Genomic DNA, 144179 nt, shown 5'->3' with positions numbered 1-144179 from the left:
ATGACCATTTCACCTGTAAACAGGAAGGCCAGTATTTCCCTGTTAAAAAACAAAACCCCAAAATTTAAGCATTTTAAATAAATGTCTCATGCATTTATCAGGAGAATTATTCAGGGGACCTCAGAGATTTTTTTTTTCTAACTTCCTGAGTAAATAAGGTTTCTGCAATCCTACTCTCTGGGCTGTATGTTACTGTACAAGCAAGTGACCTAACACGGGAACCCAGAGGACTGTCTGAAATCAAATGACAGCAAGACAGTGGACAATATGTTCTTTGCAATCTCATTAAATGGGTAAGAGTTCAACTTTTTTCTGCTGAAGAAAAATATCATTTTGAGTTCAGACTGTGTGAAGCAGGGAATCCACCCAACAAGATCTTTCAAATACATTCATGAGAAAAATCTAGCTGCAGGCCCATAACAGATGGTCACATTCTAGAAAGCTCATGAGCGTAAGCATTTACTAAGAAAAGAGGATTGTCTCTGACCCCATATAGCAAAAGCTAGGCACATGATTGGCTTTCTTGGGGAAGCCGTTTCTACATCAAGTCCCAAAATACCGGTTATTAAACATGTCTCTCACAGGATTTATCTGGGTAAGCCTCTGGCCTGTTGAATTCTGATGGAGGAAATTCTGTTTTCAGGAAATTAGAAGCTTTTGTCTGACTTTTCTAAACTAACACCTGTTTACCGTACTGGTAAAACAGGCAAGTACAGTCTAAATGCAATTTATCACTTGACCCTGCACTTTGTCAGAGGAGTATTCTGGCTGTGCACATACACAGATAACTCTGTCATATAAAGGAGTCTCTGTTGGCATAAGCTGAAAAAGACCTTATATCGCTGTGGAGTTTTCTTATTACTGATAAGGTAGGAAACATTTTTTGAATGAAAAGATCAGGAGCCTACATTTCCTCAGTTTGCATCAAATCCCTATGGAAGGAGGAAATTTATGAAGAGTTCCCATCAAATCAGGAAGAATCAGGAAGACAGACTTTTGAACTTCTTTTGAACACCGCATAAAGTAATGGGAACTGTCAGGCTCCAGGCCTTTGCATGATCCAGTGCCCCTGACTGTTGTGGTCCCATGGATGTTGTACTGGCAAAAACCACCCTGGCTGGTCACTGCAACCAAATTTCTGGGCTTTCATAACCTCTTTCTCTTCCACTTTGCATATTTGGGAGAGCAAGAAAGTTCTCAGGACAAAGACACCATGCATGAGGCGATGAGTTTAACCAAATCATGGATTCCGGGCAGGATTGGAAGTTAAAGCTGTCAGGAGAGTAACCCCATTACTGTTAAACTTGCCTAACTGACCCATTCTCTGGCATTAGAGTGCCTGTGCAGCAATTTTTGTGGAGACACCGGGAAAGGAGAGGTGTCACAGGGCAAGGTGGGACACTTGGGTATTCCTTCTGCAAGGTGCCAGCAAATGTTGGTATTCCTTGCCAGGAGGGAAGAGACAGTTTAGTATTAGCACTAAACTAGATAGAGGGGAGACAAGGACTTGGCTGGTGGCAGGGAATCAGGCTAGCAATCATCAGATTGGATTCTGATCTTAATTTCATTCTACTGAGCCCTGGTTTCCAAGTCAAAGTATGCACTGGTTATCTCATGGCACATTTTTTTTCCTTGAAAAAAAAAAAAAGATAAATAATTCTCACCCTGACAGTGCTGCCAAACTGTGGAACTCCGTGTGTATTACGATCTCCAAGAAATCACCAGTTACTGAATACAAAATAACAGCATTTTTTCACGCCGTGCTCATTCATTAATACTTGTAAAATGCTCTGAGATCCTTGGATCTAGACTAGGATAAAATATGCTGTAATGTTATTGTTAATAATAAAATCAGGATAATTCAGAGATAAAAGATAGATGTAATAGAGTTTGTATCGAGGAAGAAACAACAGCAGTTTCTCTTTTCATGGTTCCAAAATGTCTTCGTTTGGTTTTCAGAGACAAATTGAACTGTACTAATAATTTCATTTAACTCAGTGATTTCTTTTGTCCTTTTTTATTTTTCCCCAAAGCACTCTTGCTTTTGCAAGACAACAGCAATTATGACTCACTCTTCATACACATTTCTTAATAAAGTTGTTCTCTTATTCTTCCTTAACTTCCCAGCACTGAGGAAAGGTAGAAAGTTAGTGGAGTTATTCTATCCAAATGTTTTGTTTTGTTCTTTACCTTTGCTGCTAACTACTGGTGTGAGTACTCCCAACCCAAAGCAGCTGACAAGAAGGACTCAGTTCACACCTGTAAGGGTTGCTACTTTGTGTCTCTCTTAAATCTGCTCATTCTGCAGGTATAAATAGCTCCTCAGAAATCAGTAGGATTTCATAAGGTGAACAAGGTTTTCGCTTTGCTGACTACAGTAAGAGTTTTATCTGATTCAGGATTGGTCCCAACGGTGAATGATCAAAGCCAAAGTGGTAAGAGATGAAGTGAAAAAATGAATAGTGATCCTTTTCCCCTTACAACCCGTTCTCGTTGCTGTATTGAATTCTGCCTCTGTACAAATAATTCAAACCATCTCTTTTCATGATGCATTTTCAACTATTATTAAAGGGGAAAAGACTGTTTCTAGAACTTTGCTATTACTGAGAAATACAAGCTAGTGTAGAGGATTTTTCATTCATCACAGGAACCCTAACTGCAGGGTTTCAAAATATTCTTGTCCTTGCCAGCAGACTGTATTTGCTTGTTAAGGTGAAGGACACAGACAAGGTTTAGAAGTCATTCCTTAAGAGGAACATTTTTACATAGGATTTTTCCCGCCACTAATTTTACACAATACTTGGGCATACGGAATGTGTGTTACTGTATTTGTATACTCAAGGTACCATTTTGCACATTTTAATCAGTGAATTGATTACTTTTTGTGGGACCTCAATGAGTTTCTTCCTTGTAGGCTGTTATGCTCAGTAGGATACGTTTCCATATCAGTCTTTATAAAATCAGAGCTTCTCCATCTAGTATTTACATGGCACTAGTTTTAGTTTACCTCAAAGGAGCCTTTAAAAAAATATTTTAAAGGGCTTAACCTGAGGAAGGTTTACACAAAACAAAGTATGCCACCATAATAGGACACTTGTCACTCTCTCCTTGCTTGTCAGGATCCAGGACTCAGTTTTTTGCCCTGCCAGCCAGAATGGCTTTCCACCAGCACCACCATCCTACTAGGGCCACAGCGGATGACCGCCACAATATTCACCTTCTCTGGGAACAGGGCTTGGCTTATGTTTCTCCCTGACAAAGAAAGAGAGACCAGCTCAGCTGAGAAGCCTTGGGGACCTCAAAACTCCATGGAATATGACATGAAATTTGTAGGCCCTCTTCCACCCTTTGATTCAGGACTTTGAAGACAACAGACACTTTAATATCCTTTATTTAATCTACTTTTTAATTACTATTGCAGCATCCACAGCGTTGGCTCACTTTTCTCCTGCTCACATATGTGTGTGTTGGGGGGTGTATAGGGGGGTGTTGCAGGTGTTACAGGTGAGCCATCACACCAGTGAGGGATTGTGTTGCAACAGGCACCATCTCCATTACAAAAGCCCTGGTCTGGGCCACTTTGAGATTACTCAGTTTTGAGGGGCAGACCTCTATCCCCTCACTCATGGGCCCATGACTGTCAACTTGTGGGCCAAGCCAGGCCAGGTCCCAGGCTGCCCTGGCAGGAAACTGTGTGGGCTGGGGCTGGCAGGGCTCCACAGGGGTGTGAGGGTGCATGCATGCTTTTTTGTGTGTGTGCGTGAATGTGTCAGGAGCGCCCCTTTGGCCCATGTGTGTGTGTATGGGTGGGTGGATGTGTATGGGTGGGTGGATGTGTATGGGGGCGTGAGTGTGTGTGCCAGGAATGCCCCTTTGGCATGTGTATGTGTGTGTAGGGGGGTGTGTGTATGTGAGCGTGCCAGGAATGCCCCTTTGGCCCGTGTGTGTGTGTGAGTGTGTCAGAAATGCCCCTTTCACCCGCCTCACCTCCCCGGCAGCGCGCTCCTGCCTCCGGCGGCTGGTGGCTCAGTGCACTGGCTGATTAGGTAACAACAGAGCACCTTCCCTCCCTGTTTCCTCTCAATGCGCTTGGGCCACGGCTTTTGAAGGAGCCCAGCCCTGCCACTATCCAGCCATTATAACGGGATCTATGGGGCTTTATCCGGAAAAAGCTCAGCCTTGCCCCAGGCTTCATCAATCATTTAGACCAGTTCAAATCCCCTTCATCGTGTTCCGCCTCATTAAACCTATCGAGGGGGACTGAAGAGAGTTTGTATAGGTCCAGAATGCCTGTACACTCCTCTCTATCTCAGATAGCGCGAACGGAGGGAAAAAAAAAAAAAAAAAAAAGCCGAAGAAAAAGGCAAAAAGGCAAAGAATCAATTAAAAGGAATATCTCTGCCCTGTCCGCTGCTTTTGCACGTGAGCCTGGCCGGGCATCCCCTCCTGACGGTGGCTTGTGGAGCCCCTTCACACTCCGCCTGGGTTGTCGGCCCCGGGGGGGCATTAAACTGCCCGCAGGTGTAAAGGCCGGGGCGATGCGGTCTGTCCTGGCCCCTCTGCTCGCCTGCAGTCACGGGAGGAGAACAGCCCCGTGCGCATCCCTGCAGTCAGGGAGAGAATGGGCCGGCTGCCACTGGGTCCCGTGCCAGCCTTTTTAAAATAAACGTATTATTTTATCCCCTGGGAGAGAAAGAGAAATGAGCTCCAGCAAAACGGTACTGATTGTTATTTATCCTTATATTTTTATTCTGGCGACGTCAATCGCCAAACTTGCCGGTGCCTTGCCCCTCTTGTTCCCGCTCCCCGGGCTGTGGTACGCTGCCAGCCGGGATGCGCCGCTCCGTCGGGGCTGCGCTTCAGTCCGCGCCCGGAGACGCGCTCGGGAACCGGGCTGCAAAATGCTGACATCTGCATCTAAAACAAAGAGGGACATCTGCATTATCGCCGATCCCTTCTAATATTAATAGTCATAAAACCCGGAGTGATTACCGAAAAGGAACGTGTCAAATTGCCAGGAGTCTGGGTGGGGTTGGGTCTAAAAAAAAAAGGAAAAAAAAGAGAAAGAACTAACCAAACAAAATAATAATAATATATATAAAAAAAGGCAACGCAGTGAATCCAAGTCTGTATTTTAACTTTTTTAATAACGATTTTTCCTGTGCTGTAAGCTTGCACCGAATCCTGGAGGAATTGCTAAATCAGATTAAGGTTATATTTTGCAACAGACTGGATGGAGCAATAAAGGAGAAAGCGCGGAAATGGGACTTCACCCATCAATTAGATCTCTATTAGCAGCCAATGCAGGCTTCACCACAGGAAATGTCACGTCCCGGCAGAAGCAGAGCCTTTCACTTTCCCCTGAAATTAAACAATTCTTCATGCTCGCAGACCCCGGGCGAGCCGAGCCTTTGTTCGCCCGGGTGCAGAGGGTGCGCGTCCCGCCAGCACCTGCTCGCTGCCTGCGCCGGGAGCTGCGGCCGGGCCACCGCCTGCACAGGTTGCCCCAACACCTGCGCTGCTCGCCCGCCTGCCCAGCACCCAGGAAACCGCCGCCTTAGAAGGCTCTATTAATATTAAAGGGGTTATTCCAGTCATAAACGGACCATTACCAACACAATGGGCAGTATTTTGAATAGCAGGTCGGCTCATCTGCCTCCATAGATCATAACTGCCAAAACCGTCCCCCTCTCCCCCCGTGGCTTCTCATCCCGGGCTCCTTGGGGTTTATGGAGCCAAAGACTCTTTCGCATCAGTCTCAACAGTGGCACCGTCGCAGGGTGTGGGGTCGTGTTTAGCTAGGGCAGACAGAGTGGGCCGCTCTCCGGGATGGAGAAAGAAGCTTCTTTACACCGTGTGAAGCTGAGTGCCGGGGCGAGCTCGGCTCTGCCTGGCAGGGCGTGCCTGGTACTTCTCCCCCCTCTTCCCCCTCCGGCACTGCAACCAGACGAGCCACCGGCTCCGGGGAGCATACTGCGGGGAGGGAGGCAGGGAAGGGCACGGGGCCTTTCCCGCACACATCCCCCCACCAGTCCTTCCCCCCTTCTCGCTCAGGGAAAAGAAAGAAGAAAAGAGAAAAAAAGGCGTTGAATTTGCCCATAAGCAAGAAAGGTGCAACAGGAAAGGAATGGCCAAGAAGGGGGAAGTCACGGGGGGATAAAGGGAGCTCTGTTGCCCCGGTCCTTGTTGTTCTTGCTGCTGCTCCATTCAGGCACCGAATTCAAATGGATATTTTACAGCTCAGTCCAGCTGAACAGGAGCTCAATGCCTGAAAGCTGCCGAGCTGCCTCCGCGGACATGCTCTGGGCCCGATATTATAATTTTCATAATGCGCTTTTATGTAGCTTCAGCCTCCTCCGGTGAGGAGCCCGCAGAGCGGCTGAAAGGGGCTTTGAGAGACTGGGGAGCGGGGCTGCAGCGAGTTGCGAGCCCCCCGCCGGCGTGAGTGGCACCGCCTGCCCCGGCCGAGGGCTCCTGCCTCCAACCCCCAGTCCCTGGCCCGCGGCTCCGCCGCGCTTCCCCGCCTGCCGGCCCCAGCGCCGCGCAGTGCGGAGCAATGCGGTGTGCTTCAGGGCTGCTCCGGCTTCATGTCTCTGGAGGGGTGTGCACCGTCCGTCCCCGCCACCAGCACAGGGGCACCGGGACAAAGCTCTGTTTCAGCCCGGGCACCCGTCGGCCACTAGCGACGCCCTGACCCGGTTGAGTGTCTACACCGGCCCCACCAGGGAAAAAGGCAAGGAAAGAGGGATTCTCCCCCTCAGACAGGCAGGAGGGAGGGCAGCTAAACAGTAGAGAATCAGGAGAGTTATTTCCACCGCTACGAGCCAGGTCTACTGAAAAATATGCAGCTGTATATTTATCATCCTGGGTAAGTCATCCGCTGCTAAGAGGGTCCCTGGCTGAATCGTTAACCGGCTGGAGCCAGTGCCTGGGAATGAGATTCGAAAGATTATTGATTTCCCTTCGGGGCCAAACGAGCCAGCTCCGCCAATGCCCGCGCGCCCCCGCCCCGCTCAGCAGGTGCGTGAGCCGCGCTCGTCGTGTGAAAACATCCGAGGTCTCCCCTCGGAGACGTTCAGCCATCCCCTTCCCTTCCGGCTCAGGAGGCGCCCAGTGGCAGCAGCTGAAGAGATAGTCACTGGCAGAGGAAAGGGCCAAAGCAGATATTTCTAGCGCCCATTTTAGCTTGGAGAGCGTCCTCAAATATTTGCCTGATAGACTGAAGAAAGGGAAATTTTAAAAATGGAGGGGGAAAAAAATCAGGGAAAAAAACCCCAAAAAACCACCACACCAAAACCCTGAGAAAGCAGAGTCCACAGAGAGGGAGGCTCGAGGCGCCGGGGACAGCTCAGGCCGCGGCCCAGCCTCTGCGCGCCTTCGGCCGGGAGCGGCCAGACAGCGGCACCGCGGTCCCTCGGAGCTTCGCTTAGGGATACAGCAAATAAGGAGGCAAGGGAGAAATCCGATTATCTGTTTCTAGTGCAGCTTTTGACGTTTCGCACGGAGTGAAAGGCTCCCTAAGGTATAGCAGGGAGTGAAAGGCTTCCTAAGGAGGAAATGATTTATCTCGCTACTTATAACTGCAACCCTCGTATGAGTGTCTTGCCCCCAAAATCTTGTCTAGCAACTGCCGCGTGTCACTCGCTAAGCCCCTGCTGCGGAGTTATAAACACATAGAGTCATTTTTAAAGCAGGCCAAGTCCGTAGACGTGTGGTCTTTCTCCTTCATGTGTCCCAAAAATTTCCGCAGCCCCCTTGCACCTGCGGGAGGCTGCCTGGGGGCCCTGCCGCCGTGCCCGCACAGTTCCCAGCCCACCCCTGGCCTCGCACACGGCCTGGCTGAATCCCGGGGTTCCCCGCGGCACACGAAGAAGAGCTTGGAAGGAGGGCAGAGAAGCAAACATATCTTCGCCTGAGAAAAGGGAAAAATTACAACAACAAAAAAGGGTTTTTTTTATCTCGTTCAGGTGGAATTTCACCCGAGATACGGCTGAGGGAGGGGAACTGTTCGCAGTCCCGAAATCTGCATGGTGTGAATGGCTGTGTTTCTCACCCACGGGCCGTGGGAAGCCACCAGTGCCCAAGAGCTGCTTTAACCTTTTCTCGCCTCCTTTCCACGTGCTCCTTTGCAGAGGTGGAAATGCTCTTGGGCAGCTGAACCACCTCCTCCCCCACGACTGCTTTCCCCCCAGGGGAGAGCGAGAGGCCGTGGACCCCGTCTGCGCTCTGCAGAAGGGTCCGGATGCTTCGTGAAGGCGGCTGTGGCCGTCGCAACGTGGGTGCTGCCGTTTCTGGATCGTTTTGATTGTGAACCTACTGCGCTCATGTTACAAATGCAATTAATAGTAAAAGCAGCCTTTATCTATGGAGCAGGAGGCAGCTGCACACCGCAGGTCATTATCCATTAGCGAGTAATGTTCAGCACTTAGCAGGACTGTCGTGTTCAAGGAGAGGAGAGGAAAAACAAAAGCCTTATCTCCGGTCCTAGTCCTTCCACCACTTCCCTCTGCGCGGGAGGGAGACCAGCTAGCGGCAGGTTGTCCCCTGGATAGGGCGGGCTGGGTGCCTGCAGAGTGTGGGGACCTGGTGGGCTTCCCCCCGGGGGCAAGTCCCCCTGGTTCAGTGGAGGAGTTCTAGTCTTCTAAATATATATCCTTCTCTCCTGCCCTCTTCCCAGAAGAGTCCTTCAGTTTGCTTCGTAGCGACCGGCAGGGGTCGGCAAGTGCCGAGCCACCCCTCGTCCCAGCCGTGGGAAAGCAGCTTCGTGCCTCAGTTTCCCTATCCTGCAGACCCAGGTCAGTGCTCCCACCTCACTTTCTGAAACACGCCCAGACCGATGCCCCGTGCTGCTGATGCGAAAGGTGTTTCCACACCTCCGCGGGCCGCCCACATGACCTGAGGTGCCCGTTCTAACCCTGCTCGGATGCGTGTAGCATCTAAGGAGCTGGACTTCACCCCACAAGACATTCCTCTCGGAACAGTTAGAGAGCCGACAGAAACCCAGGAGGCAGAAATCCTCCCCTCGGCCCCACAGCAAGGCTCTACCTGCTGAGGCAGTTTGGCAGAATCCACCGAGGTCTCCGCCCGAGAGTTTTAGGGCTTCTCACCCATTAGGGTTCAAGAATACAGTGAGGACATCCAACAGGTCTGGCTAAAACCTCACTCGGGCCACTCACTCATGGCAGCACAGAGCAAAATACTTCCTCTGCAGCGTGGTGAACTGCAGTGAATCACCTACCATCTGCATAAACCTCAGGATAAGATGAAATATCTTATTGATTCCGTTTCTAAAGAAGTAGAGGAAGGAAAAGGGGGGCGGGGGGGGGGGGAGCCAACCCCAAAACACCCTTTTCTGTTTCTGGAAAAAGGAGAAAAAAAAAGCACCTCTTCGTAGCTCAGTGGGGAAAAGGTCAAGCTACTATTGACAAGTATGTAAAGACATCTTCTAACCATGGGAAAACATGTATAAATTGTTTCGACTCACTGCATTCAAAACCAATGGAAGTGAATTACAAAACTGCACTTCTTGCATTGTTGGACTGAAAGGATATCTATTTATCATCTTATAAGACAGCTCGAACGATCTTTATCTGCTTTGCCCACTTTCTGACCCAAATTCAGGGTTTTTATGGAAAATTGTAGTCAGTTTGATTGATGAAATCCAAAGATGTCTAAAATGGCACCAAAGATCTCCAACTGTGCAGACTCCAACCGAGGGCTTCAATGTTGGCATTGTTCCTACGAAAAAAGTTGAGAAAACGAGCAAAAGTTAGGGAATTTCTGTTTAAAAACTTCAAATTTCAATGAGGATCCCGAACCTATTATCCCTATTCATGGGGTGAACTGTGTGAACATAAAAGTATTTCCCACACATTGCAAAACAACAACAACAAAAACCCCCTTAGTTTTAAGCGGCTCCATAAACCTTCTTTGTAAAACGCTGAATAACTCTGAGCAGAAAATAAGCCCAGCCATTCCCGTTTAGAAATAATCTAAGTTTAAATCTTATAAACAGGAAGCTCACGAGAAATGTTTAAAGAGAGAGGAGAAAAAATATATATGTTTCATCTGTGCATCCGAAATTAAAGAGAGCCTTAATTTAAAATTCGGAGACGTGATGAAAGATTATTTTTATACCCGGTGTGGGACTTCGGAGGGTTTAACTCAAGGTTTAGAGGAAGCAGTTCTGCGGAAGGTGCTCTTTCCCTGCCTTCCTTGTAGAAGGAAGCTAAAGCGCTGCCTGCCAGGATTTAACTGGCAACACATGGAGCTGGGAGCTGGGGCCCTCGCAGGTGGGTGAGCGCTCGCTGCCCTCTGGACCAGCCCAGATCCACCCGGGACATGGCTGTGGCGCAAAGCCCCGGCACTGCTCGGCCACGGATCTGTTTGCTAGCGACTCCCCGTCTCGTTTGGGGCTATGCATTATTGTGGAACACTGTCACCTGCCTAATTGTGCTAAATGGCCACCTCCTATTATTAATAATAGCTGGAACGTGGCTCCTAGACACGTTACCAAGGCTGGGAAGCTGATGAATGAAACCCCTACTAGGGAAAATCTTGGTAGCTGTCTTCTGTCGCATTACCCACGGGGGCCGACTATAAATCTTCCTTCATTTTAACCACGTTTACCCTCATACTCCTCCAGGCTAGGGATGCTGTGTTAAGATTGCACTGATGTGCCAATGCTTTGGACCAGCTGCTCCTAAATACAGACAAGTCCTTGTCAATTAAGCCATTGAGGAGCAGGGCCTGGGAGCTCTGGGGCATTTTAGCAGGCAGCAGTGTGCAGCCCCAACAATTAGCATCCATTTTGAAGGGACCTCCAGGGCACAAATGCACAGGCAGGGAAGAATCAAAACACCAGGCAACTTCAATTCTGAAAACTGGTCACATAATGATACTGAACAGACCGGCCTAGGAGAAGTGAGCCAATCTTTCTTGGGAAGGACGTTTAGCCGCTCCCCCAGCCAAGCCGTAGGGCCGAGGCACGCCGCGAACCGCGGAGTCAGAGGAGATAAATGAACACATTCATTTGCCTGTGTGAGCCGAAGTTTCCTTTGGCGGTTCTTCTTTGTAATTCGGTGTCACCTCAAGCAGCTGGTGGCATCCAATGCTCCCATGATCCTGGCCTTTGGCCCAGGCGGAGCTGGACAAGGCAGCCCGCTCCAAGGAGAAGAGCTGCGATGTCTCAGGTCAGAGAGGCCAAGCTACCAGTGGGACAGGCGGAGCACTAGGAGTTCAGCTAAACAAAACCCCGAGGGGATTAGGGAGCCTGGGGGATCATTAGCGAAGGTGTTTGCTTAAGTCATTAGGAAGCCGGTAGCCAGGGGAAAAAAGGCTTGTTCCACAAGGCACCTCCCTAGAATGGCAGGGCTGGAAATGCAGAGGATATCACAGCACAAGACTATGTGACCCTACCAAGTTCAACAACAGAGCAAACAGCACATGCCATTAGGGACGGCAGTCAACCGGGAGGTAACAAAGAGGGGAGGGCACTGGCAAAAATGTTCATGTATTAAATATGGAAAAGTATGGGGACAAGGGCAAGGGTCAATGAAAGTCAACAGGAGAGCAGGCGTAATGTTAGAAAGAATTTAATATCAAAAATACATAAATCTGCACGGGAGGCAGCCCCAGAATAGGCAGAAAGGAAGGCAGCCTTGGAGTCAACATTCACTTGGTGATAGAGCCAGAATGGATAGCGCCAGGTTGTTAACATTTAACACAAAAGTTACCGCGGAATAAAGGACGCAGGGCCGGCTCCTTTAATTGTGGCCCCACCGGGAGATTTCCATATGTCACATTAAATGGATAACACCAGCCCCGCTCCGCAAGGCTTCTGCCGCAGAGTCCCTCTCTCTCCCTTCACTTTCGTTCCTTATTATCTCTTTTTCCTCCATCCCTCTCCACACGCCCCGCGGAGCTTCCAACGGGGGCTGAAACAAAGGTCTGCCTCTGAACTGGTGCGGGGAAGGACGGGAGAGAGGGAAAGGAGCGGGAGCGGAGGCTTTCGGGGAGCCGATGCCCTACCGGGGCTTCCCCGCCGACCCTCACCGGGCGTCAGGGCTCGCCAATAGCTGTCGCGACATGAAATTTAACTCCTGCGTTTTTTGTTAGGAAAGCGTCCTCAAGTTAAAGTAGGGTCCGAGGAAATAGGACCACTGTCCTGGTTCGGGAGGGCTCGGTTCAGCACCGCGCGGAGAACCGGCCGGGCCCCGCTGCCGCCCCCGCGCGGGGCCTGGGCCTGTCCGGCTCGGGGGAGCGCACGGACCGCGGGGCGGGGTGAGCGGGTTTTCGCGGACCAAATAGAAAAGAAAAAAAAGAAGCAAAAAACCCCCGCGCCCCTGATCAATACGGCAGTGTTTCCGCGCTAGTTCAGGAGGTCAGGCGGGCGTAGACACAGCATGGAGAGTTATTTATGTCAAGTCGGGTTATTGTAAACGAAATCCAGCAAATTGCACATAAGCTCCTCGGGGCCGCCAGTGGGCTCGTGGGCAGAGGTCAGTGTCAGTCAGTCTGTCCATCCCTCTGGAGACAGTAATTGTCCGGGGCCTGACACCGCGTCGGGGGCGATAGGCGGCTCCATCCATCTCCATCCAGTTATCCCGGCGCCGAGGCCGGGGCTGCCCCCTGGTCCGCGGGTGCGTGGCACCAGGCCACGGCCGGCCCCGCTCCCGGAAATGCCGCGGGGGGAATGCCACGGCTCCCACGGACCGTGCCGCGCCGTTCCCGCGCGGCGTCCCGCCATCCCCGCGCATCCCGCGCCGGGTACCGCGCCTCGCCAGCCTCCAGCATCCAGCTCCATCACTACCCTATACTCCCTTTATTAATAGGGAAATTCTTCCTTTCTGACAATTTAATAGTCTAAAGTAATCTTCTGCGTGACATTGCCCATCCGTCTTCTCAAAAGAGAAAACAAAGGGGATGTTTTTTTCTTTGGGCCTCTCCAGATCCTTTTCTATTTTAAGAGGGGCTCCCCACAATGGGGTCTTTATGAACCATAATGGTTATGTTTATGAAGCCAGCGATACCAGTGTATGAAGACAATTTTATGCCTAATTAGAAAATGATGTAAGCCAGGGGGAGACAAAGAGGGCTTGTCTGCCGTGGCTGGGTCTCCGGCCATCACTCCCGGGCGAATATATCGCCTCTTCTGTGCTTTACGTCCACTATTTTTATAACATCTCGTCCATTAGCTCCTCAAACTGTTTATGATATCGTGGACAGTTAGTAAAACAGCTCAATTTAGCGGTGGATTAAAGCAATTTTGAAACTTGTTCCGAAGGGAATCGCACGGGAGGCGAAGAGCAGCCCTCCCTTCTCCTATCCAAGGGGACTTCACCTCTGGGAAGACTCCAATAACTGCAACCCCAGCCCCACTCGATTAAGGGATAATTTTTAATATATATGCAATAAATGTTCACTTTGTTAGATTGAATGACAGACAATAATATCGGCAAATCTTCATATCCATCCATTACCGGCAAACGAGCCGCACAAAGAACATATTTGCTTTTGATTAATTTATTTGCAGACTCTGTTTGATAAAGCAATAACTATTTGGTTAAACTTGACATTCGGTCTTCGGGGGGTTATCAGACCAATTCCCTCTCGTTCGTGGGTGATAATAAAGCTGTTTAAGCGGGATTAATTATTAATTGGTTGCAATTAATTTCCTCCCTTCTCCACGTCGACAGACAATGAGGATCACTCACTCCCAAACAAAAGACTGACATAGGAGCATCCTCGCCCCGTCTGTATCTAGCTATCTGTTTATTCATCTGTCCCTTTCCATCTCTCCCGATTCCTGCGCGCAGCTTCTAAACTTTCCTCTACCCTTCAGCAGGGAGATCTCCTCCTCGGCGGGGTGAGAGGGACGCCGGGACCCCAGTGCGCGCTCCCTCTCCGCGACCCAGGGGCGCCAGTCCTGCGGCCGCGGTGACGGCCGTCCCTCCCCGGCAGCGGAGAGCACGGAGCAGCCCTGGCCCCTCAGAGGGGCTGGTCTGGGACGGAGCTGACCGAACAGGGATCCCAGGAGGGCGGCCAGGGAGCGGGTCGCTGAAGGAAAAGACTCTCCGATTCAGCCGCAGTGATGAATTGCTGTGGGGGAGAGGAACAGAGCTCCTCTCCCCCCATCTCCGTGCTTCTGCTGCTGATGAATGGGCCCGGAGGATGGATAGTCCAGAGTGTGTTATATCTTCATCAAACTGTGAAACCCCTCCCTTTACTAATAATCTGTCACAACTTTACAGAACACACACTGAGACCAAAGGGAAGCCCCTGCCCTGTAGCCTGCCCCTTCCCTCCCCTGTCAGGAAGGGCTTTATCCGGGCAAGGAGCACGGGGGAGGGGGGCTCCCTCCGCGGAAAGTTTTCCTCGTCCACTGCTCGGCCTTTTCCCCCTCGGCTGTCCCAGGAACCCCCGCCCGAAGGGCCCTGTCCCCTGGCCCGGGACTCTCCGGCCTCTGAGCCCGGTCTCTCCTTGCTAGCCGCGGGAAGCGGGGCTGGTTCTGCTCAAGACAGCCAGAGCAGGGCGAGCCGAAAGCACCCCAGCAAATTTCCAGCACGGTTTTGAGTAGCGGGAGACATGAGGCCGAGAGGGGGGAAAGTCCCCCGTTTTCCCCGGGCAAACGGAGGAAAAAAAACTAAGGCGAGACCCAGCATCCTTCTCCAACGACAGATCTTTCTCCTTCCATTAGTATTTCTTTCGGGCACAGATAAATCTCCCTTTTCCGTCGCGTATTTGCATTTCGAGCAGGTGCATCTTCCAGCAACGATGTTCGCTCCTCTACTCTACACAATTAAAAACAATAATCAAAACTAGCTGTTTAAAAGTAAGGAGAGCAGCAGGAGGTGCCGTGGGTGACAGGCGGCACACACCCACCGCACCCGTGCCCCTGCCCGCCGCTCGGAGCCCCGCGGCGCAACCTCTACCCGCGGCCCCGGAGCGCTGCCTGCCGCTCCCTCTGGCTCTTCACCTAGAAAAAGGGTCGTTCCGGATTATTCTGCTGTTAGCAATAGTCATTGCTCTGTCCCGGAATAGTTTAAGGCGTAAAACTGAGGCAGTGAAAGACATTAGTCTAATGAGGTTTGTCGTGTAGAAGCTGTTGATATTATGTTGTCATTCATCTCATTTAAAGTCCGAAGAAACGCATTCATGAGATTGTTTCTTTATTTTTTCCCCCCTTTCTCCCCCTTTCTTGCTGTTTTTAAAAACATCGCTTTCTTTGGCTGTTTGCTTTAGGGGCTTTTCATCTGCGTGTTTCAGATAAGAAAAGAAATCAGATTCTTTTATTTTTCGATTGGATCCGAATTCCTTTTGATGTCCCCATTTAGTGCCTTTGACTTCTCCTGTGAATGGCAGCCTTTTGTTGCCGTCCCACATGCCCTTTAAGAAATTCTCCCTTAAACGCCTGGTACCCGCTGATGGATCCGTTTTCAAATGGACCAGAAGGAAAATGCAAGGAGCGAGAGGCCCGTTTCCTTAGTAATTGCTCGCGTTTGGGTGAAAATGCAGATATTTTTGTCCGATGTGGGAGTATTGGGAGAAGAACATCAGCAGGGGTTTAAGACAAAGATCGTCAGCTGCGAACTCGCTGCACAAGACAAGAAGCTCGCTTGACTGCCTTTGGTGTCAAAGTTGGGGTAACCTCCAAAGTGGGGAGCGACGTGCAAAACCTCCCGATGGCCACAGTTGTGCCGTAGGACAGCGGGCAGCAACGGAGCGCCGTCCGATTGCCCGGGCCCCGGCCGAGCCCTCTGCTCCCCTCCCTTCCCTCCCTCTGGGGCACAGCCCTGGACACAGTTATGTCAACAACATCGCTGAGAAAAAAAGAGTTTGTGATATATATACATGTATATTCATAGGGATGGAGGGATGGATGGATGGATGGATGCTGCATGCATGCTCAGATATTGCTGGCTCTAAAGAATGATTGGAGCCTCCCAAACTACACTTCGGAAAAAGCCACTGTAAAATAAATTCGCCATCCAAAAACGCAAACACCCCTGTGCTCCGAGGCTCGGGAAGCAACGAGGACACCACCAGACCGAGAGTGATCAAAAGCTAAACCTCACAGACATTCCCGAAATACATTATTTTTTTCATTTTTAAATAAGGACATTTCCCCGCATTTTGCTTCCAGGAAGTTTAAATAATTTTTAAGTTATCGGTAAGCAATCAGAAATCGCTATCAAGAAACGACTTCAGGGTCCGTGAAGGGGGATCAATCTCGTATCCCACAGCGATCCATTCGCTTAGCCGTGAGCCCGTTTTCTCCTCCAAGTACAGCATTATTTCTTGTTACTCGTCAGGGATACATGGTTTCAAAAACACTGCCTGATCATTTTCGGGTTTTGTCTTTTCTTGCATAAACACTCTTCTCTTACACCGCTATGTCTCGGGACATTGAAGGATAATTAAATGCCAACAGAAATAGCAAAAGGTCGGACACGTTACTTAAAGCTATTTACTTCCACCTAAGTAGAGCGCGGGATTTCGGAGCTGTAATGGGAAAAGGCTGCGGTGAGCCTTCGCCAGGAGACCCGGTGCGCCGGCACAGGTCGAAGGGACAGAAAGGCTCCGGCTCCCGGCAGGTAGTGAAATCTCAGCACCGCTTCTATTTTTTTTTTTTTTTTCCCCTAGCAAGAGCCTGCAGTGGCCGATCTGAAAGCACCGCTTTTCTCGTGGGGAGTTCTCCAGGACAGAGACCTTGTTGCCCCCTAAGCACCAAGAGCTAACCAGGGTCCTCCAAGTCATCTATTCTCCAAGGGAAAAAATATCTTACACTGCGACAGGGAGGAGAAAAAAGTAACAAGCAAGATTTTCTTTAGAATACGAATGCGAGAGAAAAGATTGCATATATTTAGGAACAAATTTGTAGCCACACATAATATTTCGATTCTGCAAAGATAATGGCAATAAGAGCAGAGTGAAAGGTGCCTTACTTACGTTTTAGGCGAGCGCCTTCCCTTCCACACTGACCTGCCTCCTGTGCTGTAGATTATTTTATACATTTCTCCCAGATACACTTATAAACAAGTGGAAATTTTGCATCCTACCCGCACCATTTTATACATGATGAGCCATCAGTAATAGGATTATTAAACAAAAACCGTCTGAGGCGCTGGCGTTAACCTTTTTTAAAATGGCTAATTAGGTTTTGCACAGAAAAATTAGATTTAACATTGCTTACATTGACTACATTTTCAGTTGATGCTACAATAATTTGGGGGGTAGGACGGGTAAAACAACTCGAAGACATAATAAAAAATTAACTATTTTAACATATATTATAGGTCCCCTACACTTGGGTAAGGCAAAGAATATTTTCATGATCAAATATTATATACATAAAACTAATTATCTCTCGCTGCTGCCTCCATCAATTACGCGGGAGAAGGGAGAGGTGTAGAGCGCCCTCTGGTGGCTCGTAGCCGGAACGCGCCTCGCGCAGACACGGCTCGCTCCGTCCCTCCTCTGCCCCTTGCCAATTTTTTTGGATGGAAAAAATGTCCTTTTAATTGATCTACAGCTAGATTGATTTGTAACATAAAATAGGGAGGATATTGTTTATTTGATCTGTGTTGTTATACAGAGATAGTTATGACAGATGGTAGACAGTACTTGTCAAAGTTACTTCTAGACAAAGAGGCCTTCCTTCCTTCCTTCCTTCCTTCCTTCCTTCCTTCCTTCCTTCCTTCCTTCCTTCCTTCCTTCCTTCCTTCCTTCCTTCCTTCCTTCCTTCCTTCCTTCCTTCCTTCCTTCCGAATTCCTTCCTTCCGAATTCCTTCCTTCCTTCCTTCCGAATTCCTTCCTTCCTTCCGAATTCCTTCCTTCCTTCCTTCCGAATTCCTTCCTTCCTTCCTTCCTTCCTTCCTTCCTTCCTTCCTTCCTTCCTTCCTTCCGAATTCCTTCCGAATTCCTTCCGAATTCCTTCCGAATTCCTTCCTTCCTTCCGAATTCCTTCCTTCCTTCCTTCCTTCCGAATTCCTTCCTTCCTTCCGAATTCCTTCCTTCCTTCCTTCCTTCCTTCCGAATTCCTTCCTTCCTTCCGAATTCCTTCCTTCCTTCCTTCCGAATTCCTTCCTTCCTTCCGAATTCCTTCCTTCCTTCCTTCCGAATTCCTTCCTTCCGAATTCCTTCCTTCCTTCCTTTTTCGTATTTATTTCTAATTTTTCTCCTCTCTGTAGAACCTCATTCAAATTTATCTCAGAACCTTTCCCACTGCGTGTACCTCGGTGTACCCCGAGTCGGGCACGGAGGAACGCCACGGCCCCTCAGCGCCCACGGATTTCCCACAAGTGCGGGACTGAGCTGGAGGCTCCGGGCACCGAGTCCGGAGCTCCGCTTGCGCGGCCGGCTGTGCCCGCGGTGCGGGGACCTTCCAGCGCCCACCGCCGGCCGCGACACGCCGGTGAGGGGCCGGACCCCAATCCCCGCGGAGCTCCGCGGCGCGGAGAGGCCGCGCATCCCCCGTCCCGTGCCGCGGCGGCTCGGGGTGTGTGTGTGTGTGTTTTGGGAGCCGAACGGCGGAGAGCCGCCACCGAGTTGCCAGAGGGCCCAGCGGGCGAGAAGCGGGTCGGCAGCGCCGTCACCCAGCCGCGAGCTCTCACCACGTCCCTTTCTCCCACCACCTGCATTTTATCCTGCTTTTCAAAACACCCACAGATAGCAGACATCATCTCTGAAGAATCTACACGCAATTAAGGGGAAAAAAGCCCATCTTTCCCGCCTGGTCTATTCACTTACCTAGGTATTTACCGAAGAGAGAGCTTAGCTTGTTTTTCATCCTGGCTTAACGAGTAACACGTAGAGAACCTAAAAGGGCCATCAGAGGAGGAAAAAGCTTTCAGATGAAACCAAATGAGAAATGCATGCAGTTTATCCAACACAGCAGTGTGCATTGCTAAACTGAGTGTGTTCTTCTCATCTCTGTGGTGGGATGCTCTGTTTACAGGGCAATTAAGGAAAATGGAGACATGTCCCCTGTGCAAGAACTGCAGGAAGAACAGTGTATCAGAAGGCACTTGGATGAATTTTTCAGAAATAGGAATGGTAAAAGAGTATCTGTCCTTCTACAAAAAAATCTCGCTCTATCACAATAGATAACAAGGCCAGATAGTACCGCGTGAAGGTGCAGTATTTAGAACAAACAAACCATTATACAATTTAACGTTTAAAACACATTTAAAAGCATTCTATCATCATATTAAACACTCATTAACTAAGCCTACTCTAGAGGCACAAGAGTATCTGTTCATTTTTTCAGGTTGCTTTTGCCCTATGAAGGCTTTACTGAGCTTCATGCAACTTCCTGGTGTCACCCTCCAGGCACTCCATTATGTCTGTAGTGTTCAGTCTCTCTGGAACCATGCTTTATGTTGTTCCCACAGCCTAATTTCTTAGCAGGGAAGCCCCCCAGTTTTGCTGTTCTGATGCTGCAGGCTGTGCTCAGTGACTCCAGGTTACAGATACTGTAAGGAGACACCCAGGTTATCTGTAAATGATCACATTTCACTTCTGCTGATTTAGTCTTCTCTGAGAGCTTTAAAATTTCTCATTCGAATTACTTTTTTTAGAGGTATCTTTAATGGCACTGTAGTGAGCTGTGTAGACAGACACACCCTTAGGCAGGAGAGCAATCCTCAAGACTGTTCTCCGATCCATAAGCACCATGGTTCAGAGAAAGGGAGAGAGAAACACTTTAGCAGCTTCCCCTCTGTTACCCAGAACATGCGTTACCCTCCACAAAATCTGCTGAAGTACCTAAAGTATACTGATAACTGCATTTTCTCCACTGGTATATAAATCTGTTTATTACCAGCATTTCAGGACTTCCCCTCTGTTTATGTGTACCTTCTGGGTAACCACTACTGACACTTACAAACTAGGTATCTCCCCACCCTAATTTCCCAATAAGCAGGGTCTGGTGGGGGAGCACAGAACGCGCCAGATCTGCACCTCTACCCCATTCCCCTAATTTCACCTCAGGCTGTTTTCAGGGGCTCCACCAGAAGCAGTTAGAGCTGATAATCTACTCATTGGTCCTCTGTGGCAGCTTTCTGTGCAGAGACAGACAGTACTTAATAGACTGTATACTCCCCTATTTGCAGACTAATATTCACTTAAACATCCAGGAAAGAAACAAACTCTTTTGTATTCAATCATTGTCAATATACCAACAATAAATGGAAAAGGTGAACCATGCATATTTTTTATTAAAATATATGTCTCTCCTACCTTCACTGTCCACAGCATTTGCCTCAGCCACTTTCAGCAATATGTTATAGACAGATATTTTGGCTGGAACTATGCAAATATTTGGAATACAGAACTGAAATATCCTACTTTTCTTTCAAAATTTGCCATATTACATTAAGCCTGCTGCTGCTGGAATAGACTACAAATATATCGAGCTTAATAACACTCTCTAAGAACCCTAAATCTTGGTATACAATGCAGAAGGTTTTTTATTGAAAACAAACAACTGAAATGGCCCATTAGGACAGTTAGCCCAGAGCCCTGCCTTGCCAGGTTCATTGCTTACAGTCAGGACCAGAGGTATAATGCAATTATGTGGCTGTGTATTGTGCAGCATCTCGGGAAAATATATCTCATCATAAGCCTGTTTTTCTCTGGTAAAAAGAGCTTGTGGACAGCTTGATGGCAGGATATGGCTGGTCTTTGTGTGTGGCGATAGCCAGACTGATGGTAAGAATTAAAGACAAAACACTGCCATTGCCTGTGATTTTATTTAGTTTTGAGTAACATTTTGAGTAATTGTTATATCAAAGGGGCCTACATATTTGCCTAGACCTATTCAATTTTTACAGTGCTCATTGGCAGGTTTTAGCTCATTCCAAGGGACAGATGTTATTTTGGGGGAAATACGTACCTGGGACCGTTCCTAATAAGTAGTCCTGGCAGGGTATATAGGCAGGGTTTGTACATTTCATCCATATGTCCAGAAAAAAGACACAGGCCAATTTTATTTACTTATATTGACAGCTATTTTCTCATAGTATCTTTTATAAATAGCTGAAAAAGGAAGTAACTTCTTCTTATCTGATTGTTTAATTTTGAGGGGATCTTGAAAGGCTACTAGGTAAAAGTGTTGGACCAAGTAATTTCCTGTCATGCATTTAAACATTCAGGAGGAACTAACTCCATTCTGATGGAATCAGAGTTTAGAGTATGAATAAGTTTTCATTGGGTTATAGCTTTTGTAAAACAAAATCTTGCAGCAGAAACATCTTTAATTAGTACAGTAATTATTAACTTATCAAGAGCAATTTTGATCTTGAACAAGAATTTCCTTTGTGCTGGGAAATTTCTTTCTAACGCTACAGGAACTGCATAGAATTGATAGCAGTGATTTTCCAAGTTAAAATGTTCTATCAGTGAAGCCACTCTGAGTCTCATGCATGGTATGGATATGGGGAAAAAGGATCAGGATCAGAATACAGGGTTTCTGTTATCTCTATAGCTTCTTAGTTTTAGTAATGGGAAAGAGCTACATTTGCTGAGGATAAGTCAGAAAGCGTCTGTGTACCAGTGGCTTGGTGACAACTGGACAGGTAATCTGTACTGCTAAATTAAAAAGGGCTAAGCAGTATGACTGACTCCGAATGACCAACATTTGTCCACCCTGTTTTTCATTTCCTATACAGATTCTCTTTGAAGAAAATTTATGGAGATAATCTGAAGCAGAACAAGGACCGAAGGAGGAGCTGATAGTGTGGACAGTCTATCACAACTGCTCAAATTCACTTTCTGAATCTTTTTTATTAAACAGCTTAAATGCCCTCTGCATCATCCTGACCACCCTGGATTTCTGGTGCAATGAGAAATGATGCTGTGGATTCATCACATGAATCTTTAAAAAATTGTGTTTATACTTTCTGTGCTGTTCCAAGGTGCACACTGTATCTTCAACATCACTTTATCTAGGGACTGCCAGGCGACTATGTGGGATGGATTGCAGAGAGAGGCCAGGAATCCATACTTCCTGAAATAGGTAGGAAAATTATCTTTGCACATAGGTCTTTGAATTAAGACTGCCGTCACATTTTGTAAGGATATCGTTCAGTAGCCTTACAACAGTTATTAGACTAAGGCACAGGGTTTCTATCATTTCTCACCTAATGATGTAAGTCAGTAGCACAAAAGGAATGAAATTGAACCTCCTCATACATGGGCTCCTGTGGCAGTTTAAACTGTAACTCAAGCTCTATTTCATCTAGAAAAATATTTGTCTTTTCTAGTTGCTTTTACTTTTAGATTGATAAACACACTGAATTGTGTGGAGACTTTTTTACCCGAACAAATATCTACAAGGAACAAGTATGAAACCACTAAACTGATTTTCACTCCTGGCTTTAAAACCAGGTATCAAAGTAGCTATCTAGAGATGAGATCTAACCAGAGATTAAACCCAAGTAAACTGTTTGATATTAGCCTTAGGAATTTTATTCTTCATAAAATAAAGCTCTACTTTGATACCAGGTGTTAATGCCTTTACTGAAACTGATCTCAGCTGATAGCATTACTGAAAAGGCTTTCAGCAACTGATAGAAATTGAAACACTATCTCTATTCATGTATAACTAATACATATGGTAGACATAATTTAAATGGCTTGATACTCAGTATTCAAATAGGAAAGAAAAACTATTCACACTGATCTCCAGAGCAGAGCAAAATCAGATGACTAGTGACTGAACAAGCTAGGTTCATGAAAACAATCTTTGAATATTATGGGTTGAATATAAAGAATGCACAGAACAGATCAAATCCAGAATGCAATACTGTATTTCTATTCACTGGATATCAATGTGCCCCTTTTATTGGTCTTGCAGAATCTGAGGAAGTCGTGATTAGATGGCATGAGTGTTCCATTTTCAAAAGAATAGATAAATAGCATGAAAGTTCTCTTATGACTTTAAGAAGAAATTCCCCCCGCACTATTTCTGGTTCCTAGTAAACTTTGCTGTTCTTTGAGAAATACCATTCCTACAAGATATCATGCAATTCTACATCTGCAGATGCCAGAAATACTGGGATGCCAACACCACTGAAAAAGTCCTTCAATATATTAAATACTTCTCCTAACTATCCTTCTTGTAATAAATATTATTCACTATTCATTTCTAGTGACCTTTTTAGCAGTGTTAGATTGTTTTATACTTTAAACAAGAAGAATCTTAGTGTGAGGATCTCCAGTGAAATTTTATGAGGTAATTATGCAATAAATGAGTAACGTACTACTTGCAGTCATCATTGTTCTGTGTTCTATTGCTTTTGTTATCACTACCTCTAAAGGTCTCAAATGAGGCTACTGAGACTTTGTTGAATGCTGCACTTGCTCAGATTAAAAGAAATCTTGGTGTTTTCTTTTTTCTTCCTGGAATTTTGCAGCCTGAGGTCCTGATGGAAGTAGGTGGGGTCATGTCAACCAAGGCAAGTGCACCTCTTAGTGCTTACTGAAAAAGTACAAATGTACTGCTCCATTTAGTTTTCAAAAACAATGAGCAGACACAATCCAGTTTCTGGATAATTAGAAATCTGGATTATCATAAATGAATTTACTTGAAAGGCATGGTAGGAGTTTAATTTTTCACTACACATAGAATACAGACTGTCAGATCATAATGCTTTAATTCTCCATTAAACTGAACACTGAGAAACCTGCAGAAACAGGAAATTCACCCATGTTCCTTACCCATTTACTATGTAAGAGTTCTTATTAACTCCAGAATCACAAAATGGATTTCAAAACCAAGGTTACCACTGATTTGCTATGTTACTGAGGTTCATTCACTGGGGTTTAGTGAGAGGAAGACTTGAATTGCATCTGATATGATATCGTTTTCACAACAGAATCAATTGTGAGGTTTTCCAGCACTGACAGGGACATAATGAAAACAGATCTGTCTTCTGGCCCTGCTATCCCTTGTTGAGCAAGATGTGGCATCTTCAGATGAGATGTGAAAACTCAGCTTTTACTTTTGGCAGAAAATAATAAATTTGACCACTAACCATGCCTTTCTCTTTACCTGCTGTTTGGTCCTCCATTCTCATTTTTATTAGTTTTGCAGAATTTCATCTCTTCTCTAGGCCATGCACTAGCACACAGGATATCACCCTGACAGAAGGATATAAAAGACATTTGTGTCCTCATGATAGGCATGTATTTGTCCAAGTAAAGAGGACAACAATCTATTTATTTTCTTATGCTGATTTTCTTCATGAATCACAAGACTATTTAAAATTACATTCTAATTAGAGGTAAAAACACTTTAGGAATAGAAATGTACTAATCTGATGATTCACTCATAATTTTAACATTAATCCAAAGTCACAGTTAGATCTCCAAATTCTTATTTACATTCTTTTCTGACTCATCCATGTTTTACTTTTGAATTATTATTTTCCAGTTCTATTGCTACATGATAAATCCTCTGATAGGCATATGTAAAGCCAAGACAAATAAATGATTGATTGACACAAGTTTTATTTTGTTGCATGAGCTGGTGCTCACAAGTGAAAATAATTAAATTTCATGGCTTATGCCTGAGGCACTTCTAGTATAAAACTGTTGTAAAATGCGGATCATATTTAAAAGTTAGAAGTGTACGCTGCCGTTTATGGCACGGTAAGGTCATTAGATGAGAAGATGTTACCAACATCCATATTTTTGCTGGGAAAACAGCCTTAGTTGTTTCTTTTGAGCTGAGGTCTTCATAAAAATGGACACACTAGAAAACATTCTTGAGGAAGCAGGTTCTGTGAGCAGTCAGACCTTTTATGGTTACTATGTTTTGAACTCTACAGGTCTCACAGCATCCTTATCTGAGTCATGGGCAACACCACCATGTTAACCGAAAGAATGTTTGGTGTCCTGGCCAAAAGTGCCACATCTTTGTTGTGAATTTCAAGAGGACAAGCTCTGTGACCTGCTCTCTGTCCATATTTCAGGCTGTTAGCTCACCTGTGCCTTAGGTCCAAAGCATCCATGTGGTACCGAGGAGAAGTTGATCTTGGGATTATAGCTGATGAATGAGGTTCTGACTTTCTTGGTGCCCAAAAGAGATCCAAAAAGAAGCCAAAGACTGGAAACTCAGTGAAGTTTGAGAGATTGGTGTTTCAAAATTCAGATGAAAGTCAGGGTTTTACCTTGTGCTTGGAGACAGCATTGACAGACTGTTCTCACGCCTTGTGACTTGTTTTCTAGACACTTCTAAGAGAATTTTGTCTCCAGCTTGAAAGCAGGGGGCAAATTTTTAGGGAAATTTTAATCATTTGACTATGGAGTCCACTATGGCATCTCATTTTAGTCACAGAACCTCAGAGATGCTTTTTTACAGACATCTTGCAAAATTGTTTTCTCTCAGAAATTGCAGAATTGTAACATTTTTGAGATTATTAAAATAAAATCACAAATGAATAAATATGCATTACGGAGAAACACTTTTGCTATGAAAAATTAATTATTATTTAGAGTTTTAGTGTATCAGCACTAGCAGCATCAGTTCTCAAAGGATGCACTAACCACTGAAATCCTCTTCATTTTGTGGTTTGTTCATAGTGTCCTTTAAAACAAAACAGTAAAAACAATCACGTTTGATGCTGTTCACACCCTGCCAATTAATGGGTACAGTTAACCCAAACCCTCTATGGATGATTTGGAGACTTTGCTCTTAACAGCCCAGAAGGAATTATCTGGGTTTTCAAGCTATATTCTTGATCCTGTATCTTAGAAATCAAAACTTCTCATAACGATGGAATTCATGAAAATATTTATTCTGTTATTAACCTTCACTGTTACTCATCACTTTACTCCTATGAATCCTTAAGACTCCTTATCCTTCAGTACCTCTTAACAACGTCTGCTACTCCATGAGGTACTTGTTATTCTGACAATGGTGGGTGTCATACCCATCACTAGCTGTTCCAGTTTCTTCATTTTTGCTGCTTAAGATTCTCCCTTTGCACAAAACCAAACAAATATTGATTGGAAGGGACCCCAGTGACTAGGTGGTCCAACCGCCCCCCTTGAAGCAGGACTACAGCTGAATCTTGAAAATCTTCAAGGACACAGATTCATATCCTGCTGCTTGTAAATTATTCTCTCATTTCTTATTGTTCATCTCATTTGTCAAGCACATTCCTGTCACTAAGCCTGCTAGAGCTTTCTTCTTACAATTCAACCTTCTCCATACTGATGTTTCTTCAGCTATTTCAATACCTCTCTTTCTGTTGTTTTTTTGGATTTTTAAAAACTGTATTAAAATTAGTGTACAAATGAAACTTTTCCCTTTTCATCTTCTTTTCCCATTTTCTTTTTTTTTCCGTACTGTGAGTCTTAATCCTAGAATGCAGCTCAAAATCCTTATCATGAATAACTTTTACTGGCCAAGCATCTTCCCATATTTCCTACCTCACTCATCATGAATTTACCTGCTGAGGATGTTTTCTCATAACTTCTGCCTCCCCAGTGGGTTGCCAGAGGAATTATGCTGAGAACTGTCTGGGTTTCTTTTCCTTTAAGCATCTTTCCTGGAATATCACCCATGTAACCACTGAATGTCTGCACTGAATGCAGTCAATTGGGTGAACTTCCAGAACTTTTTTTCCAGCTCCTGTCAGAATTATTTTAAATTTTACATCTGCACATTGTTTCTTGCTGCAGATAAGACTCTGAAGGAATCATGTGATGAGCTTGCCAGACTTTTTAATATTTCAAGGTTTATTAATAAAGACCCTCTTCCTAATGCCATCCATGAAGATAAAAACAACAGTGCCATGTGAGAATTATTTGTAGCGGTCTTGGACCAACTGTAATGTAAAGCAAACTTAAAGAATACTGGTTTTTTAAAATCTCAGTTTTATCTTTTGATTAGGAGAATTTGCTTACTTTTCTGAACTGTGCAACTGATTGAAATTCCTATCAGGAAGAATAAACAGTATAACTCACCAAAAGTCCTATTAAACCTCAGTGAAGAAACTAAGAGTGAGTGTACTTGATTTTCTATAGACATACCCTGAATTCCCTGTGTTTCTCTTGCAAGTTGCTGATTGATAATGCATCAACTATTACATTTCAAAAGCTGTCATAAATGCCAATAATCTTGCTCAGTGTTTAACTCTTCATTTTACTTGTGACCCTCTCCAGATTGCTTACAATTTTCCTTGTGTAAATGCTAAATATCTCCCTTGAACCTGAACCTCCCTGTATTTTACCTTCCTAATGAAGTACTTACTACTGGCTGTATATAAACAAGCAAAGATTGCTAAAGAATAAGTGTTGGATAGGTCTTTTCTGCAAAAGCCACAGCAGGGAGGGCTGAATTCAATAAAAAGTTATGAGCCTCAAAGAATATCCTTCCATTACCAGTCACTCTTGTTAATATATAAATCAGAAGCTTTGTGACTGAGCAAGAAACTTATCCTTGACTTATCAAGTAGACTATCTGACTAATTGGTATCCTTGAGGATTTTTATATCTCAGTAAGAACATTTCTGGGCTACGGACATCTTGATTTCATTCAATTTCATGCCACTTCAGCACATGATTAAATCAGATTGAAATGGATGGACTTTACCTATGAGTGTTTGGAAGGACAAATCTAATTAACCTGATTGTCTTTCCATGTATTCTTTATCTTTTCTAAGTTTTAAGCTGTTATTGATTATCAGTGGCTACAAAAACCAGTTGGATAAAATATGCATATACCTTTTTTTTTGGCAATGATTATAAACTTAAAATAATCTAACTAAATTATATTGAATAAAATAAAAAAAAGAGGGATTCATTTTATAAACTGCAACACTTGCCTGCTATGTCTGGAATTGGATATGCTGTAAATAATAAAACACCAATGAATAAAAATATTCCCACCTCCAAAATAAGCAATAAAATATCTGTAGAACATGTCAGTGGACATGTCAGTCGACTCTGCTTAAAATTTAATATCCAATATCAAGTGTTAAAAATATTTCCACATATTCCTATCACGTAATCACCCACCCAGTTTTCTGTGACTGAATTTCTGAATGGGAAATCACAAAGAATGCAGAAAGTTACTGATTTCAGAGTTTATCTGTAGTGCAAAGTGCTTTTGAAAATTCAGTACCTGGAGTATGTACTAAAAGATTAAGAAAAATTTATGCAATATAATAAATTAGATCATTCAAACCCTGGTTAGGAAAACATACCAGACTGTGTAAAAAACTGTCCAAAATCAAAAGCTTTTTTCTGAAGCCTCCTCTAATTTTAGTAAGGTCTTCTCTATATACCTGTATACCTTTACTGCCTAGGACATTTATAATGATGGTAAGAGTGAAGGTGATATGGACAGACATGAACAAAGGTCTAAAGATGCTTGTGAATGAAACCAGAGGCAACTTTGTGGGTGCAAAGAACAAAAAATATGCAGTTCCCGCATTTATTGTAGTTGTGTGAGAAAAGTTTTGTATGTGAATGGGATGGGATTCCTGACATATTGGCTGGTACACTTACATCAAAAAGAGGTCTTTGGCTTGTGTCACCTTCAGGTAAAAGCAAAAAATTCCTTGGTGGTTCATTTTTATTCAGTTTATACAGCTTGCAACCCTAATTATTTATCTGCAAACTTCTGCTTGCACTGAGTGGCAGAATGTAATAATAATATCTCTGCTGAAGAAAACAGGACCACAGATTATTGTGTTATTAGTTTTTAGTCATTAGTGCGGAACCATGTCAAGTGTTACTGTCATCAATCTTTATGGGGTTTTGCTCAGATCATATAACAGAGTACTTTAAAAAGGGAGTATTTCTTTTCACATTTCTCTGCATACATAGAGCTAACATTCCTTGCATTGTAACAGAACTTCTTCTTGAGAAAGCTCACAGGTTTGGGGCTTTGTCCCTTGTCCTCTTTTCATTCCCTCATTGTAGCCTGTGATCAGTACAAGATAACGAAGCCATTTACCAGGAACCCAGTACTGAGTTCAGCATTGATCAATACACTTTCAGATACTTCTCTGAGCTTGCAAGATGATGCTTATCAATCTTTCCTGCTGTGGTATTTATAATCAAGCACTACAGGTAGTCGAAAGTTTACATCTATAATTCACTGTGTTCCTCCATTTGTTGATATGGTCTCTTGCTGCAGATTTCTAAAATCTTCCTAATCTTCCCTTAATTAATTTTTAAAAGAACACTTGCCTATCTTTCTTTCCATTCTTAAATTTTCAATATTTTTCATGTCCCTAACGGGTTGGACATTGCAAATAAAATACACTGGCAAGGTTGCTCTCTGATTCAATCACGACAATCCTTGTGCAATACCTCAAATCTTACAAAAGACATATATAAAGTTAACATATTTCTTTTTACAGTCTTAAGCCTACACTTGCAGCTTCTGTGTCATTTATTTTAATAACATAGGTATATAACAAAATGCTGAGAGTTATAAAAATGCTGACACAGAAAGCAACTGGAAGAAATTTTGCACATCTACTTTGCACATCTTCAAAAACCTTGTGGTTTCTCTTTTTCAGTGCTTTGGCACACACACTCAGTGATTAAAAGGGTAATGTTTCCAGGAAGGGTGAGTAAATGGAAACTCCAGCTGCAAGGGAAAAGAAAGAAGAACATATTCGATATTGCTACAGACCATCCAGCAAAAATCACAACGCAATCTGGTAGAGACAGAAGACTTCTGTTTCTTTGTCTGAAAAATGGAACAGGCATTTACCCAATGTCCTTTATTGTTTCTTGAGATTTGGATAGCCAGCTTGAGACAACCACAAACAAGAACCAAATTGTTCATTACAGCTTTTCATAAAAACTTATTTTATCTTTGCATTATACACTACTGATACAAATAATGGAGCTAGTTTGGCTATGAGGAACTGCAATCCTATCAATCTTGGAGGAATGTTCTCTCTTTTATTTGAAATAAATGAAAACTATATACAGATGCTAGCAACAGTACCTTCTTTCAAATCAAGAAGGATGAAAGAGATAAATCATTATCTGAACCTCAAGTGCCCCTTGCTGCAAGGTGATGAACACCACATAAACAATGCTACATCATTGTCTGTTAAAATGATTGAGAGTTGACGCCACTGGAGACAAAAGATTGCATGCTTGTGATGGTGATGCTACTAAAAAGACAATAAAAAAATTCAAATTTAAAACAACCTTTAATGCAAAATACTGGTTCTATAAAGTATTTATTACGGCTGTCAAAATGCATTGACTAAGAATTATTGTTTATAAAGTATTTCCATAGTGTCGGTAATGAGGTTATCAGTAATTCATTTGAAACACCATCAGAGCCTTCTTTGGATATTCAAACTGGCTTCAAATTGCCTATGGAGTTTTGCATATGATTTCATCTGAAAACACATAGTGACTAAGAAGAAAACCGGCAAGGGTGGCTCTGGTGTTATATATTCCATTTCTAGCCCAGTTATGCTACTGCTTGTGTGCCTACAAGTAAATTAGTAACCTTTTTGACCTAAAGTCCACATTGAACTTCATCTAATTAATGGTGATGTTGTGAGCATTAGTAAACTTGCACTGCCTCTGGAGAGTCTCAGCTCCTCAGTCTCAGCCTTGCTAAACAAATGTAAAGCATTGCATTCCTATTTTCTTCCATATAATTCCAAAATGTGTGACTTACTTTGCAGACATAGTAAGGTGCTTTATTTTTTTCCCCAGAGACATCAAATGGATTAGTGGAAGTGGATGTATACATCTGGGCATAAAAGGTAAACATACATCCCTTTGCATCCATAACTCTTTAAATTAAGAGCAAGGTGATCCCAGGTATCATTACCATCAGTAATTCTTTGATACATGTATACATGTATTGGGGGAAAACATGGAAGTGTTAGTTAAAATTTCAGCCACATCCATGCTGATTGTGTTGGACTGCCACTGGAGAAATGGGACTATATTGCTAATGAGGTAGGTAAGTCCTCAGCCATTACAATGATACTCTTCTAAATATCTGAACTATCAATCACCAATTAAAGCAAATGGGTGCCTTGATGGTATGGAAGAATCCCCTTACAATTGTTGGAAACAAAATCATTAATAACACACAGATCAATTTCTGCTCCTGCTGTCTGCTCAATCAGCAGTGTCATAGCAGAGGAGAATTGGGAAAAGGAGAAGCCAATAGCTGACATTTGATTTCTAAAGATATAATTTAGTGTCTTCTTTCAAGTTAAACTAAACAGTAGCATGGTCTGAAGTGCTCAACAGAAGAGACTGTACCAAACAAGAAGCAACAACAGGTGCAGAACAAAAGGGGAAAGTCAGGAAAATAAGGATTGGTATGAAGAAAAAAGGGACTAGTTGCAAAGGGTGAAGAGGGACATTTCTTATTAAATCTTCAAAAGTACGACACTTTTTAATCCATTAACTTCCGTAAATAAACAATGGCTAACATTCTATTTCAATGAAACTAAGGCAAAATTGTGAAAGACAACTTTTGCTGTTATGACCAAGAGACACCAAACCAGAATCTAGAAATGAATGCTTTGCATACAAGTGCATTGAGCACTTCCTAAATTACAAGTGCTAAGAAATGAAAAAAGCACTCTTGCTAAAGACATGCACTTGTCATCCTAGGTTCATTTAAGAAATACAAGTAACCTTCAATACTGACCAGATTTTTTTCCCTTGTGACATTTCAGTGAAACATTCAGTGGTTTTCATGTTTCAGCTGCATCCAAACAAATCACACGGATATACCAATATTTCATTTTGCAATGGAGTAAACTGGTAATGGTTCAACTTAAATTTACTGGGCTATATTTGAATTCTTTATTTTGGTTTAGCAGAAATTTTTGCCAGACTTTTTATTATACACCTGAGAACGCCCAGCAGACACACTGAGAGTCCTAATTCTCTACTGCTGTTTAGTAGAGTCTCCTCCACCTGCAGAAAAACCGTCCCAAAATAGGAGTTGCCTACTTCTCAGTTACCTTAGTGAGAGATGAATGGTGGGGAGAGAAGTGGAAAATCAGGTTCTGCATCTTCAATTTGAAAGTGTTAACTAGCCTAAAATTACTTAGATTATTTATAATTGTTATGGTATTAGAATCCTATCAGCTGACTCTTTTGCTCCTTTCCTTGTCAACATACTTCATTACACATTCTTCCTGAGCGTCTTCCAATCAATCTTCAAGTTTAATCCCCGTAAGCCAGAAATGAGGCTGATTGCGGATGTTGATTCCAACATCCTTGGTCACCAGAATATATCTTTCTTGCTGTTAAAGAGTAATTGAATTGAAAGCATCTGGGAACGATTAGAACCTGGAGCAGACGGCTTGCTGTCCTGAAACCCATGCTGCCAGAAGGGGGAACCTGCTGCACATCCTTGAGAGAAAGCCACCAGCACAAACTACATGAAGCCGTATGAGCCAAAAGGCAAAGGTATCGGTCACGAGGCCCGGATTTTGTTTTCTTTTGCTTTATGCCACTTCAGACGAGTTACAGGCTTCCAACTGAGAATAGAAACATGTTCACATAGCTATCCGGCACTAATAATAATAATAATAATAATAATAATAATAATAATAATAATAAATCAATATTAAAGGCAAGGGGAAGATTAATGAAGGCAGTATTAAACCTTTCCAAGACCTTGAAAATTACATATGCTACATGTTGGAGAGTGAGCAGAAGGCTGTTTCTGCTTTGTGCTATCCAGCTTAGTTCTCCTGTCAGACGTTGCTGATATACCTGTACTTGAGTGAAGCTCCCTAACTTTATGGTTTAATGATTACTGATCAAAGATTTCAGAAACTTCTTTCGAAGATCCCGCTTTTTAACGTAGTACCGCTGATAGTACGAATCTTTAGGCACACGTGGCTTTGAAGCTGCGCGCTTTTTTTAAAAAAAATTATTTTTTCGCTTTTTACATTATAGGGAATCAATGACACTAAAACACAGGGACGCAACCTCGCACCGTTTTTGTGCGACACCACCGGGCTACCGCAGCACCGGGAACTGCGGAGCGCCTTGCCTGGGTCCTGTGACTCTACGATTCCAGTTTATATTGCTGATGCACAGCACTAAGCCTCGCCAGGTTGCCGTGGAAATCCAGAGCCCTGGAAATCCAGTCGGCCTCCAGTGAGCAAACACTCCCCACACTAGGGCCGAAGCGCGCATTAATAGTGTTGCCGTTGCTGTCACCACACACAAGTGCTCCCGAATAGACCCTACAGACGGGGCTGTCGTTGGGGCTGCTCTGCACAGCGGGGGAAAGGACCAGTGTCCTGCCCAGCGGGCTCGCCCCGCAGCCGCAGCGCCGCACCCGCCGCAATCACGCCGGGACATCCCCGCGTCGCCGCCCAGCGCCGTCGGGAGCGTCCCAGTCACCGCCTACATTGCCCGGCAGCCCCGCAGTTCGCGGGAAGTGGCGTCGGGCTGCATCCGGGAGTGCGGCTCCGCAGGAGCGTGTTCCGTGCCCGGTGAGGCGCTTGCGGTGGGTCGCGGCCGGGCCGGGAGCGGGAGCTCGGGAGGCGGCGGCTGCGGTCGTCCCTATCCCACAAACTGAGGCGCTTCTCTCCCCGCAGGTGCGGCCATGGCGGACTCCACGCAGAACGGGCCCATGCCAGGCGGGGCCGGCGGCGGGGCCGTGGTAAGGAGCTCCCGGGCCTGAGGGGCCCGGGCTGGGCGCGGTGCTGCTCCGGCGGCGCGGGGTCCTGCTGGGGTGGCAGCGAGGCACTGCGCGCCCGGGTGCGGGCAGGGGGAAGCCGCTCTCGCTTCGCGATTGAAAGCGTGCTATTAGTGTGCCGCCGCTCTTGAAAATGGCTCAGCTGAAAGTAATTCAGTGTGGTAGCATCTGTATTTCACAGAATCATTGAATATGCTGAGTTGAAAAGGACCCACAAGGATCATCGAGTCCAACTCGTGGCCCTGCACAGGACACCCCAGAAGTCACACCATGTGCCTGAAAGCATTGTCCAAACGCTTGAACTCAGACAGGCGTGGTACTTGATGCTGGGGAGCCAATTCCACTGCCCAGCCACCCTCTGGGTGAAAAACCTTTTCCTGATAATCTAACCTGGCCTTGACACAGCTTCATGCCATTTCTGTTGTTATATTGTGCAACTAAGATACGAGATCATATTATAAAGATGCTTGTAGGTTTCTGGTCATTTCCATGGAGATGCACTAGGAATATAGAGGAGAAGAGAAATCCTCAAAAGCTGGTCCAAATTTTGAAAAAAACCGTAGCTCTTTCAGGTGGAAGGAAGCTGTTGTTTTGAGTCTGAGGCACATATAGCCAAAAGCATTCTGTGCTTCATGACAGCCTTTCTGGCGCTGGGGCTATAGCAGGACTGAGGAGGGCTGTAGTTAGGGAGAGCTCAACAACAGGAGAGGTGCAGGATTACTATGAAAATGTTTCTGCTTGTTCAAGGCCAGGAGTATGTAGGCCAAAACAATGCCACTTTCCTTGTAATGTAGTTTTGCTAACTTTACCTGACCCTGTATTTTTCCCCCTTGCTAAGAATTGTGGAGATTTAGCCCCACCTCTGTATTGTATTCTAAAAGAAACCTTGAAGCAGTCGATACAAAAGTCAGTCAGGTCTAGAAACCCTATATGGTAACATTTGTGAAGCTGACTGTTTAGTGAGGTGTGTTTGGATAGGAAAACTATTTTTCTAGAAGTTCTTATGACTGTATTTGATTGTATTGTACAAAGGAGCCTCTTGGTTCTGAGGAAGCCAAGCTATTTTTGATCTGGCTAGTAACATTGTATGAGCCAAGTATCACAGAACAAAAGAAAAGCTTTCTGCTTCAAGCTATAATTTGCTTATATTTGAGATTGGAGAAAGACTTGCAATTCAATATAGCTGGGAAGAATGTTCATTGTATGCAAATATTAAGATACTGACTTCTGTTGGGGCTGGTCTTTTTTTATTTTTCCTTTTTTTTCTTTTCCGATGTAGCAATTTCTGATGGCTAACAAGTTGGATACAGCAATGTGGATTTCCCGCTTGTTCACAGTCTACTGCTCAGCTTTATTCGTCCTGCCTCTTCTAGGGTATGTAGTGTAATATTGTAAAACAGCATTAAAATTTACAAACTAACTAGATTCCCTTTGCATAGAATTGTTTTTTCATGTAAGAGTAAATTGCTGTTACTCAGCTTACTTGGATGCTTTTTGTCAGAACAGCTTACAGATTTTAGATTGGTTTAAAACACTTGTAGATGTGTTTGGAAAATGTGTTGAGCAAATGTAAAGTAGTGGTAAATGCATGTTTTTATGTGTAAATGGAGTAATATATTGAGTTGTTTTACTTTAGGCACCTTCAGTAAAGTCAGTGTTAACCAGTTTTTGAGTTATTTTTTGGTAATAGTGGTTATGTACAATAATAGAAATAAATACTTTAGGTATTGTTCAGTTGTGATGCAATTCTCGAGGGTGGAAGACTTCTGAGCTTGGTTCACATGGTAACATCTCCTCTGATGATTTGCAGGTTGCATGAAGCAGCAAGCTTCTATCAGCGTGCCTTGCTGGCAAATGCTCTTACCAGTGCCCTCCGACTACACCAAAGGCTACCGCATTTCCAGCTTAGCAGGGCATTTCTGGCCCAGGCTTTGCTCGAGGACAGCTGCCATTACCTGTTGTACTCCCTTATCTTTGTGAATTCCTACCCTGTTACAAGTATCCTTTACTTGTGTCATCCTGCTAGTGTTTTTAAATATATTAGAAATCTGATTCTTTTAATCACCTTTGCCATTGTTTGAAAAACTAGTTTGAAATGTTTGCTATTCACAGAACATACTCTATGTAAAATATGAGAGGCTTATGTTGATTGATCCATATTCAGTTTAATCAGCTCTATAATTAGTGCACTGCATTCTCTGGCTGCTTAGATTTTCTTTTTTCAAGATTTAAGTTTGGTGGATTTTATGACCGCTCTCCAGTGATATTTGGAGAAGTTGGTAATTTTCATTTATTGCTGGTACAGGGTTTATACATGATTTCTCACTGTAGCAGACATTCATCATGTAGAGAGATAATTATTCAGTAGTAACTTTCTCAGATAAGTTATTAAACCAATAAAATCCGCAAAAAATTTGCTCCTGTGGATTGTCAAAGGTATCAAATGTCAGAGCTGACATTTCTTTATGCCACGCTATGTATGCTTAATGTCCTACTCCTAAAATCTTTCTGGCAGAGAAATGTCTACATTCTTGTTCTGTAAAATCTCAATGGCTGCCACCTGTGTGTTCCTTGGTAAAGAAATTAATTTTGTATCATCTTTTAACAAAAAATATGGCTACATGTATTTAAGAGGTTTTGAGTAGTAAGCTCACATGTACCTTCTGTGCAGAAAAAACGCATTTCTTTTTTCAGTAGAAACACACTGGTGTGTAATGGTGTGTGTTATACTTTTGCATGTTTGCAGATAGCCTTATTTTGAAGTTAATAAAAAGGCATAGCAAAGAGATGTAAGAAGCAAAAGGAAGAGCTATAAATATAGATTTTAGACTTACACATATCTTCATCCAGTATAGGTAATTCCAGCCAAACTTTTGCAAAGAGCCATCGAGCTATGACTTGTGTAGTATAAAATCACAGAGAAATGAAGCACTTGTAAAGTCTGTAATTTTCCTTATGGCTTGCTTCAGTGAGTATTTTTCCAGTTCTGCTGTTCTCTCTGCTTCATGCTGCCACATACACAAAGAAGGTTCTTGATGTAAGTATGATATGTATATATTACGATTAATACAGTTGGTATTCTTGGGGTTTATTAACAGGTTTAAGTTGCAGCTCTGGTTTGGTTTTCTTTGGTTTCACTAGAGGAATTAGAGTGAAACTGTAGTATAGAATCTCAGCACAGAGAATTTGAGAAGACTTTTCTGGGTTGGTTGGGTTTGGTGGTTTGTTTTTTTATTTTTTCCCCTTCTGTGGGATGATATGTTGGAGTTGACACTAATTATTTTTCTTCAAATGCTTTTCTTTGAGGGAAACAAAAGCTGTGGAACAGTTAAGTTGAAACTTTAGATGTGTCTTTTTCAAGCTAAACCATATCCTGAGAATTTTATTTTTCTATTTCAGTAGTAAAGTAACAAACTACAGGGTGAGACTAGCAAGCAAAATACTAGCCAGTTGGACTTGCTGCTCAATGCACTGCCTTGTGCATTTCAATGTAACTCCAGGCTTTGGTGTTCCTAACTGGGCTGTCTTGCTACCGTGGGCACTTCCTCCTAGTGGACTGAACAAGGCTCGTAGCCATCTCTGTGCAGTTGAACCTAAAATGGGTGGATGAGGGAATTGCAACACCTGATGCTTTTAGTTGAATTCTGTAAATTACGGAGTTCCAAGCCTGCAGTAGTTTTCCTTAGGATACTAATCTCAATACTGATGAAGTCTTAAAATGGGTGATATGAATGGGTGGTAAATGACAATTGTTTGTATTTTGTTTTCTCTGTGCTAATGAAGATAGGTGTAACTTGCAGGTTTTGTGTAAATCATGTTTTCTTATTTAAAGGCACGAAGTTCAAATAGTTTGCCCTTTTTGAGAAATCTCTTAGAGAAACTGGATGCTAATCAACAGAATATTCTAAAATTCATTGCTTGCAATGAAATTTTCCTGATGCCAGCTACAGTTTTTATGCTCTTCAGGTAAGAATTATGATAAATATTTAAATAATTAGCAACTTGCTACACAAGACTACTTTTTGCAAATGAGTTCTCTGTGGATCATAGTACTCCATTTGTATGGTTCTGCCTGACCAAGGCTTGAATTTCAAGTAAAATTTAGTTGATTCCTAGGCTTCTTAAGTTGGTGCATCCTGACATCAAAAAACATTCATTGTGATGCAACTGAGCACCAGAAAACCTTCCCTTTCATAGCATGGGTGATGAGTCACATGGAAGTTTTTCAGGCTTGAAACTTGAATTCGCCTACATTTCTGTCAGTATATTGTTCAGTAAGTTTAATTTTGGTTAGTTTAATACAACATTAAGATTTTCAGCTTCACTGAAAATGAACTCTTATTTTTTAAAATTAGATTCCTGAAATTTAAATGGCATGGAGTTTCATTATGCAAAAACTGTGCAAGCAGGAGCAGGTTGCATTCTCTCCTATGATGCTTCTGAGCAATGACCCTTCTGGGTTTTTTTTTATTCCATTTGGTTTTGCCTGCTGTGTAGCCTGTTGAATTCATTTTAGGGATCTTGAACATATTGGAATCCTACTGAAGTTGTATAGGTATAATGACCTGCCAGTCTCTGAAGTTTGGGTCATCGCCTTTTAGTATTTGGAGGGGGAATACAGCCTTTGTTCTCTACAAGGTATAGCATACTGAGAGCATTTATCTTGAGTGGTCTCATAACCAGTAGAAGGGAGGCTTTATCTTCCTGGAAGTGGATAGGATGCATAATTTGTCTTTATCTTTTGTTATATCTGCTGAACATTTCAATGCTTCAGCCCTCAAGGATTGCATTTCATCTAAGACTACTTACCAGCTGACAGATACACTCTATCCAGTATCTGAAACTTTCAAGTGCTTTGAACTTAGTATAGCTTTTTTTTTTCTTTTGCCTCTCTGTGGAGAATGTAATATGAGACATGTTGCTACTTGGTATGTCATCTAGCAGATACTGAAGCTTGTAAAAAATCATATGCCAAATTTTAAAATAATTTAATTGTTAAATGCAGCTATTGCGCGATCTTGTTCTTTAAATGTTGTAGCATATTAAATTGTTTGTCAATACTGTACAGGTTTCAAGATTTCCTCTTTTGTCCCTCCTGTAGCTCACTTTCACTTTATATTTTTCTTCTGGGTAAAGATGCTGCTAATACTTGAAGGAGTTCTACTTCCTGGAGCCATCATGTTTAAATTCAAACAGAAATTTTAAATAATGTATTTAAAGTCACTAAAGTGATTTTAAATACATGCCCTAAGTCACTAAAACTTAGGGCATTTCTGTGCTTTGCTGTGTATGGTTTGTGTGCTGCGTTTTCACAGTTTCACAGCACAGCCATTTGAAACAGCAGTTTTGTGAAATACCAAAAACCGAATTTCACTGTAAGTGAAATAACTGGGTATTAGCTTGGCATTAAAGTCGCATTATACGTCTGTAATTGTCTGCAATGTGTTCTGAGAAGTTTTGCAAAAGATGCTAGAAATATGGCCCAGATATTCAAAGTGAAAAGGCTCACTGTAACTGGACTACTTGTGTCAGCCAGTTTTTGTGCTGGACCAACACACGTTTTCTTGCTGCGGAACACATCCACCACCATTCCTGTGATTCTTTGCACACCACCAGAAATGAGGCATATAAAAACACTTCATAAATATAAAATCAATACAAGAACAGCACTTCTTTAACTGCTTCATTGAGCAGTTTTATTCTGTAATGGAAGCTTCTGTATTTGTAAGTATATGGTTATGTACTTTTTCTTGTCAGGTCTAGATTTTCTGAACCAATGTGACCCAAATCTAGCTTTTCTTTGAGCCCAAGTAGTTTGCTTGCTTTTCTTAGAAAAAATCCTGGTATTGGTGTTTTGTTTTGGGGGGTTTTTTTGTCACTAGTAAGCTCTACTGAACTATTCTCTTTCAGTGGACAAGGGAGTCTGCTCCAGCCATTCATTTACTATAGGTTTCTTACATTACGCTACTCTTCTCGACGAAATCCATACTGTCGGTAAGTACTAAATTGATTTTGGAAGTTAGTGTTTAACTGCATAGTGCTTAGGCATTCAGAAACTTTTCATTCTAAAATGAATGCAGAACTCATAATACTACATCTGCAAATGGCAATTATAGAATGTGAAATACACCTGGATGTTAAATAAATCCCTGGCTGGTTAAAGGTTAGATTTTTTCACGTAAGTGGTCACAAAGGTACCACTATTCTTGAATGGGAGCTTTCAGAATGTGCTTGTGTAATTAAAAGTACACTTTGGAAGAAGGTCTTTCTTTTCAGAAAGATATCCTTATTTTTAGATCCTAGGTACATATGAGGCTAAGCCCATATATAAATAGGCACTTAAAAACTTGTGTAGTACTGGAAAAGAGAGAAGTTTTATTTTGAGAAAAAAGTGCTGTGGATGATCTTAAACATGTTCATTACCTTCTGTAGTTGAATTCATAAATAAAGCTAATTATATTTTAAATAGGACCTTATTGTTTATGAAGTTGGTCAAGCCAATATTGTTGCTTTAGACTTTGAAATCATAAATATTTCTATGAGCGTTTTCTCAGGTGAGTGCTTTCTCAGAAGTTTTCTTATGACCATTACATAGCATAAGGTTTTGTGAACATACTTTCCAGTCTACTTGATCAGAAAATGGCTTGCTAAAGCGCCGAGAAAGTGGCTTTGGCTGCCATGGTATGCAAGGACAGGTCTGAGAATCTTAAGCTTAATTGTCTTCTATTGCCTATTTTTGCAAGAAATCAATTGTTCCATCCTACTACATATATTTATTTTTAACTAACACCAACATCATCGATGAAGTTGCTTTACTACTTTGGTATCTAAAAATAATTTAAGCTGTGCAATACTAAAATTGACTTTCAGTAGAACTAGTTTATCCAAAATGTTCTGCTGTCATTTTTTTTTGTTTTAAGGGAAACTGTTGATGTGGGTTTTATTTCTCATGCCTGTCATCTTCTAGTTGCTTCTGCAGTGCAGGATTCTTGCATATTGGGAAGAAGTAGCACAAACACTTAATTGCCTCCCAACTCCTTACACTATTTGTGATAAAGCATTATTATTTTTTCTCTTTTTTTATAGTGCTTTTTATAGTCTTTATAGTATTTCTTTTTTTTTTCCTTTTGTTTATTTGCTTGAAGGTGGAGTTTCTCTGTTGTCTCTACTTCAGTAGCTTCCAGTCGAGGATGGATATAGAATTAGTTAAAATGTTAATGTTTAAAAATCAAGAATTCTGATGCTCTTGAAGATACTGCAGCACTGAATTGGTCCAAAGAATTTAACTTAAAATGTCTCTGTGTGTGTGTGTATGTGTGATGTTGAGAAAGGAAGTGAATTAAAAAGATATATGTAGATAATACTTCTGAAAAATGCTGTAGGATTTTAAAACTGTCTTTAAATCTGATTTTTCAGGACTCTCTTCACCGAGCTCAGGATTGTTGTTGAACACTTAATAATGAAGCCCTCGTGCCCTGTTTTTATAAGAAGACTATGCCTCAGCGGCATTTCCTTTATAAGCAGATTGGCACCAACTGTTGCATAGCCAAATTCAGGCACTTGTGTTTTGTGAACATTTGAGCAGCTGGCACTTCTGCTGATGATTGGAAATTCCTGGTTTTACACTGGTCTCACTCCAGGCTGTATAAGAATACATATATGCTTTTCTTGGAAATAATACGAAATTTAGCATATCAAAAACAAACAATAGAAACTTAAAATTACTGTGCTGTATTGTTAATTGATAAAAAAAGTAGCTGCATCCTACCTAGAACGTGCCCAATCATACAAGTTTGTTGTTTTGCTTTATTTTTTAAATCAAGGATTGTTTGAGATTGATTGAAACTTCTTGTAAGAGATCTGTGCTCACTAGGTTTATGTTAGTTGGAACTAACTTTAGCTACTTCAGGATGTTTCCAGTGGATAGCAGTTGATACACATACCTATGCAGTACACTTTGGACAGTATATTTCTGCTTACAAAATGTATATGTAGAACTATTTTGTCCAATTTATACTCAGTGTAGAAATACAGCCCACTTTGAAGTTAACACAAGGGAAGAAAATCTATCAAGCTGACAGAGATAACACTTTTTGTGAAGGAGAGGCTATTTTTATTAATAATACTTAAAAAGAACTCTCCCACATTTCTACCTTGTGACATAATCTTACCTTACACTGTTGGAAGAAATACCAAGACTGATCACAGAAAACTGTGCAGTTTTCTTGTCGTAACAAGTTGTTTTACCAAGCCAAACTGTTGACCTGTAGGATTTTCAAAGATGCAATGCTTAAACTTTAACCATGTCTCAAATGAACTGATCAATGTAAATGAAGTAACTTTCGCAGAGTCATTGCAGATTGGTTCTTGTGTCCACACAAATGTGAGACTGCAGTAATTCAAGCTTTTTAGAAAATTAATCTGTAGTTAGCTCTATATAAATTGTTATTCCAGTTTCTGAGACCCTCATTGTGATGGGAAATTTGCATAAAGAATTGTACCTGTTTAGGCAGCTTCTGAAACAAATGGGTGTAGGATTTCTTGGCATAAATCCATCTGATGACTATGGAAGTGAATATTAAATTAAGTGCATAGATTAATTACATTGATGATGCATTCACCCAGCAGCTGAAGGATAGGTTATGAAAAAATAATACTATCTGTCTGAACACAACTTCTTTCCAGAAATTCAAGGCAAAATATTTGCCAGATTTTCTGTAGTTAGTGTTAGTATTCTAACTGCATAAAGTTAAGGGGCTTTCATTGGCCTTTTGTAAACTTCTGTAGTACTGAACTTAACTATTCTTCCATGGTCAGAGAAACCTTACGTGAAACTCTTTCAAAAACAGTCTTGAAGCAAAGTATTTTCCTGTAACTGTTGAGTTATTTTGATTGCGATGTGAATATCATTCTGACTTTCCAGTTGTATTAGTTTTTAGATCAGAGCCATGTATTTATAAACTTATTTCATTTTTTTTCTCAACCTCTTGGTACTGTTGAACCAGTTGGTAATTGAATATGATATTCTTTGACTACTTGTCTTGCTCTCTGAACATTATTAGCTATTTATAGAATACTTGCACACTGCAGAAGCAACTGCATGCAGTTAATGCTCTACAGCTGCTAAAGACTTGCAATGAGATTGATTATATGTATATCCTGTAATTTGAGGATTTTATAAAAACTAAAATTTCTACTGCAATAAAAGGAGTGTTAAATGTAACTTGCTAGGCTTTTCAGGCTCATTGTCTCTCTTAACACAACTTACTGATGCTTGAACCTGGAAGTTGAGCAGAATGCTGTCCTGTGTGTATGTGTGCATGTTCTTATATTCCCAGTGCTGCTCCTGAATTGGGATATAATGTCTTGTGCATTTCTAAATTATTTTATAGGGAATTTTTGCCTTCTGAGGTGCAAAAATTTATGACCCTTTCCTTCAAAATCTAACCCAAGAATGAGCACTGCAACAATGGTATCTAATCAGAGAAAAAAATCCAGACTTACTTATTACCGTTTCAGTTCCTCAGCATGATTCTAGACCTTCTGTCATGTTGCATGATGTGTTTTTTGAATGGTGACATCAGACTCTCTTCAGCTGTTTGCACCACTGCGATTTAAAAGTTAATTTGGTCATCTAAGTTGATCCCCCACACTGGGAGTGGAAGGCAAATAAATCTGTAATTACTGTAAGCAAAACAACATATTACTTCTGAGCAAATTTTTGTGGTCTGACTGCTGTTACAGGTGCATTCTCCTGTTCCTTAATTGTATGATGTTATTAAATTAGAGACGAGTCTAAACTGGATCCAGTGTAATGCAGCTGTAACTGAAGGATGCTAAGTAGAGATCCAACTCAATGAATGCCGGAGAAGGATTAAAAGGAGTAAGTGAATGACAATGCTGTGAGTAAAGAGTTGGAAGACAGTGCTATGAAGTAGAACTTATGTGTGGATACTGAATTTAACTCTATTAAGTCTTGAAAATGGACCAAGAGGAGGAAATTTCATAAATGGGATTTGATTTGATTTGATTTGATTTGGCCAGTAGTATATTCTTGACTTTGTGAGGAGTTGCTTGACAAATGAGCAGCTTGTGGCCTGGTAAAACTTACTTCTCTGATATGCCGAGAAAACATGGAACAATGTTGTAAGAATAATGTTCAAACCAAATAAATAGGGTAACTGACCTGTGCACTGCATCAACTTTGATTTTTACTGTAGCCTTTCAGCTGCCTAAGTGATAACACTGAGTTTCCTCAATGCCAGCAAAAACATTCTGTCCTTGAGCCTGGTTCCTCACCACAGTTTGTGACTGTTTCTATTCTAATTATTAAATTAAACATAAAATTCTGGTTGTATCCTGATAGCTTGAGGTTTTTTTGGTGAAGAGAGCTGTATGTTCATGCTGCTATGCTGTCAACAGCTACCTGTGGTGCAGAGGCTGTGACAGAAGTCTGTGATTGTAGAGAAATTTTGCAACTGAGCATAAAGTGCCTGCCAACCCCAAACTGAAGCAGATGAGTTTTTGTATTACTGAAAGGTACCTAATGTGATAACTGTTTCCACTGGTATACATCACACTGCTCATTGCTTTTTGTCAGCTTTCATAGGTTAAGTGCTGTTGCATAGATTGTGTGGGTAGCCCAATCCTTTGCTCTGTACAAGCTTTCTGTAGAAGTGATACTTCAATATAACACTTGTCTGTTTTCATCTGTAGGTAAGGTATCAGGAGCCATTGAGTCTGTTGGAGTAGCTAATGCCAGTTGGGATTTCTTACGTAAAAGTAACTCACCAATATATCCATCCTCTCCTTTATTGCCTTTTATTTAATTTTATACATTTATTGTGATTTCTGTGCTGTCAGTTTTATGTTTTGCTCCTTTCTTTGATGGGTGTTTAAGTGGAGCAGTATCTGTTAATGTCTCAAGGATTTAAATAAAAATTATTATAATTATGAGCCACTATTTCTTCCAACAGTTTTTGAGCTGCTAACTATGTATGTGATAGTACTGTCCAAACAAATAATGTAGCCAGTTATTTTGTACAGTCTGTGTCAGACCCTTTTATTGTTAGGCACCTGTATTGCAACCTTTGCTGTACAGATGCTATGTTTATTAAGGAAGTTATTTTACAGACAGGAATAGAGACATGGAAGGAAAGAGCGCTTGCCTGAGAGGATGTAAGAGTTCTGGCAGAGCAGGAAATAGAAAAAAGAGAGTTGGACAAGTGCCCAGAGGAAACTGGTTTGTTTCTACTCCACATATGACTTGTTAGTCCTGCTCCTAAAATTATACTAACTGTAGGCTTAAATACTTTAAAGGTACTGTACCTTACATTGCTCAGATTAAGGGTAAAGAAGACCATTGCGCTAGAACACCATGTTCTTTTAAAGTGGTTTCAAAAATTGATTATCATGTGCAATGCTAGGTGTGGCCCTTGTATCATCATCTCTGACAAAAAATCATGCAGCAGAGTAAGATCCCAAGCACTTAAGGTACTAGATGGTAGTAGGGTATGCTAATCTTTTTAAATTGTCTATAATTTTTAATTGCTGTGGTACACCTATTTGTCGTTAAACTATATAGACACTGAAATTGGTTAGTGTATCTTTGTATTGTAACTTATATAGTGCTATAATTTTCTTAAAGTCACAGGAACAGTCAGGCCTTGCTGTTTTAAATTGCCTTTTAAGGACAGAACCTCAAGCAATCCTTTATTTCAAAGATGGAAAGATATCAGTATGGATAATGTAATAGAATTTAATCTTAAATGTGAATTCAAAAATCTTTTTCATAAAAGCTCAGCATTACTTATTAACTTCTCTGCAGAAGCTAGCTCTGTGATAATGGCAGATGTTGTGCAGGTAAGGGAGTTTCATTGCTTAGTTCTGTGCCATCCAGCTGGTATAAACTTTTAAAATTAATTGAAAAATTCATCTTTTACTTGTATTCAAGGACTGAGGCACAAAATGCTAATGTAAGGGCTCAGAGGGGAAATACAGTTCTCCTGCATATTTGAGAAAATGTGAAGCCCTTTCAAGAAAATCTAATAAACATAATAATCGCAGGCTGCTGACACTAAGGAAAAAGCACCTCATTCGCTCTTTCTTTTATGCAGCAATTTACTGGTCCCTACTGATTTTCAAATTGGATCACTGCAGTAAATCATCCATACCAGTACCTGTGAAAGAAAGCACTGGGATCCATATTTGTTCAGTGCTGTGCTTAAATCAGCAAGAATGATAAATTTGATGGTATGAAATTGGAAATACCAAGGGCTTCTCTCAGTGAATGAGCAAGTATCTCCATTTGTAATTTATTGTGACCCTTCTTCACAGTATGTGCTTTGTATGTCAAATATTTTGTATGTCAAGTATTTGTATTTCAAATACTTTGAAACAAATTAAATAGTTTTCTGTATTGATACCTATTGTTTTGTTGATGTTCTTGAAATCAGATTGTGTATTTTTTCTGGATTTTAACTATTACTAGGGTGTGTTGCAAAACAGCACTTAAATAAGTTCCAATCTCTGAGTCAATTTGAGTTAGTGACCAACAGCTTTGTGTTAAATGTTCAAGGTGCATGTTGGGTGTTTGTTTTTTGTGTATGTGTTTAGAATAGTGCAAGATGCAGTGAGCTACTGCAGCACCTCATTTACTTTTTCTAGAGAAACAGGAAGATTAAGGTGTATATCAAAACAGAAAAAAGAGCTGATTCCTGTCTTTAATTCATTGGAACTACTCTGCTTTATATCTGGCATAGGTAATTCCAAGTCCTGTGGAAGAAAGTCTACCTGTGTGCCCAGTTTACTGCCATGTTTTCAGTGCAGGTGTTAATAGAGAAAGTTGTACACCTGTGTTTTGGCAAAATTCCTGTCTTTTAATTTTAGAATAGGTTACTTTGTGACTATGATTACATCCTACTACCTAAGTAGGTGCCACTGCTGAACTGAAAATGAGTCGTGGTTACTGCTGAATTACTTGGAATTTTTGTCAGGATAATAATAATTTGTTTTGCAATTACTAAGCAAAACTGTGAACCACTGTTTTTAATAATGTGACCCTGTTATCCTCTTCTTGTGGGCTAGGTGTAGCTCATTGGTGATGGCACAGTTAGTAGCCGACTTCTGTTCAACCCAAGTGCCAATCAGATGGGCTTTATTCTACCACACCAGGCTACCACCGTACAGCTGGGCTTTTGTAAAAGCAGTAGTATGGATTGTATTTTGAGGAGCCATGAAAGACTTTGTTCTTACTTTAAATTGATTTGAGTTCATCTCTATCACAGCTTCCATGTGTCTGACCATGAAAACTTGCTTGTGAGGTGAGTGAAGTGTTGGAACAGTCCAGACTCTTGCCTGGCTTGGGGAAACTGCTTTCCTGGAACAAATGCAGATCATGGTATTTTCATTTGCTATACGTGTTCCTATGAATATTTGCTCATGTTCCTTTGCCAGTGTTAAAAGCAGGAGTATATTAGATGAAGATGATGCATTAGTTAGTTGAGATATTTCACAGGAAAATTAAGCTGAAAATCAGAAACTGTAAAAGATGCAGGACTAGATTATTTGCAGGGTTTAAAGCAGTATCAACTGTAGTTTTCATGAAGGTGGAAATGCAATAGAAAAGGAAGGAAGAAGAATGGGGAGAAAAATAATGAGAACACAGAAAATCCCAGAATCATAGAATATGCTGAATTGGAAGGGACCAATCAGGATCGGCAAGTCTGACTCCTGGCCCTATGCAGGACACTCCAAGAGTCACACAGTTCTGTGATAAAAAGATGTCTGGAAATCCTGCTGTGTGCTCTGTTGCTTTCACAAGCCCCAGTTCACCATTCATGGTTTTATGCCATCAGTATCCTCTGGATAGTACTTAAGTTTTCATGCTGTAAATTATGTATAATTTATTCTCCATAAAAATTAAAATACAATTGAAATAGCCACATGGTACAGGAGATGACAGTCTAATTTTGGTTTACTTAAAATAGAAAACAGCTGCAGTGGAATTATGTGTTCTCTATTATGTTTGAAGCTTCTGTAGTGAAACAGTAAAGAAAGAAATGCTCTGGGCTTGGTTTTTTTTTTTTTCTTGGCAATCCGGGGGAAGACCTGGTACATACAACTCATGAGGTTTTGTCCTGATGAATGTTTGCATAGAACAAGATATTTGTAACTTAGTATTTTAATATTTTTGGATTTAATTTTTTTTAATCTGGAAAAGATGACCAAACAGATGTCTGTGTATTACAATCCCTTTCAACATACTTTCTGCTATTACAACTTCAGTTAGGTTCTGACTAAAGCACAACAAAAATAATTGAAATAAATGAATCCTTTCAGTGTTAAAGTATAAATCAAAGCCATTAATGAAAAGTTTTTTGTAATGGCAGATGGAAATCCGAGGTTGATTTTCTGAATTTTCATATGTCTAGTGGCATTTTCAGTTGTGTAACTGTATAATACAGAGAAATATTGAAGCCTTAGAAAACTACAGGTACAGCAACAAGCATCAAGTTCAGCATGCATGTGTTTGAGCATCCAATGGCTCTATTCACATTTCTAATTATCTCAGATTTTTTAACATCACACTGAGGCAGAGGTAAGACATTCAGGTGCACCAGTGTGTATGTACTGTGAATGGATGTGTATGTATACTTATATCACTAGATACATGACTAAATAAAATGTAATACTTTGAGGGTTTTTCCTCCTTTTTGGAAGTGTTAATATACTTTGCACTTCATGATGAATCAGCCTCTTCCTGTCCTCTGGTGGCCTTCTCTCTCTGCAGAATGTTACACATTTGTAAGGGAAATAGTTGTTAAAGAAGTTTCTTGCACTGCACAGGTGCTTCTAATACACTGCCCTTATGCACTTCAAAAGTACTAATTGAGCTTATTTCACATTATTGTAATTTTTTTTTCTTACAAGCAAAAGAATCAAGCTGCTTTTAAGCTGGTCCTTGCTTGGTTCATGTAAGAAATTATAGAACAAGTGGAGTAGCAAGAGACTGAACCTGATGATGCAAGAAGCTTCCTCCAGACCTGTGTTCTTATGCATGTCTGTATATTACTGTAAAGAATGAGTACTTGTTTCAGTATTTTATGTGTTATGTACCTAGTATTGTTTTTAAGAATTTTAAACTAGCTTTCTGCTTTTGGGTGAAGGTAAGTGCTGCTAGCCTTAAGAGTTCTTTTTCCTTACTCAGAGGCTGGAAATTCTATTTAATTATATGATTTGTCCATTTGAAATGAAATGGAATTCTTCCTCCGTGTGCTAATTTTATTCCAAACTACTGACCTCTAGTGGCTGATTTGCAACTATGAAGCTAAAAGTTTTAGTAATGTAATGTGCTCGTCCTGAGTATTGGTTACAGGAAAGTAACTTTCCGTTTAAATTTCTCAGGAGAATAATGCCTCTTCATGATTTATTGTCCTTTGGCAGTCACTATCTGCTGCTGCTGCTGCTGCTGGGTTTGAAACGGCTTGTTGAGCACTGCTGCCCCCAGTTCAAGAAACTGCAGATGACTGCCGATGTTTAGGTGAATGAACTGCATGTGAATAACTGAAAACACTTATCCGTGTGCTGGAAATGAAAATATTTACTTTTAGTTTATGTAAATCTTTGACCCAATGACCATGAAATAGCTTTACAGACCTGTGACTCAGAGTGGTGTTATGCAGCTTCTGAAGATTCACCATTCTGTGCTTTGGAAGAGTCATTCTCCTCATGCACCTGCCCACCACAAAATATTGTCTCATTTTCTGTGAATTTAAATGTTTTGCCTGAAAAACTTAGAGGTTATTTGGTATCACTGGACACTTCATTTATTCACATATTTTTTGTACTACTGGTATGTAGCTGCTTGTGTTAACCGTATATGTGTCATAAAAGGTACAAAAATCAAAAGTCTTTCCCTTTTCCCTTCTTTCCTCTTGTTACGCTCTGTGAGAGACCCACAAGGCAGGATATGATGGGAATCCTAAAGAGTAATTTAAACTATATTAAGTCAATACCATCAGCTCTTCCTGTGGATCTGGGGACATGGCAAGTCTCTCTCCACTGTATGAACTTGAATATTTAATGAATTTCAAATTTAAAAATATTCAAATTGGCTTTATATTACTTCATTTTTCATACAAGGAACACTAAAATCATTCATTTCTTATTAGCCTTTACATATCACAGATTTCTTGCTAGGCAGTAATATTGCAGAATTTCATCATGATGGACTGTTGTAGCTTGAGTAATACAGTCAGTTACTGAGTTATTTTAAATAAACAGGAATAAGGAAAAAAGTTTTCAAAGGTCTGTATTTCAATCCAGTCACCTGGCTTTCTTGATCTGCAAGCAGTTCTATGTAAACTTTTCAAGTGTCTCCATAAAACAGGTTGTAGCCATAGTCCCTGTTCTTCCTGAAGACCTCGTAAGGCAACTTAACCTTATAATTTTTTATAGGCAAGGTAAAATGCTGTATAAAAAAGGGTTCTAGAGTTTTTGCAAAAGGAGGCCTGAGGAAATGACTCTGACGTGGTAGCAAGTCTCCCCCTCTTATGAGCGACATACCAAGATCTTGACACAATTGGTACATGAGTAACCTCTGTCCCCTAGACAGAGGTTGAGATGGCACAAAAGCCCATGTACAAGCATGGTATATGGAAATAATATTTTCTTATCAGTTTAGCATTTAGCAACTTGAATGTGAATGAGACTTCTTTTTTTTTTTTCCTAGGTTGATTTTATGAAATACAGGCTTAAAGTAGTCATTGAATAACCCTCATTCAAAATTAAACCTCAGAATGCAATTCCAGCTATATTGATTGAAAACAAGATCTCACAGATTTGCTGTATATAGTACTCTTTGCCACAGAGAAAAAGTTGTTAAATGCAGTTTGGATGTCCTGAAATACCATATCATTTAGGATTTTTCTCTGTTCATTGCTAGTGATTGATAACTCATAAATTGAGATGCTCATAAATACAGTTGATTTTTTTTCTTAGGATGCTGCAGCTGCATGCCAGGAGTCTTGGTAATTCATTATCAATTGCTTTATGTTCTTGGCTATTCCACACAGAATAGGCTGTTATTGACGCTCTTTTACTTGCTCTTTGTCTCCATCAGTTTTCAGTGTTTGCCAATATAAAGGGTCATGCACAGTAGCTGATTGTGTAAATCCTGGTTGATCACCACACTGTTGGTATCTATTAATCTGTCTATGCTATTCCAGTTGTATTATTTTCCTTCTTGTTTCATATTTACAATACCAAAACCAGAGAAAGCAAATTCAGTAACTTTCAGATGGATAAAAGAATATTAAATAGTTAGTGGTTCCATTTGGTTTTAGAGAGGAAATGATAAACCTAAACTTAGCATCTCTTCTAGAGCATAGCAATGAGTCTTCAGAAATTACAAATGTTTCAAGAATTTCTATATGCTTTCAAACATCTTTATGTAGGGGAAAAAAAATAGGGAACTCTCAACCTCCTCTTTATTTTTGTTTTTTACTTAGGCTGTTGCCAAAATAACCAGCAAAACATGTATCAGCTGCATGTTAGACTCCATCTGAAATTGGTGAAGTGACCTCACCTGTGCTACTTTACAACCTGCAGTCAGTTTAGTATTTAATTCCAGTGCTGTACATCTGGTACTTAATGATACAGCATCTGTTGCAATACTCCTGATTCATTTGGTATGGCTGCAGTTGTACTACTGGGAAGATGAGTGTTAATTATTCTGTGGAAGTATTTTACTTCAATCTGTCTCCCCTGGGCTTCTAGGAAAATTTGTTTTGGCAATGTTACTAGGTAGCTGGTAAAGACGTGCCAGTAAACTTTGTTCAAAATGTAATTATGTATGTTAAAGACAGGCACTGTAATAACTCTCCTCAGTGATCAAATGCTTTGTGGATTATCAGGTACAATAATTATCCAAATTCCCTGTCAAGCTAACTTCTGGTGAGCTCCCATGTTCCTCCCAGTGTGCAAATGAAGGCAAGGAAGCCTGAGACTTTCTCAGTCATGTAAACCAATATCAAAGCTATACTGGAAAAAAACTTTTTAAATAAAAGAGTATAATACAGTGCCAGTGGGACTGATTACAGGCATGTGATCCAGGCTGTAGGTGAGCAGGGCAGGAGGTGTCACAGCTGGGCACGGGCAGCCCTTAAAACCCTAGAGCACAGGGTCAGCCACATGGCACTCTCCCTGGAGAAAGACATCATTTTAAATCCTGTTTTAAGCACTGATCTGGGAAGGGCATTTTAGGTGATGGCTTAGGCTAGGGGGAGCACATTTTCATATAGAAATAATGCAAACAGATTCAGTGTACGTGCTTTAATGTTACCTATGTCCAGGGAAAGGCAATGAAGCTGGTTAAGGGTCTGGACCACAGGTCTTCTGGGAAGTGGCTGAGGGAGCTGGGGCTATTTATCCTGGAGAAAAGGACGCTCAGGGGAGACCATATCACTCTCTACAACTGCCTGAAAGGAGGCTGTAGCCAGGTGAAGTCAGCCTCTTCTCCCAGGTAAGTGACAGGACGAGAATCACAGAATAACGAGGTTGGAAGAGACTGCCAAGATGCAGTCTGAAGCTGCGCCAGGGAAAGCTTAGATTGGACATTAGGAAGAATTTCTCCATAGAAAGGGTCATTAGACATTGGAACAGGCTGCCCCGGGAAATGGTGGGAGTCACCATCCTGGAGGTGTTTAACGAAAGACTGCATGTGGCTCTTAGTGCCATGGGCTAGTTGACAAGCTAGTGTTCGGTCGTAGGCTGAACTCGATGATCTCAGAGATCTTTTCAACCTAATTATTTCTGTGACCCTATTGATAAGATGTCTAATGTGCTTTCACGTCTGCTAACAAATCTAACGCGCGTACCTTTGTTACACGTGCCCACCCGTATGCCCTCCACCAGGCACAGTAAAAGAGCAGGAGCTGCTGCCGAGGTGCTGCAGGCCCGGCGGCGGCAGCCGGGGCCCAGCCGCTTCCCAGCGCCAGCCCGGCGCGACGCCGCCCCTCTCCCCGGGCCAGGCGCAGGCGCGGCGGGCGGGCGGGTGAGTCAGCGGCGGCCCCACGGTGCCCCCGCACATCCGGGTGCCGCGGCGCCGCCCACCGCCGGCCTCCGGCCACCGCTGCCGCCCGGGGCCAGCGGGGCTCCGCCGCAGCCGCGCCGGCCTCCGCCGATGCGAATCGCCGCCCGCCCGCCGGCCGCTGCCGAGCGGCCGCCGCCATGATGCCGGCCCTGGCCGCCCAGCGGCGCGGCTGCCGCGGCCTCTACCGCCTGTACCTGCGGTGCCAGGCGGCGCCGCGGCCCCGCGCCTGCCACGGTGAGTCCTGCGGGGGGCGGGCCGGTGCGCGGCGCCGGCCGAGGCTCGTAGGGAGCCGTGGCGGAGCTGCGCGCTCGCCTGGGGTATAGCGAGTGCCGGCGCTCGCAGGCGGTGGCGGCAGCCGGGCTCCCTCCCGGGGTGGTAGCACCGCTGCGGGCACCAGTGGGTCGGGACCCGCCGGGAGCGCCGGCTGCTTTCTGAGGGTCGGCTTTAAAAAGAAGGAGAACGTGCAGGTGTTTTGCGAGCGCAGTGCCGGGCCGGGGTGTCCTCGGCCGGGCTGTGCCAGCCCCGTCTGACGTACAGCGGGCATGTCATGCTCCTGCCGTGGCCGAAGTTTGCAGTAATTACATAAAATGTAGCGCGGTCTTACGGGGTTTATGTTGGTCCGCGGAGCGAGCCCCGGCTTCTCCTTTAGGCCGCAGATCTCATGGAATTTGAGTTCTGAGCGGTTTTCCCCCTTTTCGTGTAGTCACGGTTGAATTGCGGCAAATGCTCTTTTTCTTTAACTCTTTCTTGTGTGTGCATGGATTAGTAGGAAAAATGCCCTCTAAATGTGCTGATTAAGTTTCTCCTTTTCAATTGCTCCAGTATGACCAAAGCTTAGGAAACAACACTGCTCATCTTGTGCCGCGTATTTATTGTAGTGTTTGATAAATTCGTAATCAGTAAGTTCAGTGAACTGCGTTGCATATTAAAGGCTTTTGTCACATTTGTGACTACAGTCAGTAAGAGCTGTCCTTTTTTGATGAAGTTTTCCTTCGGTAAGGTTCAGGTCGGTGCACACAGACATGCAGGTGTGCAGAAGACACACACAAAAAAAAGGCGAGCTGTTGAGGCTTTCATGGAATGAATAGTTCTGTAAAATACTATCTTCTTTTTGTGAGAGGTATGTTATTAATAGTTAAGTGGTCGTGCTTTGTATGTCTTTATTTAGTGGCACCTCTTAATTATTTTTTTAAATGTATTTATTTTTTAGTGAGTACTTTCCAAAGGAGCCAGTTTCCCTGCTGCATTTCTGGTTGGAGGTGTTATTTACCCTCTCTACAAAAGTGTTGTGCTCCCTAAAAGAAACTGGTTGCTAATACGGATTGGTCTGTACTGCAACTCTGCTTTTGGCTAAGCTTTTGAAATTGAAGATTGCCTACCCAGGGTGGTTTCTCAATGGACTTTTTGCATATTTATCTTGTAATTTGTTTATTGTGAATGTTGCAAAATTTAGGACACTTCCCTATAAAATGTTTTGTGTAATTTTGTGTGCTTTTCTACATGATTTCTGTAGCAACTGTATGATTTGCACACAGTTCAGTTTTTCTTCATGGGTAAGCTGTGATTTGTGCAGAGTGTGCACAGAGTGAAATGAAATGGCAACACTGGCTAATAGTTTTGTAGTGGTCTGTATTTGTTCTTTTATCAATATATGGTTTTTAAAGACTTCGAGGCAGTATGACTAGAATGGGACTTAATGTATCAGAAAGCCAATCTTGTCAAATAGATTTTTTTTTTTTTTTAATTAACCCTTAAGATCATCCAGAGATCTCGGGAAAAATGCTTACTGTACTGTGGGAAAAACCCCCTAATGTTAGAATGAAATTTAAAAGTGGATGTTTGAAGGGAGGTAGTGAAAACATGCTATGTACTCTCATTTTGTAGTTCATAAACATGGTAAGATAAGCACGGATCAGTACTTAAAAGCTAACTTTCCATAACTTATGCTGGTAGAGCAGGACCTCTTTTCCTTCTTTATTCTTCCAAAATGGCTGCCTGAAACAGCTTTTGTTCTTCCCCTTGTTAGGATGGCAAGTTTCAATGAAAAGTGGGAGCCTGTCTTATATTCTACCATGCAGTCGCCTGCCTGTGCAGTTGATGAGTCAAGTGAGAGTTTATACCTCCAATGGTCAGAAGAAAGATCTTGGATCAGAAGATACAAATGGATCAGCCCGTGGAGAAACCCTGCATAAAGTTGAAACAGGTAGTACTAAGCTACAATGAGGAGTATGTATAAAAATGTAAAAGCTTAATATGTTTAGTGATAACATTTTTCTTTCAATTGTGTGATACTATGATTGCAGAATTCTTAGTATTTTTTGGTTGTGGGCATCTGTATAGAAAATTCAAATGCATAAGCAGGGAGGAGTGCTGAAATTTATTTCTTTGTCATTCTGATATTTTAAGGGTTTAAGTTTAGAGTAATCAGATTTAAAGTGGCGATGGAGAAAATGTGGATGTTGAAAGGGATTAAGTAATTTAAGAGGTAAGAAATGGAATATATTACTCAACTTTTGCCACTTTGCTTGCTTATTTGAATTTTTTGGTAGTATTTCAGGTATGTTGTGTCAAAGGAACTAATGATAAAGACTGAACTAGTGTCACTGTTGAACAGTGTGGCATTTCAAGGCCAGACTATAAATGACGGGTAAAGAAGGTTGAGCTGTTTCATCTGCTAGAGCTTTCTAATCTGACAGTTGTTAGAACTGCAGCATTCACATTAAACATTTGATACAGGGTGCATAACCTGATCCTCCCTGCTGTTCTATTGTTGATCTTGTGCTTGTTAGGTGCTTGTGAAATTTAGAACTGTCGTGTACTTGCTCCATTGTAGCATCCTCTATTTTTGATGCTTATTAACTCTGAGGCTGCACAGATACAGGCTCGGAAGACTGTGCTTAAGAGATAACAGATGCTTTTCAAAATGAAAGCTCTCTTTCTGTATGCTTTTATGGGAGTGGTCTTTTAAAGAAAATTTCCTTTTCCTCGTTGTCAGGATGGCAGATATTTGTTCCTTCTTTAGTAACTTGTAAATTCCTGGGGCTTGCAACAGTCTTTAAATCTAGGAACTGTAGCCAGCTAAGGGTATTACATTCTAATGCTTGGAAGTACAAAGTGACTCTTAAACGTTGATCCGTCTTGAAGGTTCTAGTCTTATCAACCTCTACTTGTCTGAAAAACAGTGACTGTGAATTGAAGTATTCTGTGTCCTTTTTCCTCAATGATGCACCGTGATTTTGTTCAGTCTCTAAGCTGAGGTAGTAAACTTCGAAAGGGTACTTGATGTACGTAGATCTCTGTGCGTGGATATAATCTTAATATTTTTATGTCTTTCCCCCCCACCCCTGAAAACTTGTGAACCAATCTTTTGTTAAATAGTTTTTGTGATATTTATTTTAATGATAGAAATGGTTGTACATGTTTTTTGAAAAGAAGCTGCTACTCAAAGTTTTTGCAAAACAATCTCAGTGGAAGTTTTTTATCATGAATATTGATGGGTCAGCTGCTTGGTATTTTAAACCAGGTAAGAAAAGAAAGGACAGAAAAAACGAAGAGTTTTTTTTCTTTTGTTTTCAAGTGAAAGGGATGACTGTTTAAGGAATACTAGTTAGTTATGGTGCAGCCTTATTTGCTGTGTAGTAAGATCAGCTTCAGAAATTTATACGTGTTATTTTTGCAAGAAAGTATCCTTGAATTGTTATTAGCTGTAGTTCTCAGTTGCTTTTAGGGCATTAACTAACTGCCTGATGGAAACATAGTTACATAGTCCAAGCTTCAAGAGAATCTGATCTTTGAATAATTTGAGTAGCATGTTAAGCTAGGAGTACCTCATTACGTAACACCAACCAGCTTGAAAAATCTTCATTGTTTTTAATATATCACTTTCAACAAGATAATTTTAAATTTTGTTAATGATTATGAATGTGTGGCAAACCTCCAATGTTATAGAGTGGTGGGGCACAAAAGAGTGGATATGTTGGTTTGACATGTTAGAACCGTAAGTTTTTTGTTCTAAAAGCTATGTTGAGATGTATGAGATAAGGATGTGGTATTTGTTTGTATTTTCTAGTAGTACTTCTAAGTAGAAATCTCACTGAATTTACTCAAATTTATTGTTTTCCAAATATTAAGATTAATTTCACTATTGTAAATTATATTTTAATTTTTTTAATAGAATCATATCCACAAGTTTCAAAACCACCTAAAAGACTTTGTTTTCATTCCAGCTCCAGTTTGTTACATATGAGTTGTGGGTTTTAGTTTAAATATTCTGTGTTTTAGGGAGCTAACTTTTTTGTAAATGAAGAAGCTTCCATCCCTTAAAATTGAATCCCAGCTTGGAAGCTCTGGAACACTCTAATACATAGCAGCCATAAGCTATATAGAATTAATTATATTTACTAACCTAAAATTTTGCATAAAATTTGTCCCAAACCATAAGTGCACTGTTAAAATATTTTTTTTTAATTTGGGATGCTTTCTGAAATATTTTGCAAATTGGTGTTCTTCTGCAAGCTGCTAGGAGTTTATTGATCAATGCTATATTAAATGTTCACTTTTTTGTTTTGTTTTGCTTTGTTTCTGTCTTTTGAGAGTTTTAAATGTTGGAAATCTGGCAAAAAATTTTCTAATTGTCAGGGTGCAAAGCAATATTAAGATATATTCTAATGTTATGTCAGTCAAACTCTTTACTAAAAAGAAAGGTAGGTACTTCCATATTTACAGGGAGCTTTAATTTTATTTTGCAGGACAAGATACAACCAACACAGGCCAAAACCAGTCTTCACCTAAACAGCCAATCCAAGTAAAAGGTAAAGGAGTACTTAGTGTATTGAAACTTTACTGCTGTATGCTAGTAGTCAAAAAAAAAAAAAAAAAAGAAGTGTAAGGAAACTCTGGCTCCTCTTCAATTGTGTAAGCAAGTTATGTGAATAGCATTTTAATACACACTTGTGTGCCAGCTTTGTTTGGTACCTGTTTGTTTGAAAACGACTCCTAAAAAATCAAATATAGCAGTATTCTTTCTAATTACACACTCTTCTGTGTTTGTTGGTAATTTTCATTTAATCTGCAGAGTTCTTCAGGAAAAGACTGATTTGTTTGTTCACATGTTGTTGCAGTCTGTCCTCCTTGTGTGTTTTTAGGCATGTCCATTCACCCTCTCAGACTTAATGTGGCTAAGCTGAATACTTGATCTTCCTTGTTCCTTGTTCTAAGTCTTCCTCTGTTCTTTCTTATTACTGAATTAATCTAATCAGTGTTGCTTCTAAATATATTTTGACCATGTGAACTGCCTAATCTGAGGTGTGTAAAGTTCCCATTTGTGTGTAATAATGTGGTGGGCTTGACACTGGCTCAAGTACAGGTGCTCACCCAGGGCAGTCTATCACTCCCCTCCTTAGTTGGATAGGGTAGAGAAAATGTAATGGAAGGCTCCTGAGTTGAGATTAGGACAGGGAGAGATCACTCACTGATTACTGTCATGGGCAAAACACATTGGACTTGGGGAAAATCAGTTTATTTTATTGCCAGTCAAATCAGACTACAGTACTGAGAAATAAAAACTAAATCTTACAACACCTTCGTCCAACCCTTCACTTCTTCCCAGGCTTAATCTCCTGCTTTTCTCTAGCTTCTCACCCCCAGTGGTGCAGGGGGATGGGGAACGGGAGCTGGCATCAAGCACATTGTCTCTGCTACTCCTTCCTCCTTGGGGAAAGGACTCATTCTTCCCCTGCTCCAGCATGGGGTCCTTCCACAGGAGACGGTCCTCCATGAACTTCTCCAGCATGAGTCCTTCCCTTGCACTTCAGTTCTTCATGAACTGCTCCAGTGTGGATCCCTCTTCCACAGTGTGCAGTCCTTCAGGAACAGGCTGCTCCAGTGTGGGTCCCCCACAGGGTCACCAATCCTGCCAGCAAACCTGTTCCAGCATGATCTCCTCCCTCCATGGGGCCACAGGTCCTGCCAGGAGTTTGTTCCAGTGTGGGCTTCCCATAGGGTCCCAGCCTCCTTTGGGCGTCCACTGGCTCCGGTGTTTGGTCCTCCATCAGGAGCACAGCTGCCTCACCATAGGCTGCAGGGGGATTTCTGCTCTGGTGCCTGTAGCAGCTCCTCTCCCTCCTTCTGCACTGACCTTGGTGTCTGCAGAGCTGTTTCTGTCATGTGTTCTCACTCTTCTCTCCTGGCTGCGCTTGCCGTTGTGCCCAGTTTCTCCCCCGCCACTGCTTGTTAAATACATTGTCCCAGAGATGCTGCCGCTGTTTGGATGGACTTGGCCTTGGCCTGTGGTGGGTCCCTCTTGGAGCTGGCTGGCATTAGATCTGCCAGACATAGTGGAAGCTCCTGGCAGCTTCTCAGAAAAGCCACCCCTGTAGCCCTCCACTACCGAAAGCTTGCCATGCAAACCCAATACAAGTAAATATATGCTTTACTCATCAGTTACATTGTTTAAAAACATGAATGGCAAAATAAGAGTGTAACTTTCTTTTGTCTTTTTAATTTATCATGACTTGATTTCACTCTGTCTTTATTCACGCCTTCCACACTTTATTATACTAATAGTTCCTATTGTATTATTGTGAGAATTTTACGCCATTAAAAACCGCTTTAGATTACTCCTAGCATTCTATGTATCTAAAGTCCTTCCTGTCTTTCCTCAAAATAAAGAAACATCAAATCATAATTTTATTTTGTAACAAGGTGAATCAGTGTTTATGTATATTTTCTGTACACTTTTGTCTACATCTTTTATGTCAATTTCTTTAGGTTTATTGTCGATTAGTATATGCATGTGGGGAGAAAATACAAGGTAGATAGGAGAAATTATTATTTCTGAGAAATAATTGTGAAAATAGATACATCTTTCAATAAGAGTTTTTCCTCTCTAAATTAAAGATGTGCAAGGAGGAATGTTTATGTTAAGGATTTTGATAGTGTCTAGAAGGTGGAATTCTAATCTTAAAAAGCTGCTCTGACTTAGAAACTTACTGATCCAAGTACTACTAAGTATTACAAAGACAGTAACATTTTTAAAGGATCACTAATCTTAAAACAATGTCCTTTTTAAGTGTTTTTTTAACATTCTCTTTTATAGAGCTTGTCTTTCTCTTGTAAACACCAAATAGTTTTTTTTTCTCCACATTTACTACAGTTTTATACAGTTACTTGAACTAGGAGTAGGATTGTTGAGATACTGTGCAATGTACAATTGTAGTACAATATATACAATGTACAATATATGATTTATTTTAGTGAAATTTACCTGTATTTCTGAAAGATGAATTAGTAAGTGATAAATCTGTAAGTTGTTTTATAGTAAGGTTAATATGATTTGGGTGTGTATTTTTTTAAATAACAGATGGGAAGTGTTCTTGATTAAAAATTATCAACCTGTTCTAACATTAGTAAATGGTGTACTGTTTTTAGAAAATATCTTAAGATTTTTTTCATCACCTTCACTCAGAAGCTTTGTGGGATGAATGTGGTTATTCAGGGACTTAAAAAATTGTTCAAGTTCAAACTGGATGAGAGAAATCAGATTATTATGATAAATATTGATACCTCTACTGTTAGTGCATCGTGGAGAGTCAAGCAATATATTTTGTTGCTAAGCTGCAAAAAGACAATGTAGAAGTCTGGGAAAAATTTTCTCAAAGTCTTTAAAAGCAGTGTCTTTCTGTAAGTATCCTGTGAGGAGTAGCTCTGGACCAACTGTAGAAATCATATCAGTCCTGTGGTATGCCTGAAGTTCACGTGTGCTCTAAGGTCTTCTCATCAGTAGAATCCGAGCTTTTTGTTTTAAGTTGTATTCTGTAATGTTAGTTACATTACAGTGTTGGTTGTGTTATATCCTTCCGAATGTAACTAGTCTTCCAATAAGCATATTTTTAATGCATGTTAGTGTATAGTGATTTACATTTGAGAATAAGATGAAATTATGTACATACAGACAAGTGGGAAATAATGGCATAAATTTAAAATTCCATTTATAATTTTTCTGAATATGTGTGGTGTTCTTTTCCTTGTGCATGAAAATCTGATGTGATAAGAGTACATTTTTTAGATATAAAAAGCATTATAAATAAAGAATTAATGTTTTTAATTGTTATAAATGCCCAATGTTAAGAGTACTAATTTTGAAAGTAATAGTTTAGAAAAATGATGTATACAGTCTGCCTCATTTCTCTGTATGCTCAGCAAGGGTCAAAAGTCTTATTTGCAGAAGCTGGACTTGATTATTGGAAAAAATAGAAATGGAGCAGTCTGTTGGTATTTCAGTTGCTAGACCAGGGGTTTCCAACTGGCCATATTTGAATGCTATTTATGTAGCCAAGCACCATCTCTGACATCAAAGTTGGAGAGGTAGCTGGCAGTGGCAGTTATGTTTGAGAACCCTGAACTACAGCTTAGTAAGTAGCATTTTTGGAGGTAAATCATTCTACTCTTACTCATTTCCACAATGAGGAAGATACCTTACTCTTCACTGTCAATTTTCTGTATCACTGGCAAGCATTGTTTTTCAGATTTCCACTTAGAGATATTACAATATGACACTAGATTGAGTTACTTTTTGAAGTTTCTGCTGTAGTCTCCATGAGTGACTTAACTTGTGTATCTATTTCTTTATTTAAGTGAAAGCAGTCCTTAAAAAAAGAGAGTATGGACCAAAATACACACAGAATAACTTCATCACTGGAGTCAGAGCAATAAATGAGTTTTGTCTTAAATCCAGGTATGATGGGTTTGAGTTGAGATTTAAATTCAGAATATTTGTTCGTATGTGCATGAGAAGTAATTGTGATTGTAGAGTGATTTTGCACAACTTTTTCTAAATGCTTTTGTGTATACATAATTTTAAGTGGCTGAAGTTAGTTCTTGCTTAGTTTTACAGTGGACTAGGAGCTTGCACTTAATTTTCATGTTTCATTACTTGCTTCTTAGAGTAGTTTATTTGTACCTATGAGACCATAAATCTCGTTGGGGGGAGACACCTCTGTTCTTCACCTGTTTTTACATAATGGTGTAGATGCCCTAATGTGTAGCTCAGCATAGGAAATTTTATCTGTTTCCCCAAGTAGCTTTGTTATCTTCAGCCTTTTGCAGCTTGTGCTGGGAGTATAAATTTTGGGATTAAATTTGTTAACTTTTCTTGTCACATGACTTCTGATTTCCATTTAGAGATGCTAATTCATAAATCTGCTTGTTTAACATATGTACACATTATCAGTTACATACGGATCATTCATTGGATGTTTTATTATATAGTGTTTTAATACTTTGTCTTCAGTATTTCATAGTATGAAGACATGATTTGGACTTCTGTGTTTGAAAAACAGTAGTTTTCAATAGCCTCCTAGAGATACTTGCTTCATGTTATCTATATGTTCTGTTTGAAGTAAACAACTTCACTTTTTTGTACAGCAAATTAGTAATATCAAAATTGTGGAACATCACCTAGACATAAAAGTCAAATTAGAACAATATGATCCTTTCCTTGCACTAAGCTCTTTGTCCCCTTTCTTTAGTGATTTAGACCAGCTGAGGAAAATTAAGCGACGGAGTCCCCACGATGACACCGAGACTTTCACCGTGTACCTGAGATCGGATGTAGAGGCAAAGTAAGAACATTTTAAATGGATGATGAGAGAGAGAAAAGAGTTTTTAAAGTCAGGTTTGCAATGTATAAGGGCAATAATGTTTTTTGTTTTCTATCAGAACAGATTTTATATCCTGATTATTGTAATAATTACTTTGCATATATAAAATTGGAGGGTATGTTTTTATGCTTGAAAAAAAAGTTGCATGAATAGAAACATTGTTAAGTTACTTTTACTTCATGCAGGTCTCTTGAAGTTTGGGGTAGTCCAGAGGCTCTTGCCAGAGAAAGAAAACGACGTAAAGAGGCAGAGATCAAGTACAGAGAAAGTGAGTATAGAGTTTTCAAAGAACTTGAAATATAACAATCAGGTATGATTGTTAGAAATCCACCAGACAGTGTTATTTTATTGAGAACATGTAAATTTGGAACTAGCAATTGCTGATTAGGTTTTATGGCATAATCTTAGAGTAGCATGTTTTACTATCTATGCAGATATAGTCTGTTACTATCTTGCAATTTATCTTCTTTGTGATGCAGCAAGAATGTACATTCAGTTGAGATCTATAGTCATACTCTTTTGGGGGGGCTTTCAATTTCTAGATGATAATTTACATTTTCAATGCCTTTGCATTTCTTTTAATTTTTCTAATAGTTTTCTAATTCTAATTTTGAAAAGAGTTAAAACTGATCCAGATGTTTATACCATACCGTTACTCATTAATTTTTTTCCTCTGAAAAGAATTCAGCTTGCCTTTGTGTTTCAGAAGGGGAGAAGTACCCCCAAATAATATATTTTTGTGTAATGTTATTTTTGTTATCCTTTCTGATATTGTCAATAACATGTACAGCCAAAGCAGTAGTGTTTAATGTATTTGGATCTGTCTAGTCAGTTAAAATCACACAAGAGGCAATACTGCTTCAAGATACTTAGTGCAGTTGTGCACCTTAAAATGAGAGGTAAAGTTTTTTGGAAACAGTTGTGCTGCTAGAACACCCTTCTGGCAAAAAAGGCTAGAACTGCAGGTACCTGTTAAGGTATCTGTAAGTGTACTGAAAGTGCAGTCAGGAGCCTTGACCTGGAGAATAATTTTTGGATATAAATAAAATGCCTGAATTTGCAGAAGTGTATTGAGGTTTTACCCTCTGTGCATTATCATTTGTTGGTAGAAATGATAACAATATATAGGATCATAACATATTGTATTTGTCATTTTGCATGAGTATATAACAACATGTGTTTGTGATTAACAGTATCAAGAGAGGATTTTTTTCACAGATAGATTATGCTGCATAAAAAAAGTAGACTTCAATTCCTGAAACTACTGGTTACTACTACATATTCATGATACTAATTTTGTATTGCAGATCTGTTTAGAAACCAAAGGCTGTTGTGGGAATACAAGGAGTTCTTTGGAAATACTAAGGTAAGGACGTTTTCAAGTATTTGGCTAGAAAAGTGTCATGAAATGTATTATGCTACCTTTTGAAGGAAAATTAGTGTAACTGAATATTATTGGAAGATTTATTTGCACTTTATTGTACTTTTTTTAGTTTACCAGATCCATATCTGATATGCAGTAGTAAATGTTATGATGACAGCTTGAATGGGTTCGTACTGTGGCAGTGTAATCCACCAGTAAGAGGGTTTGTTTTTTCAGTTGCCTTCTTACCAAAATCACAGCTGTACTCGTGATTTCATGTATAACCTATTAATATGTACAGTGAATATATTGTTAATTAAAAAAACCTAAATAAGTTTCTTTAAGGAAAAAGACCCCAGAAGATGAGTGCTTTTGTCTATGCACTGCTGGCCCGTCCTCTTTGCTTAAGCAGACAGATACCCTAGATCCAGGTGTTGGGTGTATAGAATGATTCTGTAGCAGGTTCTGGGCCTTATGGCTGCAGTGGCCTCTGCTGCAGACTTCACTGGAGGTTTATTTTTTTTATAGCCAACTATTTGTAGAAATATGGAAGACCCAACTGCACTTTGGCTGAACATTCAGTAGTAAATTAGTTGCCTTCAAGAACTGTAGCTTCACTTTTGCAATACAGGGTAGTGCAAAGTTTTTAATTTAATAATAAATAATTTAATATTTAATAATTTAATTTTTATTTTATGGTAGGTGTCTCACGAGGTCTAGATTTAGTTATTAAATAATCTGTTATTTCTTTACGTAGCCACGCTCCAGTTCAGCAGCTATGTTTTTCAAGGGACCAGGGAAGGTGGTAATGGTAGCTATTTGCATGTAAGTAAAAAAAATAATGTTTTGTTTATGCAAGTATAAAGCAATTTATTTATATTGTCCTGGAAATAGGAACAGTGTGTGTATTTAAGATAAAGATACCTGTGTCTGTAACTGAAATCAATAGATCTATCTATTTTTTGTTGATAGGAGAGAGTTTATGTGAATACATTCATCAGTACATAGCGATCAGGTATTGAATATATCTCTGATGAGAGAAGAGCAATTTTTTTGGAATTGATCAGACAATAGAGTTTCTTAAAGTAAAAACTAAAATTTTGAAGGATGTGAAGAAGCAGGTATTTAAAATTGTCCTTTTTTCTTGCTCCTTGAAAGGAAGCTTTTCATACATTTTAAACAGTCTTCCATATAACCAACAGAAAACAACTCACTTTTCTCTTTATACTGTTCTTTAGCTGTTTTCTTTCCTAATTGAAAAGGGGGTATTTTTTGAGTTTTTTAGCTTTCACAAGTTTGAATGAAACAAGGTTAAATTAATGATTCTGATGTAAAACAAATGATCACAGAGACTATCTGGTATGAAATAGGAGGAAGTGTGTTAAGTTTTTCTCAGGAAGTGGAGGCTAAAAATTACTTGCCATGAAACCTTGCAGTTTTTAAATACATTTTGTTTTATAAAAGCTATTTAATTTTAAAGGCCTTATTGATATAACCAAGCATAATAGAAAGAGGGAAAATACTTTTTTTGGCCCAGGAAACCAAAACATTTTGAGCAGGAAGTAACTCTTTGAGCTTCTGCAAAACGATATTCTTTTATTTGGGGAAGAAAAATACAAAGCTCATTTGACTGAGAACCTCCCTTTTTACTGAGTATTCTACTAGTAACTGTTCAGAGCCTTTTAAATTAAAAACATGTAAGAATTTTTAGTATGGATGTTTCTAATGGAAAAAAAAGACTGGGGGTGTTGTGGTCATTTCTACCTCCTTCTGTTTCTTACACTCATACAGAGAAAACAGACCTTTCCTCTTGCTTTCTAGATAGAGCATAGCTGTAAACATTGCATTCTCTTCATAAATACCTTTGGATTTTTGAGTATTGGTATACAGGAATGCTTGGCAGCCAGTCCAGGAGAAATTTGTAGAGATAGTTGTGTTGCTCAGTCATCTTTTCGTGGAGCTTTTTCAGAAGTTCAAGCTACTCTGGAACTCAAATATCTTACGACTTTTCAGAGATTTAAGTCAAGGCCAGCATCAGTGCTCCTTTGCTTGTGGTCCTGATATTTTTAAAGGATTTTGGCTTTCTCTCAAGAAGAATCAATCTGTCTTAACTTCTGCAGTTAGAATTATTTGGTAGACTTTTACCAAACTTCAGGTTTCCCCAGTGAGGATGAAATGTGGTTCAGTCAAAAGTTGAGTTGTTCTATGGATCCGTGTGTGAGGGTATAGACCAGCTGCACTGGAACACTCTTGTGTTAATAGCTTTGGTTTGTGTTCTGTTAAGATTTCCTACTTTCAGGTCCATGCAGATAGAAATGAGGTAGCTAAATCAGTTCGGTACAATGGAGCAAATACTTTCTGAAGTGGTGGTGACTGATGTAGAATGTAACTTTGTTTCCAACCAAATCAGAGCATTTTAGCTGCCTTCTCAGAATCTGCTGGGTTTGCTTCCTCTAACTTGAATGTAACTTCTGGCACGTGTTGTTAAAATACGCCACTACAAGATGTTGTTAAAAGTTTCTTGTAACACTTAATTTCTTTAGATAATTTAAAAAATTGGCAATAAATGAAACTCATGTTAAAAAAATATAGAGGAGGATATTATAATTCTCTAGTCTGATTTTCTGTGCAATATGATTATAGCAGTTAACCTACTGATTCTGATGATGTTTGAAGTGAGAATGTAGACTTGGACTTTAGTGCTAATAGTTACCTTTGTGCAACATAGGACAGTGTTTACTCCAGTAAACCTGTAGCTGTAAAAATGTCTTCTTCATTCACACTGAGCATCTTAATGGAGAAGTTCCATAGATAATTTTTACAGTGTAATCTAGTGACAGCCTTGTCTTCCTGTCTCTTGCCTTCCTGTCTCTTATCTTACATTTGTATCCTACTGAGAATGGCTCAGACTGAGATTGAAGTAGGGAACCTTGCCCTATAGAATTGGGAGAGGATGTGTAGGAGGCAAAGGACTGAAAAAAATAGAAAAGGAAGTTGTTAAGACTTGTATTCTCCCACTGGTAGAAAATTAGTTGTTCTGAGTAGTGACTGTGATGGTAGTTTTCAGGAAGTGTTACTTGTTTGGGACTGCTTAGAAGTTAATGATTTTTGAAAAATAAATTGTGTATCATTATCAAGTTTAGCTGAAAGGATATTTTTCACAGTAACCATGCAGAAAATCTATATGAGTTATCTGTCTGCACAGCTCTCTAATTATTAAACTGATATTTGAGTTTACCACTTTCTGGCAGGTAATGCATGATTGTACAGCACCTGTGGTTTTGCTGTAAATATTAAACATCAAATATTTTGGTATTTCTTCTCTTTGTTTTCAGAAATGGGTTGAATTTTTTCTTTAAGCTACTTGCTTGGGTTTACACGGGTTCTGCAAGTATGTTTTCAGAAGCCATACATTCTTTAGCAGACACATGTAACCAGGTGAGTATTTTTTTCCATTCTGCTAAAGTTAGTACTTGTAATAAAACTTGGAATAAAGACAGATACTTACAGTAGTTGTTGTGCACTTGAATTAAAAAAAAATAGGATGTTTTTTAATTTGTATTAATGTAAAAATGAGAAATCAGAATGTAGATTTTGAAGTTTTTTTGGAAATAAGTTGAAGGAGGGGAGTTTCAGTAAGAACTGTACTCAGCTACTTCATGGATCATGAGTGGTACTTGAAACTAAGATGATTTTGGTTAATATTTTGGTTCAATGTTAACTTGAAATGCTTCTCCTGTCAGTTATTGTAATATAATGTCAGACTTTGTTACTTATTCATCCCTAGGTAGAATAATGATGAGAATTTGAGCATCTTGTTTTCTTTTTCTATTCCTAGATTACCTTACCAGCCTCTCACAGCACAAGTAGCCACATACATGGCACGTTTACTTTGAGAAGTGAAGTGGCAGGCTCAGAATTGAGCATGTAATATTAATGTGCAGGGATAAAATTAATGTTGTTTTTTCCACTGTTTTCTATAGTATGCTTGAAGCATGTGTTATGAGACCTTAAAATGATATTGCAAGGCTTTGGGGGGAAAAAAATCAACCCTTGAAGAAAGGGTTGAAAGAAAGGCTCATGCAGCTCAAGAAAGATGAGTCCTTGGGTAGCTTGTAATTCATAAAATGCAACAGTCTTGTGCTCCTCCAAATTTGAGGAATCTATGGAACCTTAGAGCAGGCTGAATATCTTGAAAAGTCTATTAACATAGTTTTGGCAAATTTTTTCCTTGAGTTGGACCTAGTATGCTTTTCCATCCCAGAAGACTGCGTTAGGACTCACATTTTGTTTGATGGTTTTACACAACCTTTCAGCTGTTCCAAATGTAAAGTGAAGACAGGGGTGCTCCTAATTCAACTGATAGTACTTAAATGTATGGGGAGGCCAGCCTTGAAGTGTTTGATTTTTCACTTGGCCAAGTGTGTCAATGTACAGGTGAACCAAGTTTGATAGTGGTATTATATACATTGAAGAGCTATTCTTTTAAATAGTTTTTTTTTAATAGTTTTTTAAATATCAAAGTTGAACGTTCCACTGAAATGTGGAGGGTTTGTTTTGTTTTTTCAAATAATTGTGTGGTTTTGGGAAAAACACAGGGGAAACCTTGCTGCCTCAAAGCAGCTTGCTGCTGCTAAGACTAAAGTGTCTGCATTTTAGTATTTGTTACTATGTTTCATTATCCATAGTCCTAAAACAAAACATGTGCTTTGCAAAATTCAGGTCTAGATTTATAATTTATTTGCATCAACAACTTAATACATGCCTAATTAAATATATGCCAGATAGGCAATTTAGATGGCAGGGGGTTATTTCTTCCTTCAAAATATGCTGAAAAGTTGCAGTGTAAAGTTACTGCTTTAAATGTTATGTCATCATCATACTACACCACAGTCAGTATAATTTCTCTTCAAGAGGGATTTATTTAAAAAGCTTTGTTCCATGAGCAACTTCATTCCTTTGCGCTGAAGCACAGCAATAACACTTGTGATTGCATGTAATGTTCATTTTCAGTTGTAATTCTAAGTTATAATTAACAGTAATTATATATAGACGCACCATATAATTGTGTATATATTATATATGTAGGTATAGCTAACAATTTTTTGGCAGTGGTAGATTTAGATGACAGATTTTGAGGATTATATTCCAGCTCTAGTAAGATATCAGTAGCAAAGCATATATGCGGTTCAACAAATTGCATCTATCTTTACCTTTCAAGTTGAGTTGATACAGAATGTTTCTAATTTTTTTTTCCTTTTAACCTTTTGTCTTAAATAGGCGTTGCTAGCTTTGGGCATCAGTCAGTCTGCACGGACGCCTGACCCTAGTCATCCGTAAGCTTTTTGAGTAAATAAAGATTTTGGTAACTATATATAGGAGTAAGATCAGTTCTTGTTTGTGCATCGCCTTGTTCTTTTTAATTTGCTGTTCTGTGTCATTTCTGAAATGTATTGTTTCTGATTTTGCAATAGATAAAATAAGAAAAGGGTTTTCTTTCAAGCTGCAGGGGTTGTAGTTTCAGTGGCTTGGTGCATGTTTTGGTTGGTTTTTTGTTGGGGTTTTTTTTTTCATGGTATGCTTTTGCTATGTTTTCTTTTAATTGACATTATTTCTCTAAGTTGTTGTGGGCTCTTCTGCCTCTTCTAACTAATAGATCTACTTCGTTTTTACACACTGTTCATGTGGATCACAGGATTTTTTAAAAATAAAAATTACTGTCCTCTTCCTTTTTTCAACAAAGTGCTATTATGTGAGCCAGTTACTTGTACCATAAGGAGTTGTGTTTGACATTAACTGCTCTTTGTTTTTATCTAGTAATAGGGGTAGTACTTGATAAATTTTTACAAGTTCATGAAAGTTACAGCTGTACTCTACATTATATTTTCTTGGGGTTGACCTGTTTTACTCTTCATATGTTTGGGCAAGTAATTCATTCTTTAAGCACTAGTTCAAAAATACATCTAATTTATGGAATTAGTTACCCTTTTTTTCATTAACAGCATCATTAAAATTTGAAAAATTTAAATCTTAGATTTGTGCAAATATTCATCATATCTCCTTTTTCCCTCTCACTTCTTTCCCTTCTTCCTTAATATAGGCAAAAAAAAATGCACTGTTTGTAGATGGAGTTAAAACCAAAAAAAGGAATAAATACATACTTTTAATATTGCTTTAATTCTTTCACTGCACTTAAAAACTGCAAGTGTTGAATGTCTGTAGTTAGCTGTACTACTGAGAGATGTATAAATTTTATTCCCTTTAAATTAGTATTATGAATTATGTAGACTGGCTGCTCACAAAACTAGAGTCCTCATTTAGAGGTAGCATTTCACTAAAATCTAAACCTGACGTGAATGTTGTTTGGGTTTTTTTTTTTTTTTTCCAGTTGTAAAATCCTCAGTCATTGTACCAAAGCTAATACAGCTGTTTAAAAACAGGTTATAAAAATATTTATGCTTGGTGTCCTTGCATGTATTAGATATCCTTTTTCAAGTAGACTGTTTTTTTTTCCCCTTGGATTAGATTGGATTTAGCTGCTTTGTCTTAAATAGATGCCAAGTCATATGATGATAATTTAAGGCATGTAAAAATTGATGGCAAACTTTGAGATATGTTTGTAGAGATGTAGAATCTTATATTCCTGAAATAATTTTCTTTCCTTTCTTCTAGGTATGGTTTCACAAATATGCGCTATATTGCCTCCCTGATTAGTGGAGTTGGCATTTTCATGATGGGTGCAGGACTTTCTTGGTATCATGGGATCATAGGTTTACTCCACCCTCATCCTGTAGAATCTCTTCTGTGGGTAAGCTAATCTTGTTTGGTATTGTATTTAAAACCAGTGACTTAATAAAAAATAGTGTCATAGTCTGAAGTTCTCTTCGTGAGTCAGTTTGAATCCCAACACAATTAACTGAAACCATTTTTAATGAAAATGTGTTTAAAGAAAAAAAAATCTTTTTAAGAGCTACAGTTGATCTTGGAGCAAAATGAGCTGTTCTCTAAACCCTGCATCTTCCTTTTATAGCCCCCACCAAGAGGTCCTCCTTTCCTGTTTTGGAATATATTGCATGAGTCGAATATTATTGGTTTCCTTCTGTTTAGGAAAATTACATGGCACAGTGTGTAATGTGGTTCTGGAACGCTACATTTGGATAGCCTGTGGTGAAGAGATCTGTAGAAATATGCATATGATATAGTAACTGATTCTTTTTTTTCCTTACAGGCATACTGCATTTTAGCAGGGTCATTGGTATCTGAAGGAGGTATGTCAAGTTCCTATTTCAGTATTTGTAATCTCTTAAGATTACTGTGTCAGTAATTACAGTAATAATTGATCCTTGCTCACGCAGTGAAGTTTTGAGCTCTGTTGCAAATACTTGTAAACAAACAAAAAGAAACGTGTGAAAACTTTTCTTTTTTATATATGTCTATATAATAAGAAGTTGAAGAACACATAATCTGGGAAGTAGACATGGAATGCCTTTTTGGTATTAAACTATCAGTGAATATAACTGTTCTGATTTGTATGGGAGACACATGTAGAAAAGAAAGCAACTATTCTTTATCTTTATTCAAAGTATCAATAATCAGAGCTTTCTTTATGATCTGTTGCTATGATATAAAGAAAAGTTCCCTCTTTTCAAAATGGAAACAAGTCTTTTTGCCTCTAGCATCTTTCAGCAACAACTTTGTTGTTTCAGCCACCCTCCTTGTTGCTATAAATGAAATTCGGAGGAGTGCTCGAGCCAAGGGTCTCTCATTTTATCAATATGGTATGTATCATTATAGCAGTAAGGTATGTGGTTATTTAAAACACAATCTGTTCACTACTATTTGCATAATGATAGAAACCATTTTCTGTTTTCCCTTTTCCCTTTATTGATCTATTTTCTATTCTACTAACAAATAACATTTTACAAATTAGGTGAAAACTATTCATTTAAGAGCACTGCTTAAATACTTGGCTAAGTGCATGTATTTTTCAGGATAAATTGCCCTTTTAATTTTTCTAACATTTTTGAGATGCTTCCATAACTGGGTTTTTCTGTGTATGTATAAATGCTTTCAGAAGTGTGTGCATATGCCAAAATTCAGATTACACCTATATACTTGCATAAATTGTTCTTTTAAACTGCTGTTGTTATTATAGTTTAAGTACTGTGCATAATGTAGTAAAGCTAAGCTTTCAAAGCAGTGTAATTTTTTTTGTTGTATGTACAGTTGTGCAGAGTCGTGATCCCAGTACCAATGTGGTGTTACTGGAGGATGCTGCAGCAGTTCTGAGCGTGGCTGTAGCTGCTACCTGTATGGGTCTGACTTCTTTAACAGGTAAAATTCTGCACAGAGGCAAGCAGAATGTGGATTTCTTCCCATGCATGATATGAACATAGAGCATTTCGTTTGTATTGGTTGCCAAATATGTCTCTGCTCTTTTTTTCTGATACTTGTACTCTGTAAGCAGATTTTTGAGCTATTTTGTCATACAAACTAAGTTATTTTTTACTAAACGTAGGATGATCTGTGTAGCAAATGGTTCAAAGAATGTCTTTGCTGCATAGTTAAGTTTTCTAAAGAGGGATGATTACTTATTCATCCCTTTTTAAGTATTGATTTTTAAAGACAATAATTATTGGAATTTTGTTTCTTGTGGCTTCTAATGGCTTCATTGTGAGTTTCATTTTTTATATAGAATTAATTTTTAAATTTAATTTCTAGTTTCCTTCATCAGCTTAAAAACACAGTACTATTTCTGTAGATATGAACATGAGTGTTTGAAACTTATTAATAAGTACTGTATTCCAGAAATGGTTAATACTTGCAAATTTTTGAGTTACTGATGAAAGAACACTGGATTTTGTGCTGCTACCTATGTTGAGGTGAATATAACTTTGTGTATAAATTTGTTTACTAATATAGAAACACATATACAGACAAGAGTTTACTTGTTTATTAGTCCTGCAGGAGACAGGATTGGTCCTAGGAGGGACTTAAGGATTTATTTTAAGTTAGCTTGTTTTCTTCCAGCTTCATTATGTTCCTCAGTAGGAAAAAATCTCCACTGAATTAAAAAAAAAAACAAAACAAAAAAAAAACTTGAAAAAAACCCCCACCAACCAAAAAAATCTCACTAAAAAGCAAAACCCAGAAAACACCTCAAAACTATGTACTCTTTTCAGTGTGAAATTGGAATTCTCTGCTATATTTTAGAAATACTCTGTGAAACTAATTTGCTCTATCTTGTTTAGGAAACCCGTATTATGACAGTGTGGGGTCTCTAGGTGTTGGAACTTTGTTAGGAACTGTGTCAGCATTTCTAATCTACACTAACACTGAAGCCCTGCTGGGACGATCCATTGAACCTGAACAACTGCAGCGGCTCACTGAGTTACTGGAAAGTGATCCTGTAGTAAGGTAAGGATCTTTACAGCTCAGTCTCTACTATGAACAACAAAAAGCAAGAAAATAACATTTAATGGGAGAAGTCTGGTAAGATTATTTTTAGTGTGGAATCTTCTGTATTGGGATTCTAGAATCTTTATTATTGCTGACTTCTATTTCTGTGCTAAAACTTTCAGTAAGTGAATACTTGGATCTCTCGGGTGTTCAACAGCTAAAATAGCATTGCAGATATGTTCTAACAGCCACATTAACTACAGGAATTGACAGTGACTTAATGAGAAAGCCATCACAGACTTAAAACTATTTTCAAATGCATGAAATGCAAGTGCTTAAATGATACTGTTATGTTGCTTGAATAGTTTATTAGCACTTAAATACTTAAATTCTGTTAATATTCAGTGTGTGGAATTCTGTAGCAGTTGGCAGGATGTGCTACAGTGGTATTATGATGCAATGGATTCTGCATGTTACATGCTTATAGAATTAACTCAATGCTAATTTCTTCTTCTTTGCAAGTCTGCAATTTGTAGTAAACTTACAGCTCATCATAATTCTAAAATCTTGCTTAAATGCTTTTCAATGAGCTATTTTAGCTTTAACCCTCTTAACCTTGATTTAGAAGAAAACTTATTTTTGTTTTCTTTTTAATCTTTATTTAGGAATATATTTCTGTGTAAATCAGCTGAAATATTCTAGTGCTTTTTAAATTTGTAGTAAGTTTTGAGCTGTGAAGGAAAAAAACCCAAGCCCATTAGTTAATGCCAGAGCACTTGAAAGAAACTAAGTGCTGCATCCTCACAGTTCCAAGCAAGAGGTCTGGACGACATGCCCTTCATTCCAGAAACTAAACAAGATTCCTATTTGGAATACAATTCTGTTAGTACTTTCACATGTCAGTAACTAAATTGAGTATTTGTGGTGGCCCTGGGTTAGTCTGAATGGTGAAGGATGTGTCAGCAGTGCTGTGTTAGAGAAGGTGAATTCACATGACTATTTATATGGGACTTCTATAGTTCTTTTTTTCGAAGCGCGCAGGTGGCTTTTGCTTGTCTGAGGCTGAAATAATAAAATTTCTCCCAGGCCAAGTACCATTTTATATTGTATTCTGTTTTATAGGTGGCTCTAACTTCTCAACAGAGCAGACTTAGTTCACGTTCTTCTTGCTGTAGATTTTTTTTTTTAACAAGAAGTACCTTAATTTTTAAAAAGCGTGAATAATAAAAGAAGTAAAGACTTAGTGAGAAACTGTGTGCTTTTATTTTCTGGAGGTTAGAAGCTGAAACATGTTTAGGTGTTTATCATACCTTCTGTATGCACTTTGTCTTCAGTTATCTCTTTCTTAGATCCATTACGTTATCAGCTTTGATTTCTTTCAGTGCCCAGTTTGTCTTTGCCCAAGTTCTTATAACAAGCCTACTATCCCTAGCTTGGTTAACATACATCATCTAATAAAACATCTGGTCTTAATCTCAGTTCTCTGTGATGTAAACTTACATTACCCTTGCTTGTTACCCTTGCGTGTACTTTGGGGAAAAAGCTGAAAACAAACAAACCAAAGGCTGAAATAAGAAAAAAAAATCAGGGCAACTGAAATGAGGAAGTTTTTTAACATTAACTATTTCTTCAAAGGATTACCTGTATATTTTTGTCAACATGAGCTTTGGACTTATAAGAGTGTCAGCATTTTCTTGAACATTCAAACTCTCACGTTTTCTTAAATGGAGATGTGTAGTAGTGTGTTCTACTCTTACATATCCTACTGACACCAAATGTAAAAGAAAAAGCTCCTGATTACTGGTCTGCTTCTAAAGCTGTGACTAATACTTGTTTTTTTATTTCAACCTTTCAGGGTTTTCAATTCTCAATGCAATACTTTTTGCAATTGCTCCTCCCAGAATATTCCTCCCTTGTTCTTTCAGGCAGTTTGCAATGTTTATTTTCAGATGTGTTTTGCCAAATCAGAGGGGGACATACTAGGGAATCATTTAGTATTGATCAGAAGGTATTTTAGATCCAAACTGACAAAAGGATCCAGGGGCTCTGATATCTACTCCCTCAGCCCCCATCAGCACCACCACTTAACTTACTATTCCAGCAGTAGCTTGCCTGAACATTGTGGTCCATTGCTAATTATAAAGTATTTGATTATCAGACATTACTAACTGCTGTCCTACTAAAATAAGTCTCCGTGGTGGTGATATTTTTTCAACTAACTGTTGATACTTTAATTTTTTTTTTACAGGATTGTTTGATAAGACTACATTCCCTAAAATCTTAATGACTGGAATTAGTGTTCTTAGTATATAATTCTTCTCTCCATCTTTCTCACTATTTTTCCTTCAGTTGTCAGGTGAAGTTGTCCTCAGTTAAATGGATGGACTTGTTTACTGTTCTTAAATTTTGGCACAGTGGTGTTAACCTGGTTTGTTTTTGTTTTAATTCTCATCAGTATTGCAAGATGAAAAATTAATTTGCCTTCACAGTTATTCTTAGTTCTTTTTACTCTTGAATATAAGTTATGGAACCTGCTGGATTAGAAGTATTTTTTTCCATTTAAATATCCAATATGCTTCTCTGCTATTAGTAGGAAAATGCTTTGTTGTACTAATATGATCTTGCTTACATTCCATTCTTAACTCTCATTGACACCTTTGGTGCCTAAATCATTCTTGTGGTCAGCTTAACTGAACTGTGGGAAATTAGCCTTTCATAACTGTGAAATAAAATATGTGATGTGGTACAGACTCTGTCCTGATTCTGTTCTTATGGAATTTAATCACAGATTCCTAGGCATAAGCTATTCTTAGTGACAGTTTCATCTTTAATTTTACTTCATTGTAACAGCTGTTGGGTAGTTGTGCTTCTGCTGTGCTGGAAAATCTGTCATTCTGGTTTGGACAAAAACCAAAAGTATTACAACCAATTGCTCAAAAGCAGTAACTTGATGTTCTCTGACAAATTTTTCATTAATGTGAAACTTGCTCTTTTCCCTGGTTAGAATTGATGTTGTCTACTAACCATCCAGAAGTTTCCATAAGCAAGCTTTGTAGCTTAAGCTTTAGCATACACATTTGTATTTTTGAATGATTAGTGATTTTTCTCCTCTTGGCTCACTGTCATATCTTTCCTGGTCAGATTATATGCACAAATTCCTTCACATTTATAGAATATGCATAATTTCACTGAATTTTATCAGGCTGCTGCTTAATGAGAATCTCAAATATCACTTATTATCTTCTTGCTTAGCTCTGGTGGGCACCTGATATGTCTTCAATATTTTTGAATCACATGGCTCCAAATTCTCTTCATTAACCACACCTGTTGTCTTAAATAACTTCTTTGTGATGAGGTAGTTTGATGCCATCTAGTTTACTCCCATTAATACTGTTTTGATTTGATACCTTCCCCCAGAATAGTTGTGTAAATTGGAATGGAGCTGGAAAGACTTTTGCTACCAGTAAGCTGATAGTTCTTTTAATCTGCTTAAATATTTACTAAGATGTATGTTTTGGTGTCTCTATATTTAGTTCATGTTCTGTTTCTTTTTTAGTATACTTACCTCTCCTCCACCTTGAGTATTACAAGAAGTATTCTCTAAAAGCGTCCTGTGATTGTTCATCTTAAAGTTTCTGTCTCCTGTTCTTTTTTGGCTGTTCATTCTAGCAGGCTTCTTCCAACATACATGCCTTCTGCTTTCTTCCTGCACTGCCTGTGAAGTTATTTCTGATTTATAAACATTCAGATGCAAAGAAGCATTTCCAGTTGGGAAGAGTAAATTTGATTAAGACAAAGAGTGTGCTAAATGTAAAGATTCAGTGAAATTGTACAATTTAGCAAAATAAATGGAGGTAAAGTTTGGTACTTTCCATCAAGTGAGCTGTGTTGCTAAATCTGAATTTTTGTGTTAGAATTTACCAAATTGTCAAGATTGCATTTTTTCTGTTAATAAACTAAAAGTCTTTGAAATATTTTATACTTGTTTTACTTTGAAAATGTCAGAAGCAGGAATTTGAAAAATGTGAAACTTTTGTGATTTGTGTCCCGTGTTTTAGACTCCACTTATTTTTTCTGACCTTGATGGAAAAATGTGGAAACTTACTCTGCAGTGGCAATTTTAAATTCTCTTGGCTTTTAAGATAAACTGAGTTTTTGCTAATATAATTAGGAAAAAAATAGACTATTTAATTTTTTTGAAATGCATCACCATATGTCTTGGTCCTGAGTTTACTTCTTATCCCAAAAAAATTAAGAGCTTGTTGTTTACTACCTATATTCACACATTAGAATTTGTCAACAAGCTGGAACAAAACTGCTACAGAAAACCAGAATTTTTCAAAGGACCAAAATATAAATATTAGAGCTTTCATGTTCTAGTATTTATTAGGAACCTTTAAATAAATATACATTTTCAGCATTTACAAACAGGTGTATCTTGATAAGCTGTGATTAATAGTTCTGAAGGATCAAAAATGAGTTCCAAACAAAATATCCGTAACTTTTTCTTATGTCAGATGTATTTTTGAAAATTGTCCAAAAGATCATGCCTTTACCAACTTTAGGAAAGGACACTTCTATAATTGCAATGTGTCCTTTCAGTGATTAACAATAGGTTATTGTTCCTTTCCTCAGAATTGAGGGTACTTAGATTGTTAAATAGTGTCATGTATATGTACAAAAACTTTGCAGTAGAAAATAAGTTGGACTTGAACTTTTAACACAGAATAGGGAAGTTCTCACACTTCTAATTGTGGATTTTTAAAAAATATACTGTTAGTCTAGTTCTAAATGTGTGATGCTTCTAGTAGTCTGGCTTTTATTGCAGTGATTTATAGATGTGATGGTGTTGCAGAAACCTGTCGAAGTGGTATAACCAGTTAAACATAAATCAGTATTTAATGGAACTGTGAGTGGGCAAAATGAGGATATTTTGTCAAAGGCAGTGACCTTTTAAAATTACAGGATCATTTTGTGGTGACAGTATTGTTAACTTGAGAAGTCAAACTTAGCTAGTGGTTTGTTCTATGTTGTTTTATATTTTCTTTAAAAATGTATATGTTTCAGAGCAATTCATGATGTTAAAGCCACAGACATGGGAATGAGCAAAGTGAGATTCAAGGCAGAAGTAGACTTTGATGGACGTGTTGTTACTCGGTCTTACCTGGAAAAACAAGACATTGAACAGCTGTTACAAGTATGTGTAAAAAATTGCTTTTGTAACCCCCAGTATCTGGTATTTACTTTCCAATTTCAAATACCTCTAAACCCAAGACTTGCAAGTAGGTGAGGTACATTTTACTTCTTCATTTGAAGGGTTGCAGATGTTCTTACTTTGTGTTAGTGTTTTAAATGTACTTACAGAGAATCGTATTATGTGCTGCTGAAAAAGTGCCTGAGTAGGAGGAAAGCAGGGGTTTTTTTTAACTCATTACCCTTGAGATTGGCTCAACTGGTCAGAGCCAGGTGCCAATAGTACCAAGGTTGTGGGTTTTCTCCCTACACAGGCCATTCACCTAAGTGTTTGAGTCGATAACCCTTGTGGGTCCCTTCCAACTCAGAATATTCTGTGATTCTGTGATTGTTTTGTTAGAAAATACAGATTTATAAAAAAAAAAAAAAGAGAACATAATTCTTCTAATACATTTATTGAATTACAAGATCTGAAGTTAAAACTAGAAGCCTGTCACCTGCAAAAAAGCATCTGTTTAGTCAGAGCCATTTACCCTGGCTGTTGGTGATGCAGTGTTAGGGTTTACAGGTCCAGCTGTTCAGACTGGGTGTGAATATGGATTGCTTGCATCACATGATTCAGCATTTTGGTGATGTTTAAAAATTACCATCCTTAAGTGTCAGTCTCTGATTTTAGTATAGTTCAGTGTAGCTTTTCTTAATCCTTCTTTTCAATATAGAAATGCAGAGATGTTCTCTGATATATGGCAGAACTATGAAGTATGAAGAAAATAAATATTATCTAAATCAAAAGGAGAGTTTTAAGTGAGCAAAATGTTTTGCTTCCTTACCAGTTTTCACTGGTAAATTTGCTTGTGTACAAGATTTCTTTCTTTTCCACCCTTTCAAAATGAAATACAGATGTCAGATGTCTGCGTTTTATGTCTGTCCATTAAAAACTACTTAGAAGTTATCAGAGTTTACCTTTAAATTTTACATTGCGATTTTTTAAACCATTAGTATCCCAGTTTTAAAAACATGTCAAATTAAGAATTATGTATGTGTATGTACAGTACAATATCTGACCTGTTCATCTACTGGATTTCAATATAATACATTTTGGAGAGGAAGAGTGCTATCAGCTTTGTACTACTGAGGCACTGCAAGTTTGCCTGGTTGCTTTGCTGTTGCAGTTTTCAGTACGCTAGTCTTCTTTTAAATGCTTTGTTAGATTTTATTCTTTACCTGCTATTTCCCTTGGCAATTGCATGCAACCTTCACCAGTTCTTCCAATACTTCTAGTATTGTTGGAAAAGATCTTCCTGATTGCTTGTAGGTTGGCAACTGTTTCTTACACAAGTCATTGTTCTTTCACATAGTAACCTCATGTCAGCTATAAAACCATTGGTCCTTTCAGTCGGATTCAGCCATCTCAAGTCAAAGGTGAACATCGTGCTTGCCTTTTGATCTATACTTTTTCAAATAAGCAGCTCATTCAACTAGCACTGCTGTCAACATTATTCTTTCTACAGTTGTGAAATGTTTGTTGAAATGCTGTCATTCAGATTACCTTGGCTTTTTTCATGTTAGACTTGCCGTGATCATAGTCATGGGTGATTGTGGTTGAGATATTTTTTAAGCTTGATCAATTACATTATTCCTCTTCGGTTTTAGAGTAGTGAGAAGGAGAAAGAAGTTGATGTCATGTACTTGAATGCACAAGAAGAATTAGCTGTTTCGTAGTTTCTGTGTCTGTTTGCAATAACCTATTTATCCCAAACATACTGCAGCTGCGATAAACTACAGGACAAATGGCTTCCAGACAACTTAGTGTGAGACCTCTAAGGAAAGCTCATGGCTTTAAACTGAAAGGTGATAGATATAAATGAGATATAAGGAAAAAATTCTTTACTGGGGTGGTCAGAGTGGTGAGACAGTGGAACAGGTTGCCTAGAGAATTGTGGATGTCCCGTCCCTTGAAGTGTTTAAGGCCAGGTTGGATGGGGTCCTGAGCAACCTGGTGTAGCAGAAAGTGTCCCTGCCCATGGCAGTGGGGGAGCAACTAGACGATCTCTTTAAGACCTTTTCTGACCCAAACCATTGTAAGATTCTATGGCAATACTGTAGTACCTGCTTTGGTGCTGCTGAAGTCTGTGTTCTTTTGGAGGGTGGAGTATAACATTCTTTCTTCCTTAATGTCATTCCTTCAGTTTCATATGCTGTTGGTCTCTTAGTCTGAGTTCCTGTCAATTGTCTTCAAGTTTCTGATATTATGGAGGAGTCATATTTACAGCAGTGTTTGTAGTAATCCTTATGGACTTTCAGATGAGTTGGTTATGTGATGCCCAGAGTAGGCAGTGTAATGGAATAGCAAGAATGTAGAAAATGGGGAAAGAATACACAGGGTGGTGAGACGGTGGAACAGGTTGCTCTGCCTTGCTGTGAGGAATACCTCAGAAACTTCTAGAAAATGAATGAAATTCTCTAAACTTATTTGGAAAGTTGAGGAGGAAATCAATTAAAGATAGAAGAAGGTTTTGTATCACATGCAGGTGTAATGATAGAGCCAGCTGTTTTCATCTAATAGATGCTACTCTTCTGTGTCTTTGAGACATAAGAACAGATGATGTTTTGAGAGTAAATGGCAAAAGCTGAAGTGTTTTGTTTAGGTTTTTTTTTTTCCTCCCTCTTGAAATATGTCAAGACCCTCTGGAGTGTTATTCCTTTATTTTCTTTTCCTCATCTCAGTCTCTTAAATTTAATTTCTTCCTAGGAAATTCAGCAAGTGAAAACCCTTGAAGAATTAGAAGCCTTTATGCTTAAGCATGGTGAGAATATCATTGACACTCTGGGAGCTGAAGTAGACAGACTTGAGAAGGACCTGAAGGTAAATTTAACTGCTTATTAGTAGTGCTTATTCTGTGATATATTTTAAACAATATCACTGCATCTAATTTTTGGGATTTCATTTGTAAATATGAGAGAGAGAAAGAGGCTGATATTATGAATGCAAATTTTCTCGCTATAGTTTTATTAACTAAGTTCTGACCACCAGCAAATCCTTCCTTTGCCACTGATCCATTTGTTACGTATTTTGTTCCATTTCATACCAACACAGAACAAATTTTCACTAAATAGACTTGAATGTGTCTTTGTAACTGTATTCTCAGAATTTCAGATTATTTATAGGCTGTTGAATTCTGTTCTGGGTATAAAAAAGTACATTTTTTTTTTAAGCTGGTTCTTAGCATTCTATCAAATATTTCTGGGTGATGGGACTGCTACTCAACATCTGTCACTCTTGTTTAAGCCGTATAGTGTTTATTTGACTTTACAAAAGCCTCTCAGCTTTCTTATGATTTTTCTTTTAATTCTGCTATTTAAATATCTTCTGGCAGATGCAAGAAAGGGTTATTTCCATTTTTAATTTTGTAAGTATATTGGGGCTGTCAGTCTTACCTTTCTGGCATGAATTTAGAACTACAAGAATATTGACCCCCAGATAAAAGCAGTCCTGCCATGACTCTCTTTTCTGGACATGAGACACTACTCAAGAGCATGGCTGTCCTTGCTTGTTATATTTCATAAATATTCTAGTTTAAGTTTCTATCCCTAGGTTTGTCCTGTTTTAAAAGTCAAAATACTGTTTTTGAATTTAATTGCACTATCTAAATCAGTTCTTCCTGTATGGTTTTGGAGGAGCAGGATCATGTCTAAATTTTTTATAAACATAGATATGTTTTTTTGGTGTAGGCATATATATAGTGATTGTGTTGGTATTGAATATGCTTTACTAAACATACTAGTCATGTTCACATGCTGGATGACTCTGAAGTCATGACTTTCTCATGGATTATACAACTGATGTAATGATGATAATGTATTTCTACAATATCAGAAAATGAATATTTCTTAATAGAAACAGTATTCTGAATCTTTATAAATAGCTTCAGTGGCATAGAATAAAATATTTCAAAAATCTTACCCGTTATTCAGGAAAGTATCTGTTAAAACTTTAAGAAAGTGGGATATTTACATGTACGTGTATCTGAACAGTTTTACATAAAACTCTACTGCCTTTTTAAAATTGAGAGCTCCTCCATACTTTATAAAGCATAAGAACTAATTTATTCATGATGTTGAAAAGTATTTTTCAAATAAAAAGATGACCTAGCTTTCAAAAAATGCCTTATAATATGGACAATGTTTGTTGAAACTCTTCCTCATTTTAAAGTAGTCCCTATGTTACCCAAAAAGGGGATTTGTTATCCAGTTGACAATATCATACAAGAAATAAATTACTTGTAATGATGCACAAAAATGTATTTGAATATTTTCAATACATTGTTTTTAAATTTTATTTCAGCAACGAAATCCTGATGTTCGTCATGTGGATTTGGAGATACTGTAGAGCTGAACAGGAGAAATCTTCAGGTTGCTACCCTTGTGGAAAGAAGTCACGTAAAGGGCTGAAAAGCTTCTGAAATTGCAGTGACCTCAGCACCATACCTCGCTTCCTTTGCTGTAGGCTTCCTGGACTGTTAGCACTGCTTCTGTTTCTGGAAGAGCGCTAGACTTGCAGACAAAAATTTCCATGGCAAAATCAGTTTCAAAAAGCTACTTGAGTTAAATTCCACAGGGGAGTCTGTCCAAGTATATTTACTGCGATTCAGAACTTATACCTTGAGGTTTAGTTAGGCATGTACAGCTGCCTGAAACTATACAACACAGTTTTTCCATTTGTGTCCCTTTGCAGTCAGTTTGCACTTCTTTAGTTTCTTTCAAGATATCATTAAAGGTTCTTGGGAGATATTAAGATTAGCTAGGAAGAGTTTGTTCCAGTGGAACCTGCCAACCTTAAATTGTAATATTTCAAATGTGTGATTGTTTCACAATTTTTCTTTTCTATGAGATAAATTGTTTCAAATGGGCGCTGGCCTTATCTCAAGTACCATGACCTGGAAACCTGCTTTTTGCCACCATTACAATTACAACTGCACTTCAGGGAAACAAGGTTTTTCACCTCAGAGGAGCCAGCTGTATGGGTTTAGCCAGAGTACATTAAGTTACTGTGAAAAATTACTATGTACAAATTTCGGTGCACTTCCTCTCTTTAAATTTTGTTTCTTTTTTTCCTTACTTTGACACTTGTTTTCTTATTTGTAAGTATCTTCAGATGTAATCTGGGAGATATTTATGGTAGTGCTTATTAAAAGTTACCTGGCATTTTTGGCTTTCTATATTTTAATAGACTCTATTGCCAGATATGGTCTTTGCTAGAAGATGCAAGAGATGTAGCTGGAATATATAATAGTAAAAACGATCTATTTATAATTAAACAAATGAATACATTGTATTTTTAATTTATTTACCTTTAGATATTATCTGAATTCAAAACCACTTACTCTGCATTTTTTCATGACTTGAGCTTGCTTGTTTGGGAGAGTAATTCTATCAGTGGTCCTCAACAATCCAGAGATAAGTGATTAGTTTATAACTTTGAAATGTGAAATTCTACAACTGTGTACAATTGTCTCAAGGCTTTCTGCAGAAGGTACTCAAGTTGTACCAGATTCTTTGAGACCCAGCCTTTATTAATAAGGCTGTGAGTACTGAACATGCAAGTTGAAATATAAGTGAAATAACTGTATTTAAATAGCACTGAGGAAAATTACTTATGCACTTTAACATAAAATTAGATTTGCTTATGGGTGAGTGTGGTAATAAGACCATCCTAGTAACTCAGTTGCTGAGTAATGACTGACTTGCTGAAAGAAGGAATGTTGATATGAAACACAAGTCTTCAAAAATCAATTTCAAGATTATATTATAAGCATTGCAGCAAATAATTGTGGAGACCAATATGTCCAGATTTGACTAAAAACATTATGGAATATTTTTTTTTCATACTAGGTGTCACTTACCAGTGAACTATGAGAATTTAAAATAACATGCCTTTTTGACAACTGCAAAGCACTTTGCATGCTGGTCATTTTAAGTAGAAAAACATTCCAGAGTTAAGTTACAGATGGGGCTTCACATACAGTAATTGTGGGTGAAAGGATCTCCTCAGTACCCTTTTCCATAATTCCTATTCACTGGTGGCTTCTTTATAGCATATTCCCTTATTATGGCTAACTTAAAAGAAGGGTTACTTTATCTGGTTTTCTCCTATTGTAGAAATAGTTAGTATATTTAAGCCTGATGATTTAAAATGCTGTTTAAAGGTAATTTGGAAGTCTCCCATATCAAATAAATACAGCATATTTTAGCACATTATAAATAATTTGCCTTTCTCCTTGCCCTTCTACGTGAAATTCATCTCTTCTCAGAATGCACTCTCCTGGTATTAGTCTTATTCATGAAGAGCACTGGAATCTGGTAACGCATAACATGTTTTCTTCTCCCTAGAATATTTATATGGATTTTGAATTTGAATAAACACATTAATAAACCAGTTATTTCAGAAATCAAAAACCTGAAGAGAAGTAAAACTGGGAAAATGTTCTTCTTGCAGAGGTTAGTGAAGACAGCCAGTGTGACCAAGTGGTTTGCGTGCTGGAGTTACTGATGAATGAGTAGTGTCAGTGTGCAGTTTGCAGTGCAGAACTTTCCCTGCAAGGTTAGTAAATGTTATCTCAATAGCAAAATGTTCCTGTATTGTTTTCAAGAGGAGGCATGAGCTTATATTCTTACAGAACATATGCTCCAAAACCCTATAAAAATGTTTTTTTTATTCATTGGAGATGTAATTCCTCTGAATTCTGATCTTAATTTCCTTATTTGAGTCAGAAAAATACCCATCCACACCTTTTGTTTATATTCCAAGATAGAATTCAGTTCCTTGTCTCCCAGTTACATTACTGATTATAGCATCACAATATGTTAAATTCAAGATGCCAGGACTTGAATGTTTTGGGGTACATTACAGTTGACCAGTCTGAAGACCCAGTTCTGTTTTTTAAAGTGACCTGGATGGTGATGTACTACAAAAAGGCAGGCGGACTGGTTTTGGCAGTACCTTGGAAGTTTACATGTCATGCAGTTGGATGGAAGTACTGATTCATTGATTCGTTGCCAGGTCGGAAAGGAAAGTAATTCCAAGCTGTTACATTTTAATTTATATGTTATAATTTACAAATTGTTCTTAACAGATACAACATTTTTACTGCTTTTTTTTCCTTTAACTGTCTTTATAGTCAAAACCTTGAGGTGATGTGGGTCCACTACTTAGTTTACTTTTGCTTTAATGTTTTTGGGGAAAATAATTAGCTAATACGTTGACATTTACATGATAGAGTCCTCAGATTAAAGAACTGTACAAAGTGTGGAGGAGTGAATCTTTTCTTTATCACAAATGCAGTTACAAAATGGTTTTTCTGATTGATTTTAAGGAAAAGAAATGGGATTTATCTAACAATAAAGTTATATTCTAGGATTTTTTCAATTAAGGTGTGGTGTTTTAAAATAATTTATTTCTGTAGACTGGCCTTGCAGGTTCTATTTTTTTCAAATTGTGTTCAAAGTGTGGCTGCCCTCTCTGCTTTGTGGAAGATTGCTTACATGCTGTGCAGTGTCTCATAATTCTGTAAAACTTGCGATGTCTGAAAAGCTTGTCTTAGTGTTCCAATATACTGAGTGATCTTAATGTATTTTAAATCCAAGCTGGCTGGATACTAATAATATGTTTTTCTGTAGATTTTTTTTTTTCTGTAAAACATAAAATTTGGAAGTGATTATCTTACCCCCAGCAATGAACTTCAAGTCTGAATTGTCTCCATTATACACCAGAATTCAGCATTTGATGTGGTCTCCTTTTCCCCCTCTACCTTTAAAGCATTTGTTAAGGATACAGTGGTAGTAGTAAATACCTCAGTGGATCACTGTATTACACAGACTGTTTGGTGGTTTCTGTTCTGGTCCAGAAGTAGTGGGGACATGAGCACACATCTTTTAAGGATTGGTTTGCATCCTTTATCCCCTGTGACTCATCCTTGAACTGAAGGCTTTTTAGGCTCTATTTTTTTCCTTTCTTGAATTCCCACACAGATTTTATTGGTTTTTTAAAGTGATTCTTACTTTTAGAGGAACAGGCCATTATGAACAGCTTATGTTTTTAATAGCAGGATTAAATTCTACTCGTCTGTGAATTTTGTACTGTACTTCTTATTCATTAATAGTTGACAATAGAGATTACTGTTTTGAAAGCTACAAACCATTTTAGCCCAAACCAAGTTTTCTGATTCTGTCAGGTGCAGCTTTTTCAGCTGTATCTGAAGACTCAGTTTTTATTGAGAGATTTCTACTGCCCCCTCTTTGATAAGGAAGAGTACAGGAAGGTTTTTAGGTACTTTGTCTAGGTTATACATTGTTTGCAGTCCTGTTTTCTCCTTATTTGTAATCATTTTAGCTGTAACAAAGCTAACAGTTTGTTTCTGTAACAAAGAAAAAATACACATTAAGGAAGTACCTTAGTGCTGAGTACATCAAATACAGTCTTCATACAAAGAGTTTTTATGCCTTTGTGTATTGAAAGTGTGGCAATTTTTGAAAATTGTCAATGAAGTAATCCTTCTTCTAAACTTGATTTAGATGCTTTCCTTATAAAGGAGACCAGAACACCATATTGTTTAAGCTTTGAAAACAAAATGTTTCCTTTTATGGTCATATGTTCTTAAGGCATTTTGGCATAGCAGAACTATTGATGAATATTGACTCCTGTACAAAACCTGCCCTTCTGCTCATGCCTAAAGGCTTACAGAAGTGAATATAAAATGACAGTGTGCTTTTTTCCTTCTAGCTTAAGTATTGTGCTGCTACTATTCTTATTGTTGGCTCTGAATAGAGAGTACCACTAACATCTCTCTTGCAGTTTACCTGCATAATGTAAATGAGAAGTCAAGATGTACCAAAAAGATTTTTTTTTTTATAGAGGGTTTGTGTAGCTTAAGTAATTTTTCCTTTCTTGTTAGTGAGACACAAATCATTAAGATCAAAAGTAGACTATATTACATAAAAAGAGTAATAGAAATCCAGGCTTTAAAGCACAATAGTTCAATTTTTGAAATGTATGTCCTTTGAGGAAAATAAAACAGAAGCTCTAAGTCGATATATGATCTATAGAAACTGCAGTCAGTCAGGCTTTGCTGAAGCAAAAGAAATTAAACTAAAAGTATGTGATAAAAAGAAAAGAATACAAGGAAGGAAAAGACCCAAGACATTGAGCACTTGGAAATAGGAAAGAATGACAACCATCTAAAAAACTTGTCCAGAAATAAGAAATTATGATTGCAGAAGAAAAGAACAGTAAGAAATTATATTTTATTAGAATGCACAAAACTAAATAGGATGATGTTTTCTTTCTTTTACCAATATTCTGATAGTTGAATAATTCCTCCCTCCCACTCCCAGCAAAAATTCATCTTTTTTTTTCCTGTACTGAAAATGAGAGCCTCTGTCTAATTATGTCCTGATATGGTGTTCAGCCTTGCAGGTACAACCGTATTTGTCCACTGAAAACGGCTAAGGGTGATGTAATCTCGGTCTTTGTTGGTGAGGTAGGTGTTTGGTAAGTGGAGGGTGAGTAGTGTTATTTGTGGAAATGGGAGCTGGAGTGAATTAAAGAGAAAATTAATTGATTCTTTCAGAGAGAAAATGACTGAAGCACCATACTGAATGTGCTGTGGAAAAAGAGAAGCTCTGTTCTAAGGTCCAGAGAATTCTTGCAGTGGGCTGTAGTGACCGATGAATGTTAGTCTGTATTTTTCAATTTGCTGAGATGTCTGTGAATAAACAAGATTTCTAATTAAATCACATTCTGAAAAGGAGTTAAAACATTCAAAATGTAATGTGAAAGGATGTATGTTTTTAAAATACCACAGACACTACAGCACATTATAATAGATAGGCAGAAAATATTCAATATTACATGGGGTGCTTGTGGACATTTTTTTTTTTTCTGTGTGAATCAGAGCCACCAATTAAAATAAAGGGTCTTAGTTACTTTTTATAAGCATTACACTAACAGCAAGCCCAGTCAAATTTTCATATAGCCAGCATTCATAGTGCTGTTCTGGGAAGGAGGTGTCTGTTAAAATAGTGGAATACAGATCCATAATCTAGCATTAAGTTTGGTTTTTGTAATCTAAATTTAGACTGTGTTTAAAACTTTAGGGGTTGTGATCAGCTGCTTCAAATCTGAAGTCAGAAGAAAAAAAAAATGCAATTATCTGTAAATGATGTAATATAAAAGGGATTTTGTAAGTTTCTCTTCAAATTAAATATGCTGAAGAACTGTGTGAGAAGTGTTTGAAAAATGCCTGAAGCATTTGGAAACCGTTTTGGCTATTGCCAGAATGGTATTAAGTTTGAAAGTCAACAGTGAGGATTTTCACTGGTGGCAGAACTTTCAAAGGGCAATCTCAAAGTCAAAATCTATTTTTCCATGCAGCCTTTTAATCAGATTAACCAGCCCCTCCCCACCTGCACCTTGCATTTTGGTGTATTGGCTTTTTCATTCTGTGTCTTGGTTAGTCCATATTAGTATGGGGAAGTCATTTTGATTTGTGGTGTAGACATGAAAATACTTACCTGCATATGTTCTTTGTTTTGTAATTATACTTAAATTCAGTACATTCTGTATCATGTCTGGAAGTTGTAATTACTCAGTAAAATGTTACATAGCCAGTAAGGGTTGTGTTCTGTTAATTTCAGCAATTTTATATGCATTGGAAAAGTAAGCAATAACACTGGCTTTAGGCAGCTGATGATTCGCTATATTTCTGAATTCAAATTGCATATAACTATTTTATGGATGCAAAACAAAGTTTCTATCCATCTATTTATACTGGTTATTCAATTTGCCTTTGTGGCACTGGCACACACTGTTCAATAGCATGCATTCGGTGATGGAGCAACCTGCCCAGGCCAGCCAGCTCTCTTCTTTAGTTCTCTAAACCTCACTGGCAACTCCACCTTTCATCCCATTCACCCCCTGCCCTCAAAGAGGGCGGTTCCTTCCCCAGTACTGAGAAAGCTCTTTTTGCCTGGCTCAGAGGCCCCACTGTCAGTGTGTCCAGTTTAGACTACCTGTCCTGATCCATATGTAGGGATGACGTGAAGCAAGGTAGTACTACAGATAGGTTGCATGTCTCTGTATAGTCAGGTTTATGTGTTAGACTTGCGTAGTAACCATAGTTTCACAATCCCAGCAAAGCTGTCCAAGCCTCTTAAGAAAAAAAGCTTGAAATTAGCCAGCTTAGAAAGGATTTAATGTACTGTCTGATACACTTAAGTGCCACTTTTTATCACTAATACTGATAAAACAGCTTCTTTATCTGGTTATGGGAAGAACTGTTTCTAACCAGGCTGAAAAAGTTTTATGTGATTGGAAAGAAGAGTCAAAAATGCCAGAAGCCTGGGTGATGAAATGGAGAAACTTGAAAAACTGGAGGTTTTGTCTGTATGGTATCAGATACCAGAAATAAAGTGGTCAAGCAACATATTGCAGGAAAGATTTTGGCTACGCAGTGTATGTCCTGATTGCTAAAAATGTTTCATTTCATAGTTGAGAGACTCTCAAGGGAAGTTTGTTGGTTTTGTTGCGTTTGTTTTTTTTCTCTTATGAACCAAATGGCACAAGATCTGCCTGAGCAGAGAAGTGACAGACTTGAGAGCCTTGTCTCTTGTCTGTCTGAGGTCAAGTTCAAATACTGGGCTGTCTTTTGGGCTGAGTAACCAAGCAAGTGGTCTCAGCCACTTTGAAAGAGAGAGCTCTGTCTTTTCACATAATGTAACCTGGAATCTTCGAAAGCCTTTCTTTATTTGCTGTCTGTGGCGTTAATTGAAAGGCCATTCCTAAATAGTTGTGTTAAATGGGGGCTAATGGGTTGAAGTGGGACCTTGCAGTCAGCTGGTTGAGGTGATCTTAAAAGTCCTGTTCAAGAATGAGTTTTGTCTGTCTTTGCAAATATTTTATGAGGGACTTATTAAAAGATATGAAAAGTAAACGTTCCTTTAGTGTTTGAATTAAACTTTTTTTGAAAACCTTAGGAAAAGGGACATAATTTCTGCTTTCACAGAAGTTGTGCCAGCTCAGCTCCTAGTAAATGACGTGTATTGATTTACCCAAGCTCTTTGTGATTTTGTTTTTTAAATTTAGACTTCTTCACTTCTGATGCTGAATTGAGGCTTAGTAAGATCTTTTCTAGGTTCTCTTTCTGGCACTTGAGGTGACTTAAATATTCACTGCTCTAGTATAAACTGATCTTCAGTCTTTTAGAGAAGTATTGTTTTTACCCCAAATACTGACTGAACAGCAGTTTACCATTAAATCAGGCTACTCTGGATACACAAAACGTTAAATTTAGGGTTTAAATATGGGGGTTTTATTTTCCTCTAAGGCAGTCGTAAAGAAAATCCATCTTGCATTTGATGCACATAAAAATGGTTCATATTATGAACCTCTGTCTCTGCATGTTGTAATTGTATGTAGGTGTCTTTGGCTGCAGATTTGTACCTCACTGATCATCTTTCTCATGAAAGACAACTTTCTCAGCATCTCCTAATGAATTTGGATAACTTGGAAACCTTGATGTGAGAAAGACTTTCCAGTAAGGCTGTGGCTTTAACCTGTTCTGCTCCTTTCCCTTTATGCTTTGCACTGATTTCATTGGTTCTGACCTTCAGTGTAGAACTTCAGTTTCCAGGTGGTTCAAAACAGGGGTTTTAGGTGGAGAAGACTCATTCCAAAATCTGTGTTCCAGGAGCTCCATCTGCTCAGTAGGTAATTGGACACTTCTGGATCATTGAGGGAGATGTGTGTGATACTCTGGCTAGCATTTGGTGGGTTTACGAGTGTGCCAAGGTCAACTTTCTTCTTGGAAATGTCTCACCCTGGAACAGTCTTCCTGATGCTGTGGATGGGAAAGATGCCCCAGGTGTTTCCTTGACATCCTGTTTGTCAAGGGGCTGTGTTGGAACTGCTTGCTGCTCTGCTTCTTTGGATTATCCTTTAGCAAATAAAAAAATCCCTCTTTCCATCAGTTTAATAAGTAGTTAAGGTTTTGGCTCTTCGAGGTTCTCACATCATTTTGTGAGAATTTCAGTTTTTCAATCACATTACTACAAGGCATTTTTGAAAGGTTTAATTAGACTTTTTCTGCTGTACTATTGACCCTGTTCCTAAATGGGAACTAAATTTAATATTAACTTTTCTAATGGGAAACTACTTTGAGTCATTAGCAAACCTGTTTCTTTCCATTTTCCTACGAAGACAACCTAGGTTGAGGCAATTATATCTGTCAGATGAGTGGGAAAGTTTAAAGCATTTTTCAGGACAAAACGTTTTTTTAGCTTTTTCCCAACATTGTTCATGTCAGATTTTTTTGTCTTGACTTAGCTAATTAATCTGCTGATATGACTTTTTTTTTTCCTTGATGTGATACATTTGCAGTAGAAGCTGCTTTTATACTTCAGATATTGAAGAGTCTGTGGAGGAGGGTTTTTGTATTCATAGGGCAAGGTCACGTACTGAGATCTGCCAGGTATTCCAAGGGACTCCCTGGTGCAGCAGGGAAGGTTTATCCCTGGAGAGCTGTTTGTGTATGAACTTGCTAGGAAATAACCAAGACAGAGCCTCTGATTTAAACAGGCCCCACTCAAGGAGTGGTCAGGTCACACCAGTGGTGTTGGTTTGCTCTGTTAATAGCTAAGATTTATATGATTGTCACCTGGAGCTGTATTCACAGTTGCCTCAAGCACTTGGGGACTGTTTGTAGTTACCGATGGTGCAGACGAGCATAAGTAAGAGTCAGGGAGGGAAAGATGAGTTATTTTTGAGATTACATGCAGCTTCCAAACAGAAACCGACTTTGCAAGTTGGTACACATCGTAGTGTTGTCCATGCTGCATACGAGCCAGTGGCAGTCTGCTGGCTTCAGTCAGTGCCTCAGCAGAGGGAAGGAGGCAGAGAAAACCCTGCCTAGCTGAACTCTTGAGGACAAGATTTTGCAATGTGAGTAATCTTATTAAAATAAGATTACAAACACTTTAATAATATGAGATTGCACATGAGCTTGTTCAAAGCAAATGAGGTTAAAACTAAATACCTTCATATGCATGAGGTTCAATGTCTGACTTGGACCTTAAAGTTCTCTTCAGGGACATCTTGTGCCTCAGGAGAGATGCAACTGCCAGCATGGGCCATGCTTCTGAGGGCACCAGCACTGTTGCACAGCAGGAGCACAGTTTAGTCATTGCCTTACCAGTATCTTTAACAGGTTATTAGGTGAAGATAAAATGCGACATTATTGAATTACACTTCCCATCTGTGGTACTTGTTCCACTGCAGTTACTTCCTAGGCCGGCTTCTTTCCCATCCCAGGTACCTCTTATACCCCTTCTCTCTGCTTGCCCAGCCCCAGGCACTACCTCTCATGCTTATCCCCTTCCATATGCCCTGCTGCTAGACCTTATCTCCGTTTTTGAGTTTCATAAACCCAATTGCTGCCTCTGGTTCCCTACTTATGTACTCTTCTTCCCTGCCAGCTTTCCCTGCTGGGTTCCTGCCTGTACTGCTCCTTCACCCTGTTTGGTTTACACACAGCCCATCCCTTTTCCAGCCTGCCTCCAGATCTACCCTCACATTTCCAGCCATTGCCCAAAAGTCTGGGAAGACAAAGTTTTTGTAAGATAAGCTAATTATAATTTTTTGCAGATGGATTAATACAGGTTTTTTACCTCTGTTTCTCAGAGTTACCTGAAATTATTTTGGTGGGGCGTTAGTACACTGTTTTCACTAATTGTGATTTTCACCAAAAAAATGCAGTAGGCTGAAGCCCCTGACCTAGAAAATACTTGCCCAACCCCAGTTAATTTTACAGCATTACAGGCACCTGAAAGTGTTGTTTAATAATGGCACTATTTGGTAACCATTTCAAATGGCTGACACCAGCCTGTGGGCAGGCCCGTCTGGCTCCACAGCCCAGCAGCAGTGGCTTGCTGTGGTGAATGTTTGTAACCGTAGTTCCTCTACAAGTGATCTGGAGCCAGGATTTTCTAAAGCATTTAAAGAGAACAGGAGACATTCAGCCATCACTGGGTTCTGAATTAAAATAGGATTTAAATGTGACTGCTTGAAAATCCAGGTTTTAAGATTGCAGATGGGTACTTCTTTTGAGCAGTCTCTCTCTTTAACCAGCACATAAATCTATGTGGTTGTATACTGAGGTGAAAATGATTTATATTATATTCATACTTGAATTCTCCATAATCTTTCACTGTGGTTTTCGGTGCTTCATACCAAACAAGCATTTAATGCAAAAGAAAATGTTCTAGCACTTTATATAAATCTAAAACTTTTAATATATATTTATAGTGAGACCCAGGTGTCATGGCTGTCACACTGACACAACATTGCCTCTAGAGAAAGAGAGAGACAGGTTAACCAGAGACTAACTTTTATTGTGCATTTTTATGCAACAGAACAAATGGAACTGGAGGTATGTAGTAATAAAATCAATATTCAAATTAGAATTAACACTTGAAATAGTAAACTGTAGGTAACAAATGTCTTTATAATTAAAAAATATTGACTGTTTAAAAAATTCTCTAAGATTTTATATTCTTTAAAAGAAATGTGTGTTGCCACATAGAAAACAATTCACACATCCTATAGAAATTGTCACAAAAACCTTACTAGTCTATATTACACTATGCACTTTTCTTTTGTACAATATCTGATAAAGGTCTATCCCTAACCTGTACTTACTCTACACAGTACAATCATCATTAGAAAGTATTCATAGAATTAACTACACCATAACAATAAAAATATCAGGATTAATGCTTTTTTTAAATCACAGTTTCTCCACAAATATTTGTCATAGAAAATATAGCGAAGGCATGTTGGCACAGATGGGCGTGCGGTGCTGCTACACGAAGTTTGAGAGAAGGCAGATACCTAAATGACAGTAAGATTAAAGCGTATGGAAGGATAAGACAAGAATCTCTATCCTCCTGGGACTTTCTGGAGTGACATGATAGATAGCACTTTCCTTCTGTTGCTGGGAAGGGATGTACTGGCTTATAAAGCACACTGCCTAAATATGGACATTTCCCTCTGCAAGGGCTTATGTGCTATCTATTATTTCAGGTCCCAAATCTAACATATTGCAGATATTTAGATGCTTCAATGTGTATGAATTTATAACACCTAATGAACAAATTAACTGGAATAAGATGATGTGCAAGGTTTGGGGTTTTTAAAATGAAATGTGTGGGTTAAGTGGTCATGATGGCAATTAAAAACAAAGACAGACAACTGACAAAAGTTTTTATACTCTGTTATTTTAAAACCAAACATGAACAAAAATATGAGCTGGTGTCTGTTAATGCCTGTCTGTGGCCATGATTCATGTCACTGGCTAGTGCACATAAGCAGTTGAGGACAACATTTTGTTCATAAAGAAAGGTCCAAACCTGCAAAGCCATTTCTACTGCCAAAGTGGCTTTCAGGATGAAATTATACTTTTGGTTATTTTGCACAATGAGAGTAGAGGATTGTGAGTGGTTCCAGGATGCTGGCTATGCTTTTTACACTAAAAATAAAGCTAGGCTTACTAGTTACTTCAGCAAATCTTTCAGTTAGTAAGTGAGAGGTCTGTCCAGTTCAGTAATTCTGTTCTGTGACTCTTAAAAAGTGTTTCTATCCTAAACATCATACAATTAAGCATCTGAAAGGAAACCATTACAATGTTTACAAAAATACAGCATGATACATATCGCTGTGGACAAATTTACAGTATAATGTTGACTCACACGTTCTGACATGTTTTACCAAATAGTTCTGGCATGTGTCACCACATTAAACATAGACCAGCAAGACTTACACCATCTGAGCAATGTAACATCTTCTATTATAGTTCTTTTAAAAAAAGTGTAAGTTCAACACCGAAAAGCTACTATAGGATATCTGTACTGTGACATTTCTATACACTGAGTTTCTCCTCCAGAGGCCACCATGTGCTGTGACCACTCCAAGAAAGTCACCTCCTGCCTGTAATGAGGGAATGCTGTTCTAAACCCCTTGGTCTAGTGAGGTCCTGTGTGACTAAACTGGTAGTTGACTTTTAGAAAACAAATTAGTTATTTTGGGGCCAGTGAGTGCCTTTCAACCCCCTTTTAAAAAATCACCAAAATTAAAGTGATCCGAGAGATACTGGACATTGGAGGACCTAAAGCATATGGGGGCTGAGCAAGGTCCTCTCTATGGCAGTGCACAGTGAGCCTGTGTCCCGAGATGGCCCATGGGCCAGGAGAGACCAGTCACAACCACAGGCAAAGAGGAGGCAGAGGGCAGGAAGGAGCTCCTGTGTGGGTGAGCTGAAATTTGAGAGACTTCCTCAGCCCTGCAGCCAGGCTGGCCCTTGAGGAGCGCTGCACCCCAGAGAGCCCTTCTTGGTCTCTGAGGAAGGGGCTGGGTGCCTCCTGCCTTGCCCTGTGCATGGGGAGAAGGTCGGGAAGGGGAGGAGAAGGGTAAAAGGAGCCATTAGTAGCTATGCTTGTGGCTTGCACAAGGCGGTGAGGAAAGCTGGGGAGTATGAGAGACGCGTTCAGGAGAGTCAACGCTGATGAGGTAGCACTAAGGATGGTCAAAAGTGAAGTGAGCTTGCTTTCCCAAAAACAGTTCCCTGTACCTGCCAGTGGGGAAATGTTGCCTCAGGAAGAGCTGGTTCAGGCTGTGGAGGATGCCAACACTGGCCTGAAATAACACAAAGGTAAGGAGATGGAAACACCCTGATGTGGAAAAGAAAGGGCATCATTTCTTTGGCATTGCGTATTTCTGGCATGGATCAATTTAGAGGGACAATGAACTCCTAAACTTTTAAAATTAAACTTCTTTTGTAGATTGACTTTTGTTTTTAAAGCTAATATCTGCTTCCAATGTTGTGCACCATTGTGAGTTCTGCTGCAACAGCTCTTTTCTTATAGCTCTCAGTCTGGATCCTATGTCCACTTACTACAGAACACTAAACCAGGTTCTTCTTGCCCAACCCCTCCCTGAAAGCAAAACTGAGCAAAACCAGCACATTGCCTCACCTCTTTGAAGGAATAGATATAGAACACAAATGAAAGTGAAAACAAGAAAAGGCAATTTAAAGCCTCTAAAGCTACATAATATGGCTGCAGAATAGGAACAGACAAAGGAAAATCTGTCTTCTGAAATGGCAATTTGTTTTTAGCAATCTTGTTTTAATGAAAACTGTCATGATCAACTCTAATCCTCTGGAAATCTAGATAAATATACTGTCTGTCTGATATACAATGCAATTTTTATCTCTTAGAGGTGCCTGTTATTGTTCTGGGTCTTTGAAGGATTCTGCTGTTGACGAGTGCTTCTGTTTTACTCGGGAAGCTTAATTTCCTGACAGAGTTGGCTAAGAAAGTCCCTGGATTTTCTATCTTGTGTGGTATTTTAAGGTAGCATTTATAATTACGTTCTTTTCTGTTAGCAAATGGGAAACCACTCCTTTTTTGTTGTAAGTGTGCAGACTTATACTTAAATCTTCTTGTCAGGGAAAGCAAATAGCACCCAGCTCTTCTGAGTCCAGGCCTAGGATTGTTATCAATAAGCTGAAGAGATAGTAGCTGTTGTTTCTTTCGACATTTTTAGAGTTTTTAAATAACCTTTCCTCTATAGCTGGATGAAATGAACTGCACGTTCCCTTTGAGTGTGCTATGAGGGATTTGGAAATAATAGGCACTGAGAAGTCCCATAAAGCAGGTCTTGAAATTGATTTCTTTCTGTTAACTGGGATATGGTAGGATGGAGAAGCTGAAATGTATGCAATACATGTTCAAACATGCTTTGGACTCCTAAATGACAGCAGGGTTAAGTGTGTTTAACAAACAGTCTCTCCTAAATTAAGTGGTTGCTACTGTCGTATGATGTGGTTCTCACTGCCATCAATCTCCAGATCCATCTTGCATACCTCTATTGAAGACTTCATCCTGTGATCCGGGGTGGTCAGTCCCTTCATAATATGAGGTGCCATTGTGAAGGAAAGTCCCCACGGCACGGCCCTGGCGCGCGTGTCCCACCGCGTCACTGAACACCTTGTTTATTTGCTCTTCAGATGGCATCCACCAGTCGGGGTTGGAGGTACAGTGCATCCTAATGAACTCTGCAGGAAAACATGCAAGGATAAAAAGCAACTTGTCTTTGCAGCATCTGGTATTGCCCAGGCATCAAAAGCTCATGGGAAATAAGAAAGGAGGTATTGCTGCTCTACTTAAGCAGAAGTAAAGTCTTTATGGGGGATGCCATGATAATGCCACTTGGACATATTTTATTTCTGCACAAGTATGTTTCTCCACATGCAGTGTATGTTGTTACACCTGATCTACCTCAGTGACTCATGGGACCTGGATATAAAATCCCTTCTTGTGGAAATACAAAAAACTAATTTGAAGTGAAGGCTGTGATTTAGCACGTGCAATATGGAAGCTAACACGAGCCAGGAGGTATTTAATTTGAAACCTGTTGGTGTCTATACCTCAAGGTGATTGCTGTTGGATCTTTCTGACCTCCCTCTGCTGGCTTCTTCAGCATCTGCAACCTGCAGGAGCCCCCAGCCCGCTGGAAAATGTCACTGCCATTATTTCAGTTTGGTGCTCCTTTCTGTTTGGGATATCTTTCCTTTCTAAGTTCTGCTATTTTCATCTCCCTGTATTTTACACCTATTTTTTCAGAGACTAATTTGGCCTTAAAAATAGCTAAATGAGATTTGGGGAGCCTTGCAATAGTTTTCAATGCAAGAGAAAATGAATTGTACTGCATGTATTTTAGCTATTTAAATAGCTGCTGCTTCCACATACAGCTATTTGTATGTGATGTTTACATTTTTTATAATTTATTTTTCAGATTCTTTGACATGCTATATGTTAGACTTGCAGAAAGTGCCTTGCCAGTTCTGGAGTTGTAACTGCTAGACATAGCTCAAATAGGTGTATTTGGACTTTGAAATATCCAAATATGATTTTTAAATGTGAGGGCACCTTATTAGGGATATTGGATACACTGTACCTCATATGGAAACTGAGCTGCTTATTTATTCTGTAACATTAGTTATTCCCTCATGCAGTACTGTGCATCCCAGGATATTTTTAAATTCTATTTTCTACTGTTGACAAGCACAATAAGTGGTGTAAGGTAACTTCATTAATGTCACCACATCTCCAGACAGGGAATGCTGTGCTTTTACATGAGTTCCCGTGCCTGCAAGGTATCTCATCTGTTGGACAATTAGGATGTGATTTTTGCATAGCTCCTCCAGCAGTGTGTCTACAAAAGTGATAGCGATCTCTGTTTTAAATTCATTTCCCTGGAAATCCACACAGGCAACAGTAATTCCTACCTAGTTATGTTCACATGTGCCCCCACAGACTCATCTTTTTCTCAGAGAAATGGTTACCACGTAAAGGAGTAGCACTATAATTTAAGCATGCCAGGATGTTTTAAAACTGGTTCCAGACACCAGTCAGTTGTAGGAATATATTAAAAATGTTTATATATATTTAAACTACTCTGAGTGCAGAAAGAGAACCAATTTGAACTCCCTGCTATGGTGGAAAGGCATAATTAGCTGGGTTGAGAATTAGTCAGACACTTGTTACCTTGGCTTGTAAATGAGTAGGAGCTAGTGGCCAACTCTCAGCACTGGAGAATGTTGTCATGTTCCCACCCACACACGAAAACCCAAAGGGAGAGCTGTCTACTCTGCTTTCTTAGCTGGTCATTAAATACTGCATGTTTTGGCTTCCTCTTTAAGCTTCTGAAAATTAAAGAAACTATCCTTTCTCTTTCTCCCAAGGAGTGCTCCCCATGTTCTGTGTGTCCAGGACCTCAGAAAAGAGAGTGGCTACAAGCAAAATTCCATGAACAGATGAATTTACTATTAGTCTTAGGAGACAGGTGAGAGAAAGGGGAAGAAAAGGGTATCAACACTCTGCTTGTGCATAAATTATTAGGTGATACTTAAAGTGACTTAGTAAATGCTAAAGCACTTGTATCCAGCCTTCATTTTCCAGGAGGACTTCTGGGCCCCTGAATCTCTCTCTAGACCTCTGCAGCATGGTGTGCAATGGACTTGCCCTTCAATTAATCTCTGAGTGAGTTCTGGTACAGTATCATACAGCAGGTTAAAAGATTCATTTGTAGTACAAAAAGTTTGTTTGCCTAATTTGTCTGTAAAATCTGAGTTCATTACCTGGTTACATCAACGTACCCTAACCACAAGTTTTATTTACTTAGCCTTATTGGATTCTTCTACCCTAAATGGGAAGAGGCCCCATCTGATGTATATAACCACTTTGGACTCCAGTTGAATGAGTAAAGATATTTTTATCACTGACTGACCACAATATAGCTTTTACATTACATTGATTAGCAAAAAAAAAAAAAAATTATTGAGGTTAGTTCAACCAAAATTTCATGTAGGCGGTCACAAAATACTATAAAGTTAACTATGAGTTAATTAAAGGAATAATAAGCTTATGCATCCATACAATGCAGATGTTGATACTAAAAACATATTTTTACTTTGGCTTTAAAAAGTCCTGTTTTGTATGCTTTATTATAAAGCTTGGTACCAGCCTTTTCAAACAATTTTAGGAAACCAAAGTACACAACATTCTTTTCAATCTGTACCCTTTCTGTGCAATATCCTCACTCTCTGACATTGTGAAATGCTTGCAAAACTCCCCTCCCTTTTCAGGCTAAACATGGGGGAAAGTTGTTCCCTAACATTTTCAGGCAATGTTGCATCAGTATGCCAAAAAAGAAGTTAAATTCTTGGCAACACGCTTGTGTACTTTGTAGGCAGTTAACCTGCAGATGTTCTTGACCCTAGAAGAGGTTTTCAAAACCTACTCTGAAACTCAGCTTCTAACTCCAGTGATGCATCATACCCTTACTAGACATTAGACTGTAACTATTCCTTTGGTTAGTTTTGCTGTGTATCAGTGTTAACAAATGACCTGAGTTTATTATAAAAGCGTGTAATCAGGACTGTCTGGTTTTGCTAAAGTGTATTAGTGTCATGTGCCCTTGCAGTTGTCTCCTCTCTTAAATAAGCAGCCTTGTTTTTTTCCATCAAAAATACCCAAAACACATATATTATACATACATACATACTTGTATGTATGTATGAAAAGGAAGTGGAGGGTTTCTGGGTGCTTGTCACCTGCCTGTGAAACCCCTTCTAGTTCTGCAACTGTCAGCCAAATGCTTCTACTGAGCCAGAGCCAATGTGGTGAAATGAGATCACATATGGTGGACACTGAGCGAAAAGATGCAGTACCTCTGAGACATGTTACTTTAACTGGATCCAGAGGACGTCTTTCAGGACCTGTCTCTCCTGACTGCACTGACCTTTTCCTTTTTCCAAGGCCGCATGAGTACTTAAGCTCATCGGTTGTGAAAACAAATCTGATGAGATAGCGAAGGAGCCGTCGTCCATCTTTCTTGGAAGAATTTACAGCCTCATCCCACTGTTTACTAGTGATGTAGACAGGGTAGTTGTTCAGCAACTGCTTACTCCCCTGAAAAAGTGAAATATTTCTGTTGCTTATTTTAAAAGGCAAATAAGTGAAGATGTCAGTTGCAATAAAAGATACATTTTTTTAACTATCTGCGATACTGACAGTGAAACACAACCCGAAGTGAACACGTAATTGCTCTTACAGAGAATGAGTACTTCTAAAATTATATTTCCATTTTCTAGAAATCAAATTGGGTGAGGTATGATGAATACATTTTGAGAGGTGTAGCTATTGATAATTTCCACTATCACAAGCAGGTTAAAAAGAGTTAAGAATCAGCAACTGGGCATACTATTTAAGTGCAATGTTTCTTCTTAATATGTTAAAATGCATAAAAAGGGTCTTTGAAGAGTGTGATCAAATGGATCGCTTCATCGCTGCTGATAGTTTCCTTCAGAGGTGACTCTTTTAGTCTATTTTTATAATAAATTTATTACTTCTGTAGAACACACCTGAAACTTGACAGCAATTCTGTTACTGTGAAAAATGTAAAGAAAATAAATAAAGGAACTATGAAAACTAAAAGCTTCATTATTATTAATGAATGCTGTATTAACTCAAATTATAGCTTTACAGAAATGCCACTGTGTCAGCTGGAAAGAAATTTTGCTTTTAACCTTCATAATTTGTGTGTTTCAATATTCCAACATTAAATGAATGCTGTGGGACTAATTATGGGGATTCCCATAATCCACACACATTTATAAGCCCTCTTAAGTCAATTGTACCCAAATTGTATTTAATTCTTGTTGCCCATAAAATGCTAGAGTACAGGATTACCCAATTAATGTAAGATGGTACTGTTAATATACTTGAAATAATTGAAGTACAGAATAAAAACCCAAACCACACCCTCCTAGAGACTCATTCACTTTTACAGCTGCACCTCTTTATCGAAACACATAAATCTGGAAGCCCAAGTAGTAAACTCTTTGCGTAGCCCCCAGGTTCGCCAGGAGCTTGCAGTGAGCTGCAGAAACACAGGTCTGACGCTCAGCGAGGCAGCCACATGCTGCACTAGTGGGCAACTGCTGCAAAGTCCTCACTTCCAGCCCTTTGATAGCTGAAAACTTTTAAGGACTACCCTTGCCTTCTTTCATATATCTATTATAGCATCCTGGGAGACAGCTTGAGAGCATCTTTGAAGTTTTTCCTCAGGTATTTGCTTTTAACTTTTTGCAAGCTTGATAAATATATGGAAGATTGAATTTAGTGAAGACCATGCTGAGATTATCATTAGATAATCTGTATGATCTAGAGTACCACCATCTCCCAGTGGGGTTAGCATCACTGGGAGCTCAGCCTGTGTGACTGTCTGCTACTTGTTTGCCTTGCTGCAAGCTGCTGGCAAAGACAGCTATGGACAAACCGAAAACTCTGCAAAGGAAGCCAAAATGTAAGGGAAGAGATGTGCTTTGTCTGTCTGAAGGGCCACTCTCCCCCAAACATCTCAACACTTCACTCACTCCCTTGCAGCTGTAAATTCAAGCATGTAACCCCTAAGAGAAAGACCCTTTACCTAGAGTCTAGCCCTGTTATAATTCTCTTTGCCCTTTGTTATCTCCTCACATCACTGCAAACAGGTCACGGTCAATTCCTCCCCCTCCATTCATGATACAGGCAGCTGATTTTTTGCCCAGTACATGAACCCCTGGGAAGCCAGTAATAAGTCTGAAGAGCTCTGCCAAGAAGAACATTACAATCCATCCAGTCCAGCTCCTTGTCCTCTTCCAACAGGGTGCAGGGGCTGGGGAAGGAAGAAGAGCAGAGGGGCAGCATGGAAAGCTCTTTGGAGGTAATACACCCTTATGCTGAAGTAACTGTGATCACTCTGTCCCAGGGGGAGCTGACATGAGTACTTCCTTGGCTTGTTCCACTAGATCAGTACAAAGGACCTTGTGATCCTCATGCTGGTACTTAATTTTTTTCAGCAGCTAGCTTCACATCCCTTTTACATAAAGTCAATTATTTTCCTACCTTAGATTTCTGAGACCTATTTTTTCCCTATTAAAAAAACCTTTTAGTGAAGCAAGGACCATTCTTACTGATACCACTGTAAAGTATAAACTGCAGGTAATTGTAGGCACTGCCTTGTTTTTAAGCCCTACCAAGCCTGGCTTATGCAATGCAAGCCCATAATGGCACAGGGTAAGGCTCCAGGCTCACTCGTGTGCCTTAAGGACAGATGCTCATGCGTGGCTTTGCTAAGCAGCAAGCTATCCTAGAAGCTATTCTGTGTTTATATATATAGCAGTGATTAAAATGTGGAGCAGAAAGGCATAACATCTAGATTTCATGAGAGCTCACGTTGCTATTAACTGAGGAGAGGGTAATGAATTTTGCGTAACTTTCTCAGCCTCAATTTTATAACACTTCTCTCTTGTTTCCCCTGAAACTCGGGATATTTTTCCTCATTCTTCTCCAAGGCATGATATAGTGCTATGCTATTCTATTAAACAGTTACTGGATTCCTGGTACAGACACACTTTCACTGCTTCCTTGGAAAGTAAAGCACTTCTGGGCAAAACATTCTCAGTAAATATATGATGTGGTTTGGTGTGTCCAGCAGACATTAAACTGCAACAAATATAAAACCTCCCAGAAATTAAATAAGCAGACTCTGAAGGAAGAACCAAAATACAAATGTATCTCTGCTTGTATTTGTACATGACTAAGTTTATGAATAAAAGATTAATATCTGTGTGCTTAATTGAATAAAAAATTCTGTCACACTATGACAAGCTATTCCTTGTGGGACATTACAGAACAGCCTCAGTTTTTATAGTATTTGAAAATTTTAGTTAAGCAAAAGAGCATTAAAAAAAGGAAAATGAATCATTGGAATATACTTGAATGATAACAGCTAGTGATAAATATAAATACGTATATATTAATTTGCACAGGATAAAACTGAATGGAGGAGCAAAGTGATACACACCCTGAACTGCTGCATGCCATGTGCAGCCACTCTCAGTCACCCAGCCACAGCTGTCACCAGGCTAGCCCTAGCCTAAATTCTACCCACAAATACGGTGTCTCTGAGGAAAGAGGAGAGAAAAACTACCCAAGCAAGGCAAGCACACCTGGTGCTGACGGAGGGGGAGTTACGTGCTGCTCAGTGAAGTCATTCTAGATTATACTAATGATCAGTTTCCTCCATTTGGGGGATTACTGTACTTAAGAATGACAGTTTTTAACCTATTTTTTACTACTAAGTGCCTACTGATTTATTTGCCTGCATGTGTTTAATGAATTATCAAGCACAAAGAGAGGTAGCTTGTTTTCACTGTACACTACCTCGGTCGGATGGTCTGTTGGCTGCGGTACCATCAGCTGGTTGTGATGCTGAAGTACGGTCTTCAGATAATCTAAAACGGTCTGGCAGGGCACTGCATGAAACAAGTTGCAATTACTGTATATTAGCTATAAAGCACAAAATAGAACAACAATATTAAATCAAGCAGTGTTCTTTAGTATCTATTTTCTGTGCCTGTGAAATTTATTTCAAACAGGAAATACTTCTCATTTTGATTTGTGCAGACAATTTAATAAACGCACAACAAATGTTGTATTTCCTATACTGAGATCTCTGAAATTACTTTTATTTTCTGCCCACTAGTTTTCAAAGGGTTTTTTTTCCAAGTTTGAAATTATAATTACTACAAATACAAATTAGGTCAGCAGTAATGATAATAAGAAAAAAATCTGTAAGTACTGTAAAAATCCCAAATCACACAAAGGAGAAAACATTTCTTGGACCTAAATAATGCATTGATTGACATGTAAATATGCTCAAATGTTTTTCAAACTACAGTCTGATTAAATATACTAAAGAGATTCAATGACTCGTATACTTTAATTTCTATTCCTTTCCTCCTCCCAAATTTGTTATAAAACTAGGTGTTAGGCAAATAGCTTTACTTCTCTTTTCTCTCATCTTCCCCCCTTTCCATTCCCATCACTCTCATCCATTTCAGTAGTGGTACCAACATCCTATTCCCTTCTGTTGAGGTGATAGGTTAATTAGGGATGATTCAATTACGGGTCTCTCTTAAGCAGATGCTGCCACATCCCTGATTAACTCTGGAGTATTTTTGAAATACAGCTCTTTTCTCCTGAGCCTGAAACACCATAGGAGAATTAAACAGATATTAATCCAGCATTACAACTGACTGGTGCAAGACTAAATAAGCATAGTTTTTAAGGTACTTTATGACTCTCACATTTTGTATGGGTTGTTTTTGCAAAGTATTCAGATTTAATCATAGCTTCAGCTCAAAACCCAGAAGAAATATTTGTGTTCCTCTTTTTTTATTACTATTTCTTGGCATTTTATTATTTCTTTACACCTGAAAAAATGTGGTGTTTTGGGCTTTATCTTAAGTTGATAATCTGAAAGCAAGCACTGAAATAGCTGAGGATGTCTCAAGGTAGGATTTACAGATATTTTGCCCTCTTTGCTTGGCATTCACACCACACAGCAACCACACCCCTGTCTAGGCAGCCAGGGTGCAGAACAACATTACTCTGTGCAAAACAGATCCTTTACTGGGCGATAAGTGGAGTTACATCCAGCAGTCTGCCTACAGAAGACATGCCAAGTGCCTGGTTTGATGAATAAACTCCTATGTTATTGCACCCCACATTGACTTCTCTGTAAAGACAACCTGTGTATTTACTCCTGCTTCTGGTTTGTCACACAGTAAGTAATTTCACTGCAGGCTATCCAAGGATGTGCTTACCTATGTTCTTCCAAAGGGATGGGGCTCAAAGGAGAAGACAACAAGAAATTACTTAACCTGTTGTGTCCCCAGCAGATGAAGTATAGATCTACTTTAACCGTATGCTGCTGATAAAATGCCTTCTCAATACCAGTGAGAAACATGAAAGTACTAAAAGCTGGCTGAAGCTTACAAAAACTTCTATCTTCATAAAAGCAGTTTTGAGCACAAAATTGTATGATTTTGTTATCATTGTAGTTACTGGAGGATGCTGAGCACCTTTGACTTTAAAGCCATGACAGAGCATAGTTTGCTATTGGTACAAATAACCTCAGCCTTTCAAACACCAGGTGCTATTTGCAAATCCAGACTTCTTGGGCTGCCATATTACCCGAAGCCTGGAAAAAACCACAAAGAGGGCAGCATGAGGTGCAGAGTCAAAGCTTTGGTTTTGCTGCTGTGCCCCTCTTACAGCTCTGCAGATATTCTCTTCGCTGAGAACTGTTTCCTCCAAATCCTTCAGCAAATGTAACTTTTTAAGAGCCTGGGAGTCCTAGCTGTGAAGATGGATAATCATTTAAGTCTGCTAGCTTATTTATTTTGTTTGTCTTTGATGTGGCCTCTATAGGGTTAACAAGATCATAGCTCCAAGGGCTGATACTCTGCATGTTTATGCAGGTATCCACTATCACAGACATCACCAACAGGGATTTGTGCTTACTGTAAGCAGTAGGAGAGACACCAACATCGAAATAACACTTGTTATGATTTAGTAGAAAGCCTATGGAGAGGCAGTAATTTTCCTGCCCATTAGGGAAGAAGTTTCCACAGCCTTTACTTTCTGAAAGTGCTGGCATCTCAGAACGGACACTGGAGGTGGCAAAGTAACCTGGCCTGCAATGAATGAAAGAGCAAGGTCTTTGCAGGAGCTAAAGGACGAAGGGGAGAAGGACCTACAGGCGACCTGGTGTGCCAAGGAAGGCTGGTCTGGCTAAGATGTTAAGCAGGACACATGTAGGAGGTGGCAGGTATTTGCTGTTATCGATCCAAGTTTAAGTCTTTGTTGTTGTTCTAGGTGTCTGTATGTTGTAACAAGTGCTTATTCAGCACAGCTTGTCACAGCTTTCTCTGCAGAGTATCCTAATTTCTAATAAATAGCTGAACAGTGAGTGTGGTGGTCACCAACTGTGCCAATGACAAAAACCAGGCTATGATCTCTCAGCCTGAGCTGCCACACAGCACAGCGAATCCCTGGACTAAATCCTCCTTGCAACAGACAGCATCGATGGGTAAAACAGAAGCACTCAAGTCATCATCTTCCAGTGATGCAGTTTCTACCCACAAGAACATAAACCTTATTTCAAGTCTGCATTTTGTTTTCCTTCAAACCGGGTTTTACAAAATTTTTGGAAAAAAAAAGGAAAATGCCTGTTACTTGTTACATACCTCGTGGTAATTTCTCCCTTTGCTTTTAGCGGAGCTCAGCACCTCTGGAAGATCAGTGCTGAGCTTAGCAGAGTCCCTACACCTACTTACATGTCTGTACAGCTGAAGGCTGTGGCTCTTTTGGCCATGCTGTACATCACTACTCAGGCAGAAAGTCACCGTGTCTTCCAAAAGCTTTTTCAGTGTACATTTCCAGGGGCTGAAACCAAGCAGAGCGATGTTCTCTGTGCCTCAACACACGTGATCGGCCAGGTCTGTCACCTCTCATCTTCCTCACTCACTGACAGTATGCTTTCCCTCAAGGATTAAAGTATTAAAAGCATGGGCTGTGAACAGTTTCACAAAAAAAATCCCTCCAGAAATTTAACTGCATAATGGCAATTTCCCGAATACAGATATATTTGTACTTTAAAATCATGTTTTGTGATACAATGTTATGTAACATCCTGAATATCTGTAATATCCTCATCAACCAAACTTTTCATCTCATCAAAACCATAATTTGGCAAGATGTTGCCTGGTACTAATGCCATTATTCTGTTTTAGTACTCTATTAATTTAAGCTGGCATTAGCTGTGCAATTAGTTTGTCTGGGCTCAATATCAGGCCAACAAACCCACCATCATCCAGGATATCTCATGTCCTTTAAAAAAAACCCCTCAGATAATATTTGCATCTTTCAGCCTTCTGAAGCATCCAAAATATTACAAAACATAAAGAAAAATTATGGTCAGACCTGTCTTTTTCATGTTTGGTTTAGCTCCTGAAGTGAATTGTCCAAACCTCATGATTCCGAAAACAAGCTGCTTTGGTAGCAGCTGCCTAGTGCCTTTGGTAATAAGTTGATGTGCACTTAGGGTTGAAAAGCTGGTGTTCCCAAGCAGCTACTGCTCTTCAGCTGTCCCAGCATTGGGAGGGAGTTGGGACAGGCAGCTGAGGCTGCAGTCCCACATGAAGCTGGTGGTGAACATGTGGTAACACCCAGAGTTACAATGGAAATGGAAAATATTTCTACCTGCTTACCATCATCATTACATTGGTGTGACCGCATCACGTTACCCTTCACAAGTACCAGAACAGAAATACTCAATGAACAGTTCCATATTATTGATAAAATCTATTTCCATCTGATAATGGTCCAACACTGTTATTAGGATGTCGTATTTTTCCTTTATTTTGCCAGGGAAAGAAAGCCTTCTCTAGACAACGCTCCAGATTTAATTTTAATTATTAATTTGTTACTGATCCAAACTTCTGCTTTTTATGCATCACCATTAACTTCCCCTCTAATCTTTGTTATGTTTCTAACTGCTCCTTTCCCTCTAAGCTGGTTGGTTTTGTAACCAACATTAAACTTTTCCTCCTAGATAGTCTTTTGGGGCCCTCAGTAACAGGCTTTTAATGTTTCCCAGTTACCACCCACTCTATTTTTTTTTTCTTTTTAAACATTTGTCTCTAATAATTGTTTCCAAATTTTTATGAAGTGCCAAGAACATCTCTATTATTGGTTTGAGCTGGGTTTTTGCTCATTATAAATGTTAGTGGGACACAGTCACTTGCATTGGTATCTGTCAAAATGAGAACTCTCATCTATCCTCCCAAAAATGCAGCCTCCAGTGTAAAACATTCCAGGGCTGTTTATATTGCCAAAGCACAGCACTGTGAAGAGATGCTTGGGCTTGCTGTAAATAAGGCACATCTCCAAGGTAAATAAAGTGTATCTCCAACTTCTCCTGCAGCATCAGACAGTCCCAGCGAAAAGGGATGGCTCAACCCCAGCTTGGCTGCATGTCTCTGAGCAGTGCCCTCAGCCCCATAAACAGACAGTAAGAAATCTGGTTATTCTCTTCATTAATAAGATTTTGTGCTCTGTAGCTGACACTGGCTAGTATTCCTCCTGGTGTTTTGCAGAAGATGAATCCCTTAGCACTCAAGACCGTTTACCTCTGACTCACCAGTGAGGAGGAGAACTGGGAAGGGTGTACATCTACATCCACCCCGCTCAGGCCAGCAGCTGTTAGCTAAGACTGGCTCAGCACTGCAATGTGTCCTCCTTCACTTGACCTTGAGCGACGCTTCTCTCCGAGTTCATTGCAGGGCATTTCTAAATTGATGCTCGACTGTCAAAAAGATGTAACAAATGATAGGGAATGTGCTGACGAACCACAAGGCTGTGTGAATTTCTTATAACATTAATGGAGATGCCTTTGCTGCCTGAGATTTGGAAAAGTGTGCATGGTTTGGATTATTTTAGCTCATACAGTAATTTATTTCAATAGTCATCTGAAAGCCAGTGAAAGCTGCATGGATGGTCCACGAAGGTAAATTGTTTGGGGTGTGATGAGCTGGAAAAACAGCAAGGGGCAAGAAGAGGTGGAGGTTAGGATCTGTGGAGGAACTGATCTCAGTGCTCAAGAGCCTAAAAATTTGGATGTCTGTGACTGGATGGTAAAATAAAACCAGCACCCATTTGTAGTGACAGCATACAGCAGAAATCAAAAGAATCGACATAATACGTAGGAGGGTGTTAAAGATTTCCTAAACTGACCTACATGCCAACTGAAAACAGGGAAGGGAGAAAAATTGTAGGAAATATCCTATTACTTTTAAAATCCCTCTCAGCTGTGTTTTTCCAGGCAAATTTCTATGAATCTACCTCTGAAAAGCCATTGTACTTTTAATTTTCTTTTGCAATAGATTTCTTCCAGAAAAACAATGTTCCTCTCCCATATGCCCCTGGGATGTACACCTCTGCATAAACAACAGATTAAAAGAGATAAAACAAGGCAGCTGTGTATCTCATTTAAATGATGCTGCCGCATGCTCCTGTGGCTTTTATTTTTGTCTGTGCTCTCTCATGTTCCTTCTACTCATCAGAAGGAGCCCCCTCTTGCGATCCCTTTCAGCAGTGAAGTCTTCCCTTTGGAAGAGACATCCTCTATAAACCCCTCTACTACACATTTCTACTGCTGGTAACTAACAGAGAAACCAAGAAGTCCCCTGTGAGAAGGGACAGGTTTGTGCCACCAAAACCCAAATGTTTACTTGCAAAGGGCAAACCAAAGTTGAGACGAGGGAGTTCATCCTTGACAGGCTGGACTGCAGCTCCCCACAAAATTCCCACCAGCTCCTGTTCCTCAAGTAGGCCAAGAAAACTGATCTCCCAAATTCTTGTGGGTCTGTATCCAGAAACATGGAGAAAATAGATAAAGCAAGCCTGGTCTGCTGCAGTTACATGTCTCAGTAAGTTTTTGTACTCAGGTTGGTTTAGCAAAGTAAGCTGTCACCCCCAGCAGCAAGCAAAGCCGTGCTACAAATTCAAAGGGGTTCTTGTGCCAAACACTGGGTAACCGTGCTCGAGGCTCTCTGTTCTCACACTAACTTCACACTTTGAAGCTGAACAGCCCAACGAGGCCATAGATCAGACCAAAACATCCAGAACATCAAGGGAAACCAAAGAAGCAGTTAAATGTGAACATCAAGAAAAAGGACAAAAAAAAAAGGACATGAAAAAGTGTTCATCATAATCCTTGATGGCTGCTTTATCTATGCTGTGGCTGTGGTAGGCTCTTTGGAAACATGAGGCTCTGAAAGTATAAAGGCGACAGGAGTTGGAGGGAAAAGTAATATATTTTATTAGATCATCCAATAGTCAGGAAGAAGAGTCAAGCCTTGGGCACACAAAACCTCCTGGAAAGCTTGTCTAACTTTTTCAATTATGTTGCTATTAACTCTACCTGCAAATCCCAGTTTGCTTTGGCTGCATCCAGCCACTGCGAGTGCAGTCTCCATAGGTGACCAGGCCTCAACATTTGAGGGGGTTTTCCTTCCCCATCCCTCCGCTATTTGCTGGAGTACTTTTTGCTGCTCAGCTAACAAAGTAAGAATGATCATTGTATTTATCACACACTGCTTCATCTTAATTACTAATTTATACCTTTTCACTACTTTCAGACTGATTTATCCAAAACCACGCAGCAAAGCTGGGAGCACCAGGAGACAAACCCTAACTCATGATTATAGACCACTGCCTTAACCACCTGGAAACATTTTCTCCCTTTCAGGTAAGAAAGTGTGAGAAAATCATGCTGATAATAGTGAAGAACTGTTTAATACCCTCATATACTACATGGTTAAAACCCAGGTCTTACATGCAGCTCCACAAATATGTCTTTAAATTCACTACTGGGAATGTATCACAGCCACAGTAATTTCTGTATGGAGGAAAGGGACTAGGAGACACTTTGCTCCTTATGTGGATGGATTACTTTGCTTTGTTCTTGATAATCTCAAAACCTTAAAGAGCCAATGATGTTTGCCAAACTCCTTCCAAAAATTGCTTTAACTTTAATTATTTTTCAAAAGAAGACAAGATAACACACTGAATGAAAATCTTTCTCTTCTGTTCAGTTGAATTGAAAACTGAAAATGTTTGATTAATGTTTTTCCCTAAAAAAAAAAAAACAACGTATTGGGGAAACTGGACAAGTTGAAAGAAGTTAAAGTGCTCCAAATCCCAAGCACTGAAATACTAATTTTTCTTCATTTATTCTACAGCTGGAACAATTAAGATTTCACACAAATTTAAGTATTGTTTCAGTCAAATCAAACGGGTACTTTTTGAGAAAAAGAGATTCACCCATTCAGCAACCAAAATATATGCAATATTTTACCCATGTAATCATTTCTCTCCAGTGGTGATCTGCCAAAGAGTGATGCTAGGCTACAGACAAAAAGATCCTACAGAACTGAAGGGCTTCTACAGCAACAGGGCAGAGTCCTGAAAACTGAAAAATCTTATTTTCTGTGTCCAAAAGCTCCAGGAGGGTATGCCTTCTGTAATATTTGTTAAAACAGAAAAAAGTGTCATTGCCTTTACATCTGCTGAGAAAACACTCTTTTTCTCGGTAGTCTCTTTGTCAGCCTTGCTCTGCAAAGCTAGAGGCAGGGATGTATAGCAGCAACTATTTTTAGATTGCAAACTCTCATGGATTTTAAAAGGGCTTTTGCATATGGAAACTAAAAAAAAGAAATGCAAAGTATTTCAGGAGAAGGATAAAATGATTCATATTATACAGCAGAAGGGAAGGGTTGGTGCTTTTATATTCTGCTGGTAGAGTTGCTAGTGGGAGTCTCAGCAACTGTGGGGAAGGCATGGTGCACACTGCCACCACCCCACAGGGTACCCTGCCAGTCTCATCCAGCAGCTCTGGACTAGCTCCCCCAAGGATGAGAAGAAAAACCACTATGTAAAAAAATTCCTGCTCTTTCAGTGGCTTGATGGAGACAGTATGGCAGCATTCACACTCATATAGCCACCGCCTCAGTTGCCTCTCTGCCGCACTCATTGCCTTCCCTGGCCCATCAGATGCCCTGCATGAGGTGGATGAATGCTCAGGGAAGAAAGTTTGTGCTCTTAGATTACTTTGATGTGATAGATGGTGGCAGACAACACTGAAACACCGTAGAGGGCTTTCTGTCTCCCCCCTGAGGCATGCAACATCTTGATGGGCAAAAAAAAAAGGCTCAGAGAACAAGTGCCAGTTTCCATACAGAGCTGGGCATTTCAAGTCACAGAAAAATTACTGCCAGCTTTTTTGGTAGTAGAAGCTCACAGGAGCAAAATGAACATTAGTGACAAAAATAATTAGACATTGCCTTTAGGTGATTTTTGATTAACTTTGCTCAGTGGTGGCTGTGTGACTGCCTGAGGAGCTCTGTCCTACCATGTAGCAAAATTCAAGGGAGCTTCTGCGGCTCTTAACACTTCTCCAAACACATGGGTCATTTCAGATCTATCTGGATATGCCACCAGACAGCAGCAGATGTATCTGATGATGATTTTATGTTGGCAGATGAAGTCCTACCTCCTTGCACAATTTTTATGTTTGTCTGCTTCCTTTGATACACTGTTAACAAGGAGTTTCATGACTCCTGGGAGGTGTAAAATGACTATGATTATGAATGTTTATCACTTTTAAAGGGAGATGAAGGGTAAGTGTGATGACCCAGGTAAATACTAGCTGCTTAACCCAGCATTAATCCTAGCAAAATACAGGCAATCACAACGGGATCCAAATGACAAAGAACTAAAGAATATGTATGTAATTAATTCCAGTCAAAATGGTCATATGGAAAGTAGATCTTGCCAGACTAACCAGATTGTCATTCTTTGATGAGATTATAGGTTCACTCAAAAAAGTTAGGCTGAACAATATAAGATACCTAGACTCCTGAGGGGTATTTAACTTACTACCATGAGTTAGATTGCAAAAGTAGCAACACTCAACACCTAGTCTAGCAGACTAGAACATATATAGATTAGGAACCTGCTACTGACATCTCAAATAATTGTCATTGCAGGAATCATCATTAATAGATGTGTTTCTAGAAAGGTCCAACAGGGACTAACAACACCCTCAATACCATTCAACGTTTCTAACCAGTATAACAAAGTTAATTTAAAAACAACTAGAAAAATTCTGGATGATACAGAAATTGACAAATCAGCAACCAGTGGGCAAGTGGGACAGTGGGAGCAATCTGGAACACTTAGTACATGAACACAGACAATACAAGGTGTGTACTTCTAGGAAGAAATGTGCACAGAATGAGAAGCTCAGCTGCACAACCCACCAGGGAAACCATGGGTGCAAGCAAAGAGTCTATTCTCCTTTTTCAGGCTCATAGGAACATATTGCAGGCATTTGTAGTGCCCAAATTTTAAAGAAATTAGCAGGAGGGGAGAAAAAAACTGCAAAGAAGGATTCAGCTCATTTGAGGAGTTTCAAACAGTTCTGTTTGCTTTGTTTATTTAAAATGGAAATTAAGTCAGCTTTCAGTCTTTAAGTACTTTCAATCTGAAGAAGTACCAAGACCTATAGAGCACTTCATTTAGTGGAGCAAAGCATAAAAATCAATGGCTAAAAGCTGATTTCAGGTAGTCAGGCAGGGAACACGGCACATATTTTCACCAGTGTAATTAAGCACTGGAACCAAGTGTCAGGGTAAGAGATACAGCCGCTGCTCACCAGCGACTGGAGGCCTTCTGAGATACTGCTTGAGTCAAATACAAGTTATGCGTTAGTGAAAGTCAAAAAAATTACTGTGTTCAGTACAGGTGACTGAATGAAAGCTGTCAATCAGATTATGGACCCTACAGGGTCATTTTTGGTCTTATACACCTGAAGGTAAGACTCAACAGGAATTGGAAGTCCACACAATTCCCTTTGTCACGCAGTGTTACCAGATGATGTACTAACCACTGCTGAAACCAGTGACAGCACATGAGTTATGGTAACTCCACATTTTTGGGAGGGGTGAGGGAGTTACTCCAAATTTTCTGTTTTCTTTGCACCAAACAATGCTGCTTATGGGATTTGCCAGTATCCCTATGGACCAATGCACAGAAGAAAAACACAATGTGATATAAATAATGCATAGTACATCACTGATATCAGGGGAGAAGAATTATGAGGACTACTGCTTGCATTTTGCTCAGATTTTGCAACAGCCTCTACATATTGGGGCAATAGTTGGTTTCTGCCTTCTTCCTTTCTGCATAGTTAGGAGCTTTGAAGTATTTTCTCTCTTGCAGCTCATGCTATACTATACCTGCTTTTCTGCCATTCAGAGATTGTTCAACTAACTTTTCATGATCTACCCTAAGCACCTCAAATTCCGGTAAAAAAAGTGCAGTTTCCTAGTGTTTATACAAGTCAGAAGCATGTTGTATGCTTCTTTCCTTTGCTAAGTTCCAATTTGCTTTTAGTGTTACTATTTGAGGTTTTTTTTTGCCTGTGCTGAAAGTTTAGAAAATACAAGTCCAAGACACTTTGCTCTTATCCCACACCATTCTTCAAGTATCTTGGCGCACCTGAACAGTGAAAAGTCCTGGGTTTAAAGGGCAAGAGAAGCTTTTCACAGAAGGGGTTTCTATTTGATTGGTTTCTGTCCTTCTGCTCTCTCCCAGTGGCTTCCAGGTATTGCTGAACTGGAAAAGTTGTTAGGATTTTTTTTTTCAGATTTTATTTGAAGGTGAATAGGAGGAGATGTATTAATGCTTCTCACCAAACTAGCAGTAATTTAAAAGAAACTGTTCAAGGTAAAATCCAAATCTATTTCTGGTAAAACTATGGTGGAACTTTGTTTAGTTTCCTTGAGTAACCAAAAGAAGGAGCCCCAAAAGGGAACTAGGTTTACAATGTCACTTAAATAACAAGACAGATAAAGAGTTACAAAATCATATGCTTGAAATTACTACAACAAACCACCTGATATTTGGAATTTGGGGTTGCAAGTACATCCCTACCTGAACACAGCCAACTAGTGTAGGACTCAAGATTCATATAGAGGAGTATCACCAGGTAATTTTCCACTGGGCACAGCTATAGGAATTTTGGCTGGAGACAAATTCCAGTGTTTGATTACTATGATCACAACCTTAAAAAAATTACTAGAACTTGAAATACACTATTACCCAAACTATTTTTATCACTGAATGGCAACATTATATGGCAGGGGATTATTTACCTGGAATGCTCTCCAACTTTCTACGAAGCTCCTCATTCTCTTGTTGCAATGAAATTACCTCCTGCTCTAGCTCTTGACACCGAGGGCAGTAACCTTCTTCCTCTTCCTCTTCTTCCTCCTCTGGAAGTGTAGAAGATGATGGATGACCATGAGATTCTGATGTTGCTGGAGATGTCCATCCACCTAAAGTGTGTACTGGAGAGGTTGAAAGTGGATCCACATCTGCCAAATGGCTAAAATCATTTATTGATGAGGTGTTCTGAGAAGGGAAGCTCCCAGAAAGCAAATAGTTCTGAAGGGAATCGGTAAAAACTCTCAGAAAGGCTGAGGTTTGTTGTTTCTTTTGCATATACTGCATCTCTATGTCTAAAATGTCTGACGTCTGACTATGGACCACTTTCCCGAGCTGACATTGCTCTTGTCTTTCACTATAATTTGGGTTTTCCTGCTTTATACAAGAAATCATGGACTGAGAGTGATTGTTGTCCAGCAGTTTTCCACCACAATTTAAGAGACTTAGAACCCGGCTGCATTGTTGGGCAAAGGCATCCAGAATCATTCGACTCTCTGCAACAAAAGAAAAGATGAATCACAGAAACCTAATGCAAAAGGTTATGCCAAGGCAGCAGCAGCTAGATGAATGTACACAACTGTTTACAGCAGCATGCATTTTATTTCTGAACACATTAAAATTATGGCTTCTGCTTTAATACTTCTGCAACACTGTGATTTAAAACAATCCTGACTTTGTTTCTATTTTGAGAGTGCCCTTGTGCCCTTGCTGTTAATCAGAAATGCATTGTGATGATAGACACTGCTTACTGACATCTTCTTTCAGAGGGATTAAGTCAGGAAAATGGGGAAGAAAATAAAAATTCCATCCAATTTGCTACAAGTAAAAGTTCAAGTAAGTACTTCCCTGAAAGCCTATTTCAAGCTGCTGGAGGGCATTGTCTGTACATCTTTGTAGGACTTTGCACCACACCTTTGTCCTTCGCCCGGTTCCTCTCCAACAAGGCTTTCAAGCTTTGTTTTTTTCTCCTTTTTGTCTTTGATGCACTTGTTTGACATTGGGCACAGGACACTCCACAAAACTGACCCCCAATTCTACGGACTTTGCTTCTGTTTCTTTTGTTCTAGGTTCCAGATATGTCCAGGAACAACTCAGAGTGATAAGCACTGACTCCTCTTCTTAAATCGAGCAAAAACACCCTACAGGTTTGCGGGCAGGCCAGTACAGTGAAGAGTGGAGTTCTTCAAGATGCTCTGGATTCAATCAGGAAACTGCATAGGGTTGTGCAGCAGTTTCTGGGGGCAGCAGCTCAGCTATGGAAGTAGGATAGGGATGCCGTGCTGCACGTAGTCAGCTTTGCCTCTAATGACAGGAGGTGTCATATCTCAGGGAGCAATAGCAGCTTCAAGCTAAACCTACGCAGTAGGATGGCTCATTTCTGCAATGTCTACATGTATAGCACAAGCTGCTGTAATACTTCTGGGACCCAGATAGAAAATGACCAAGATATTTATGACACGACCTGTTCGGCTCCCCAGTAAAAATAGTGCTTTTTAATTTTTTTTAGCTTATTCAAAGCTAAGTTCCTCTAGGTATCTAAACAGAGGTAACTAACGTTTTGCATAAGAAAAAAAAGACTGGTGGGTTAAAGTGCTGCCAATTTTGGAGAGCACTTCTCAGGCAGGCTTGACTTTTAGAAAGTGGCAAACGCATTTACTTTTGAAAAGGCAACCTGCTACAGATGCATGAGACTAAGCACCCCAGACCTTCATTTACCTTCACTTCATCAGTAGCCTCATCACACTCATAATACATAAAGAACAGAAGCGTTCAGAATTCAGGTCTTTAAGAGGTACCACTTTTCACAGCACTTCTTCAAGATCCAGAAGATACCCTGTCTGCTGGAAAATCTACTTCACACTGAGGCTAGTACCGCTGGCCTGAAGAATATTTGAAACAACACTAATTTGCATTTGCACCATCCTCCAGATCTCTGCAAAGAGGGCAGGGCTGAAGCAGCACACAAATACTTTCAGTCTTGAATGCAGCCAGAGGAGACCTCCCTGACACAAAACCCTAGGATATGATCTCCTGAGGACTTAACTGAAAGAACAGGAACCTGGGGTGGGCAGAGCAAGCCCAAGCCCAGTGCTGGGTCACGAGGTTGCCCAGGGCCATGCAGGGATTGCCCAGGGACTCTGTGTGAAGGACTGGAGTAGCCCTAAGACCACTTCAAGCATCCTCACCATCAGCCTCCTGCGTTTACACACCGTACCACACTCCTGTAAATGAGTTCAGACTAACGAGGGTGGATTTCTACAACACATCTTTGATCCAAAGCATTATGCAATACCCTCTGCCCACACTACAAACTCCAAAGGGCAGAAATGCACAGGCACTGCTGCCCCCTTTGCAAGGGGGTGCCAGTGAGGTGCCAGGTGCTCTGTAGTGTCCATTATCCACTGCCTTTCCTTCTCTTTTTCTACACTAACCTAAGGCCAGATGCCTTTAACCCTTATAGTCAATGCCACTGCAAAACAACACAGCACAACAGATGTAATACGACTTAAAAGAAGAGAATCCTGGTGACATGGCAACTTTCTAGCTGAGACCTGATAAACCAAAAGGAAATCAGGAAATTCAAGCATCACTAACAACCTCAAGATGTGTTTTCTTTGCCTTATTTCTTTCCATATTTCCCCTTTAAAATTATTACAGGATGATATTGACTGTAACTTTGGAATCCCACGACAGAATTTCTTTTCATTCATTTTAATCCTATAATCTGATTCCAGACCTGAAGTCATATATACTGTTTGTATTTTAATCATTATTGTCCCTGTTCACAAAACAGTCACTTATTCCTTGCATATCCTTGTTGCATGGGGACAAGATATGAATGAAACAACTGCAAAGGGATTAGACTATTATAAGAGATGTTATTCTAATATTATGGTTTATTCTAAAACCAGCAAAAAGTAACCTGACATTCAAATTACTAGTTTTGAAGAATACCAAAATACACATTAACATCAGTAAAGATTAATTAATTAAAACTAATTATTAGTTTTGTTTTAAAATTTAATGCATTAGACACATTCACTGTGATAATGGTTTAAAATGCAACTGAAATTTTATACAGAAATGACATTATTGATTTAATCTTCAGTATCAGATCTACTACAAGGACACAGTAACAGCAATTACTGTTTTTTTTCTTAACTTCAACCCATACTCAAAGACATAAAAATGAGCCATGACAAAGCAGGGCTCATTTGAAAGGCTAGCCCAGAGATGCACAAATGCTTTTTTTGTGGGTACTGCTGGGCAGCAATAGTGAGGGATGCTCTCAGCACATATTCTGGAAATATCTGTCTCTGTGCTGAAGTAGGTTCTGCTTTGAAGATACTTCTACACCAGTAATGGTGCACACATCCACAGTCTGAACAACCCTAAATGAGAATGATAACTACAGTAATTTCTTATGATGGAGAAAAAAATAAAAACAAATGCTGCCCATTTAGCATATATTGTAGAGATTGGGATTTCAGCTTTTACAGACTGACTGTAATTAGAAATGCAAGCACTGTGCAGTGTCTAATCACCTAAGAAATGACAAAAAGTTGTTTTTATGTGATTACTACTGAATAAACACCAGTCTATGATTCTTAATTGATTTAATATAATGTATGTATTTTCTGTGAAAGTAGGATTCTATTGAAATCACTGTGCTGGACTAAAACAGTGTAAGCAGTTTATTAAAGTCTTATTGTGATATTCCTTTTCCTTATAACCTTGCTCACCAACCATGTAATTCTAATGTCTCAGACCCCAGAGTCTTTAGTCTTACAGAACTTCTATTGACTTTAACAAGACATTTGCCTGGAGGTGGACTTGCTGGATAAGACTCATAAAGTGCTAAGAGAATAGGATTAAATTGCTAAAAGCGTAAGTATTCCTAACTAGATTATTTGAGACTGCAAGCAACCAGAAGATACTATCATATGGTAAATCAGGTACCAGCTCCCAAATACAGCATTCATCTTTACATCTTTTTCTCAATGATGATGGACTAGGCGATCTTCTTAGCTATTCAACTGCCAGACTGAAAACAGGGTTTAGTATGAGCAAACATCTGAAACTCAATCTGATAACTTACACTAAGGCACCAGAAAAGATGTCTGGAAAATTTGGCAGGTTAACTTCAGCTTTTTCTACACCTAAAGATCTTTTCAATACTTAGATCAGACAGCTTTATTAATAAGACATTGTGTTGGGTCTCAGTAGCTCTGGATTCAGGTTGTGGCTTTTCCATAGTTTCCTTTGTATTCTTGGGCAGCCAGTTTAAAAAGTCATCTTTATAAGTACTGAGTGGATCTGAATGCCATACATTCTCCCCTGCAGGGAATGTATTCATTGGTATTTAATTTTCAGCAAGATTGTGACGTTTGGGTTCCTTAGCAATTTCAATCATCTCACTCTTCACCTTGCAGTGACTCAGCCCTCTCACCTGATTATTTATATTTCTTGATTTGTTTATTATAATATTCTTATTAATTGAGATCCTGGGGCAGCAGCCTTGTACCCCTTGAACTGGCCTTTATCCAAACATAGAGACTTAGTCATTATGCTTTTAGATATGACCATCGCTGTAGATATCTGTGCTTAGGTCACAAAATTGAGAGCATCTGACACCTCCTATGACTAAGAGATGGTTTTTTGGGCATCGTGCATGAAAATCATCAAGAAGGTCCAGTAGATCAAGACGACAAGTGTCTGGCCATTTCAGTACTGATCTAAGAGATCTACTTCCAGATGAGGGCTCCCAATTCCTAAGATAAGGCCAAAACACTGGTCTTTACCTTTGCTGTTCACAGAACAAACAGTTTTTCTCTCTGGGCATGACAGAGCTTAATTAACTGGTCATGTTAAATACGCCATATTTTTAGCACTGCTAAAAGGTGTTACCAGCTCTGCTGGAAAGCTTCTTCCTCTGCTTTCCATGAAAGCCCACCCTAAATTTTAAGCTGCCCTGCAAGGTTTGCATCATGCTTTCCTAAGGAAAAGGACTTTCTTTGGTGGATTATGGTACTGTTCAATGCACATGATACCAAAGACAGAGATACACATTGTTTTCATACCAGGAAAATAATCTGAACATATTAACAAAGAATTGGCATTTTACAGAAGAAAATGGGTATCTGCTGGTGCTTTGACTGAATCCATTGCATTACTCATAGAAGCAACAGCAGTCAGAGTAACCACTAGAGGAGACAGAAGGATTGTGTTGCAGTGCAGCTTCACATTTCTCATTGTAAGATGACATTTCTCATGCAGGATCTTTCCCCACATGATGGGCACTTGAGCTAAATTTTTCTTCACCATGGCAGTGGGTGGAGAACACCTGCTTTTCCTCCCTTCCCTAGTCCTTCTTCCTGCAATTCTGCTGAAGTATGGAAGTGAGTGGTCTCTTAGAAAGCAACTGAGGGAAAATTTGGTCACTCTTGGGAAGAGCTCTAACCATTAGAAAAAGCTGCAAAAATATGGAAGCATCTTTAGTCATGACTGAGTTTGAGGTGCCCACTCTAAAAAGCAAATTTGGAGCTGTGAATCCCAAGAGGCCAGAAATGTTATGCCTGAAGTTTAAGAATCAACCGCATTAAGTGTTTAAGTTGCTGGCACAGTTAGGCATCCCAGGAGCGGTGTTTTACGAGCTATTTGCTCACTGTTGCCTGCACAAGTGAAAAGGTATCCCTGAAACTGAACTTAGGAAATGGGTGTCCCTACAAAAGTAACCTACAGCACTCCACTCTTTTATTCAACTAAGCACCTGCCAGGTGCTGAGGGTAAACTAAGTGGGAAAACTGTACACATCATGGATGGTGACTGCCTTGTGGAGAACGCACATACAGCTGGACACCTGCTAAGGGGATGATCTGTCCCTCCCTACAACACCCACCACTTGAGATGAACCTGCGGCTAAGACGTGTTCTGGGCCTGCTCTCCTCACTGCTGTGGGGAGCCAAGAGACTTTGCTGGCCAAATACAGGGTGACTGCGCACGGAGCACATGCAAATGCTCCCACTCACCAGGGGCAAAACCCCAGCTCTGCTTCCCCAGAGGCAGCCTGAGCTATTAAATTGGCTCACACATTAGTTAAGAGGACTTCAAGCCTTTGGACAATGGGAGTACCTCACATATGTACAGCTCTGGAGTCCCAACTAGCTCCCTGCTTGTCTGAGTGGTGCTATGGCTCCCAAGCACAAGGTGCAGGGTATTACTCCATCACCAAGCAGGAAGGACAGGCACATAGCTCAGCAAAGCATCCCTACCTCTGCGATTAAAATACCCAGGAGATCTAAACCTTGCCTATTGCTTTATAGAATCACAGAATGTTTTGGGTTGGAAGGGACCTTAAAGTTCATCTAGTTCCAAACCCCTTGCTGTGGGCAGAGACACCTCCCACTAGACCAGGTTACTCAGACACCCATCCGACCCAGCCTTAAACACTGCCAGGGATGGAGCATCCACAGCTTCTCTGGGCAGCCTGTTCCAGTGCCTCATCGTGCTCACAGTGAAAAATTTTTTCTGTATATCTAACCTAAATTTCCCATCTTCCAGTTTGAACCCATTACTCCTTGTCCTGTCACTTCGGTTCCTCTTGAAGAGTTCCTCTACAGCTTCCTTGTGGGCCCTTCTAAGATATTGGAAGGCTGCTATGAGGTGTCCACACAGCCTTCTCTTACCCAGGCTGAACGGCCCCCATGTTCTCAGCCTGTCTTCATAGGGAGGTGCTCCAGTCCCCTTAACAACTTCGTGGGCCATCTCTGTTAACAACTATCAGCTTCTGGTAACAACTTGTGTAAAATACCCCTTGTACACACCAGACCAAGTTTCTGGTCTGTTTTCTCCTGTTCTGTTTCTCTCGGTACTTAAGTCTGAGCAAAGGGTAAGTTGGGACCCATTTAGGAACCTAAAGTAAAGCCTGAACGTGCAGTTGAAGGGACAGGGACTTCAAAGAACTTTGGTGCACGAATGGCAGTCCCTTGACTATCTCTTTCTTTAGCATAGGACTGAATCAAGGACAAGCTCTGAAGCCTGCTCTAGTGCCTGGTTAGTGCAATGTACACAGGAAGAAGAAAGTCCAAACTTCTGCTCATCAAAGCCCAGAGGGCTTTGCTGTGAATATGGCCTCGTATATCATCTACCAGACAGCTGAATGTTTTCCATGGCATAATCTGCTTCTGTAAAGAAATGTAGGTGTCACATTTATCATCAGTGTTTTGATTATGGGCCACAAAGAATACTTAAATACCACCATTTGGGCATTTCATATAAGAAGCAATTTCATTAAAAAAGATTAGCTTCTGCCACGGATCACAGAACCATGCCCCAGAGATGTGAATTCTCTGGATAATCTATTCAAGTGTTAAACTTTTTTGGTAAAGTACTTGAATTATTTGTAACAAGACATGCTAAATTCATCCAGCACAAGGCTACTTCTAAGTGAAAACAGGCATTAAAACATAGCCATATATCCTATTAACTAGCGTATCTCCCTGTTTAGTAAGGAAATGTCATCACATTTGTTACAAAGGCAAACAGCAACATACCAAAACAGGATCCAATTTTTCTAAATAAATAAATCAATGATGTGTCAAAAATTAACAGATGAGTTAATATACCCGATGTTATCAAAACCAGATGGTGCTTCATAATATTCATCCTGTTCAGTCAAACCCTGAATATATTCTGGACCATCAGTATATAAAATAGGATGCTGCTATTTGTGATGGCAAACAAAAGCAATCATGCCTGCCAAGCACATACTATAACAGGCAGCATTTCAGCTCTGCTAGACAGAAAGTAATTAGAATGCTTTTAATGTCCAAAAGAATGATGCTGATAGGCTGCCACAGATGTGTAGATTTATGAATATTTATATGGTGGTTTATAGCTGACACTTTTATCAGTTGAAGAAGATAAAATATCTGCCTGACTCAAAAGCCTGACAGTCAGGTTAATAAAATCTCATTAAAGAGAATGACCTATGCAATTATATAGGATTTATTGTAATTCATTTTTGATTGTACTCTGCTTAAAGATGCAATTTCCCATTTCCTGATGCCAAATTTAGGTTGCATATCAAGATCTACGTGGTTTTTAACTCCAAGCCATCACTAGAGGAAAGATATGCATTCAGCATCTCGGTATCTTACACCTTTAAAGAAAAAAAAAACACACAATTTGATCTCCTGTTTGTCACTGCATCTTATGAAAACGGTGCAGGCAAGCAGCCGATCTATTTTCTTTCTGTTAAAATCACCACCTCTCTATCAGCAGCCTCTCCATTGCCAGCAGCTCCTCCGGTAGCCGGCCCCAGCCTGCCGCCCTCCCCGGCGGAGCGGAGCGGGGCTGAGCGGAGCGGAGCGGCCGGCCCGGGGCTCCCCCCGTCCGCCCCCGGCAGCAGCAGCAGCAGCAGCAGCAGCAGCAGCTCCCTCCCGCAGGTGCGCACCGGCCGGGGGGCGCCCGCCCCGCCAAGTGCTGCGCGGCTGCCGGCACAGTCCCCGCCGCCACCCCCTGCCCACCGCCCCGGGGGCGACGCCGGCCGGGCAGCGGCCCCGCCCGCCCCGGGAACTTCAGCGATGCCCGACCGACGGACGGACCCAGCCGCCCGCCCCGTCCCCGCCCGCATCCAGCCCCGGGGCGCCCGGGCCGCCAGCCCCGAGCGGGGGGACCCCGCGGGGGTCGCGCCCTTCGCCAGCCGCCCGGGAGAGGGATGCGCGTGTCGGCGGGGGAGCCCGCAGCCCCCATCCCGCTCCCGCCTGCTGCAAAGTGCCCCGCGAAGTTGCGCGGAGGAAAGAGAGGAGTTGCGGGTACCTGCGCTCAGCTCCGCGCCGCCGCCCCCCGCCGCCGCCGGGCAGGGGCCGTAGCGGCCCGAGGAGCTCGGGGCCGGCGGCGGCGGGCGGGGGTGGCCCTGGGCAGCGCCGGGGGCGGCGGCGGGGCGGGCGGGCCCGTTGGGGAAGGGGCCGTGCGGCGCGTAGGGCAGCGGCTCGGCGGCGTGCGGGAAGGGCTGCCCCGCTCCGCGCCCCCGGGGCACCTCCACCATGGTGGGTCTCTCATAGCGCTTGGCCAGCGCCGCCCGCTTCCCGGGGAAGGTCTTCAGGACGCTGTAGGGACCCCGCTGCTTGTAGATTTTGGGGGTGCTGGGCCCCTCCTCCGCCGGCTGCATCTCCTCCTCCATCCTCCGCCGCCTCCCCCGGCGCGGCGCGGCCCCGCTCCGGGGCTGTGTCTGCCGCCGCCGCGGCTCGTCTCTGTGGCACGGCGGAGCCCCGGCGCGGCGGGGCGCCGGCCTGATTGACAGGCGGCCGCGCCAATGCCTGGAGGGAGACGGGCGGCGACCGGCAAGTGTTTAGGGTAATCTCTGCTAATGGCAGCGGGGGTGGGGAGGCGGGCGCTGGCGGGGCCGCCGGCGCCCCCGGCACCCCCCCGCGGGGGCAGGTGAGCTGCGGGGCGGGGGACGAGCGGCCGCGGAGCCCCCCCGCCTCCGTCCGGCCGCGCCCGGCCCGAGGGGGCCGCGGGCTACGGCACCGCCCCGGCCCGCCGAGCGACGGCCGCCGCAAAAACTTTGTGTCCCCTCGGCCGGGCGCGGAGCCCCGCCGCCCGCCGGCCATCCCTCCCTCCCTCCCTTCCTCTCCCCGCACGGAGCGAGTCGCGGGCCCGCCTCCCCGGTTAGTAGGGGTGACATAAATAATGCCATAAATAAAAGTATTTGGGAGTCCAGGACCTGTCAGAGTTGATTAGGGCACAGAGGACATTTTCTTTCTCATTATGCAAAAGCGTTTCATGGCGAAATAAAAGAGGTTTCGCTGTAACTCATGCATGTCAGATTTCCAGGAATCCGAGAGATTAATCACATTTAACATTATTTGCAACGCCCCCCGTCCGCTTTTTCCAAACTGCTTAAATGGGGCGGACGCGTGGGGCACAAGCTGGTCCCGCTTCCCCCGCTCACGTTCCCCCAGTCGCCTGCCCGGGCTCTTTCAGGGACAGTTAAGAAATAATGAAACGATGGTGAAAGACAGGAGGAGAATGAGATGCCATCGAGAGACGTTTCTGAGAAATGGTGGAGATCTGGGTGAGATGGGAGACAGCTGAAACCGAATGATATGTTGAAGAAAAATAAACGATAACAAACTGCTCGCTTGCTCTCCCCATTCTTTTCTGCGAGGCAATTTTATATTTTGCATTAACATTTCCCTTCTTCTGTCCCACTTCTCGCCTGCTTCTGTTGCTATAATTTATCAGGATTACAATAAACCCTCTGGCTTGTGGAAGTAAAATTGCAGAACACCTTAGTTGTATTTAAGTGGTGGCAGTGGGAAATCATTCCTCTGTTATCACGTGGAGTTTGGGCCACTTATTGTGGTCATCGCTCTCCCATTTCAGCTTTTTTTATTTAGTCAGAGTTGGGCTTGCTGGAAATGAAAAGCAACCCTTCTCTACAGATGGTAATTAACTCCCCCGATCGTCAACCCATCTACTGCAGAAAAGTGGAGCTGAGTTCTACAAGTCAGGCATTCTTTTCATGCAGGGTGTACCAGGACCTGGTTTTGGTTTTGATTTTTTTGACAAGTAGAATAAATTGATTCATTGTAGCAGCCAAAAGCATCTAAGTAAAAGGCTAGTGTAATAGAAATCGCTGTTTTAGCTAAGCAGAATCAATCATAAGTCTCTGTTTCCTGACTGAGTCTGATCACTTGTGCTTAAAAAAAAAAAAAATTGCACTGTAATGCACAAGAAAGACTGGAAATATGTGTGAGAGAAACTGTTCCCACTCAGAAATTAAATATGTCCTCTGCCTTGTCTCATCTGACTGCCCTCTGCCACAGCAGCTATTGGAGTTCAGTACTAAAATTGTATAAAGTTAGTATTAGACTCTTTTAGACTCTTAATAGATTCAAAGAAACAATCCAAAATTACTTTCTCAGGTGTCAACTATTTTCATAGAGCTCACTACTCTTTGGTGTAGATGCATACCCCTCAGCTCCTCATGGAGGAGACAACCCTTGCCTAACATGAGTCCCGTACAGATGAAGAAAAACAGGGGTGACAGGTCATGTCCTCGAGGCAGAGGGTCCAGGGATCCAGGCAGATCATTGGGCAGATGCTGGTTCTCCATGGACAGGAAGAAAGAAGCAGGTTTGGAGTTAATGGGGCTCAAGGCCACTGAAATGAGGCGGGGACCTCATCTGTGAGGAAAATGGAATATGCACTGAATTTCTTTCTGCTGAGGTTTTTGACAGTGCCCATCACCACCAAAAGACCACTTTAGCTGTTTTAGGAAAGAAGGGCTTTTCCTCTAGTTTGCTTTCAGTGATTCTTTTGGGTATGTAGACCTAAAAAATGTGTTGATGTCTCCCCACCTTTCCTTTTATGATTTCCCCTGAGTTTCAGATGAGGGAGTCTGGTGTTGTGCTCAAAAGATTGTGTTTTGTGTGTAATCTGATGGGCTCCTGCAGATCAGTCCTGTGATGTAAAGTGTTTAATCCTGGTGGTCCCACCTTTTCCTTTGTGGAATCCCCTTTTTTAAGGAAACACCATTTTGTTCCTGGACAGGTATGCAGTCATTCTTGCAGGAGGACTACATGCCTTTGGAGTTGAGGAGAGTGGCTCTAGACTGGCAAATGGTCTTGAAGTACTGGGAGATGTTGCTGTGAGCGGTTTTGGGCTACCCTTTTCCACGGCTGCTCCGCACGGCACAGCCTACAGCTCCCCTGTGGTCTCAGCAAGTAGTACTGAAATTATTATTAACCAAACATTTAACTCTGAATTACAGCTCCAGTTTGGTTACACACTGGATGAAAACAGTTAACACATAGCCTTTACCTTGATCAACTAAAAAACCAAAAGCCTTAGCTTTTCTCATTTTCAGAAAGCCAAACACCTTCATTTCCCTTAGACTGTGCCACGACTTGGGATTTGACCCTGAAGAGAAGGTTGTGTCTTTCCTACCTGTTTACTAATGCAAGTTTTCACTGTTTCACTGACACTAAGGGCTGGAGATCTGTAACAGGATTATTGCAGAGCACTCTAAGTGGAAAAATGATGGGAAGTAACTGACCCTCGGAAAAAAACCTAATCAAAACAAAGACAACAGGCACAATGAAAAATAAGAAACCCAACATTGCTGCAGTATATACTCCTCTGCTCCTAGAAATCATTGCAAAGAGAATATTTGTCAGTATATAGAAAAATACCCAATCTAGACACAGGCTATCAATCATGGAACATGCCTGTGTTGAAGGTACTGTGAGGTACTCAAAGAATAAAAGTGTGATTCATCTCTATCTTCCGAGCAGGGGCTAAATCTTGCTCCACTTATTCATGGGAGCAGTGCTCCTGTGATAACTAAAGCATGGAGGATTTGGCCATGAACTGCCAATATTGCTCTGCACATTTGGAGTGCATGATGAGAGCTGAGATTGGCAACTATCCTCTGTAATCTAAACCACTCTGCAAGCAGGCTAGCCATAATTTGCTGCCCTAAACATTTAACCCCGGCTAGTTAATTTAAGCTTAGCTCAGTTGCTCATGTTTATGGATAAAGAAACAAAAGGGAAAGCATCAAAAGGAAAAGATGACTGTGGAATTCAATATTTCAGCAGCTGTTGATAGGTAAATGTTATTGAAGTGTGGCATTCAAAACCAAAGGCCTGCATTTATGATAATGAGCCTAACAAGGAAATGAGATTGACACAGCAATTCTCTGTTTTTGTTGTCCCCTGGGGTTAGAGATTATGCAGTGCACGGTGCTGTTTTTAGCCTCTTTGGTGATTCCAACTGTGAGAGACAACGCTGTGCATATTTGTCAAGGTTGCACTTTAATCAGGTGACTCAGGAGCTTTTTGAGGGAGAATGTGAACTGCTGGTCTCACTTAAACCTTAATCCACATCCTATGTCAGAGATTCATCAGCCAAGCAGTGCAGCTTTTAGCCCCTTCTTTTCCTTTATGCTTACTCAGTGCTCTGCAAAAACGCTTTGAACTAATTGAAATGTATCTATCATGGTTACATTGTATTTTGAGAATTACTGGAATGTTTCTCAGTGACATTAATTGGTTTTAAAATATTTTTGTCTTTCTAATCAGTGCAAGATTGATGAGCAGTGGAAAGGGCATTTATACACAGGCAGACACATATTTCCATGCTACATTTGTGTCTTAATAAAATGGTTGCTAACTGGTTTGTTATGCTGAGTAAACACTGGAAAGAAAGAAAATATCCTATAACTTTAGGAGGAGAAAATATCCTCTGTTTTAAATGGGATCGCATGCTGTAAAAGAAACCCCAAGTCTCCCCAAGGGCTGGAAAATGGATAAATGAATTATTTAAATATAGTTAAAAGATACACAGGAAAAAGTAATGGCTCTGATACCCAATGTAGGGAAAATTATTAATATTTTAAGGAATCAATTGTGGACACATGGGAAAGCTTGTTTTAAATTAAAGATAGCTTACATAAAGCAGTTTCAAGCAGGGAGAAACAGTATAGGTTACTTGTTGCTGTGAATTTTCTAGAAATACATCATGGATAAAACAGATGACATAACATAGTCCAAACTTCCACCTGCCCTAAAACATCTTCACTATCTGTGTTGGAGTGTTTTGGAATAGCTTCACCTCTCTGGAGCATTAGCTTTTGCCCTAGCCCTTGCCCAGGCATGGTGCTCTCTCCTGGTCTTGGCCATCACCATATGAAGTAGAGTTGCTTTATAATGCATAGCTGCTCTTTGCAAAGCTTAGTCCTCATTTTGCAGCAGTTGGCATTTTGAGACCAGCATCTTGAGAGGTCTGCTGGCTGTGCACCTAAAGTCAGAGCTCGTGTTCCACAGGCTGGGACCCAGCTTCTTGACTAAACCTGAGCAACTCTCGCTCGTCCTGATGGTTCCTGCCCTTCATGTACTTTCCAGTCTCTGTTGTCCAGGCTTGCAAAAAGGTGGTCCTTGCAGGTCAGAAGTCAGACTGAGCTAGAACTCAATTGGAGTAGAAAATGTTGATTTCCCAAGTAGAGACTTCACTGATATTTTGCACTGAAGTGTTACACTTGGGCCCAGCACTCACACAGCTCAGCGGCTGTTCAAAAATACAGTCAAATTTTGTCAAGCAAGCTGTGCACATCAGTTACAATGAAAACACAGATGGGATGGACAGAGGAAAACAGCTGGATGCAGAATCTTCCTTAAACTCATTTAGATGGGGAACCTGACTGTGGTTTAAGCACAACAGGATACACACAATCAGCCTTGTGGTGTCTACTGAGCAGAGACAACTCAGCTTACTCTGATGAAAAACACAGGTCTGAAAGATGCCTGAAGATACCAACAGTGATGGAGACACAGGAATGACACACAATTCTTTGCTGAAGTAAAGCTTCAGCTCTTAATAGATGTCTTTCCCAGCTTTAAAGGGAGCCTAGGAACCGAAGGGTGCAAATTCTTCCCTGCATTTCCCTTCATCACTATCCCACTTTCAGGCAGCCCCTAAAACTTACATGAAATTATGACAACAGTTTTTCCGAATTCTTAAATGCAGAGTTCAACCACTTCATGGAACTGAAATGAAGGGCTTCCTCTGCATTAGTAATCATGTAGAAGTAGCACTAGTAATGCTGTGGGAAATCCTAAAAAGCTGGGGGCGAAATAATTTCTTGCAGTCCAGAAAAGAGGAAAGTGATGGGCAAAACCTGGAGTTTCTTGAGGCCTCAGTTGCACACTGACTGGTGCCCGGCAAAATGGCTCAGTTGTGAGTGGTTCCTTAATAGAAATGGGGGGGGAAAAAGGCGACAGCACATAAACGCAAAATTTTGTGGAAATAGGGCCAGGAGACTGGTGCAGTTTCAAGTGAGAAATAATCCCCACCCTGCAAGTCTTTGTGCCTGGGAATGTGTCCACCACAAGCTACATTTGCTTAGGGGAAAAAAATAGGTGAAACCAGGTTTGCTCAATGGTAAATGCACAGATGCTGTATTTGCAGAGGCTGGAATTCACCTGATGCATCATCCACCTCTGGCTCTCCACACACAGATCAGTTGCTACCAAAAGACATCCAGAGGTGATCTCAGAACAGTACTTCAAATAAGTAACCTTCCATAAAAATGTATGCTTTTTTTTTGTTTAAATGCAAAGGATCTGGGAAAGAAATTGATGAGATGTTTGTGGTTGTCTCAGGTAATAATATGAGAATACCCTGAGCATCCATCAGCTTTACTTTTGTGATTACTCTGTCATGAGAATCTCTTTATATACTAAGCATCCTCATTATTATATTCTTGTTTCTTTGCTATGTGACAGTGAGTTTGTGACCCACAACAGAAGAACTTGCCCATTGATACCAACAGAGAGGTAAGAGTTAATTTTAGCTAATTCTCTGTCTCTGAATCCTAATTTAAAATTGAGGAAGTCTTATATCAGCCACTCTCCTTGGAAGTATCTACTGGGTTTGATGCTGGTTCTTCCATCCTTAGGTAGAATAAACAACATCAGAATTTAGATAACTTACATTATTTTAATCTGGACTAACATTAAAAAATTTATGAAAATCTTCCCAGCTGTTAGAAGAGTGGCTCTTCAAGGAAGCAAGGAAGACTGCATTTCTTGCTCTCCCTCCACAAACAACCATTTCACTTATGTAGAATTGAGCTTGTTAAGAAAAAAAGGCTTTTGGGTTTTTGTTCCTTTTTTTGTCTCTGTACTTCTTCAACCACTTTTATTTTTTAATACTATGGTTGCTGTAATTTTTCTGGGAAAAAATCCTCTCTGCTCAGCTCTATTAATGATTGAGTAGGCCATGATTTCCAAAGAAATTGTTGTTTTCTAACTATATATATGTATGAAAGCAAGACGCTGTGGCTCCTGGAAAACCCAGGTATCAAAAATGACAGCTGCCCAGGTTCGAAAGAGAATCCATTGCCCCAGTATATCTAACCAAAACATGAGCACAGACATAGCCTTTCTTTCTTTCTTTCTTTACAATTGCAGACTTGCATCCAGAAAACTGGAAAACTAAATGTTAAAACCTGACACACATTTAAGATTTCACATGTTCGCTTACATAGATTAAAAATGCAAATGAAGCTGTCTTCAATGAGATGCTGACCTGAGATCAAGCTTTCTGAAGACAGGCTCTTTCCATTTCCCTCAGAAGAAAGAAACGAGAGTTGAGAGTTTTTATTCACCTGAATGAAACAAAAAAAGTGGAAGAACTATTTATAAATATGTATGAATAAATATTTAATTATATATGTGCTGAATGGTTTAGCTGTTGTTCAGCAAATACATAATTTGTTAATTTTGCCTGCTTCCAATGAATAATTTATTCATCAGATCAGCTTTTTTAATATTCACTAGATGATCGGCTGATCAAATCCTGTTAGCTGAATACGTTATTTGATTTTTTTTGCCCTTTTCAAAAATCACTTAGTCTATTGGAAGAACATTGCTGTGATTTATTAGTGGTACATTCCATCCAGTCCATGGTGACATTCTTCAAGAGTAACCTCAGAAGACAGTAGATATCTTGCTCTTGTCATATGATATTAAACTTTTGTAATCCTGACACGTATTAGGTGTCTTTGACCAGGGAAATAAAACCCTATGTCCAACGGTACACTTTTGTGTCACAAATTCATGACAATACATGTATGGTGCATTTTATTTTTCATTTGATGACTGAATATTGAATTATTTAGATGAGCTACATCAATCATTCCTGTATTCTGGTTTATCCAAGTGTCTACCCTGCAGTTTTTTCAGTACTCTGTCTTTGCAAAGGATTTCTTCTAACCTCTAAAATTGCCATAAAGCTTCAGAGATACCCTGACATTACAGTGTGGAACAAGATGGAGAAAGGACAGTGTCTAATCCTTTACAAGTCAGCCTTGAAGTCAGTCATCTTATAACCCTTTGTAGCTAGAAAAGGACTTCTTACACTTACCACTTGAAAGGGGAAATTCTTAGCTTTCGATTGTACTGTCTTCATACCCAGGGAGGTCTGCAGAGATCAGGAAGTAAAGCCATGGTGTCATTATGTTTGGAAAATTATTTTATGTTTTTATAGTATTCTTTTACATTTTCATAATTTTTAAACCTTCTGAGGACACACTTTTTCTCTTAAGTTGCTGAAGCTTAAATATTCAAATAAGGCTAGCTTTGTAAAAAGAAGGTTGTAAAAAGTATCATCAATCCATTTTAAAAAAAGACTTCTCAAGCTAATTCTCTGTAACACTCCTGTGTACGACTTACAGAATATACCAAATAAACAAGAGGGCAGTGACATTCAAAAACATTGAGATCACCACTCTGAAATGACCTGTGTAACTTTGAGCTGGTGCCAGTCAAGACCAGTGCCGACATCTAGTACTCAGATGTGTGTGCCACAATCTGTGTGCCACAGCCTAATATATTCCATATTTCAAGATGCATGCATATGTAATAGCCTATATAATATTCCATACAAAAATTGCATTAAGAAAATGTTAAAGTTGCCTAGTTCGGCATTTAAAAGTCAGGAAATAAAATTAAGGTTGTACATGCAACATTAACTCTGTTCCCTAGTGCATTTGCCTATGATACAGTCTAATTACATGATCAAATATTATTTCTCAGATTATACAGTATAATATCTACATTTTTTTTCATCTTGCAAAGTGTGAGGTGCATTAGGGAGGCTTCAGCTTCATCTTCATGTAAAAAGACTTCAGATAAACATGGGCTTGTCATTCTGGAGAAGGGATACCTGAAAAGGGTTATAACAAGGGGTTATAAAAGAATGAGTGGTGTGGGAAAGGTGAATGAAGAATGGTGACTCAGTACTCCTTCAACTGTAAAAGCTGGGCACCATTCATTCAACTAGCAAGTTTAAAACACACTTATTTTACATGCCACATGTGTGGACTCAGCACTGTAGACTCTGAGAAGATCCAAACTATAACACATCCAAAAGACACCAGATAAATGTATAGACCATAGGGCTGTGGCTGACTATTACATGTGAGCTACAGGTACACTGCCCATGCCAAGAAGTCACCAAATTATTGGTGACCAGGAGGTAAGAGGATCTACCTGTGAAGGGCTCATTTAATTTTTTTTCTGTTCTTTCTCCAAACAACCACTGCTAACCACGCTTTCAAAGCATTGCAGTTACCAGTGTTTCCATACAAACTAATGATGATGATGATGATGGTGACAGTAATACCCAACATTTGGGATCCTTGCCACAAGGAAAGGAGAGGTGAGTGTGACTCCTTGGTCTGTTTACCCCATCCTCAGAACTGCTCCTTACCGGAGATGCTTCTGTGGACATCAATAACCTGGCCTAAAAATTTTGCAGGACTGTCCCTGTAAGACTCCATTCCTGTTCACTGCTCCACATTCAAGCAGGATCTCTCCTTAGATCTGTAGAACTGGGTGTTTTAAGCACGAAGTGGAGGACAGCTGAATCCTCCTCGATGTTTCTCAGCTCTTTGGGACATATATATCTGTACCTCAGTGCCTTCTCTACCTGACTAGTGACAGGCGCCGATTGTGAGATTGTTACAATCCACTGCTGGCTGGGGTGGAGTGCCCTTGGTGGGCAGCCAGCCAGTGACGGTGAGCACCCCTGGGAGCCCTGGAGCAGAGATACCCAAAGGGACACAGGAGTTGACACACTCTCCAGGTAGAGACTGTGTTCCCACATGAAGCACGAAACTGAAGTGGGGCTGTTTTCCTATGACATGGGAGTGTATGTCAGACAAAAAGCAGGTGGAGATGACAGCCATGTGATCGACCATATTCACAGTCAATTCCATTTACCTTGCATCTATTATCTGCCTCCTTCACCTGCACCGTGACTGCTAATTCATTTCTACCAAGAGCCTTTTTATTATGCTAATGAGGGTCTTTAAACAATTGTTGCTAAAAACTCACCGGATTTCGAAAGAAATGGTCCTTTCTTTTCCCAAACTGCAGAACAGCCCTTCCTTTGCTCCCTGACAGGTCTGAAATGACAGTGTTGCTTCACTGGAGGTTTAAGATCTGTTATTTCACTCTTCGTTTGGTCTAGAAGTCAGTATTTTACATACTTGAAGACCATGAAATATTAGTTCTGGGAATAAGATTTTGAGGAAATCTTGACAGATAGCAAGGTATTATGTGTAATTAGCACCAAACAATCTTCAATTAGAAGATTTAGCATATACAAATGCTATTTTTAGGAAACAAATAATACTTTATATAATATGTGAGTGATGATTTTTACACCCTCTGAAGTCTAAGGTTCTTCATGCCTTCGCAGATGAAGCAACATAAAAACAGTGCCAATTTTCACTTTAAAAATACTGAATTCTTCATTTTGTATTTTGTAAAATGTCTGTAACTTTCAATAATACAGCTCTATATGTAACACCTCAAGATCATATCTGGGTGAGGCAAAATAAAAGTTCAGTTTTTATTGAGGCGGGAGCTTTCTGTATGTGGGGAAAACCAAGCTTGATGTTTACTTCTGCCACGCTACAGTGACTCATACAATAGGATTTTCAATCAGGGAGGGGAAAAGTAAATGTGAGAGGAATTACAGTCTTTTGTAAGGACATAAACTAAAGTGCTGACCATATACAGCTGTCCCATTACTTACCTGTATGCTGAAAAAAGGTCATTACTAATTTGGGGAGGGGGTTGTTTTGCCATTTATTTATGGGGGTATAAAATACGAGCACTGTATAAACACTTTGCATTGGAACAAATCACTGCACAACACCCTCCACACTGGGGAGGGTAACTTCATCCCATTGCACATCTTTAATGCAGAGATTGTAAACAACCCTTGTCTCTCTGTTTAATTTTCAAAAATATTTCTCTTTTTTTCCTCCAAACTGGGGACTAACCATTCCACTAATGGATAGATAAGAAGGCATCAATCTTTTTATCTCTGCAAGAGACCCAGCTACCAGTTACTGTCTCTGGAGAGCATGGCAGCCTTGCTCTGCTCACAGTCCATCCATGGGGACCTATATGAGTTCTCTGTGGACTCTTCCCATCTTGTAAAGAGAATTTCCTTCCAAAATAATCCTGGAGGTATTAAAACTCATCTCTGCTGGCTGATATTCCTTCCAGGGCCAGATATGTGGAGGACAGCTGTCCTGAAGGGCTGACATGGTCAGAAGCAGCTCTGTTTTCCAGGATTTGCCTCCAGTGCCTGTCCCCTACCCTGTTCCATTACACTTGTACCTTGCCGTGTGCAGGATTTTACCCCTGCCTGGCAGATGACAATACCACAGGAATACAGCACAAAGACATTTGGGCTAGAATAATTGCTGTGATGGCAAATCCATGGGTGGAGCGAGTTTAAAGGCAGCTGCAGATGGAATCTTTCACAGCTGTGTGACTTCCCAGCACTCTGAAAAGTCTACATGTCTGAGCCAGCAGTATGATGGGGCAAGACAGTTTCTTTTTAGAGTTGTTGGTGGAAGATGACGTACAGGCAATATGATTACAGCTTGGCCATGCTTGGACACAGATAGAGGAGCACTGGAGATGTGTTTTGAACCTTCTTATTGAAGTGTCGGGGTTTTTTTGGATGGCAAATCCACTTTTAGGTCAGCAAGTTGGCAAGTTAGTCTGTCCACAAAACCCCTGAAAAAGAAGCCATGTTCAAATGCCTGAGACCTCACAGTCTCCCACCTGCCGGAGAAAGCAACCAGAGACTGCTTCTTTTGAGTATCAGTGGTGGAAAAAAAAAGATATTTAAAGAGGAAGGAACTTATGGATTCATTTTTCAGACTGATGGAAGCCATTAAATGTTTGCAAAGCAGTTTTTCCCTGTAACATTAGACTTAATGGGGATAAATTCGTTGAAAGACATGATTGCAAGAATGGTAACAGCAGGATCCTGTATGAACTTTGAGTTTAGAGAGTGTTTTTTCTACTCTTCCACAAAGCAAAAAGCTCTTAATATATAACTTCTGAGGCATTGTAAGCAAATAAAAGAGGACATAATTCTTTGCCCTTAAAACTGACTTACGTTAGATGATGCACAGACACAGATGAGATAATTCTGAACTACAACATTCTTCAGGGCTGACAAAATTCTTGTAAACGAAGACTTTTTTAATCAACAGAATGAACCTGGTTATAACAAGTTAGCAGAGGTTACATGACCTAAATTCTGTTTTAAATTGGTCAAATGTTGATACCAGGTAAGAGAATATACAAATATGCTATGGAGACAACATTAATCAGACATTCACAGGAAGAAGAAGGTGAAACTGTATCCAAACTTTAAAGGGAACTTTAGGGTTGTGGGATAGTTGTCAAAACTGATACTCAGTAAAGCATTGTGACTTCATGTGAGAAGACGAACCTCTCAGACACTAAGTGCTAAAGCTATCCCCATCAGAACATACACTGACATCCAGCTCCATGCTGTAATGCAAATGGAATAGCTCTGATGCTTAGGCTTTCAATGTTGCATTTCTAAATTCGCTGTATTAAATAGACTCCTTTTATTCCTAACAACAGACCTCAACCCTATTACAGCAAAGAAACAGCAGAGGATATATGATTTCAAAACCACTATCTGACCTTGCATAGTCAATATATGGTGTGGGCTCACACAGTGCTCAGTTCTCCCAAAAAGTAAGGTTTAGAGGTTTGCCCCAGACCACATAATAAAGCTGGCAGAGCAGAATATGATTTAGGATCAACCACTTACCATATGGCACTTACTTCTCCATCCTATGCTGCTTCTTGATCATGCTAAGTTAGTCACAGCTCCGGCAGCAGAAATAGGAGGAGTTGTTTATTATCCTCAGCACAGTAATGATACCTCGGGCCACAGTGATAAGTAATTGAAACAACAGGGGTCTTAGAGAGACTTAAAAGCAGAGATCTTAAAATACACAGAAACTGGTGTCGTTAAATGGAATGTGTAACTAATAAATTGCCAGCTATTTGCAGTATAATACAACATCCCAAATTCAGTCATTCTAGAGACTTACAGACTTCCACAATTCCACTTGATACTCTTCAGAGTGTAAAACCCCATCAAGATGAGGCTAAAATAATAGCAACAACAATAATAATAATAATAATAATAGTAACAACAACAACAACAAAAACAGTGTTATTCACACTTACTTTTCTCTAAAGGGATTTCCACTTGTAAGTGCAGGCAGATGACGAGTAATTTTAACACCAAGGTGTGAAAACAATCACATGCAATTAAGAACCCAGTGCTGAATATCTATGATCTACACCTGATAAGGATACAATCGAGCAAATAGCAATGTTTATAAATACTGTTGACTTACTGTATTATGTTCTTCTGGCCTGAAAATATGTTATGTCATACTGACTACAGATTTAGATATTAAAAGCAAAACAAAGTGATTTCTCTTCAATTGTACTTGCCCTAAACAGATATCATGGAGCCCTCCTCTGAGGATGGAAGGATACAACCTCCAAAACAAATCTTATGCCATCAGACCTACTCATATGTATTTCTCTGTGTTCTTTATTAAACGAAATTGCATTTGATACTTTTCATTTGTCTTTATGATCTATTAATAACACTTTACCTACCCATCACTCTGTATTTTGTGCATCATTTTATCCAGTTCTTCTGCTTTTAAGATGGTCCTAGAATTTTTAGTGCTATTCCATGTACTGTATGAATTTTGAGCATCTACTTTGTGCAGATGAGATATATCATACTTAACAGAAAGTTTTGCAAAACCATAGTCTCACATTGTAATGAGATACAGAGAGATTAAGGATATTTTAGTCCTTCGGCTACTGGATGGCACATGAAGGGCAATATGATTAAGTGCAAGATAAAACTGTGAGCTGAGTGATAAAACCAGACAAGTACATGAAAGATTCTTCTGTCAGAGGTTTTTCTTATTTGTCATGTAAATATTGCCTGAATGTACTATTACTGAATCTAAAGTTTGTAATTTTGCAGATAGTAATTCTCCATTAGGGGTACTGTTTCATTTATCACTGCTGGGCTGTCTTTGGAAGCCTAGGAAATACGACAGAGTCAGATAACAGTAATCTCCCTTAACCCATGGTCAACTGGCTGTACTGTTTATTTCTAGTAGAGTGCACCATTTGCCAGGGTAGCATCTACCAAGGTACTGCAAGTGCTGCCAGTGTGGCTCTGCAATGTATCAAAGCAGTAGCTGGCTCCAACAAAATGCTCCAAAAAAAAGAAAAGAAGAAAAAAAGAAAAAGAAGAAAAGAAAGAAAATCTTACTGCCGGGCTCTCTAGACCTTCAGGGCAGAGATCTATGTACATCTGCTGCGTGGTTAATGTGCAGAGTGGGGGAGTACCAAGACTTAGGACATGCTCGGCAGCAGGAGCTACTCAGACATCATTGTGGGTCCTTTCTGCCATTAAAGTACAGAAAAGTGTAGCTGATGCTTTGGAAGGGTGCCAGCTGGCTCAGCCCAGGTTTGGGGATTCTGGTGCTGCAGTGGGGAATGCAGTGGTTTAGGTTCCCCCAGCTTCAGCCCACTGCCCCAGAGCTGTTGGGGAAATTACCCTGTTTTTGGGGGTGTCAGTGTGTAAAGAACAGGGATGTTAAGAGTTGGAGTTGTCTCTCGGTAACAGCTTTCACACCAGGAAAAATAGAACACTTGCCCAGCAATATTCCAGTTCCATTTTTCCATCATGCTGCAGAAGTCCAGCCTGATCCAGGCTTTTGGGAGGTGGCTGGAGCACCCAAGCATCATACCACCAGTGCACACTGGTTCTAGCAAGGCCCGAGGTGTGCAGAGGTTTGGAGAGGTTGCTGGTGCCTGTCACTGAAAGGTTGTGGAGGCTGCCTGCCTGCTGATACAGCTTTGAGGGAAGACAGTGCTCACCACAAGCTAGTTGAGAAAATCGTAGGCTCTGTGTAAGTTGCACGAATTACTGGCCAAAGATTTCAAACAATGAATAAATTTCTTCTCAAACTATTTATGAACAGGAAAAAAATAAACCTCACAATAAGGCAGTGATGTGTCGAATATGCTTTCTTTGCCTGGCATTAATGGATATCTGAAGGAGCTGGGTTGCATGACTCATTCAGTCAAGCTGTAGAGATAATCAAAGGGGGTGAGAAATGCTTCCAAAGGATCCCCTTTTGCATTCTTCAAACATCTCAAACTCCCAATGAATTCAGTACAGAAGAATTAAGATGAGGCTTACATCCTTGCAGGTCTCCTGTCATCCTGTACAGCTGAACTGAGACCAAACAATCTCCCAGAGCTCATATGGGAGCCGCACAATTGCCCCTTTCTGTATGCCATTTGTCACATGTATTTTCAGTCCCTGGGCTAGATCTATGCAGACTGCATGTGACCTGCTGCCTGTCCCCTGCCACACTCTTTCCACAAGGCTCTCCCTGTCACCTGGGGATGGAGATGTGCTGTGCGGTCCCGAGTGTCCTGGTAACAAGCTATCTGTCCGCTCTTGGTGAAGTTCTGGGGTCCCTCATGGATATGTGACACCCAGGAGTAAAAGAGAATTATCACTATAAAAAAGTCAGATCTTTTCATGTCTATAATTCGTTCCTGTGTTTGTGTGTTACTGCATTGCATTAAGCTCTCTCTAAAAACAAAAAGCTGCAATTCATAATCAGAGAGGGGGAGAGACACAGAGAGAGGGAGAGAGAAAGAGAGAGAAAGAGAGAGGGAGAAAGAGAGTAATGCTGGGAATCCCAGATTGCTGAAAAGGAGGGGAAAAAACCAACACAAAATTGCTGCCTGAGATGATTAAAGGCACTTCAGCATTTTATAGGGAACAGCCCGCAAAACTGCTACAGAAAATGGGGGGAGATAAGGCAGCAAAGGAGATAGTTATCAGAGCAAGAAGTTGGTGATCTTTTTTGAAAAATAGTCACTACATGAAAAAATCCTCTCTTGTCTCAAAAAAAAAAAAAAGGTGCCAAGAGCAGATATAAGGAACATATAGATGATCAGTGTCCCATGCTTCACTCAATCAGGCAATCAAGATAATTAGAAAGTATGGGGAAGATTGATTAATGGCCAAGACAGACATTGAGTTGACCTTTTCTTTATTACTACAGCAGTACATTTAAATAGTCTTCACTTAGTAGGGTTTAAAATAGAAAAGTGAGCTGTTATAGATATAGTAAATGTGTAACTAAATGCATGATCTAATACCCCTATTCTGTAGCTTGCCTTCCACCTTTAGTCTCCACACCATCTCATCTGAATATGAATTAGTTTAATTTCTTGAATCCATGCTCTAGCAGTTACACTAGTTACTATTTCAAGAGAAACAAATGTATTTAAGATAGTAAAATAGATATAGTTTAAAATATTTTTAAATTGAAAATATGAAAACATAGGAGTCAGTGCTACTTTGTGAATTAGCATCAGTTTTGTTATGCACAGGAGTAGGACAAGGGAAGCTGAACCAGACACCTCATGCTGGGAGCCCAAGATTCAGTGATAAGTGAGGGAATTTATCCAGGACTTCTTTGTGGTACCTTCTGCTTAGGAGAGCCTGGCATGTCTGCAGTAGGAAAACCTGGGCCTCTCCTTCATCATGTCAGAGATTTTGGCTCAATGACCCACAACTGGGGCCAAGGGAGCTGCCACAGTACCAGAGCCAGCAGTGAGTGTCAGAGTACAGAGAGCAGATAGGAATCTCACAGGGAAAAAGAACTTTGCTAAGGCATCTTTACAGCTGTTAGCCAGTCTCCTTGATGTGTGGGGAGGGCTACCAAGCAAGCTACAAGACAGTCACAGCACGAAGAGGGCATCATGCAGGACAGGCTTGAAAGGATTTGTGGTACCCATAAAAAGGGATCCTGAGCCAAAATATGTACCTTGCAATGCTCACCTGAGAGGGGCTGAAAACATAACACAGGTCACAAGTAGCAGGAGCTGGCTGACTTGTGCTTCTGGGTGAATGGTGTGGAGCTGAACACCTAAGCAGCAGACTTCAGGGCACAGGAATGCTGCCTGGGTCATGTAGGAAATCAGGGTGTGTCCAGGGAATACCGCTCTTAGGAGAAGGGTATAATTAACTTTTCATACAAAGCACCCTTCTCTCTGGTGAGAAAAACAGTGAGCTGGGCTCTATAAGGTGACTCTAATAGCAAATGTAAATGAGAAGCAGACGTAGGTACAGACACTTCTCAGCAGCAGAGTGTGGGAATGAATGATGCAGGATTTTGCCTGGAGGCAACTCAGGGCAGAAGCACTGTCAGATCTTGCACAAAGACAGTGCATTGTGTATCCTGCCATCAACAAGGGCTGGACCACAAGCAGTGTGGGCCTGAGCACCGCTGAGCCCACTGTGGAGGGCCCAGTTTCCCACTGAGGTTCAGTGACACCTGCTAAAGAGTCACAGCATTTTCTCAGCTGCTGAACTGAAGAATGGCATGTAGTGCTCAAGGCTGTTTGCTGAACAGTGCTTTTCCTCACAGGCAAATCTGCAGGGGAAGGGAGAGAGGTTAATTAGTAAAACTGGAAGGCATTTAGAAAAATAAGTATGTATTTGGAAGAAAATTCACATTTGGTATAATGCAGGTAAAATCAATGGATTTCTACAAAGAGTGGTTTTGCAGAAGTTTACAAAATCTACAGGGAAATTATGACATTAAGCAATGTTTACAACTACAGAGTAGTGTTTCAGGCAAAAAATGTTATATGTTCTTCATTTGCAGTAGTCAATCCCCCTCCAACCAGAGCATTAGCCTTTTAATTTTGTAGGGTTGAAAACAATTGACATATTGTATGAAAAGTTTTCTTCTGTGAGTTATCTATTAAGCAGAAATAATCTTGATCACCAGCATTGGATCAGGCATTCAGCTCATGTAACCCAGCAGAACTCCTCTGGTGTCAATAAAACCACCTTGATTTACAGTAGCAGGAGATCTGAGCAGTGTATTGCTTTGAAAAATTGAGGTGTACGTTTATTCATTATTTCAAAGGTAGAGGCTTGATCTGCTCTGCTGGGACATAGCCTTGCTGTGCCAGACAGCTCTGCTGAGGTCCCCACAGACTCAGGAGGACCAGGGTTTGCCCACAGACTGTACTTTGCAGGAACAGCTCCTCACTGAGTAGGAGCAAGTCCAGCACTTCCCGAGGAATGCCTCTTTACCCTAGCCCATCAAAAACGCACTTGCAATGGTAATTAATTGGTTCTGGGATACCCTCCAATGCAAATGGCTACATCCAAAGCCCTCTATTTTTCTGCCTTCAAAGGGCACCAGCTTAGTCTCAAGGGTGTCAGTTTTGGGACTGGTGCTTTATATGCATCTAGGTCAGATTTCATCTGTGACCAAACACGTGAGCAGTGATCCTGTGCTGATCTCGAAATGGGTGTAGGGCCACGTGGAGGCTTTTTTAACGCCAGCGCTCCACTTGCTGCAGTGTGGGTATGAGAGTGGTGAGGGTCTACTCAGGCACATGGAGGTGCTGGTCTGCTTTTGCTGGGCTGGACTGCGGCTTCATAGTCCTGTTCCCAGAGCACTGGCAGGGAGGTGAGGCTCCAGAGTTGGTCTTACTGACAGTGTTGCTCTAATTTAAATAACAATGTTTAAAAAAAGACTAATAAGGAAACCTCAAAATATTAAAATGTAGCTGCCTTTGAAACAAGAGGGCAGCAACAGCCGTTGCAAAGACTGCAGAAGGTGTCTTTAGTGTTTATACTGCATTAAATACCACAGAGCCGGGAGTTCAGTATAGTGAGATGCAGAGTACTTCTATCTAGAGCTGAGCATTTTGCACTCTCATTTGACTTCACTGGAGGAAACTCAGGGAGCTCCATACCTCAGAAGGTGACTCCAAGCTCTGACATTTGAGTCATACTAATAAAGTAGTTTCCCTTGGTGGGATGTGCATTCCCCCTCCCCCTAAGTTTCAAATAATACTACTCCTTAAAGTAGGAACAAACATTTTACTCATGGCTAGAATGCATTTATTGGTAATTTTCACATAAATCAACTTATATGAAAATGTATTCATAATCCAAGCCTTCTCTATAGTGATAAAATGTTTCTGCTTCTGTGGTAGAAAATAGCTTATTATGCAAACAGCATTGCTAGTGTTACATTATGCATGGGAGTCACCTGGAGAACATCACAAAAGCTTCAACCAAAAGGAAAAAAAAGAGGGGAGAAAATCGGGTGTTCCATTTACTGCTCCACTTGCCTATTATAATTAGCTGTAAATGAGCTGATATCTGTACTTTGAAATGTATTTCATATATGCCTTGGTAACATTATACAAATAGAAAAAGCAGAAAAGAATGAAAGAATATGAAACTCACCCAGAAATGGCCTTGCAAAATGTCACCCCAATTAAAAAGCAAAAGCCAGCTGCCATTTTAAACTGCTTAGTTGTATTTACTTTGAGAATACCTTGGTTATATTTATATTCTACTTGATTTAATTCAGGATGCTGCAAGTTCCCACTGGACTGTCATCATTATGAATGA

The 144179-nt window shown here is 40.2% G+C and overlaps 3 protein-coding genes and 1 long non-coding RNA gene across 8 annotated transcripts; 2 read left to right on the top strand and 2 right to left on the bottom strand.

Moving 5' to 3' along the window:
* Positions 1–4783: 4783 nt before the first annotated feature.
* On the bottom strand, positions 4784–17113 carry LOC109144961. The gene is made up of 3 exons (XR_002046050.1): positions 16951–17113; positions 9485–9738; positions 4784–4917 (listed from the first exon to the last, which is right to left on the bottom strand). It is a non-coding gene; the product is annotated as an uncharacterized LOC109144961 (long non-coding RNA).
* A 16266-nt stretch (positions 17114–33379) lies between these two features.
* On the top strand, positions 33380–46100 carry TMEM33 (transmembrane protein 33). Of its 2 annotated transcripts, none has more exons than XM_039550952.1 (8): positions 33380–33476; positions 33582–33646; positions 34962–35056; positions 35493–35680; positions 36652–36719; positions 37515–37648; positions 39593–39676; positions 41099–46100. In XM_039550952.1, exons 2-8 carry the CDS (start codon positions 33590–33592, stop codon positions 41226–41228), a joined length of 756 nt encoding a protein of 251 aa, XP_039406886.1. In that variant the 5' UTR covers positions 33380–33476; positions 33582–33589; the 3' UTR covers positions 41229–46100. The 2 variants fall into 2 exon arrangements, with proteins under 2 accessions (XP_039406886.1, XP_039406887.1); XM_039550953.1 differs by having other exon boundaries at positions 33447–33490.
* Positions 46101–52892: 6792 nt separating this feature from the next.
* Positions 52893–89054, top strand: SLC30A9 (solute carrier family 30 member 9). Of its 3 annotated transcripts, XR_005601684.1 has the most exons (19): positions 52893–53009; positions 54802–54978; positions 57524–57586; positions 61410–61509; positions 62303–62395; positions 62620–62702; positions 63742–63800; positions 64555–64622; positions 67133–67235; positions 69078–69133; positions 70470–70605; positions 71026–71065; positions 71504–71575; positions 72024–72131; positions 73049–73214; positions 78264–78393; positions 81142–81255; positions 82735–87925; positions 88016–89054. XR_005601684.1 is itself a non-coding variant. In XM_039550363.1 (18 exons), exons 1-18 carry the CDS (start codon positions 52913–52915, stop codon positions 82777–82779), a joined length of 1710 nt encoding a protein of 569 aa, XP_039406297.1. In that variant the 5' UTR covers positions 52893–52912; the 3' UTR covers positions 82780–89054. The 3 variants fall into 3 exon arrangements, 2 of the variants coding, with proteins under 2 accessions (XP_039406297.1, XP_039406298.1); XM_039550363.1 differs by having other exon boundaries at positions 82735–89054; XM_039550364.1 differs by lacking the exons at positions 78264–78393; positions 82735–87925; positions 88016–89054 and having other exon boundaries at positions 81142–81247.
* Positions 89055–93809: 4755 nt separating this feature from the next.
* On the bottom strand, positions 93810–125039 carry BEND4 (BEN domain containing 4). 2 transcript variants are annotated; one of them, XM_039550365.1, is made up of 5 exons: positions 124563–125038; positions 115670–116236; positions 104268–104359; positions 100730–100970; positions 93810–97552 (listed from the first exon to the last, which is right to left on the bottom strand). In XM_039550365.1, exons 1-5 carry the CDS (start codon positions 124924–124926, stop codon positions 97335–97337), a joined length of 1482 nt encoding a protein of 493 aa, XP_039406299.1. In that variant the 5' UTR covers positions 124927–125038; the 3' UTR covers positions 93810–97334. The 2 variants fall into 2 exon arrangements, with proteins under 2 accessions (XP_039406299.1, XP_039406300.1); XM_039550366.1 differs by having other exon boundaries at positions 97460–97552; positions 100801–100970; positions 124563–125039.
* Between the last annotated feature and the right edge of the window lie 19140 nt (positions 125040–144179).

This window comes from Corvus cornix, chromosome 4, assembly GCF_000738735.6.
Source record: "Corvus cornix cornix isolate S_Up_H32 chromosome 4, ASM73873v5, whole genome shotgun sequence".
Classification (NCBI taxonomy): domain Eukaryota; kingdom Metazoa; phylum Chordata; class Aves; order Passeriformes; family Corvidae; genus Corvus; species Corvus cornix.
Note: the sequence above shows the minus strand (reverse complement) of the source record. Positions and strands in the feature narration are given on the sequence as shown.

Excerpts from the sequence above, each read along its gene's own strand:
- SLC30A9 (XM_039550363.1), top strand. The coding sequence starts at position 52,913 with ATGATGCCGGCCCTGGCCGCCCAGCGGCGCGGCTGCCGCGGCCTCTAC. Across the intron at positions 72,132-73,048 it reads GGGTCTGACTTCTTTAACAG|GAAACCCGTATTATGACAGT; the intron begins GTAAAATTCTGC and ends TATCTTGTTTAG. Across the intron at positions 78,394-81,141 it reads ACATTGAACAGCTGTTACAA|GAAATTCAGCAAGTGAAAAC; the intron begins GTATGTGTAAAA and ends ATTTCTTCCTAG.
- TMEM33 (XM_039550952.1), top strand. The coding sequence starts at position 33,590 with ATGGCGGACTCCACGCAGAACGGGCCCATGCCAGGCGGGGCCGGCGGC. Across the intron at positions 35,681-36,651 it reads GAATTCCTACCCTGTTACAA|TGAGTATTTTTCCAGTTCTG; the intron begins GTATCCTTTACT and ends GGCTTGCTTCAG. Across the intron at positions 39,677-41,098 it reads CGACGAAATCCATACTGTCG|GACTCTCTTCACCGAGCTCA; the intron begins GTAAGTACTAAA and ends CTGATTTTTCAG.
- BEND4 (XM_039550365.1), bottom strand. The coding sequence starts at position 124,926 with ATGGAGGAGGAGATGCAGCCGGCGGAGGAGGGGCCCAGCACCCCCAAA. Across the intron at positions 104,360-115,669 it reads AAAGTTGGAGAGCATTCCAG|TGCCCTGCCAGACCGTTTTA; the intron begins GTAAATAATCCC and ends TGTTTCATGCAG. Across the intron at positions 100,971-104,267 it reads CAACAGACCATCCGACCGAG|GGGAGTAAGCAGTTGCTGAA; the intron begins GTAGTGTACAGT and ends TCACTTTTTCAG.